This window comes from Equus quagga, chromosome 14, assembly GCF_021613505.1.
Source record: "Equus quagga isolate Etosha38 chromosome 14, UCLA_HA_Equagga_1.0, whole genome shotgun sequence".
Taxonomy (NCBI): Eukaryota; Metazoa; Chordata; class Mammalia; order Perissodactyla; family Equidae; genus Equus; species Equus quagga.
This window is the reverse complement of record NC_060280.1, coordinates 71,569,583-71,713,761: the sequence shown is the minus strand read 5'-3', so window position 1 is coordinate 71,713,761 and position 144,179 is coordinate 71,569,583. Positions and strand designations below refer to the sequence as shown.

At 37.0% G+C, this 144,179-nt stretch overlaps 4 protein-coding genes and 3 pseudogenes across 7 annotated transcripts in view; 1 reads left to right on the top strand and 6 right to left on the bottom strand.

Annotated features, from left to right (window-relative positions):
* Positions 1-6,349, bottom strand: part of LOC124225439 (putative olfactory receptor 10D3) — a gene marked incomplete at its 3' end in the record, with an annotated part of 9,770 nt that extends 3,421 nt beyond the window's left edge. Inside the window, exon 1 of the mRNA XM_046638108.1 lies at positions 5,437-6,349. Coding sequence (XP_046494064.1) covers positions 5,437-6,349 — 913 coding nt within the window. The remainder of the gene's footprint in view (positions 1-5,436) is intronic.
* Positions 6,350-15,883: 9,534 nt separating this feature from the next.
* Positions 15,884-16,826, bottom strand: LOC124225723 (olfactory receptor 958-like; annotated as a pseudogene).
* Positions 16,827-38,141: 21,315 nt separating this feature from the next.
* On the bottom strand, positions 38,142-42,703 carry LOC124252326 (olfactory receptor 149). The gene is made up of 2 exons (XM_046685661.1): positions 41,795-42,703; positions 38,142-39,089 (listed from the first exon to the last, which is right to left on the bottom strand). Exons 1-2 carry the CDS (start codon positions 42,668-42,670, stop codon positions 39,069-39,071), a joined length of 897 nt encoding a protein of 298 aa, XP_046541617.1. The 5' UTR covers positions 42,671-42,703; the 3' UTR covers positions 38,142-39,068.
* Positions 42,704-43,310: 607 nt separating this feature from the next.
* On the bottom strand, positions 43,311-82,302 carry VWA5A (von Willebrand factor A domain containing 5A). 4 transcript variants are annotated; one of them, XM_046685657.1, is made up of 18 exons: positions 82,223-82,302; positions 79,460-79,517; positions 79,138-79,340; positions 78,614-78,836; positions 78,317-78,492; positions 77,909-78,023; positions 73,815-73,984; positions 73,466-73,554; positions 73,124-73,268; positions 72,617-72,696; positions 67,584-67,698; positions 66,654-66,818; positions 66,274-66,374; positions 65,633-65,886; positions 62,253-62,375; positions 60,384-60,514; positions 57,318-57,444; positions 55,715-56,756 (listed from the first exon to the last, which is right to left on the bottom strand). In XM_046685657.1, the coding sequence occupies exons 2-18, from the start codon at positions 79,500-79,502 to the stop codon at positions 56,677-56,679; spliced, it is 2,340 nt and encodes a 779-aa protein (XP_046541613.1). In that variant the 5' UTR covers positions 79,503-79,517; positions 82,223-82,302; the 3' UTR covers positions 55,715-56,676. The 4 variants fall into 4 exon arrangements, with proteins under 4 accessions (XP_046541615.1, XP_046541613.1, XP_046541614.1 ...); XM_046685658.1 differs by lacking the exon at positions 82,223-82,302 and adding an exon at positions 80,561-80,650; XM_046685659.1 differs by lacking the exons at positions 55,715-56,756; positions 57,318-57,444; positions 82,223-82,302 and adding exons at positions 43,311-43,557; positions 80,561-80,638.
* Positions 82,303-94,239: 11,937 nt separating this feature from the next.
* LOC124225288 (putative olfactory receptor 10D4) lies at positions 94,240-106,166 on the top strand (annotated as a pseudogene).
* Positions 106,167-124,866: 18,700 nt separating this feature from the next.
* On the bottom strand, positions 124,867-125,811 carry LOC124225826 (olfactory receptor 10G9). The gene has a single exon (XM_046638523.1). It carries the CDS (start codon positions 125,791-125,793, stop codon positions 124,867-124,869), a length of 927 nt encoding a protein of 308 aa, XP_046494479.1. The 5' UTR covers positions 125,794-125,811.
* Positions 125,812-137,868: 12,057 nt separating this feature from the next.
* The window catches only part of LOC124225591 (olfactory receptor 10G9-like), a 7,044-nt pseudogene continuing 733 nt past the window's right edge, over positions 137,869-144,179 (bottom strand).

Genomic DNA, 144,179 nt, shown 5'->3' with positions numbered 1-144,179 from the left:
TGTCTGATTCTAACCTTCTAACCTCAAATGGTGGAATCCTTCAGGGCAGGGACTTTATTCATCTTTATAGACTTAGCATAGGAATAGTATATGCTGCAAAACAGACATTTAATGAATACTGACTGAATTACTTCTCCAGAGTGTCTTGTGACAAAAGAAATTTGAGGTCATCAGGATGACCATTAGCCAAATTGAAATCTAAAGAGAAATATATCTGTGTATCTTCTCATCTGCCTTTTTGCTTCTCCTTCTCTCAACCATAAGCAGAAAACACTCTTTCTCAGATAGACATCATCTCATTTCTGTTACTTGCAGGGGAATTTTCTTTTGAAAAGAGAATGTAGAAATTAGGAAGACATTGATTTTTTAATGACAGAATTTCAGACACAAAAAAGATATTTTGGAAAAAGTGCTTTGACCAGTATGATTGAGAGTAAAGTTTTATGGAAACTTGGAAGTTGGCTTGATGTTCACATTTTGTGTTCCCTTTCCTTGTTTTATTACAATAGTAATGATGAGGATTTTTAGGCTGCTTAATTTTAAAATGGCTTATGATGAGGATTTTTAGGCTGGTTAGTTTTAAAACTACAGATGAGATTCAGGCTCCAAGGAGTGGAATTTGTTTGCCCCTTTGTTGGGAAACATTTACATTTCTAAGGGAAACCTCTATCTGTGAAGATGCCTCCCTCTCTGTGCCAGGAAGAAAGGGGATGGTCTTATCTCTAGAAACTCTTAATCAATGCCAGAGGCAAGAACTTAAATTAGTTACTGTCTGGCAATCTCATGTAACTGACCACCCCCCCCCCCCAACAAATCCTCCTTTGTCTTTAGCTGAGGATAAAATTCAAGTGGTGACTTCTGCCATTTACTCAATCCGGTTTGATTCTTATCTAAAATTTGCGGGACCGCCAAATGGCCAGATCAAATGGCCCGGACCATACGGGCTCTGACATCATTTTCACTTTTTTACATATTCTTTGTCTTGTAAAGAGATAACTCACATACCTATGCCTTAAATTTAGCCTTGCTCTCCACCCAACTTTGCAGCAGAAGCAGCAGAAGCAGCAGCAGCAACATGCGGGCAGCAGCTCACCGACCCCACATCAAACTCACTAACATTCTTACTGATGCAGGGTCGGTGAGCCAAGGAGTCAAAAGAAAGATTTCTTAGACTCTTAAGATCTGGCAGTAGTGCTCTTTTATTTAGAGAATAGTGTGGAATAGCATGGGGACAGGACCCATGGGCAGTCACAGCTCCTGTGTGGGGACAGGGTCCACGGGCAGGAGGAGGTGCTGCTGCCGTGCTTCTGCTGCAAACATGGGTGGAGAGTAAGGCTAAATTTAAGGCATAGGTATGTACGTTATCTCTTTTCAAGACAAAAAAAGTTAAAATGGTACCAGTGCCGGTAGGGTCTGGCCATTGGGCCGTCCCACAACTTTTAGATAAGAATCAAACCGGATTGAGTAAATGGCAGAAGTCACCACTTAAATATTATCTTCAGCTAAAGACAAAGGAGGATATTGGGGTAGGAGGTCAGTTACATGAGGTTGCCAGACAGCAAACAACTTAAGTTCTTGCCTTCCCCATTAAGAGTTTCCAGAGATAAGGCCATCCCCCCCTTCCTCCTGGCACAGAGAGGGAGGCATGGAGATTTCCTTCACAAATGCAACTGCCTCTCATCAAAGGGCAAGCAAATTCCACTCCTAAGAGCCTGCTTCTCATCCGCAGTGTTAAAATTAACCAGCCTAAAATCCTCATCAAGTTCACCGGGTTTCTTTAAGAAACATTGGCGATACTTTCTTGCTCCCATCATAGACTGTCAGGCCTCAGAGCTCGCAGCATCTCCTAAGGAGAGGGAGTGCAGAGAAGAAATTCTTGAATAACCTTGCCTTGTAATGTTTTGTTTTGTTAACATGATTTAAATATTCCTGAAAAAGAAGTAATTTTACTTAAAAAAATTTCAGATTATTTGAGGATGGCTGGGGGGAGGGAATGGGAAAAATCTCTGAGAGTTGCTAGGCCTGGCTTTTGTTTACGAAACTAATTACTTCATTGTCTAAGGCAATTGAAAGGAGAGACAAAGTGGTGGTTGCCATAGAAAATTTTGTTTCTAATTAAAAAATAAAGACGGAGGAGGAGTTAAAGCATAGAGTGCCACTGCACAGTCTCTTTTCAGCAAGCTAAAACAACAAAGAAGATAAAGGAGCTTTTCTATTGTGATTGTGAATCATCTCAGACTTGTACAGGAAGCATAGATTTAGAGAATATTGCAGGAATTATGTAGAATAGATGTTTTAACCCTAGTAATGGCAAACTACTAATTAATGATTCACTAATAAGAAACCTTTAAAATCCCAAAAACTCCTACCTTTAAAAATCAGACCAAAATTAATTTATGCAAGCTGTGAGTAAAATCAGATTTAGTTAAAGTGGTAACAGAAACAAAGAAGATTTTGTGATAATGGATTGGCATTCCTTTAAAAAATGAATGTGGTACTTTGTCTTCAGTTTTTCATTTTTGTCTTAAATTGTTACGAAGAAATACATATCTCTCAAAGAAGAGAGAAACCTGCAGTTCTATTGTTATCATTCCTCTAGGGAGATGAGTAAAGTTTGAAACCACCATGGGTACCCTGGGATTTTTATGAGATGCTCCCTTGCCCAGTAACAGAGCCTTTGAGATGTTCCTGAGATTCCTCAGAAGACTTCACCAGGTTCAATGCAAATAATAGTGTGACTCAGAAAGAGGACTGCGAGCTGCTAGACCAAAGGCTATAGCTCAGATCAGGTGAGAAATTCACGCTAGAAAATAAGCGTCCATCTCTTTACATGGTCAAAGAAACTTCCTAACAACAGAGGTGACGATCACGGGTGATAGAAGGAGGGCTAAAGTGGATGTTTGATTGGGGACAGAGCTTTTACTCCAGTTCTTGCTACTTTGTTTATCCTCGGTCACCTGTCCTCTTCACAAGTTTCCCCAGAAGAGACAACTGAAGACTCCAGAGCCTTCATTTATAGCTCCTGCCCTCTTTTTATTCTAGAAAAGGACATAGAGAAAGATGTGGAACTTCTTATTTCTGTGTGGCCCTTTCTTCTTGCCTTTCTGTTGATGTGTCCTAGTTGGATGCTAATTGGTATGTCTTATCATATCTCACTATGGGGCCAGAGCCCTTGGTGCCTCTGCCACATATGTCCTGGGAGTTGAAAATACCACTGACTGCCTTGGTTACCATTTCCTTCTTAAGGGTGGAAAAAAGTCTCCTTATCTAGGATGTTTTATCTTCTTCAGTTGGCATAGATAAAGGCAGTGCTCCTGCTTAGTACCTTATCTCTCCTTAATTGGAAAGATTCCTAAACATTTGGGTAGCAGTTTCCTAACATCTAAGAACAAAAAGTCTCAGCTTCGTAACCAGGCCTTATCACATTCTAGCTGTATAGTCTTGAGTAAGAAACTTGGTTTTTTCCTCTAAGCATTAGAAATTCATCAATAAAATGAGGACAATACAAATATCACAAGATTGTTTTGAGGATTAAATGAGATTATTTTGTGTAGCATTTAGCATTATATCTGAAAAATAGTAAGGGCTCTATAAATAATAATCTTTATACTACTGAACCAAAGGCAGAAATTTGAGGCACAAATAGGTGAAGAGGTTATTTAAAACAATTACATATCTGATATTTCTAAGAATTCAAAAATTTCTGGAGGGAGACTTTGCTATTAGGAACCATGTCTAGGGAGTCTTAGGAGAGAACTGTGGAACTGAACTCGTGTTACACCACAATGAATCAGGAGATTTTCTAGCTAGAATCTGAATAGTACAGTGCTTAGTATTTTGGTCAGAGATGCAAAGGGTTGAGATAAAATTACATGTACTCTAGGCAGTTAATACCATGGATCCAGAGAAATCCTCTGCCTTCAATGGCATTTCAGATCTAATCAGTGCCTTCCACAGAGCTTCTGTGTAGCCATTTGTGAGCTAAAGTAGATGTCTTTGATGTATATCAAATAAGGAAGAGGTCACATGAGACCAAATAGTAATAAATATTTCCTTTATAGTTGTTTTTATTGGAACAGCAGAATTCTTTGACAGGTAATGGGTTGAACCTTGGAGCTTTAACAAGTGTAACAAACCCAAGTGAATGTTAAAGAGGTGAGGTTAAGAAACAGGTGCTGAAGAAAACACAGTGACACCTTTAAAGTTTTGGGTAGAAGAAAATAATATACATCATGTTTTTTAGTCCTGGAAGGTACCACGGAGATCACATACTCCAGAGAGCTTCAAACTTTTTTCAATAGAATCTTCCCAGAGATTTAGTATATGAAGAAGATAGAAGGGAAGTTCTCACTATACTTAACACGGAAGCCTTAGGATAATTTCATTGGAGACCTGAGGCTCCTTGAATCATGCTTGGAAAACAAATGGCTCAGTCTAATAATCTGACCTGATAAAATTACTGTTTTATCACATTAATAATAACATTATTAGCTAGTAGTGAAATGGAAACACCTAGTCTAGGATACTAGTCACAAAGCTTTTCACTTTCCTTATGCAGTTGGTGTCAATCTTATTTACCTAAGGACCTTCAGGCAGAGAAATCAGGCAGGATGACAAGCATGGGATGGAGAAGAGAACGTTTTGGCTGACAAATTTTAAATTATTCCCTTTTCATACAGTTGAAGAAGAAAAAGAAAACATTTCATTTTGTCTCTGACATTTAATCTGTTAATACTAAAAGAGAGAAGATTCTATCATCCTCTTAATCAGTTATTTAAAACCTCTTTCTCCTACTTACTGCCTTTCGTCATAGGCTTGGCCTCACACAAAGTTTCAAGGAAAGTAAACAAGGAAAGGTGGACAAAATGGTACAGTGGCAAAGACTATCTTCCTTCCTGTTAGTGGCAAGAGGTTCTCCACAGAAGAGAAGCAAAATAACAACCACCAAAACTACATTATTTTGAAGCTGGAGGGAGAGGACTTAGATAATACAAAAAAATAAAATAGACAAAAAGATGAAGTATTATGATACAGTGATCCACAACATTCAGCATGTGCTGAAAAGTCATGTGAGGATTCCAGAATGAAATTTAGTATGTTGCGACAGAAAGAATTCCATGTCATCAACCCATCCATCCATTCTTACTAACTCTCAGAAACATAGTTTGTCCTGTGCAATATTTTTTTTTTTTTTAAACCCAACTTTTTTTTTTTTTTTTAAAGATTTTATTTTTTCCTTTTTCTCCCCAAAGCCCCCCGGTACATAGTTGTGTATTCTTCGTTGTGGGTTCCTCTAGTTGTGGCATGTGGGACGCTGCCTCAGCGTGGTCTGACGAGCAGTGCCATGTCCGCGCCCAGGATTCGAACCGACGAAACACTGGGCCACCTGCAGCAGAGCGCGCGAACTTAACCACTCGGCCACGGGGCCAGCCCCTGTGTGCAATATTTTTTTCAGGGCTGTTTTTACTTCCTTATTCCTCAAGGTATAGATCAAAGGGTTCAGCATTGGTCCTACCAGATTCATCAGAATTTGAACCACAGTTTCCAGCATGGGGTTAGGTGTGGGCTGCAGGTAGACAGTGATGATGGGCCCATAGGCACACAGGATGGCAATGAGGTGGGCACTGCATGTGGAGAAGGCACGGTGATGGCCCTCAGTTGAACTAATACTCAAGATGGAGATAGTGATTCGAGTGTAGGATACAAGGATTAGGAGACAACAGATGAGAGACACTAGGCCAACATTGGTGAAGCTCACCTTCTGGGCTAAGGATGTATCAGCACACGCCAAGGGCAAGAGTGCTGGGATATCACAAAAAAAATGATCCACTTCATTGGGACCACAGTATGGCAAGATGAAGGTGAGCAAAGTCAAGATACTAGAATGAATACACCCTAACAGCCATGTGCCCACAGCCAGGGCCAAACAGATTCTAGGGTTCATGATAACTGTGTACCGCAGAGGATAGCAGATAGCAGTAAAACGGTCATAGGCCATGACAGTATATAAGAAGCATTCAATGCTGCCAAGGAAATGGAAGAAGAAGAGTTGGGAGACACAGGCCTTGTAGGAAATGATGGGACTCAATCCCATGAGGTAGAGCAGCATTTTAGGACAAGTCACAGAGGAGAAACTCATGTCAAACACAGACAAATTCCCCAGGAAAAAATACATGGGTGTGTGAAGGCAAGTGGAAGACAGAACAGCCACAAGGATAGACAAATTTCCCAGCAGGGTACAGGCATAAAAGGGCAAGAACAAGACAAAAAGTATAGTCTCCAGCCCCTCTGTGTGTGGTATTCCCAAAAGGATGAACTCAGTCACCAGTGAGTCGTTCTTCTTCTCCATGAGAGTCAGTCCTGGGGGAGGAAAAGGAAGCAGAGGACATGGAAAAATGCCCTGGTTTGATGTCAATGGAGTGCACATACTCAGGAAATAAGAAGTATAATTTAAATGATAGTGTTTTGGTTCAAAGTTTTGGAAAGACTGCTTATGATCCAAATTGCAAGACACTTTAACTGGAATATAGCTGCCATAGCAAACTTAATAGTTTCTTTACTAAATATTTTTATTGTATTGATTCCAAATGTAGATGTCCCTTATTAAAACAATACTTAACAAAACATGTTGGAGTAAGGATTTTCAAAGGGAAGCATAGGGCCCACACAAACATATATTCCTTCAGCATGGAGGGATATCAGAAACCTCAGAATCAGCCAGGGGCCCTTTCATTTCTCTAGAGATATGAACTGTGCCTTGAGAATCACTACATTTATGAACCACTACTACTGGCAATATTATGTTTTATTTCTTTGTTTTTTTAGTGAGCTTTAAGGGTTGAACAATCACGGCTTTACAGTTAGAAATGCTTACAGAACACAACCTCAGTTCATTTAATCCTCACAATAACACTTTGAGATAAATTTATAGAAAATAAAACATCTGAGCATTAGAAAGTCTAAGTAACTCTTCTAAATTGAAGTTGCTAAAAATGGCAGAACACAGGATCTAATTTCTTTTTCTGACATTAGTCTTTCCACTCTATGCATCTGTGATGGACTGTGGCATTATTGAACTTGTCAAATTTTGTGCCAGTATTATTCAAGTTTTCCCTTTTGATGTCACCAGACTCCAAAAATATCCCTGCCCCTCCTTAGTAAGTAGTAGAGAGCCAACCTTTCTCACCCTTGCACTACAACCAGCACTACACACACACAAAAGTATAAAGTCTAAGAGAGTAAATACTTTTTGATGTGTACTGCTATATCCTCAGTGCAGAAAACAGTGCCTGGCACAGACTAGGTTCTTAATAAATGTTTCATGAATGAAATAGCTAAATGACTCACTCAGTGATTGACAAGAATTGGATCTCATTCAGTTGTTTTGTCTTGTATAAGGACTTTTATGATGCTATCAGATATTAGTCTTTCTAAACAACCTTGTAAATAAACTTGATCATATACCTGTTGCTCTTTTATCCTATTCCTCTGAATATTTAGAATTTCTCTGATTACCTTCATGACACTTGTACCCAGGAAGAAGCTCTTCACTGTGCTCTGAAAGATGCCAAAACCCAAGATAAGAGCTACACACAATCTATACTGCCTCCCCAAAAGTCCTGGATGTTTTATCAAGAGGAGTCACACATTACAGAAAGAATTGGACTGAAATGTCCAGGTGTAGGCTCATTTAGGGTGGCCAAACTTTTAATCATTCTAAATCAAGTCCAGATCCATGGTTATAAAGGGCACTAATAAGAATGGAGTCTTTGAGTTGATGGGCCAAACCAAGCAAATGTTCTATTCTTGTGCCCAGTAGTCCCATGTTCCTCTTCATCCTGGACTCTGAAACCATTTGTAAACTAAGGACTCCAAATTCTCCTCTCCACTGGACACATGAAGAAGAAAAGAGGAGTGGAAAAAAAACAGATGAGGATGGCAATTATGTGACTTACAAGGACCATAAGCCAAGGTCAGGGATGTCCTCCCATGAGCTGGAAAGCTCTTTCTTTTTAGTGAAATAAACTCAGATTAAATAATGTAAAGCTGAATGCATCCCTGCTTCTGCAAAGATTTCTTCCAAGACACTGACAGCTACCTTTTTTTTCTCATATATGGAAATTTAAATGCCCTTGGAGCTCTTGGGATACCATCCCTGAGTGAATCCTGATTCAAGGGAGTTGTTGAGTAAAGGGAGTAATTAGAAGTGAGTGAGTAATCTAGTTGAAACAGAATGTTGTGATGTTCCTCCTTGTGGCATTACTGTGGTGTGAACAAGATAGAGCCATATCTATACACTGTATTTCTGTGATTGACTCAGGAAGGTGAGAGAAAAGCTCACTCTTAGAACATATGTAGAAATAATTTCCTCAGTTTCAGGGTATATTATCAGAGGGAGAAATAACAACCGTATATCTCAGACTTTTAAATATCCAATTTGAAATCTTGATCTCAATCTCTCCATAGCCTCTCTTCAACTTTTCAAACTACATTTTCTAATACTTTGATTAGGAAATATAATTTTGACTATCAGACTCTTTAAAAAGCAGTTTTGTCAATTGGCAGACTTTGCTTCCCTGAACCGGAAATTGTTCTCCAGATGACTTGTTTTTTCAAAATTGTATTAATCAACAAATATTTATTAAGAACTTATACAACTGTGCCCAAGACATGTTTTCTAAATCTGAAATTTCTCTTTTGCAAAGGAATTCAAGAACCTTGCCCCTTAAGACCAGATGTTTGAATTTTTCATTTTTCATGTAACAGATAGTCACAGGTTTCAAAGAACTAAAAAGATATAAAAGCATAAATTAATGCAATAGAGAAAACAAAAAGAGAAGGAATAGAAAATGTCAAAATTTGGGTCTCTGTAAAGACTAAGAAAATAGATACACTTTTGTAAAGATGATTACTGAAAAAAACAGAGAAGCCATATTAAGCAATATAAAGAAGGGAAAATAAGACAGAAGCATATGGACTAAGCAGATTATGAGATATTAAAATATTTTTCCAGGCTGGCCCAGTGGCACAGCGGTTAAGTGCACATGTTCCATATCAGCGGCCTGGGGTTCGCCGGGTTGGATCCTGGGTGTGGACATGGCACTGCTTGGCAAGCCATGCTGTGGTAGGCGTCCCACATATAAAGTAGAGGAAGATGGGCACGGATGTTAACTCAGGGCCAGTCTTCCTCAGCAAAAAGAGGAGGATTGGCAGCAATTAGCTCAGGGCTAATCTTCCTCAAAAAAAAATTTTTTTTCAATAAATTTGAAAACTTTGATAAACTGGGTAAAATCTTAGAAAGATGCACCTTATCAAAACAGACTAAAAAAATTTAAAAAATTGAATATTCATATGTACTAATTTCAATTGCGTCATAGCAAATTACTCCAAATGTTAGTGGCTTAATATAATTGACATTTGTTATCTCACAGTTTCTGCAGGTGAGGAATCCAGGCACAGCTTACCTGGGTGCCTTTGGCTCAGTGTCTAACGAGGTTACAGTCAAATTAGAGGCAAGTTCTACAGTCTCCTCAAAAGCTTCACTGGGGAAGAATTTACTTTCAATCTTGTTCATACGGCTGTTGGCAGTCCTGACACTTGTCCATCACACTGCCTTACAACATGGTAACTGGCTTCTATGAAGGTAATCAATCCAAGAGATAACGAGATAGAGCCAGTGCATCCAAGATTGAAGCCATAGTCTTTTACAAACTAATCTCAGAAGTGATATCCCATTACATCTGCCACATTCTATTCACTAAAACCAAGTCGCTAAATCTAGGGGAGATCACTAGACAAAAACCTGAATCCTAGAAAGTGGGGGTCATTGAAGGCCATATTAGAGGCATTGTAGGACAGTAGGGGAATGATGAACCGTTAAATAAATGGTACTGGGACAATTGGCTATTCGTATATATTTTTTGTAAGTAGAAAGGAATTGAATTCTCACCTTATCACAAACAAAAATCAATCCCAGGTAGATTATAGACTTAAAAGTGAAAATCAAAACTGTAAGAAAAATTACAGATATAAATTAAGGATAATATATGATTTCAGGACAAGACACAATAATGTCTGAAAGAGATTATAAAGGAAAGCTTTGATAAATCACTCACATTAAAATAAAAGCACTGATTTTATTGAAAAATGCCTTAAATCTAATGAAGAAAGGAGCCACAAGCTAGGAAAAGATATTTGCAGTGCATGTTATCAATATAATATTAGTATCTAGAATATAGAACTACTATGAGTGAATTTTACAAAAGTCAACATACTAAAAAGAAAACTGAGATTAAAAAATCACATAAATTTCCCAAAGGAGGAAACCCAAATTGTCATTAAACATGAAAAAATGCTTAACTTTATCAGTTATCAAGTATTACAATTTAAAAACACAATGAACAGAATTTCATACAATCAGACGAGCAAATATTAAGTATGTCAATATAAGTCTTGTCTTATTGGTGAGAATGAGATGTATTAGGAATTCTCATCCACTGAGGGTGTAGATATAATTGTTACAATCTCTTCAGAAAGCAGTTTGGCATTGCCTTGTAAATTTGCTATTTGTATACCCTCTGATTTAGCCATTCTGCTCCTGAATGTATCTCTAGAGAAACTCTTGAACTTGTGCCCTAGAGACATGCAGAAGAATGATTATAATAACAAATAAGTAGAAATCACCTACGTGTTTTACAACAATAGAATGAATAAAGAGATAATAAGATGTAAAACTACAGCCATATGCATCAAAATCGATGAATCTCAAAAGCAAGTTTGGAAGGAACAGAGGTAACCATGTACAAATCTATTTAATTGAACCCCAAAACCAGAAAAAAATAAATAATATATTGTTTAGGAATGCTTCCATGGTGGTAAATCCGTAAATAAAAAAAGGGTATTTCTTTAAGAAAAATTCAACTTGCTAATAACTTCTGGAAGAATGAGGAAGACAGAAATACACAAAAAGAATTTCCAGATTATATTATATATCCTGTACTGGCTGAAACGTACACATGCATTTATTAATGTTCTTTAAGTTTTATAAGATGTTGAAATATGCAAAAGATATTTTATAATAAAAATAACTTAAAATACTGCAATAAATGAAAAATACATCATTAATTTTATTTTAAATGTTATAATAATGTAAATACATATAAAACACATATATATTTATTTCCAATCAATAAAGAGTGCATCCTGTTTAATTTATCTTGAATTGATTATGGAAAACAACAAATAATTTATTGCCACTGTGGGGACCTGAGGTTGGCCACCCCAAGATATGTCTCTTTGGCATGAGGATTATTTGAGGCTGATTGCTTTTGATAAACTGGGACAGGGAAGGAGGCTCTGAGGAATGGAACTTGCCCTTCCTTAGGACACATTTACATTTGTAAGGTAAATCTCTATCTGTAAAAGCTGCCTCCCTCTCTGTACCAGGAAGAAGAAAGGAGATGACCTTCTCTCTAAAAACTCTTAATCAATACCAAAGGCACTGACTTAAAATCTGCATTTTATTGTGCTAGTCTGGTAACCTCCTGTAACTGACTTCCCTCCCCCTCCCAACGTTGGCATTTCTTAAGGATTAGGCATCTTTCCTTAGGCTAGGAACTGATTGCTGCGCTCACCTGTGACCGCCCAGCTCCAGACACTAGACTTGCCTCCTGCTACGCCCTCCGAGATAGCAGACCCACTACCTGCTGTGTCCATCAAGCGCTGTGCCGACAGGGCACTCTTGTGACTATTGTGGGAGGGACATTTCAATCATATGTGAAACACCCTGTTTGGGGGTATATAACCACTCTGTGTACCCCACTTCTTCGGTGCCCTTTCTTCCTTCGGGAAGAAAGGCCCCGGGCCATGGTTCCTCATAAAGCTTTGTTTAATTTTCTCTTGCTATTCTGTCTCATGTGAATTTAATTCGTTCTCCAGCCAGACGAACCCCCATTTGGGGAGAGGAAATGTCCTCCTCCCCTACACCACATAATTTTTGAAACGTTGTCTTATGTTATGTTTGGTTTGTTCACCAAATATATATTAAAATACCAATTAAAATTTCATTACACGTTAGGGCATACAAACGGACAAAAATAGTTTTCAAAACACATTGTTTTGTATTTTAACGCTTCATACTTTAATTTTTTTTAAATTAATGTTAAAAAGTGAAATATTTTAGGCATCTACTTCTAGGCATTGCTCTATTTTTTATAACTAGGCGCATGGTCTATGATGCAGGGTCAGTGAGCCGAGGAGTCGAAAGAAAGATTTCTTAGACTCTTAAGATCTGGCAGTAGTGCTCTTTTATTTAGAGAATAGTGTAGCATGGGGACAGGACCCACGGGCAGTCAGAGCTCCTGCTGCTGCCCTGAGTTGAGGGTTAGGGCTAAATTTAAGGCATAGGTATGTGAGTCATCTCTTTACGAAGACAAAGGAAAGAACATGAAAAAAAGTTAAAATGGTATCAGTGCAGGTGGGGTCTGGTCATTGGGTGATCCCATGACTTTTAGACAAGAATCAAATCAGATTAAGTAAAGGTTAGAAAGGTTAGACACCACCACCCTAAACCAGTTACATGAGATTGCCAGACAGCAACCAACTTAAGTTCTTGCCTTCCCCATTAAGAGTTTCTAGGGACAAGGTCATCTCTCCTCTTCTTCCTGGTACAGAGAGGGAGGCACGTTTTACAGGTAGAGATTTACCTTACAAATGTAAATGTGTCCCAACAAGCGAACCCCCTCCAGAGCCTCCTTCCCTGTCCCAGTTTATCAAAAGCAATCAGCCTCAAATAATCCTCATGCCAAAGAGACATATCTTGGGGTGGCCATTTCCAGGTCCCTACACTACCTTCTCTTTATCTAAACAGTCTAATTTCCAAAAACCATTCTTCATATATTATGCTTTTTTGGATGCCTGACTTTTCACCATTCTGGTTTGTCAGTGTCCCCTGTGAAGTGCAATCTTAGACATGAAGACAATATTTCAGGTGTATTGGCACCTAGATTGTGCCTGGGACATGGCAGTGCTCAATAAATGTCTACTGAAGGAATGAATGAGTTCTCCTTTCTTCCACCTTTTGTAACTTTGTGTTGGAGTCAATTTGCTCTTCATGTTTGGGAATTTCATTCCACCTACTTCATGCATACATTTTCTCCAGTTGAAAAGAAGAGTGACGGCACCTGTCTTAGTCCCAGTACCTCATTTCCTAGAAATTTATCTTTTCAGGCCAAGTCTCTTTGCTAGCACACCATTATATCTTACATCTCATTTTTCTTTCCCCAAGAGAAGCTGCTTTCATGGGGAAGGCAGTCACTGCTGAAGGAATGATGTCTGGCTTCACAAGCCAATCTGTTTTTATGTTTATATGGTCTCACTATTTATATCCCTTGTTTCCTTTGGTATCCATTTAATAACATCCTTTTAAATAAGAGAAAAAAGTATTTTGCACAAACCAGTTTCAGATTGTTAACTGATAGTAGCAATCTGTCTATGTGTGTGATGATGGAAGCATTAATCAAAATATGAGAGCTACAAGGAAAAAGCAAGATGTGTAGAGACAGATTTGAGACCATTTTGTAAAAGTACTGAAGATTTTCCTTCCTGTGATTAACCTTGGATGCTCTGAGTTTCATTATAATAAGACACATTGGTATCTTTCAGCCTCAGATTCTAGAACTTGTTGGATGACAGCCTTCACTCAATACTATGTACAGCATGTGTCCCAGAGGTAAACAGCATCACCTCCTGCTGGGAAGATGAGAACAAAAGATTGTTAATGAGAAAACATGCGACTGTACTAAGAAGGAATATTAGTACTTATATATAAAAGGTAAAACAATAGGATGGTATTAGGAAGAATCGAGAGATGTTTTTAAGATTTCTTCACTATTAAATTTATCCAAGAGAGCATGTTCTAGGAGAGATTTAAGGAAATGGTGGTCCCTCTGGAGATGAAGTAGCAGAGAAAAAAAACCTCTAGCAATAAAAAGCTTTGATGGGCTGGGGAGCAAATCAGGGGATAAAGCCTGAGAATTGCCAGTTGTCCTATATTACTCTCTGTACTGTTTTTCCACATCCAGACCATTTTTCCTGGGTCATTCTTTTGGTTCTTTTATTTCACTTCCCTAGAATTGACACTAAGATTCAGACATATAATCCTTTCCAAACCTCTATTGGATGACTACAAAAATAGAAAGCAAGGGATATGCAAATAAGTCAATAAAGAAAAATAATATTAATTTAAGGGTAACAGTTATACAAACTTCTACCCAAGCCCAAAAGAAGCTGTGATTACTGACAACCTTTCTTGAAAAGGTCAAAGTCAGTAGTCATTGTGATTATCCCAGAGTATTCCAAAATGCTTGGCTTCTGTCCTTTGGAATAAGTGTGTATTTTGCATTCTTTCAGAGTCTTAGGAATGGCAAAAGATGAGCTCCAGCGTAGTAAGCCCTTTGAAAGTTCTGGAAATCTAGCATCATGGGATTTTATTAGGTCTGTTTTTATGGGGAAATAGGAGAAAAGTTAGCCCAATATAGCTAAATAGAAGGCTATATATTTAGATATTATATCTACAGCTATACCTATATCTATCTATCTAGCTATCTATTTATCTATCTATCTAACTTGTGAGGTTAAGGCCAACTGTAGTTGCAAGCACTACCTTAAAGCCCAGTTAGCCCAATTAGTTAAATAAGGACTAGAGAGTTTCCCAGAATAGATAGAACATGACTAAAGCATGAAGGGTGCATGGTCCATAAGAGAAAACAATTACTGCCTGTTAGAGTTTGTTTCTCTGTGAAGATAAGGAGGGTAAAATACTCCCTGACTTCTAGCATTACTCTTTTGTCCTCTCAGTCCCCTCACAGGGCCTGGTCCCACCATTGAATTAGCCATAGTAACTCACACGCATACACACACCACACATTATGTCTGTTATCACTGAGCAGTCAAACTAATGGCAGCAGGAGATTCATTCTGTCTAGTACTCTGCTAAGCTGAGATAAAATAAACATCTGTGACAGAGCTTGGTAATCTTGTCATAAGAATATTCCAAGGTGCCTAACAAATCTTTTTGGTATTTTATGAATGGAATGCTAATGGAGTAATTGATACTGACAGAGGGAAGCTGAGCAACTTCTGAGGTGAACAGAGACTGTTTTATGAGAAGAGTAATGACTATTGACTTTTATGTCTAAGAAAATTGGCCCCAAAGCCATCTCAGGAACTATGACCAGAGGCATCAATGTGTTTCTAGGCATTAGCATGAATCATATCCAGATGGACCTGCTGCTACGAGCAGTTCTCACTAGGTGTACTTGAGGTCCTGCAGAGTTCTTTTTAGAGTGTGCTCCCTATGTTCCTTAACGACCATTTCTTCACTACCCATCCTTGATCAATAATTCATCTTGTGCCCTGGTGGGAACCAGGCCACATCAAAGTCCACTCTTAAACTATTATCAAATAGCCTTGAAAAAAGTGTTTTCAAATTCATCTAGCTTGCATGACAAACATCAGCAAACTATGGCCTTTGGGAATATCCTGCCTGTTGCCTATTTGTATAAACCAAGTTTTATTGGAACACATCTTGACCATTTGTGTACATATTTTCTTGGGCTGTTTTCATGCTAGCATAGCAAAGTATTTGTTACTGAAACCATATGGTCCTCAAAGCCTAAAATATTTACTATATGAACCTTTAGAGAAAATGTTTACTGATCTGGGTCTATGAGATGGGAAAGATGTCACAGGTTTGTATTAGTCAGATTTGCTTCCCAGCTATCTTTATGGGAGAAAGACCTTTACAACTGTCATGGATATATTTTTTAAAAAATAATTTAATACACAAATGGGGAGGAAAAAATCAGCTTTATCCATTAGTGGACTAGTGATCTCCTTTTGAAACAAACTGGCTCCCAGCCAGTTTCTTCAGGGCTCCCTTGACATCTTTGTTTCTCAGAGTGTAGATTGTGGGATTCAGCATGGGGGTGACTACACTGGCAAAGATTTGCACCGGGGTTACCAGCACCTCACTCAAAGATGGCTGAGTATAGACGAGGGCACAGGGCCCAAAGAACAGTGTGACTACTAAAAGGAGGGAAACACAGGTAGATGCCGCCTTGCGCCTCCCTTCAGCAGAGGGCATCTTTAGGATAGCAATGATAATGCGGATGTAAGAAGCAAGGATGAAGAGGAAACATATCATGGGCACAAGGCCAATGTTGGTGAAGCTCACTGTCTCAATGATGAGGGTGTTACCACAGGCCAATTTGACTACAGGGAAGATGTCACAAAAGAAGTAGTCCACCTCATTAGACCCACAGTATGGCAGTTGGAAGGTCAGTGTAGTAAGAATTGTGGCTTGAAAAGAACTAATAATCCAGGTGCCAGCAGCCAGCAGGGCACATACCCGGTGGTTCATGATGATAGTGTAATGCAATGGGTGGCAGATGGCAGCAAACCGGTCATATGCCATCACTGTGTAGAGCCAGCTCTCAGAGCAGCCTAAGAAGTGGTAAAAAAAAGACCTGGGATATGCAACCACCCAGGGAGATGACTTGCTTTCTTACAAGCAGGTTGGCCAACATCTTTGGGGTGCTCACAGAAGAGAAACCAATGTCCAGCACAGAGAGGTTACAAAGAAAGAAATACATAGGAGTGTGGAGGCAGGAATCAGACATCACAGTTAAAAGGATAAGCAAATTTCCTAGTAGAGTGAAGAGGTAGAAGATCAAGAACACAACAAATAGCACAGTTTCCTGCCCCTCTGTGTGTGGGATGCCCTACAGGATGAACTCTGTAACCAAAGTGTGATTCTTTACAGCCATGGAAGTTGAATTTTATCCTGGAAAGGAGGAAATATGACCATAAGTTAACAACCCAAGGCACTAAATACCACTGCTTGTTACCAGTAATTCACAAAGAGAAAGACAATCATAGACTCCATTAGTGAAAGGATCGTGTTTGTTGTGACTCAGACTGCAGGAGTAGCAAACACCTCAGAAAGAGATACATGCTCTGGGGTGAGGACGGTATGCAGGCCACTTGACCGATATATGGAAAGTTGTTATTTTACTATTATCAGATAGAGAAGAGCAAATAACAAGAGAGTAGAAGGATTGAGAATTGAGAAAGAAAGGGAAAGATAAAGAAAGGAAAAGAAAATAAAATAGAAGAAAAGATGAGAAAAAGGATGAGGCACAGTTACAGTTTACATAGAGTTTTCATAAGATTTTCTAGTTAAGCTTTCATAGAATCCTATAAGATAGGTATAATATTCCCATTTCATAAGTAATGAAGAAACAATGACTTAGGGGAGTTAAAAAAATCGTTCAAGTTCTGATACACAGTTCATGGTGGACTAAGGATTGGAACCCAAAGATTCTAAATCCATTATACCATAATTTTAGAAGAAGAAAGAACTGTGGAAATTAAGACAAGAGAAAAAGCAATATATTCTTTGAACTAAAAGGCCCTTGGAGAAAATTTAATTCCAACAATCATTTTTTAATTTGAATTTCTTGATAAACATCCTTGCCAAGGTGTCATGGAGTTCCCCTCTGATAATTTTTGTATTAACTCTATCCTTTTCATCTATTTTTGTTCAACACTTCAGACAGTTATACAATGAGGAATATTATCATCCCATTTCTTACTCTATTTCTATCAAAGCAGTCAAACATCTTATGAATCTTCAAAGAAATTTTGAGGACGCTGTGTTCTGAAAACTGTAAAACTATAAGGAGGCTGTCACACTTGTTTCTGCTTCTCAGTGCTGGGACCATTCTTTTTGGTTTGTTTTATTTTGTTTCTATAAAACCACAGGTCTTTACATATATATTTAGGTGTCCCTTTTCACCATTTTAGTATTTATGCATCAAGAAAACCTATCAAAGCATCTTTGTGGATTTTGTCTCTGTCATTCAGTATAAACTCTATTCTTTCCAGCATGACCTTCCTTTAATCATGAGGTCTACTACTGTCTACCTTTAAGCTCTTGCCCACATAGAAGTATCTATCTATCTATCTATCTATCTATTTTTATTTCAAAGAAATTGGTAAAAAATCTGGCTAAAATGGTAACAGATTTCCCTTTACTAAAAGAGTTGGAGATTTTGCACATCTTTTTCCTGATCTGAATAGGAAAGAGATCTAGATTATCTTTAATGATTCTTTCAATTTAACTAAATTTGGAGGGTCCAATTTAACATTGCACAAATGTATATACAAAAAACTTTTCAGCTACTGTGGATAAAGTATCATGGAAAAGACAGAATATTTCGTAAGATTCTGGAGAGGTTTTTTTTTATGCTCCCAAAAGGATTAAGAAACAACAAATTCCATTACTTACCTGGAACAGAATATTTTCTGCTCATGAATCTATCATGTGAACTTAACATCCTAAAAAGTATTTTTTTTTACATATAAAGAGAAAATAGCCATTGAGTACAAAATTAGGGTTAATATGTGTAATGAATGAGAAAAACAAATGATTAGGTTTGAGAAATCCACCATACCCACACCTTTGCGACTGTTGTCTCTTCATTCCATCAGGGAATAAGAAGATTCCAATATTTTTACAATAAAATAGATCATAAGAGATCATTTAGATGATGCCTTTTTGAATAATATATTTTGCTCTCTTTTTAATCAAAATTTGGGTAAGAAGAATACATTTTATTGATTCTATTGAGCCAAGAGAAAAAAGAGGGACGACTGTCAAATCAGAGTGGAGAAATTACGACTCACAATAAAATTAAGAAAAGTTTAGAAATTAATTGAAAAAACTCTCATTCCTACAATGTTAGATTATTCTCTTTATTCAACAAACATGGTGATCATATTCAATGGCGATAAACCATATGAGATACTGAAACACAAAATTAATCATGCCTGCGTCTGGTCCAGTGGTGTACTGGTTCAGGTAGCACACACTGCTTTGGTGTCCTGGGGCTTGAAGTTCCAAGACTTGGAAGCAACCTGGATGCCCATCAAGGGACGAATGGATGAAGAAGATATGGTGTACATATACAATGGAATACTACTGAGCCATAAGAAAAGGTGAAATCCGGCCATTTGTGACAACGTGGTTGGACCTTGAGGGTATTATGCTGAGTGAAATAAGTCAGAGGGAGAAAGTGATATACCGTATGATCTCACTCACAAGTAGAAGATGAAAACAACTACAAACAAACACATAGCAATGGAGATTGGATTGGTGGTTACCATAGGGTAAGTGGGGAGGGAAAAAGGGGTGATTAGGCTCATATGTGAGGTGATGGACTGTAATTAGTTTTTGGGTAGGGAACATTATGTAATCTACACAGAATTTGAAATATATGACGATGTACATCTGAAAGCTATATAGTGTTATAAACCAATGTTACTGCAATAAATAAATAAATAAGATCACAGAAAAAAAGATAAAAAAATAAAGAAAGCAATTAACAAAATGGCAGTAGTAAACTCTTTTTTATCAATAATTACGTTAAACATTAAGTGGATAAAACTCCCCAATCAAAAGATAAAGAGTGGTTGAATGATAAAAAGACATGACTCAACTATATGTATTTACAAGAAACTCACTTTAGATTTAAGGACATGCATAGAATGAAAGTGAAGGGATGTAAACAATTATTCTATGAAAATGGTAAACAAAAGAGAACAGAAGTAGCTATTCTTACATCAGAAGAATTAGACAGGTTCAAAAATGGTCACAAGAGACAGAAAAGACATTATATAATGATAAAAGTATCAATCCACTGGGAAAACATAATAGTTATCAATCTACAGCCACTTAATATCAGAGGCCCTAAATATATAAGTGAATATTGGCAGAACTGAAGGGAGAAATAGACAACGATACAATAATAGTAGAAGATTTCAATATCTCACTTTCAATAATGAGTAGAATATTAAGAGAAGATCAACACCAAAACAGATGACTTGAACAACACTATAGACCGAATGGATCTAACAGATACACACGTTCTTTCAAGCACATAAAGATCTTCCTCCAGGATTGATCATATATTGGATTACAAAACAAGTTTAAAAATATTAAGAAGATTGAAATCATAGCAAGTATCTTTTGTGACTACAATGGAATGAAACTAGAAATCAACAGCAGAAGGAAAACTGGAAAATTCACAAATATGTGGAAATTAAACAACAAACTCTTGAACAACTATTGGGTGAAAGAAGAAATCAATAAGGAAATTAGAAAATATCTTGAGACAAAAGAAAAGGAAAACACAAAATACAAAAATTTGTGAGATGTAGTAAAAGCAGTACTAGGAGGGAAATACTGTGATTATATAACTATTTAAAAAAGAAGAGATCTCAAATAAACAACTTAACTTTACACATCAAAGAACTAGAAAAAGAAGAACAAACAAGCCAAAAGTTAGCAGAAGGAAGGGAATTACAAAGATTAGAGATGAAATAGAGACTAGAAAAACAAAAGAAAAATAAACAAAACTAAGAGTTAGCTTTTGAGAGGATCAACATATTTGACAAATTTTTAACTGGAAAACTAAGAAAAAAAGAAAGATAACAAATAAAATCATAAATTAAAGAGGAGACATTACAATTGATGAGACAGAAGAAACAAAAGATCATATGAGACTACTATGAATAACTACACACTAACAAACTGGATAACCTGGCATAAATGGATAAATTCCTAGAAATGTACACTGCTAAGACTTAAGCATGAAGAAATAGAAAGCATGAATAGAACAATAACTAGTATGGAGATTGTATCAGTAATCAAAAATCTCCCTACAGCTCAATAGCAAAATAACAATAATAGTAATCTGTCTTAAAAAATGGTTAAAGGATCTGAATAGACATTTTCCCAAAGAAGACATACAAATAGCCACCAGGTACATGAAAAGGTGCTCAACATCACTAACGCATTACAGAAATGCAAATCAAAACCACAATGAGATATCACCTGAAACATGTTAGAATGTCTATGATGATCAAAAGACAAGAGATAACCAAAGCTCGCAAAGATACTGAGAAAAGAGAACCCCTGTGCACTGTTGATGGGAATGTAACTTTGTACAGCCACTATGGAAAACAGTATGGAGACTCCTCAAAAAGTTAAAAATAAAATTATCATATGATTTAGCAATTCTAATTCTGAGTATATTATATCTGAAAAAAATGAAATCATTATCTTGATGAGATATATACACCTCCATGTTTATTGTAGCATCATTGACAATAGCCAAGACAGAATAGAAACAACCTAAGTGCCCATCAATGGATGAATGGATAAAGAAAAATGTGATATATATATATATATATATATATATATATATATCTCACACATACACGTTGGAATATTATTCAGTCATGAAAGAGAAAGAAGGAAATTCTGATTTGTAACAAGAATGAAGCTTGAGAGCATTATGCTATGTAAAATAAGCCAGAAAGGGAAAGACAAATACTGTATGATCTCATTTATATGTGGAATCAAAAAGAGCCAACCTCATAGAAATAAAAAGTAGATTAGTAGTTGCCAGAGATTGGGGGTGGTGGAGGATGGGGAGATGTTGGTCAAGGGCAACTTCCAGTTATAAGATGAATAAGTTCTGGGGATCTAATATACAGTGTGGTGTTTATAGTTAACAATACTGTATCATAGACTTGAAAGTTGACAAAAGAGCATATCTTAAATTTTCTCACCATACACACAAAAATGCTGACTATATGAGGTGATAGATGTATTAACTAATCTTACTGTGGTAATCATTTTGCAATATAGACATATATCGAATTACCCTGTTGTATTCCTTTAACTTACACAACGTTATATATCTGTTATATCTCAATAAAGCTGGGTAAAAAAATCTGCCAACAAAGAACAGCCTAGGATCAGACAATGTCACAGCTGAATTCTGCCAACTATTTAAAGAAAAATGAATGCCTATTCTTCTCAAACACTTTCAAAAAATTGAAGAGGAGGGAACATTTCCAAACTCATTTATGAAGCCAACATTACCTCAATACTAGATCCAGACAAAGACATAAAAGACAACTACAGATCAATATCCTTAATGAATATAGATGCAAAAATCTTCAACAAAATATTAGCAAATCAAATCCACCAGTACCTTAAAAGGTTGTACAGCATGACTAAGTAGAATTTATCCCTGATATATAGGAATGTTACAACATATGAAAATCAATTAACATGATATGCCACATGAACAGAATAAAGGGCAAAAATTACATAATTATGTCAATCAATGTGGAAAATGTGTTTGACAAAATTGAACAAACTTTCATGATAACAACTCTCAACAAACTAAGAATACAAGAAAAATTACCTCAAAATAATAAAGCCTATATACGAAGAGCTCACAACTAACCTCATACTCAATTGTAAAAAACTGAAAGCTTTTCTTTAAGATCAGGAACAATGCAAGGATGTGCACTCTCATCACTTCTAGACAGAGTAATTAGGGAAAAAACAAAACAAAAACGAAACACACACACACAAAGAAAGGCATCCAAATTGGAAAAGAAAAAGTAAAATTGTCCTGCTTTTAGATGACGTGATCTTATATATAGAAAACCTTAACGACTCCACAAACACAAAAAAACCTATTAGAATAAATAAATTAATTCAGTAAAGTTGCAGCCCACAAAATCAATATGCAAAAATCAGTTGTGTTCTTACATACTAACAATGAACTATCTTAAAAGGAAATTAGGAAAACAATCTCATTTATAGCAGCACCAATAAAATATTTAGGAAAAAAATTAACTATGAAGGGGAGAGTCAGATAATGAAAACTACCAAATATTTATGAAATAAATTAAAGAAGACTCGAACACATGGAAAGGCATCCTATGTTCATGCATCGAAAGACTTAATATTGCTAAAATGTTCAAACACCTCAAAGATTCAATGCAACCTCTATCAAAATTCCAATGACATTAGAGAAGTAAAACAGCAATTTTAAAATTCATTTGACACCACAGAAGACTATGAATAGCCAAATAAAACTTGAGAAAGAAAAATAAGTGTAGAAGCATCATACTTACTGATTTCAAAATATAATGCAAAGCTACAGTAATCAAAACAGTATGATAACTGGCATAAAAATGACATATAGATTAGTGGAATAGAATAGAGAACCTAGAAATAAATTCATGCATACACGTTCAACTGATCTTTCACAAAGGTGCCAAGAATACACAATGGGGAAAAGATAATATCTTCAATATATGGTGCTGGAGAAAGTGGATATCCACTTGGAAAACATTGAAACTTGACCCTGTCTTGAACCATACACAAAAATCAACTCAAAATGGATTGAAGACTTAAATGTAAGACTTGAAACTGTAAAATTTATAGCAGAAAACATATGGGAAAACTTCATGACATTGATTTTGGCAAAGATATCATGGATTTGACACCAAAAGCATAGACAACAAAAGCAAAAACAGACAAATGGGACTACACCAAACTAGAAAGCTTCTGCACAGCAAAGGAAACTATTAACAGAATAAAAAGGGCAACCTACAGAATGGGAGAAAATATTTGCAAACAATATATGTGATAAGGGGTTGATCTCCAAAATATATAAGGAATTCCAACAATTCAATATAAAAAATACCCTAACAATCTGACTTAAAAATGAGATAAGGATTTGAATGGACATTTCTCCAATGAAGATATACAAATGGCCACCAGGTAGATGAAAAAATATTCAATGCCACTAATCTTCAGGGAAATGCAAACCAAAACCACAATGAGATATCACCTCATACCTGTCAAGATAGCTGTTATAAAAAATTAAATAAAAAGATGAGCATTGGCAAGGATGTGGAGAAATTAGAACCCTTGTATACTGTTGGTCGGAATGCAAAATGGTGTGCCTGCTATGGAAAACAGTATAAAGTTTCCTCAAAAGTTAAAAATAGAACTACAATATGATTCAACAATCTCACTTTTGGATATTTATCCAAAAATATCAGAATAAGGATTTTGAAAAGATACTTGCACTCCTATGTTCATTGCAGTGCTATTCACAATATCCAAGATAAATAACAATCCAAAGTCCATCAACAGATGAATGGATAATGAAAATTTGTATATAGGTACAATAGAATATTGTTCAGCCTTGAAAAACAAGGAAATTCTGCAATATGCAACAACACTGAGGAAACTTGAAAACATTGTGCTATGTGAAATAAGCCATTCACAGAAGGACAAATAGTACATGATTCCACTTAGAGAAAGTTTCTAAAATAGTCAAATTTATAGAATCAAAGAGTGGAATGGTGGTTGCCCAGGGCTGTGGCAAGAGGGAAGTAGGGAGTAGCTAATCAAGAAGCATAGAGTTTCATTTCAGCAAGAGGAATAAGTTCTAGGGATCTGCCCTAGAACTTTGTACCTAGAATCAACAATACTGTATTGTATGTTAAAAATCTGTTAAAGGGGTAGATCTCCTGATAAGTGTTATTACCACAATAAAATAAAATTTGGGAGAAACAGATATTCCTAAAAATGAAAAAAAAAAAAGGATCATGTAGACTAAAGGGAAATGAATAGAAATAATTAAACATGATACAGTGTAATAGTTATAGCATTAAAGGTATATGCATGATATAATTATGAAATGATTAACACTACCTGTTGGGGTTTTGAGGAAAGTTTTCACGAAGGAAAAAAGTATTCAGGGTCTGTACTATAAAAGGCACTATATGAAGGAATAAAATATTTGGATTTTAGCCAGTGTGGCAAAACTATAAGCTTTATATTTAAGATAAATTACTTTGGTAACAACATATAGGGTTTTACAGGGTGAATAGTTTAGAGTTAGAGAGAAAAGCCAAAAATCTAAAGCAATCATCCAGTCAAGGGAGGAACATATGATAAATCCACACACAGTTAGGAAGTAGAATTAATGTCTTAGCAAACAATAGAAAGACTGAGTGGTAGTGCTATTAAATGAGATATGGAACTAAGTAAGTTATAGAATGCAAATCTAGTTTTTTCAAGATAAATAATAGGGTTGCTTTTGTATCTGTCAAATTGGAGAAGCCTCCAGACCCACCAATTGTTGATGTCCAGAAGGCATTTGGATGCATGACTCTGAAACTAAAGAGAATTTCAGGGCCAGACATATAACTGGAAAAAAGGGAAGATTACTCCTTGAGTGTATGAAGAAGTAGAGAAGTACTCACAATAGAACATGAGAAAATTGCTGGGAGTCCTTGAGAAATCTGGGGAGTTCTGAATCTCTCCTTCCTCACCATTCCCCAGATGATTCTGTGGTTCAGACGCATGCTTAACACCAGAAATTTTAAATAAATAAATAAATAATAATTACTAATATTTATTTAGCACTCACTCTGAGCTAGAAAGATGCAGTTCTAAAGTTTTTGTATATATTAACGTATTTAATCTTCATAACATCTATCTATAGTGGTTACTATTGTTATTCCTAATTTACACAAGGGTAAATTGAATCATGGAAGATTAAACAATTTGCCAGATTGTTTAAAATTGCTAGACAGCAATTTCTGAAGCCAAACAAAAATAGAGATCTGGTGAAATCTTAGGCTAAACATGAGTTGCATGATTACAACCGGTTTTTTTTTTTTAAGATTTTATTTTTTTCCTTTTTCTCCTCAAAGACCGCCAGTACATAGCTGTATATTCTTCGTTGTGGGTCCTTCTAGTTGTGGCATGTGGGATGCTGCCTCAGCGTGGTTTGATGAGCAGTGCCGTGTCCGTGCCCAGTATTCGAACCAGTGAAACACTTGACCGCCTGCAGCGGAGCGCACGAACTTAACCACTCAGCCACGGGGCCAGCCCCACAACTCATCTTTTTTAGGATATGATTATTCCTGAGTTTTTTAGGCTCTCAGCCCACATTCCATGCTGGAGGAAAAAAAAAGCCTCATACAGTCATGTGGCTGAAGTTTCATTGAGTCAAACACTTAACTGGATGTAGAAAAGAATATCAGGATAAGCATTTACTTTATGTTTGATAGAATTAAAGTGAATACCAGAAAATAACACATTGGCATGTCAGTAAGTCTCCTGTGACAACACTGTAAGTGTATTAAGATGATGACTTTAAATTTCTTCTCTTCAGCAAATACCAAAATCGATGAGAGAAATCACGCCAGAGGACATTTAACAATCCAGAAGCCCAAGTCTTAAAGTTCTAATGGGCATCCATATGGCAATACTTGTTGACTATAGACAAGTCTTTATCATCATCACACAAAAATGGGCCATAGAACTGGCTTATATGTTGAACCCAATGCAGAATTAATCTTAGACGATTAAATCTGGAAGGAATCAAAAGGATGATTTCAATTTATGCCTCAAATATTATATGAAGAGATGAAGATTAAGAGAGAAAAAATTTGCCCAATGTCACAGATTCAGGATCAGAATTTAGGTCTGAGATGTGTTGTAGTGATTCTGAATCAATTTTACCCAATCCCTTGACATCATTTTCAACATTTTATGGAGAGGGAGATACACACACACACACACGCACACACACACATTTTTCTGGGGAAATGACCAATAGTATTCTTCTGTTCTTAAAAGGATTCACAACCATCAAAATGAAGAATCACTACTCAACAGACTCTACTAGAAAAATGATACATGACATCCATGATTAAGCAAGTTAACACTAAGGTAAAACAAATTTTTATTTTGCATAAAGAAATAGTGAAAAATTTGTAACTAGTCTACTTAGAGCAAAAGGTAAAAACAAAACAAAAAAAACCAGAGTAAAGAAGAGATGCAGTGGAAAGAGCAGAGAGGAGAGAGAGAGCAATGGGAATAAAATCAAGGGAGAGAGAGAGAAAGCAAAGTACGTAATAAAATTGTAGGCTTACACCTGTCATGTAAACAGTTCTGGTCCAAGTCAAACTCAGGCTTATTCTCTTCTGTTCTTCTGGTACCACTTATGGATGCTTTTCAGGGTAACCTAATTAAGAAAGGATTCTACAGACTGGCTTGGTCCTGGGGTCTTTCAATTTGTAGTGTTTCCATGCTTCTACACTTGAGCTAGTCAGGGTCTGTGCAAATAAACTCCGAAACCAGACCTCATTGATTTTCTGATCCTTTCTGTAGGCTCTAAAGCCTCCCCTAGAAGTGGGTATCAGAGGTTTAAACAGAGCTGGCATCACTAAGGGAGCGGATTCCCTGAAGTCTGTTTTGAGTCCCTATGGCTTAGAGATAACATCATTTTCTCATTAATTAGTTTGGAGAAACTATTTTTTTTATTTATTTATGTTTTCATTTCTTTTAGAATGGGACATAACCAATTGGTCCTTGTACACAAGATGTTGAAACTTTTGCCCAAGACTACTCTGGAAGAGCTACCAGATACCTTGGAGAACCTCCAACTCATTATCTCTGAAAAGCAAAGAGATAGTCCTACTTAGAAAGTTTTCATGACTAATACTTTTTTTTTTTTGGTGTAGAATATTTTCCTTGAGCTAACATCTGTTGCCAATCTCCCTCTTTGTTTGCTTGAGGAAGATTAGCCCTGAGCTAACATCCTTGCTGATATTCCTCTATCTTGTATGTGGGATACCTCTATAGCACGGCTGACGAGTAGGTCTGCGCCCAGGATCCGAACCTGCAAACCCAGGCCGGGGAAATGGAGTGCGTGGAACTTTAACCACTCAGCCACAGGGCTGACCCCTCATTCGTAACACTTTAACAAAACTCTCAACAGTGTATTTTCCCCCAAACCAATTACAGGGTTCATGATTGTTGCATGAGAGCCAGAACATAAGATTTTGAATCATTAGAACTGGTTTCGAATCCTGATCATCCTATTACTGATATATGAGAATGAACAAGTTATTAAATTGTCTGGCGGTCATCAAATTTCTTTATCTATAAAACTGAGGTGATAATACCTCTCACATTATATTCTTCTGAATTTCAGATGATATATTGTGTACAAAGCAGTTTTTGAAATGTAAATCTCTCTGTAAATATGGAGAATTAATGCTATTTTGATTATTTTTCATTTAATAAGTACTATTAAAAATGGCCGGTATAAGGTCTTGAAGAGACCTAGACTATTGGCATCTTTAATAGCAGGTTTATTGAGATATAGTTTACATACCATAAAATTCACCCTTTTAAAGCATACAATTCAATATTTTTTAGTAAATTTTCAGAGTTTTGCCACCAATCCACAATCCAATTTTAGAACATTTCCATCACTACAGAAGGACCTCTTATGCCCATTTGTAGTCACAGCTTGTGTCCACCCATAGCTCCAGGAATCCCATAATCTACTTTTCTATCTTTATGGATTTGTCTTTTCTGGACAGTTCATGTAAATAAAACTATATATCATGTAGTGTTTTTGTGTCTGGCTTCTTTGATTTAGTGTAATGTTTTTAAGATTCATTCACATCATAGCATCTATCAGTGCTTCATTCCCTTTTATGATCCAAGTCCACTTAGAGCTATCCCACTTTGTTTATCCATTCACTAGTTTATAGATATATGGGTTATTTCCACTTTTGAGTATTATTAATAATGCTGCTAAAAAATTATATACAAGTTTCTGTGTGAACATATGTTTTCACCTCTCTTGGGTATATAACCAGAGGTGAAATGTTGGATGCAGACTATTGATATTTCAACTTGAGTTATATACAAAAGAGAAAAAAATTCATGTTGACATAAATTTAAATTTTCTTATGTCTTATGCTATCTCAAATATAAAACTAGATATGAACTCTTTTTGTTTGTTTGGTTTTGGTGAGGAAGATTGGCCCTGAGCTAACATCCATGCCCATCTTCCTCTACTTTATATGTGGGACGCCTGCCGCAGCTGGGCTTGACAGGCAGTGCGTAGGTTTGCACCGGGATCCTGGCCGGCAAACCCCCAGCTGCCAAAGTGGAGCAAGTGAACTTAACTGCTGTGCCACAAGACCGGCCTCAAGTCCCAGAGTTTAGAATCAATTCTGGAAAACTGAAGGATGAGGGCAGAAAGTTCAAAATTAACTTGGTTTGTAACTTGAATGTAACAACTTTGTAACTTGAATATAGAAATGTAACTTGAATGTAACTAAAATATCTTTTCCTACCATTTGGCAGAAGTGGAGGTTCAAAATAAAAATAAGCCTAGTTATGGAAAAATGAAGGAAGTCATATTTTTCACATCTGAGTTTTATAGCATATGAACAATAGTTTACCCACTATATATCCTCTTAGTATGTTTGAAATCACCTTAAATTGTGGCTCCCCAAGAGATTTATAGTGACATCAGTTATATACATGTATCCAGATATGAGTCAAGGACCAGCAAATATGATGGCTGGGAATAGAATTGCGAGTGGAAGATAATAGGCATAATCACCTTTAACAGACTTTGAAAATTATTTGACTGGTGCGCTATTTTACTTGCAACGTTTTCACTGAACTCAAAACTTACACCTCATTTCATAGGGCTCAGCAAACCAGCTTTGGTCTTTTGCTGACCCATAGAGTTCTCTCTAGAAAGTCTCCATGGAAACCAAATGCAGAGAGAAAGGAGAGCACAGAAAGATAGCCTAAGAATTAGTTTTAAGCCTGCTGTTTCTTGTTCCTCAGGTCCTGGCAATAGAACCAATGCTTTTAGCATGGCTTATGCCAAGTGAATATAAATCTGTTGTATACTATGCTATAACCATTTTAAATACTGTGAAAACACTATACTAAATTAATAGTATAAAATAAAAATAATGTATAATATTATTATACATAGTATATATACATACACATATATGTATACATATATTGTATATACATGCAATATTATATATAACATATTCTTTCTTACTAAAATAAAATGTTATAAATATATAATATTAGATATTAGAAATTACTGAGATCTTTAGCTAAAGGAAAAGGAAGAAAAAAAACTGACGGCATTTTACAAATTTTCTTAACATTTCTGTGCATTAGGATCTCATAGATTTTCCTCTAATGGCCACCCACATTCCCAAATTTTCAAATCCTATCAGCCAATAAGACTCAATCCATGTGTCCTCTCCTCCTTTAGACTCACCCTGATATTCTCAGATCAAATTGACCTCTCTCATTTGAACCCACTTCGTATTTTAACTGTATTTTTCTTCATAGGGTAATATATAATTTGTCTCATAGTTAATCACATCAGACCTCTGTCTGATTTATTTTTTATTCTCCTTAGCAAGTGACTTACTAGATTCTCAATGAACGTTTGCTAAATGAATTCAACAGTTAACTAAAATAGGAAGAAACCTACTTAGGCCTCAGATCACTTGATGGAGAACAGAACTCCCAATTTAGTACACTCATTTCCATGAGCTCATTTAGCTACATAGGCGTCTTTCCTCATTTTTAGGAAAAATGTTTGCATAAGGGATCTCTAAGCTCCCTTCCAGCTCAAAGGTTCTAGTTAATAATCATTACATAAAAATAAGACATAACTAAGGTGTGTTTAGACCAGCTTTTCTTATGGGGCCTAGTCTAGATTTTCCCCTTTAGTTCTGCTCACCATTGGCTTCCAAGTGGATAGACTGAGCTCTGTAAATAATAAAATTGGCAGAAGACTGAGGGCAGGGCTACTTAAGGATATCATTTACAAGAGGATATCCAATTTGATAGTACAAATAGTGATAGGCATTCAACAACTCCCAGGCCCTGTGCTACACCACTGCAGATGGAACAAAGATGGAATTATTAGGAGAAGATACATGGGGCCTACTGTGTCTGTTCTCCGGGAATCTGCAATCTGTGAGGTGGGTAAGACAAGTACAAAGGTAAATACAAAAACTTATTCTAAAGCAGACAAGATCAGTAGAAGATTTACATCCTAAATTAGATACCAATCCATTCTTTTAAGTGAAGTAACATTGGATAGTAGAGTATCTCATCTTGTTCTCACTTGTTATGTGGGTTGTTTGGCCTCTCTGGGCCCTGTTGCTTCATCATATATAAAATGAGATAATCGCTCTATGTAATATTTAAACTCTCATCCAACTCTGTCCTTTTGTGTCTAAAAAGGTGTAGGAATTTATCTCTTTATTTTGATAGAGACTGTTTATTGGGGGCTCTCAAGGATTTTTATGATATTTAGTTGAAAGCAACAGATTTCATTTAATTGGTATATTATCAAAACTGTTATCATTCCCATTGATTATATTCTGTGTGTGTTTGTGTGTATTTAAGGTAATTAAATATTTCTTAGTGCCCTCAAAATAACTAAGAATGTAAATTTGGATTAAAAAATTTGGGGGGGAGGACATGAAATATGATAAATCTTCACAGTATGCACTGATAAAAAGGATCAGCAAGTGTCTTGTTAATTTAAGCCATGAGAATTGTCATGGTTGATAAATTGAGCCTTTTGCATTCTCTCTTGAAATTCACTCTGTCTCAAATTGCTTACCCTGGTCCTGCTGTTCAGTCTAACTGAGTTATTTTAATTCAGGTTTTTACCACTTACTGGACAAAACCAGCTCTGAGTACTGAAATATGATTGACACTTTCCACTCATGCTTCTTTGAGAGTGAGAAGATTCCACACTCAGAATTTGTAGCTATTTGAAGCCTTGATATTAAAAACTCCATGTTTTCACTGTTCTGTCAAGGCTATTTAATTGCATTGTAACTGGCTAGTGGGATTTTTATCACTAACTCTCACAAGAAAAGTGGTGTCACAGGATCTCTCTCTCTCCTTTTTTTTTTTTAATGCAGTGATTTAGGAAGAATCAGCCTCCTCTTGGAAATGCTGGAAAAATTGACGTGAATGAAATTGTGCATGAACATGAAAGTAGAAATGAGGCTGTATGTTAGTATATGTTTTTGTTATACTCAAACATAGTTTTTCCTTGGAATAACAATTACAGACAAAACCCAAGACCATAAACATTTTAACAAGCCTTCTTGCACTTCCTAAGCGAATTCTCAGTCTTACTAATTCCCTTTGCCCCATTATACAGCTCACAAGTGGGAACAAAAAATTAGCCAAAAAAGCCAAAGTCATAATGAGCATGAGAAGCATCTCATAGGGACAAGTACCTTTGAGATTAATTAATTAAAAAGTTTTCTTCTCAATGATTCCCTTAGAGAAATCTTACAGCTTGACATCAGTGGTAAGAAAAGTTTTGTAAATGTGTTTCTTATCTGAAGCTTTCCATTACCTACTCTGAGAAATAAGGACCATTTTCTGAGTTTCAAACAATGATGTTAACAGGAATGAACATAGAAAGTACATGCTGGAGCTGGTGGTATGGTCTAGTGGTTAAGTTCGCGGGCTGCACTTCGGCGGCCCAGGGTTCCTCCGGTTCAGATCCTGGGTGCAGACCTAGCACTGTTCATCAAGCCATGCTGAGGCAGCATCCCACATCCCACGTGCCACATGCAGAGGCAGAAGGACCTACAACTAGAATATACAACTATGTACTAGGGAGGCTTTGGGGAGAAGAAGAAAATAAAAAAGGAGATTGGCAACAGATGTTAGCTCAGGTGCCAATCTTTAAAAAAAAAAAGAAAGTACATGATATAATCAATAACACAAATCATACATTGTACATGAGAGGCATTAGAGCAGAGCTGGGCTTAGAAGTATATTAGTTTGCTAGGGCTATCATAACAAAATATCAAAAACTGGGTGGCTTAAACAACAGAAATTTATTATCTCAAAGTTCTGGAGACTAGAAGTCTAAGATCAAGGTGCAAGAATGGTTGGTTTTCACTGAGGGCCACAAGGGAAGGATTGCTCCAGCCTTTCTCCTTGGCTTGAACATGGCCACCCTCCTGCTGCCTCTTGACATGGTCATATCTCCTCATGTGCATCCCTGATGTCTCTTTGTGTCTCCGGATTTCCTTTTCTTATAAAGACACCAGTTGCATTGGATTAGAGTCCACCCTAACAGCTTCATTTTAACTTAAGCACATCTGTAAAGGTCCTATCTCCAAATGCAGTCACATTCTGAGCTACTAGGGTTTAAGGCTTCAACATCTGAATTTGGGGGGAACACAGGTCAGCCCATAACAGCGAGTAAGACAAACTAGGGGCTGAATGCTGGCTGGAGCACACACTACCTGTAGGATTTTGAAGAAGTTGCCCAAGCTCTCAATCTCATTTTTTTAAATTGTAAAATAGAGATAATAACAATAAGCACTTACCTCACAGGGTTACTATGAGAATGAAAAGAGGTGAGAATGCAAAGGACCTATCACAGTGCTTTTGTTGTTGTTAGTGAGGTCGAGTCTGCGTACAGCAGAGTGAAACCCTGTCGGTCTTCTTGCACCATCTTCTCACCTTCGGGCACTATATCAGACAATTCTCCACTGCTATTCATAGGATTTTCATGGCCAATTTTTTTGGAAGTGGGGGCCAGGTTTTTCTTCCCAGTCTGATTAGTCTGAAAGCTCCACTAAAACCTATCCACCATGGGTGACCTTGCTGGTACTTGAAATGTTGGTGACTTAGCTTTCAACATCACAGCAACACACAGCCACCACAGTATGACAACCAACAGAGGGGTGGTGTGGTTCCCTGACTGGAAACGAACCCAGGCCATCGTGGTGAGAGCACCAAATCTTTTTTTGGGGGGGGGGTGGGGGAGGGAAGATTATCCCTGAGCTAACTGCTGCCCATCCTCCTCTTTTTGCTGAGGAAGACTGGCCCTGAGCTAACATCCTTGCCCATCTTCCTCTACTTTATACATGGGACGCCTACCACAGCATGGCTTTTGCCAAGCAGTGCCATGTCTACACCCATGGTCTGACCCAGCAAACCCTGGGCCGCTGAGAAGCGGAACGTGCGAACTTAACTGCTGCCCCAGCAGGCCGGCCCCAAAAGCACCGAATCTTAACTACAGTATTTATCACATGATAAATGATCCATAAATCTCAATCACAACAAAAATTTACATTTTCTTGGTATCTCAATGGTAGCTTCAGTTATCTTTTCCATCTGCAGTTACAACTTAAAAGTCTATCAGCTTGCTTCTTTAAGTCCTATTCAATCTAATATAAACTTTAATCTTGTATTTTTGTTTCTTTTAAGTTTCTTCATCAAATCCTTAATTTCTGGTAGTAGTTACAAGCAGCAGTGGAAACAGCATTTCTGATATTTCCTGAGAATATCAGATCCTGTGTTTTGGGGCAAACTGGGAACAGGTTCTTTTTTTTTTTTCTTTCTAAGTCTTTTTTTATATCTGCCTATAATTTGTTAGCTATAGCTAAAGCCCAAATAGATGGTGGATTTAGATAAACCATATAATTCCAATATGCATCATTTTTGTGGGATCCTATATTCGAGCATTTAGCATTTCAAAGACTTCAAATGAAAGAAAAGTAATTGTGAGAACTATAACAGGAAACAGAGCTTCCTCCAATTTTGCCTTAATCTGTAAGTATAAATTAATGTATAGAATGAATATTTTATATTAAATTAAATTAAAATGGTTATTATACACCATGCTGGCTAGCATTTACCATATACTTATTCTATGTTGAGCCCTGCACTAAACTCTTTACATAGATAGTATCATTCAATCTTCATGAGGACCCAGTGAGTTTGGTGCTTGTATCCTTCTCTTAATAGATTTGAAGAGATTGTGCTCAGAGAGCTTGCCTAACACCATACAAATGACAAGTGGCCAAGAGGGAATTTAAACTCAGATCTCTCTGGCTACAAAGCCCAGCACACACTTAAACACTGTCCTTAAATACTGTTCTTTATCACTAATATTCTTGAACAATTGTTTCCAAAGAAAAATTTTGCAAGTTGAGAACTACTTTTTTATTGAATTTTTCTTTTTACTTAAAGAAAATATATTTCTTAGGAAACAGAAAAGTGGGGAAGGTAACATATTTATCAAATTCCTATTATGTTCAAGATACAGTGTTAGATGCTTTAAAGAACTTTCTAAGTCAACCTTTATAATTCAGTGAAGAAGGTTTAAATATCTCCATTTTGGTAATTTAAACATAACAATTTATGCTAGTTAAGTAACTTGTTAAAAGTTATAAAATGCATACATTTTAAGATGAAATTCAAACCATATCTGATCCTGTTACTTCTCTTAGCATAAACTATCACTATTCTTCTCAAAGTAAATCATGAGCCTGTTCCTAGCAGGTGCTTAATAACATTTAACAAATGTATAGACTGAGGTTCTTGTTATGAGCAAAATGTCGTCTAGAAGTCATACTTTCATTTATTCATTCAACAAATGAAGGGTTGGGCAACTCTAAACTATAAGTACCCATCTGTGACCTTTCTTCAGCTGCCTGCACTTAGTTAACTCTTACTCTTGAGAGTCATTTTGCCAATATTATTTTCACATGATGAGTTGATGCTTTGTGCTATGATATAAAATTGAAACACAAAGAAATAAGAAGTTAATTGTGTCTGAGATAGGGAAATTTCACAACAAAAATGGCTGTTCAGCTTGAATTTTGAAGGAAGAGTAGAAGTTTCTCCAGCAGAGGAAACCAGGAAGGGCATCCCAAGAAGGGAGAATAAAACTTATAAAGGCTCAAAATTGTGAATGAATCTATTTTAAACAATTCTTTTGAATCTCCTCCAATGTCCGTACAGGATTGCTCATTTATGCTTTCATTTTACTGGTCTATATTTTATATATTTCCATTAATACTTTTTATATTTTATTTCAATCATGTGTAAGCTCCATGCTTAGCTATGAGCTTCTGAAGAATAGGACTTGCAGAACTTTGTAACTCCAGTGCTTAGCATAGTAAGTGCTCACTAAATACATGTTTATTGAAAAAACAAGTCAATGAATAAATAAAAAATGCAAAGGGGTAACTTTAGGGAATGGCAAGGACTGTTTAGCTAAGAGTGGGTGTGAGAGAGATGTATGTGTTGCTGGGTGAACATATGACTTTGAGGGACTAAAAAGGTAGGTTGTGTCTGATTGTTAATTCCACAGATATTATACTGTTTTTCAGTTGTTTTATTTCATTTTTTGTTAGTCACTGTTTTTTTTTATTGAGGTATAACTGACATACAGTATTAGATTAGTTTCAGGTGTATCACAAAGTGAATAAAAGTGTATAAGTTGTGAAATGGTCACTACAATAAGTCTAGTTTCATCTCTCATCTTACAAAGTTAACACAATATTGTTGACTATATTCCCCATGCTGTACATTACATCTCCATGCCTTATTTATTTTATAACTGGAAGCTTTTACTGCTTAATCCTTTCACTCATTTCACCTCCCCCCTAACATCTTCCCCTCTGGCAACCACAAATCTGTTCTCTGTGTCTGGGTTTTGCTTTGTTTGTTTGGCTGTTTTGTATATTTGACTCCACATGTAAGTGAAATCATGTGATATTTGAAAAAGAACAAAGCTGGAGGTATCATGCTTCTTGATTTCAAACTATACTACAAAGCTATAGTAATCAATGGTATGGTTTGGTCATAAAAGCAGACAATAGATCAATGGAACAGAACTGAGATCCAAGAAATAAACCCATCCATATGTTGTCAATAAATTTACAAGAAAAAAGGTAAGAATATACAATGGGCAAAGAACAGTCTCTTCAATAAATGGTGTTGGGAAAATTGGAGACTCACATGCAAAAGAATGAAACTGGACCACTATCTTTCACCACATCAAAAGTTAACCCAAACAGATTAAAGATTTGAATGTAAGACCTAAAATCATAACACACCTAGAAGAAAACATAGGCAATAATTTCCTTGACATCAGTCTTAGTGATGTTTTTTGGACCTGACTCCAAAGGCAAGGGAAACAAAAGCAAAAATAAACAAATGGGACTACATCAAACTAGAAAGTTTCTGCACAGTGAAAGAAACCATCAACAAAATGAAGAGGCAACCTACTGAATGAGATAAAATATTTGTAAATCATGTATGTGATAAAGGGTCAACATCTGAAATATCTCAAGAACTCATGCCCACTTAATGGTAAAAAACCAGACAATTCAATTAAAAAATGGGCAGAGGACCTGAATAGACGTTTTTCTAAGGAAGACATACAGATGGCCAGCAGGAACAAGAGAAGATGCTCAACATCACTAGTCATCAGAGAAATGCAAATCAAAACCACAAGGACCTATCACCTTACACCTGTCGGAATGGTTATCAAAAAAATAAATAAATAACAACGGTTGGCAACAATGAGGGAACGCTCGTGCACTTTTTGTGGGAATGTAAATTGGTGCAGCCTCTATGGAGAAACAGTATGGAGGTTCCTCAAAAAATTAAAAACAGAGCTACCATATGATCCACCAATTTCACTATTGAGTATCTATCTGAGGAGAACATACACTAATTGAAAAAGATATATGAACCCCTGGGGCTGGCCCAGTAGTGTAGTGGTTAAGTTCACGTGCTATGCTTCAGCGCCCCTGGGTTTGCAGGTTTGGATCCAGGGCACAGACCTAGTACTGCTCATCAAGCGACACTGTGGTGGCATCTCACATAAAATAGAGGAAGATTGGCACAGATGTTAGCTCAGCAACAATCTTCCTCAAGTAAAAAGAGGAAGATTGGTAACAGATGTTAGCTCAGAGCCACCCTTCCTCACACAAAAATAAGATACATGCACCCCTATGTTCATTGCAGCATTATTTACAATAGACAAGATATGGAAGCAACCTAAGTGTCCACTGATAGATGAATGGATAAAGGAGTTGTGGTAGATATATATACATGTATATAAATACTACTCAGCCACAATAAAGAATGAAATCTTGCCATTTGTGACTTTGATGCACTTTGAGGGTAGTGACTGTCCTTTCTCTCAGTTTCCCACTTCCTTATCATGCTTCCTGGGATCATCTTCCAAATAAATTGCTTATACCCAAACCTTTGCCTCAGTGTCTGCTATTGGGCAAATCCAAATTAAATAAAATTTTGTATTTTCTTTTTTTCCTAGTAGAAGGAAATCTTAAGGGGAGGCTGGGGATGGTATCTTTGTGCCATATCTATACATATTGATAGGTATGAAGAACCCACCAAAATATTGCAGCTGTTTAAAACAAACAATTTCTTACATTCTGAAAATTCACATTTACTTGTGAATAAAAACAACAGAAGAAAATAAATGTTGACATACTCACACAATGGGATACTACATTTTGGCGATAATGAATTAATCTTGAACCTATGAAATAACATATGTCAAAAAATGTAAAATTTAAAGCAAATTTCAGCAGAATTAAATTAATATAAAGTTCAAAAACTTGCAACATGGTATTTAGGGACACAAATATAAGAAGTAAAACATAAAGGAAAACAAGGGAATAATAAGCACAAAATTCAGGAGAGTGATGACGTCTAGAGGGAGTGAAGGGTATGGAATCAGGCTGGGGTCCACTGGGAACACCCAAGCTGCCGACACGATTCTCTTCCTTAAACCAGGTAGTCGACACCAGTGTTCATGGTATCATAGTTCTTTATAGTTTACATATTTTGTATTAATATTATTTTTGAATTGTTTGCTATTAAATAAAAGCATTTTTTGTAAAAAGACTTCCAACAGGACAATGAAGGATGGTTTTTTGATGTCGCCATTGCAGAATATTATTGAAACAAGCATTTAAATATTTTTTAAACAAGGGATGTAAAATAAAGAGGATAATAAATAATAGATTAGATTATTTCTCACAAATTTAGGATTGCAATAACTACAGGCATTATTGCTCCTGTTACCCTAAGTGAACTAGCAAAACACAAATAACGTTACTTTTTAAAAAAATAATGTTATTCTTTTAGCTTGAATAATTGTTTCTGTAAAGATAAAGTCAGTATTCTTGACCAAAAAAAAGTTGCATATCAAGTGATGGAAACTTTAATTTCTGACTAGTTATTGATTCACTTCAATCAATACGATTTAGAAGAAATCAGCAGGATCCCAGGGAGAGCGAGAAACACACAGAACAGGCTTCTACTCCTGTGAACACTCCTCTGAAAGCCTCTTTCTACAATGCCCCCTATGCCATGTGAGTAGCCATCATCTCAGCTCCACTTTTGGCATCCGTGTGCTAGGTTTCCATTTCAGATGCCCACGTTACAGTTTCTCTCTCTGGAACTGTAGGTAAAATAAAATACATAGGTGAAATTCAGAACAGTCATTGGTCACGTAAAAAATTTAGAGAGGAGCAAAAAGGAACAGTGACTGGACACTACAATGGTATGCTGCATAAAATATTGGGATGAACAGAGAAACCTTTAAAGACATCAGAATCCACCTGGAGTCAGCTCTTGGAGGACACTCCTAGACAAAGCTTGAATCCAGTGTCTTAGGAAATGCTGCTACTATAGCCCACGTGGCTCAAAAATACTCTGAACCTCTGCTTCAATATTCTTATTCTTCTCTGGCCACCCTGGTCTTGGGCCTTGATTCTCTGTTTTTGCTCTGCCCCTGTGGATTAAATATTCTTTTACAAGGTCTACCTGGTTTGGGGTTCCTTCCATTGACATTTTTTTTCTCAAATTCATCTTAGATTGTCCCTTTAATTATAAAACACAGAAAAGTCTCATTCCACTATCAAACCCAACCTGGGCCTCCATACCCCAGGCTGGGACTGACATTCTGGGCTCCTGCTTAGGTTAAAAGAAAGCTCAGATACTACCTGGAGACATGAGAGCTGCCAGCATCTCTCATAAACTCTGGGACAAGCAGAGTGGTCAATTTGTTTAAGGAGATAAGGATAGAGTCATTTTGTGCAAGGTGTTCCTTCAATCCAGGAACAAAGAGCTGAGCTGGAGGGAAAACCTTGAAAAGAGGTCAAATGAATTTTATTTTTCCTGTAAGGGCATTCACTCATAGATGGCATATTATTAAGAGGAATTATCTCTCACATGCCTGCCCTCACCAAAAAAAAAATGGCTGACAAGTGTGTTGCTTCTCCCTGAAAAATATTTCTCAGCCACTCTTCATCTGAGTGAAAACAAAGCAAAAAGCCAAACCAAAACAAAACTCCAACATTCAACACCTTTTCTGTGAGGTCCCCTTCCAGTCCCAGAAACATGTACTCCACATTTTCTGCTTTATTTCATACCTTATGAAATTTAGTATTTCATGTATTTATTTATACATGAAAGTATATATCATGTATATATTTATCACAGTATTTATCATGAGATGTTCTAGCTAATTGTACATCTGTTTTTCTCCAGAAGACTTTGACTTCATTTTACTAGGATCATGTCTTCTTTATCTTTGCTTTCCTCATCCCTAGCACAGAGTTATTCATCAAATGACATCTGATTGAGCAAAAATAAAAATAAATTGGATCCCATCTTTTATTCTTATATATTGCTTTATTTTGATCATCTGAGCAACTACCACCAGGAAATTGAGGAATGGGAGGAGGTCTTCAAATGGACTCAGAGAGGCTTGAGAAAGGTTTAGAATACACTAAATTTGAAATAATTCGAGAGGTATTTCCACCTTCCCATTTAGGCTCTTGTTTACTGAGAAACAAGGGAGAAATAGGACTGAGAGGTTTTGAGGAGTTTAGGAGAAGTGACTAGGAAGGAGTTTGTCTTCACTCCAGGAGCAGGTGCTGGCTCCCCCAGTGGCTGGAGGCACGGACACAGTAGTGCTTGTTTGATCTGGCAGGTTCCTGAATTGCTCTCTGATTCTGAGAAGTACAGGCAGGAGAAAAAAAAAAGGTCTCTGCCTCTGCCCCCTTCTCTTCCATCATCCTCTTCCCAGTATTCTTTTCTCTCTGCACCACTGTTTAGAACAAAGTGTATGCAACTATATTCCCCAAGTGTGATAGGATTCTCAACGAATTCAGTCATGAAAACAACAGCTCACTCTATTCAAATAGCACATTTTTCATTCTTAGCATACTTCAGCCAAAAAATAAAGACATTTAGAAATGGGAACAAAGTTAAATCCTTTCAGTAAACAGAAAAGCCAAAGAAACAAAATAATGACAGCTTGGACCCAGCATCGCCCCTGGTCGTACTGAGCAATACAAAGCCTAGTCCAGGTTTTCTAACACAGAGTCACAGCGCAGTCACCCTCTGTAGAGTCCCTATCTGACTTTCCAGGTTCTCGTGCGTGTGCTGCAGTTCCACAGCCAGGACCTGCTTTCAGGCCCACGCCGAACAGATAGGGTTTGCAGGTAGTACATTACACCAGTACCTCTGTTTCACTCATAAGGGACCTGCCTCTGTTCCCAGCCAGAAATCTTTCTCTTTACATAATTTCTTTGTGTTTTTTAGGGTGCTTGAAGCCATGGGGATCTACCTCTCCCACTTTTTTCAACAACACCTAGACCAATAAAATGAGGGCTTATCCAATGCAGACATTTGAGGAGGCAATCACTGCAGCCAAGATGAGGAACTGCTAGGGTGAGGGGAAAAAGAAGAGGAGGAGGGGATGTAGGAGGATGAAGAAAATAAAGATTGAAGAGCAGAGGTCCTCATCATTCTGCCTACTGGGAAGAGCTCCCTCCTTCCCTCATCAGTAGTATATCCTCAAGACAGCTCAAGTCCCAGAGTCAGATGATCAGCCCTAGAGTCTTCATTCTCCTATTCATTCCCTATGTATCCTTCAACATGTCATTTTAACTCTTCAAATCTTAGTTCCCACATTGTAAAATGGAAATAATCATAAGAATACCTACAGTCTCAAATTAAAAAAATATTTGTGAAAACTACATAAAAATGTTTTATAACACAAGAAGTGTGGGTGATGTGTTAGTTACTGTTCTTTCTCTACAACTGGTCTGGAAGTAAGGCCAGTTGATGCAGAACCTTCCTCAGAGATGATTTTACCTCTTTATTCCTGAGGCTGTAGATCAAGGGGTTCAACATAGGGGTCACCAGGTTATTCAGGACTTGAACAGTTGCATCCAACCAGGGACTTGGAGTTGGCCTTAGGTAGATGAGGACCACTGGCATGTAGAAAAGCAGGATAGCAGTGAGGTGAGCACTGCAGGTAGAGAAGGCATGACGCCGGCCTTCTGCAGAGCGGATCTGCAGGATGGAGTAGACGATACGACTGTAGGAGGTGAGGATGAGAAGGAAGCAGCTGAGGGGCATGAGGCCCACACTAATGAACCCCACCATCTCCAGAGCTGAGGTATCTGCACAAGCCAGCTTCAGCATCACTGGGATATCACAGAAGTAATAGTCCACCTCATTAGGGCCACAGTAGGGCAATTGGAAGGTGAGAGTGGTTAGAAAGGTGGCCTGAATACAGCCAAACAAAGAGGTTCCCATGGCTAAGACTCCACACACTCTGTGACTCATGATTATGGTGTAGCGTAGAGGGTAACATATGGCAACAAAGCGGTCATAGGCCATCACTGTGTACAGGAAACACTCGGTACAGCCCAGGAAATGGTAGAAGAAGAGCTGGGACACGCAGCCTGCATAAGAGATGGCTCGGCTGCTTCCTGAGAGGTAGAAGAGCATCTTGGGGGAACTCACAGAAGGGAAAAATATGTCACACACAGACAGTTTACACAGGAAGAAGTACATGGGGGTGTGAAGCCGAGTGGAGGAGACAATTGCCAGTAGAATGAGCAGGTTCCCCATAAGAGTGAAGATGTAGAAGGACAAAAACAGGACAAAGAGCATGGCCTCCAGATCCTCTGTGTGTGGGATGCCCAACAGGATAAATTCTGTCACTACTGAGGCATTCCTCATAGCTGTGAGAAAGTCAGACCTCAAAAAGGGACCTAAGACACTAAAGTCTGAACACTAACATCAAATTATCAAGCTTTTTGTTAATGAGTGCTTTGGCTATGTTTTCAACAAGCAAGAACCATCCTTCTTATGAACAGCAAGATCTATACAAAAATATCAGGTGAGAAGAAATGGCTATTTCAGAGCCACAGTCTATCTAGTCCTGGAAGGAATGTTTTGCAGAGGCTGATGGTTCTCAATGTTCTCTATGACTAGGTCAGAAGTTTAGAGATATAATGAAAACACTTTCATGTTAAATTAGGAACTTTTTTACAGTTGTTTAATTCATGGATTTACGCTCTTTAGGCATTGTTATATTTTGAACACTCCCGATACCTTTGAGTAACAAACTCCCACTATTCATTACTCTGAGAAATATTCGGAAAAAACATTGTGTTAGAAATCAGAACACTTAATTCGATTCCTGGTTTTGTTAAAACAGCTTGTACAATATCTTACATAGACATAGTTTCATCATTTACAAAATGAAAATCATAATTATTATAACAAAAACAACACCAACAACAAAAAAACCCTGGTTTCATAGTAAAGTTTATGAAATGTCTGTGACAGTATCTGGCAAAAAACATAAATCCAAATGAAAAAAAGCTTCTTTTCTTTTATGTATCTTAAACTTCTTCTTTAAGTGCCTTCCTTTAATGTTGGCATTCTATAATTATTTGCAAATAAATATTTTATTAAGTAACATTATTGACAGACCTAGATCACACCCTCTTCAGACTGCATCCTTCCAGACTTGAGAGGTCTAATATCCCCAACTCTATCAGGAGATACTTCTCTGGTTCTTCTGATCCTTTTAGCCTTTTCTAAGTAGACTTAAGGCAACTCTGAAATATTAAGCAAAAGAAATAGTAACAGAAAGGGAAGCATCAAATTCATGTTACCATGATGAAGAAAGAAATATAGTGACCCACATAGGAGAAGGTCAAAAACAGCTCTAATGAGGAAGTTTAAACAAGTCAAGAGCAGAATATGGTACCTGGAAGATACAGGGACCTCTTCCTCTCATTACTCACATCATCATCATAATAATACATAGATACATGCATATATAGACATACCATTTAATGAATATTTACCGTGTTCCAAGGACTAGGCTCAACACTTTCAAAATCTGATTCATTTTTTAAATAAACCTAGAAGAAGAAACTATTATTACTACTCCAACCTAAAGATCAAGAAACTGAAGCTTAGAAAAATTAAGCAAGTTGCCCGAGGTTACAAAGCTAGTATGTGACAGAGCTAAGTCTCAGACTTGTTTCATTCCTTTGTCTGTGCCCTTATTCACTGGGAAAATTACCGCCTGCCTCTGCTTTTTAAGATAACATGTTCCACTGCTAGGCAACGACATCCTTCTAGATGGGTTCACATCATTATTTTATACTGGGAAATTCTTCTTGTCTTACTTCTTCCTGGTCATGTTCAGTCTTGACTTTAGAGTACACTTAGCTAGTATCTAATTCCTCAGAGATCAGACAACAGGCTTTTCCAATCTCTTTGACGCTAGACTTTGGTATCAACTCCAGTATAGGAGTTTTCGAGTTATAGAGCCACGTTCAACAAGGGGATTCTAATCACAGACTGTGGTAAATGCCACTGAAAAACATATCAAAAGAAAATGACCAAGCCAAAATGAGTGACTCATATACCACCCTAGGACTTGGCAAAATTGAAGATAGCAAAGAGCGAAACAGTGACATTCTGGGGGGAGAAAAGCTGCTGACAACTTGCTTCTTGTTACTAATTTTAGCCATACCTGAATAGTGTCTCTGAGCAATGCAAATTTCTGTGAGCTCTGGATCATCTTTCCTTGGTCAGCAAAGGCTCTCAGAGGTCTTGGGTCCTTGCCTATGATCAAACACTATGAAAATCTATGACTGTATAATCCTGCTTGATTGCTAAGTCTATGTCAGGAAAAAGAAGTCCCCAAGGACCAGGAAGGTCCCTAGCTGTGGACCTGTTAGTATGTGAGGGGCAGAGGCTAACAATGAGTCATGGGCAGCAGTTTGAACACTCACACAGTTCCTCTGAGAACAGAGTTAAGATTTCCAAAGTGTTATAACAAGACCTCACATTTACTGTTTCTGAGCAGAGCACAGAGTACTCCAGCCAAAGGAGTTTCAATTCTCCTACTTAAAAGGAATTGAATCTCATAGGGTTTGTAAAATCAAGAACTGTGCATACTCACTTTCCCTAGATTGCTTCCTTGGAAGATTTCTCAGATTCCCTAAGCCCTACTTTGGACTCAGTGATGGCTCTGAGGGAGCAGTTAGTCTGTCAACCTTATTCATCATCCAGCTATGACACAATAGTAATGAGATCATCACAAAGGGATGCTGTAAAGTGGGAAACATCTGGGTTCCTCTGAGATTGTTGGCATGGTAGAATGAGCTTCAATTCTAACCTTAGACCACTTGCAATGCTAGCCCTTTTTTTGGTTGCTCTTTACAACTTCAAGCCTTTGCTTTTGATATCATTTGTCTTAGTGCTTTGAAATTATCTATACATTCATATGATCATATGGTTATCTCTCATAAACATCAGTATTCAAGATAGAAACCCAAACTGTTAGTAACTATTTATTATGCATCAACCATCATTATGTATCCTTCAAGTCAACACCAAGGAGAAAAACAGTCATACACTGGACACATTCATAGGAGGGTGACCAATATAACTAAAGGGTCTGTAAACCAGTTCAAAAGAAAAATGATTGACTAAATAGATAATATTCAATTAACAATTCATTGTAAGCACTTATCATGTGCAAAGTGCTATGCTAAATTTTTAAATTGTTACATTTAATCTCCAAAAGAAACTTTATAAAGTAGGTGCTATTGTTTGACAAAAGGAAGTACAGATTAAATTACTTAAAGATTACTCATCTAGAAAGTGACTGAATTGACCCTTTAATTTCAAAGCCAATGCCTTTAAGCACTATCCTACGATGAATTCCAGAGATGTGGGCTTTGCACTCAAAGAGAAACAGAGACATAATGTGGTCTTCAAATGCTTGCAGGGCTGGTAGATAGACTTTCTATGTGGCTGTTCTATGTAATGACTCAGGGATCATTGGCAGATGTGGTAGAAAGATAGATTTATTTTCACTGTAGAAAGGAAGTATTTAATTATAAAAAAAAATGTACACCAATGAAATAAGCAACCTTGTGAAATGGTTAGCTTCTTGTCACTGGAAATATCCATGAACGTGTAAAGAGAATCATCTTTCAGATATGCCTTTAAGTATCTTCTCAGATGGAATGAAAAATTTGAGTTAAAATTCTTACTATTTCTAAAATTATTTGATCTTATTTATGCTGTAAAACTTTTCAATGATACTGACGTAACACAATAAAAGTGGAGTTTTAATATTTAATGATGGCAATTCGACTAACCCCTATGCCAAAGAAATTATGAACTATGAATATGACTATAGTGGTTACAAAAGTAACTATTCTAATGCCAAGACAGTTGTGAAAACATTTTTAAAAGAAGAGAAACACACGTCATAGAGGGAGTCCAGATGCTACTCAGTCAGGATTTCCAGATGAGAGTGGCCTATTAGGATTCTTAGCGAATAGAGCGTAGTTTTAATAATAGCTAACATTTGCTATACACTGGATCGTGCTCAGTGCTCCACATGTAGTAGCTCTTTCAATTCTCACTAGCAGTCTATTAGGCAGGTAGTATAATTTTCCCCATTTCTAATAGAAAATTTAGTCTCAAAGAGTTTAAGCAACTTAAGCAAGGTAATAGAGTTGGTTAATGGTAGAGATACATCTCATCCAACATGATATTACTGCTTCCTTAGAGTTATAAAGAAAAACAAGTTTACAACTAATTCTTATTTCAAATGCTCATTCATAACTAATATAACTTTAAATTTGTGGTTGCTTCAGTTTTCCAATGCACTTTTATGGTGTTTTAATTAATACTATTGAGAACCAGGTAAGGTGGCTCTTGTTAACCCCATTTTACAAATAAGGACATTGGAACTCAGAGAAATTGCAACTTTCCTAAAGTTATACAGTAGAAGAGCCCAGGCATTCCCAAGCTTAGCTTTCTTTCCACTACATCATCACAGCTTCCCAAAACGACTCCATATAGCAAGCAGCTGTCCCTGTATGAGAGGAGAATTATTAATAGATTCATTTAGAGATTTGGAGGACTCTCATGTATACTCTTACAGTCATTACTCTTTTTGTCTTGTATTCCCTGACAAGATTATGACAAACTATAAGGAGAGTGAGAGCAAGAGCAAGCTCACAAGAAAGAGCGTGCACCTGTGCAAGAGAAGCTTGTTCAGCTCATGCCCTGTTTCATAGAGAATTCATAGGGAATAAGTTCCAGAAAGTTCAGTAGATATTTCTCAAGAGAGCTGTCTTTCTACGTTGCTATAGTAGACTTGTAGGGAAATTTGCCTTATATTTGGATCATCCTTGTTTTAATCAGAGAAAACAGCTTGTCTTGTTGAACTTTTTTTTTCTGTACTCCAGGAACACAAGTCAGTCAGTGACATATTCCAGCAACAACTGGTTTCTTAACTAATCATTCAGAAAAATTTTCTGATTATAAATAGCAGAGCTAAGTCTAGGAATTCTTGGTCCAATAACAGGTGCTTTATTGTTTGTTGGCAGGCATGGGGTCTGAGGTCAATAGCCATGTGTGTTTCTTCCTTTATCTTCAAAGACTCTACGGGGAAGAATTGGATTGCGAGCCAAAAATAGAAGAGAGTAAATGATGTCTACTTAGTGGGTGACAAATTTCCTAAGCTGATATTTTCTTTCCTTTCTTTCTTTACTTTTTTTTTTTTTTTCCTCTTATGGGAAAGTGCTCAATTGCTTTGCCTGGCTTCCTGACAATTTAATGTTTTCTATGGAAGAAGTGTGACCCACCTAATGGAGGAGTTAAAGTAATAAATATAAGAATAAAACATATTTTCTTCATTTTTATTGGGGAGAGATTGGAATGACAGAAATATCAGGGACTTGAATCCCTGGAAACTCTCTTGAGTGACTTGGCATCCTCAATCATCACCAATTCCTAAGTGATTCCTCATGCTTCCATTTGGTCCCCATTCTCACTATCAAAGCCTGTAAACTGATGGGATATAGTTCAGATAACCACAGCAGGCTGGAATCTAGAACAGCCCCTGAATCAGATGGAGCAGACTAAGTACTAGGAGAGAGATCACTAATCTAGCAGAGTCTGAGATATAGCCCAGTTCATGAAGTAAGCTACAGTATCCAATTTCCATGGCACAGGCAGACAAGTAGGTCAAGGTCCAGGAAGAGTAAAACTTTCAGTAAGCAACAGATATACTAGAAGATGTAGTAGAACATCCCTACAAAGGGAAAAACATATTTATAGAGAGAGATATCTCTGTTATGTATATGCATATACCAAATATATCATATATCATTTGTCATATATATCATATAACATATATATACATATATATATATATATATATACATATAAATCATATAAGATATATTCATACATCCTTTGGACTTGGATCCAGGGACAGGTTGCAGGACTTCATGAAGGAGAATTGAAAAAAATAACCAGAACTCCAATGCAGAGAGACCAAGGTCATGACCAAGTGACCCAAATCAAGATATGAGCTCAGACAATAAGGGCAAGGTTTTATTATCAGAACTGAAGACACAAGAAGAGTGCAATATAACAGCAAGGAAAATGAAACTGAGGCCTAGAAAAAGCTGCTTTGAGGCCCAGGTGCTTAAAGCTTAAATGCTTCCTTCCAAAGTACAGTACTGGTCCTCAAAGCGGAAGCAGGGCTGTGTCTACAAAGACTGCTCCAAGAGACCCAGCAAGGAGAAGAGGGCAGTAGAGTTTGAGAATCTGCCAGAGTAAGTACCAAAAATATGATAGAACCCAAAGCAGAGTCTGTTCTGATCTATTTTACTCCACTGGACTGAGTAGCAAATTCAGCATTTAAAAAATTTACTTCTGGAAAGCTATATGATTAATAATCACTGTATTTATTATTATATCAATTATTTATTATTTATTAAATATACAACAATAAGATATAATATTATTATGCCAATATGAGATGTTACAAATAGGAGGTATAATAATATGCAATATCTACTTATTAATAATTATAATTATAATGAATCTATGAGTTTGAAAATGATTTCAAATTATTTTATGCAATAGCTAAAATTGGAAAGAGAATAGACAGAGAATTGTCCTTAAGTTTTCTGACCTCTTTTATCACTCAGCCATTTTACCATAAATTTGTGACATTTCAAACTCGTAGTTATTCCCAGAATTCTTCATGGTATCTCAAATCTTCATGTCATTGCTCATCTTTTCTCTTTTGCTTGGAATGCTTGCCTCCCATTTCTTTGCCAGGATAATTTAAGTCCTAATACATGTATTATTTTATCTTTGAAGCCTTTTCTTCCCAATTGGATTGGGTAGGCTAAATATCCTTTTTAGCATTATATTATCATCCTGTTCATAAATCCGGAAAATAATTTCCCTGAAATCTAGGATCACATCTTTCCTGTTAATCATTGTATTTTTAGGTCTTAGTACAATTTATTGTACATAAAAGTGTTCAAACAAAAGCCTTCTTTTGTTTTGTGAGAAAGATTCACCCTGAGCTAACATCCATTGCCAATCCTCTTTTTTTCACTTGAGGAAGATTAGCCCTGAGCTAACATCCGTACCAATCTTCCTCTACTTTGTATGTGAGATGCCTCCACAGCATGGCTGATGAGTGGAGTAGGTCCATACCCAGGATCCAAACCTGCAAACCCAAGGCTGCCAAGCAGAGCACATGGAACTTTACTCAGCCACAGGGCCAGCCCCCAACAAATCAGCTTTCTAATATCCTAAAGTAACACTTGTGTGTTTTCCTGAAGAGTCCAACAGCAAAATAGGTGTTGTTAGATATTAACGCTCTTCACCAATTTGTCTGATTCGCCTCTCCTTGTGAGCACAGGAGAGGACCATATTTCCCTGTCCCTTGAAATTAGATGTGGCCATGTTTTGGTCAATGATATAAGCAGAAATGAAATTCACTTCTAGGCAAGAACATTTAAGGACACTGTGAAATTCACCATATTTTCATTTCCTCTGCTTTGATCATCTTGATGCATGTGCTATTATGGAGATGTCATAAATTTGAAGCTTCTTACAATACTAAGCCACTATCGACAGTTACCTAGACATAAAGGAAACACTGTGTGAGTGAGAAATGATTTTTGGTATGTTAAACCATTGACTTTCTTCTCTCCTTCCTTTTTCCCTGTTTCATTCCCTCTGTTCCTCTCTCCTGCTCTCTCTCTCTCCCCCTTTTTCCCTTTCTCTCTTTCCTAACATATCACAACCCAGTTTATCCTGACTAATACACAATTCACAGAGTTAGAGGCTAAAGTTATTTGGGTCTACTCTCATACACAATAAAATAAGTTGGAAATATGGACTAGTTTATAGGAAACTAAAATTCAGTATGAAAAATTTTAAGTAAGAGGGCTATAAAGTTCAGGAAAGACTGCACAGGGTAAGTAAACTTTAAGCTGGAGACTGAAGGATATTAGCCAGAAGGAAATAAATCCAACCCTGGTTATATCAACTTTCCTCTTACTCTCCTCCTGCATTCAAGCAGCTGAACATAGCTGGAGAAAAACACGCAACTATGATCACTGGTTTTACTTGAAATTTGTAACCACTAACTCAAGCAAGTCCTTGGAGCTGCCTAAAAACACACTTTTCCTGGTATACTCACACATTCACTCTCCTCAACAACCATTTCACCCTTTCTGTCCAAAATATCAAATCTACATATATCAAATCATTATGTCGTACAAACTTATACAATGGTATTTCAGTTATATCTCAATAAAACTGGAAAAAAAACAACAACAAAGAAATGTCTTCCTCCTTCTTCATTGCCAGCTGACAACCTTTGCCTCTATTTTACTGGGAAAACAGAAGAAATCAGAGGAGAAATTGCATACATTCTTAACTACCACTTCTCCCAAAGTGCCCCTATCTGCACTCACCCATGGTAGTTTTCTTTGCTACTGGGACTGAATTCTGCTTTCATGTCTCCAAGGCCAACCTCTCCAACTTACCTACTGCTAAAGTTGATTTAAAGTTAATTTAAGTTGATTTAACCAGAGCTGGAATTATTTAGTCCTGTCTATTATTCTTTAGTTTCTGGCTTAAAGTTAAATTTTACATAAAGTTTACTCCACAAAGCCTTCTCTCAACATGTACTTCCCTTATCTTGAAACTTTCACGCTACATTGTAATTTCCTGACCATAGCTTTTTAAGGACATTAGTACAATTGTCCCTTCTCTTCTTTGCAATTCTATCTTTTTTCTTCTTTAATGGATCCTTCTTTTCACTTCTCAAATATCTCTCTCATTTATAGCAAGATTCCACAAAAGAAAAAAAAAGTTGTTCATATCAACTCTCTACATTTCTCCTCTCTGCTCATGTAAAGTCAAGAAGGATTGCAAGAGCTCCATGACAGACCACTTTTCCTCAGCCTCCATGGATAGCAGTACAGAGATAGCCCAGAAGCTCAGCAGTCTTTGGTAAGACCATCCCTTCTCTGGCTTCCTCATCACCATTGGTAAGAATGAAAAAGGGCCCTGGAATTCTTAGAGGTGTTCTTAGAAAAACCCTTCCTGTCCCTATATCTCAAATTCACAGCCAAAGTACTATGATCAGCTTGTATATGATTAATACTAAAAATGTTATGCTCCATAAACATTAGCCCTTGCTCAGTTTTAGAAAATCATTCTTCATCTTCTGACCTCTAATTGCTACAAGACTCTTTTGGTAGTGAGGCAACATCATTCTAGAATTTCTTACTCTACTTTCCTGTTTTTCATTTTTTTCTGAATCACATAATATCCTCTAATATACTGTATGTTTTACTTAGGCAACTGCTTGTCTTCCTCCACTAGGATGAAAATTCCTTGATGGTAAGAGTTTTATTTGTTTTGTTCACCACTGTATCTCCAACATCTAAAAGAGTGTCTGGAACACAGTAGGCACTCAATAAATATTGATTTAATATATTATTGAATTCTCTATTTAACCCACTCCAATCAGAATATCATTCTAACTTCACCAAAATAGCTCTCTCAGGCCACCAATTTTCATGTTGATCAAGCCAGGGGTCAATTCTAATTCATCATGTTTTTTGATATATCAGGACCATGTGTCACAGTAGTTCACGATGTTCTTCTTGAACTACTTATTATATTTGACTTCCAGATACATACTCTTTCTTAGCTCTATCTTTCTATCTTCTCATCTATCTTCATCACATTATTCTCACCTCCAAATGCTGGAGTGCCCAAGGGTTCAATTGCTAAGCCTTTTATCTTTATATTCACTCCATAGAATGCTTCCCCTCCCCACACCTTACCAACAAACCAACAGGGCTTCATTATAAGAGTATATTACATCTGAAATAGTCACAAGGCACAGATTCTCTCTGAGAAATACTTAAGGATGCCTAAAGTCAATAGAGGAGACAAAAATAAGGACACTAGTGGAATTTGAAGCCACTGGCAACTACAGCTAACGAAAACATTAAACACATCCAAATTCCTAGCCAGATTAACATAAAACCTCACAAATCAAGTCTCTTTAACTCAATTCTTTTACCCAATACATCATATCTGGCTTTCAGCAAAAAATTCCAAGGCATGCTAAAAGACAAGAGAAAACATAGTCTGAAAGCATCAGAACCAGACTTAGCTATCACTAAAATGTTGGATTTATCAGACAGGGAATTCAAAATAACTATGACTCATATGTTAATAGCTCTAATGGAAAAAGTACACCATGTACAAGAAAAGATGGATAAACAGAGAGATGGTAACTCTAAAAGGAATCAATATGAAATACTAGAAAATGAAAACACTGTAACAGAAATGAAGGATGCCTTTGATGGGCTCTCTGTTAGACTTTGCATGACTGAGTAAAACGTCTTTGAGCTGGAAGACAGTCCAATAGAAACTTCCAAACTGAAATGCAAAGAGAACAACAACAAAAACAGAGTAGAATATCCAAAAACTGGCCTCTGGGACAATTTCAAAAGGTATAACAGATGTGTATTTGGAATATAAGAAAGAGAAGAGAGAATGGAGCAGAGAAATATTTAAAGCAATAATGGCCAAAAATTTTCCATCAGTAATGACAAAGAAAACCACAGATCCAAGAAGCTCAGGTAACACCAAGCAGGATAAATATGAAAATATCTCCACTTACGTGTTTCATGTTCAAACTGCAGAAAACCAAAGACAAAGAGACAATTTTGGAAGAAGCCAGAGTGGGGGAAAGCACTTTACCCAGAAAGGAAAAGGAATAAGAATTACAGCAGATTCCTGCCGAAAACTATACAAGTGAGAAAAGAGTGGAGGGAAATATTTAAAGTGTTGAAATGTCTGAAGTGTAGGATATAAAGTTCTACAGAAAGTAAAATTATCCCTCAAAAGTGAAGGAGAAATAAAGACTTTTCCAAACAAAAACCAGAGAAATCCATTTCCAGCAGACCTGTTCTGCACAAGAAATGTTAAAAGGAATTCTTCAGGAAGAAGGAAAATGTTATAGGTCAGAAACTCAGATCTACATGAAGAAGAAAGAGTATTGGAGAAGAAATAAATAAAAGTGAAGTAAATTTCTAAATTGATTTAAAAGATAACCTTTTAAAGTAATAATAATAAAGCACTGGATAATTATAATATATGGATAAGAGAAATGAGCAACAACAATTCCCCAATGGATAGGAGGGAGGAATTAGGAAAATTATTATAAGGTACCTGCACTGCACATAAAGTGGTATAGTGTTATTTCAAGGTGGACTTAAGATTGTTTTCAATATAGATTGCAAATTCTAGGGCAATGACTAAAAAAAATACTAGAAATATATAATTGATATATTAATAATGGAGATAAAACGAAATCACACAAAATGCCTAATTAAAACTAGTGAAGAGGGAAAAATTTAAAAAAACAAATGGTGGATATTAATCTAATTATATTAATAATTACTTTAACTATGAATGATATAAACACACCAATTAAAAGAGAGATTGTCAGAGTAGATAAAAAAACAAGACCCAAGTATATGTTGTCTACAAGGCACCCACTTTTAAACATAAAGACTCAAAGAGGTTAAAAGTAAAACGATGGAGAAATATATACCATGCTAACAACTAATCAAAAGAAAGCTGAAGTGGCTATATTAATCTCAGACAAAGCAGATTCCAGAACAAGGAAAATCATCAGGGAAAAAAGTGAATATTACATAATGATAAAAGGGTCAATTCTCTAAGAATATATGATACTGCTAAATGTGTATGCACCTAACAAGAGGACCTTAAAATATGTGAGGCAAAAACTCATAGAACTGAAAGGCAAAACAATAAGTGGAGTTAGGTCACTGCTTGGGGTTTTTCCTTGCTTTTCTTCTGGTCAATCAGATTCTTCAAGCAGATGGACTGTATTTAAGGAAGCAATGGCTGGGAGTTGAGAGAGAAACAGCAAATGCTGTTGACTGGCTATGCTAAATGCTAAATGACTATGTTGGAATTGGGGAAAATAGGTAATGGGTTTCATTAATAAGTCTACATAGAACAGGGTGCCCTGCATGGGAGGCACTGGGCTCAGTTCGAGTGGGAGAATCTTGAGGCAATGCTATCTGTCATCTTTCTTGTGGCCAAGTCTGCAGCAGCCAGGAAACAACCGCAGGGTGAGAACAACCAAAGGGAGATGAGAGTAGCTTCTCTCCTGGGCTCCTTGCCCAGATTATCAGTTCCTGAAAGCACAGATGGTGCTTCATGTTTTCCTAAAACATGCTTTTAGGAAAACATGAAGCACGGGCCCTGAAAGTGGGCTACAATGAATGTGCCAAAACATCTTCGTTGATTATGAAAACTAATGCTTGTGATTTGAGGAATTTCCAGTTGGTACTACGTTTTATAGCATGAGAATTCAATGGACAAAGAAAACCATGCTGTTTTAAAACTGTAGTTGATTCTGCATTTCAAAGAAGACAAAACTAAGACTGTTTTTTGTCGTCGTCGTCGTTTCGTCCTTTGCTTTAAAAGTCCCAAAGCACTAGCTTAATTTGGAAGCTGAAGGGTGAGAAAAGGGAAGTGAACAATAAATATAACAAATGTTTTGCATAATAAATGCAAAGGGCCATCTTTTTGTGGGCAGAGTGTAGTTCTACAAGTTTCATGGTCTTGAGAAAGCTGTCTGTTCTATCATTAAATCGACAGGGCCTGTCTAAATGGCTGACTTGGATACAAGCCTATTTCACAAAATGTCTAAGCCCTCATTTCTAAAAGTTTAATGTGCATAGGAACTACCTGAGACTTGTTTAAAATGCAGACTTCGATACAGTAGTTCTTGAGGTTGCCTAAAACTCTGCATTTCTAACAAGCTTCTAAGTGATGCCACAGCCCTATTCCACAGGTCACATTCTGCCATAAGCAAACTTGGAAGAAAGTCCTGGGAGATCAATCTCCACTATGCAAGTAAGGCAAATATTCCTAATGCCAGTCAACTCAACAGGTTAACGGAACTCAGGTCCAGGCCACCAGCTACCTTACTGAACAGATATTGAGGTCCTGTTCAGAATTCTTGGGTATTCAAGATGAAAGTGATCATAGAGTTCTAGTTTAATCCCTTAGTTTTACAGATGGGGATACTTAGCTCCTGAGGGGTTATATCATTTGCCATCATTGCATAACTATTTAAGTGTATGATCAGGACTCTAATCGTAGTTTTCTGTTCAGTGCCCTTTACTTGCCTTATATACTACAGGAAATCAGCCTACAACAGAGGATATGGCGATAGGACACAGTGTGAACTGTACAGGCATCAGAAAAGCTGGGAGGAAAAACAAGAGAGAATAAAACCAAGACAGGTTCAATGACCTAAATCTATGAAAGATCAGACACAACAAAGTGCAGTGTAGAGACAGTCATTTTAATACTGATACAATAGTACTTTAGAGGACAACATATAGCATGGGGTCATTTCCATCAGGACAGAGTATGTGGGACATATGGGTCAGAAGCAATCGGGAGGAGTACCTTTCTTCTTTATGGGGTGAGTGATCTAGGTTGATGTCTCAGGTAAAACTGCCTTTACACTCACTATTTCCTTTTTTATACTACATCAGAGCCTGACTTAGAAGCCCCATGGGTTCAGGCTAGGACTAAAGATTCCATTATCACCTTCTCACTAAGACGTTTAATGATTAAGAAGAAACATCTGTCTCCAACAGGTACAACTCAACCCAAGTCCCTTAGGCAGTGGGAGGAAAGGTATGCAATATAGGATAGCAAAGCCTAAGCAGAATCCACCAAAAAAGTTGCCAACAGTGCCAACTCTCACAGCTGACCCCTTGAGTCTCTTTCTTTGTGATCTTGAGGCCATATTGACCCTGATGCTGGCTTTCAACCTCCCCTCCAGCTCTTCATCCTATCTAAGAATAGAAAATTGTATAGTTCACCAGTCTGGTCCTGATAAGTACATAAGATCAAAAGTGAATAGCCACATATTATGCAGATAATTGTCTAATTTGGGTATTCCCTGACATCAATGCTCCAATCTTCAGTCTGCAGTCTGTGTCACCTGTTTTATATGTTGTCACTCTGGAAAACCTGGGAGGAACGTTACTGCCTATGAATGCTTTGAACTCCTCCAAGAAAGGGCATAGGTTCTGGGACCACTGACACTTGGCTGAGGGTATATGTAGAGATAGAAAGCTCATGTCCAAAGGGAAACGGGAATGACAGGCAAGGTGGGGTGGGCACCCTTTATCTTTATGACAAGAAACTGACACAATAGGTGTAAAATACAAAAATACATCACAGCATAAGAGATGGTAAAGGAAAGGACAATAGCATAGGAGAGGCACTTGTTTTCCTCAGAAGGCAAACATGGTGGGATCCACGGATGATTTCAGGAAAGCAACAGCAGCTTTCACAAGCACATGCATGATGGAGCCTGTTATGAGGAGAAAACAAGGATTAGGGTGGAGAGACAGCCATGAGAGCAAATGCTCTTCTCCCAGTCTCCCCTAAGCTTCCTGATCATATCCCCTGAATCTTGCTTTTATCTTTCCTCAATGGCCCTGACTTTTCTCTTCCTTCTGTCCAGATTCTCTTTTAATCTTCTCTGGTCCCAGAAATATACAGCAGCACTGAGATTATAAACATCCAAGTCCAGTCTTACATACTCAGTACAGTACTGAAATAGTGAGTAAAATAAATGCCACTTTATGTATGTCCTTCTCACAATTTGCACTCCCCATCCACATCCCTTTGCCTCTTTACTCACTGCCCCCCATAGCCCCTAACCCCCTGCCCAATATAAGATTCCACCCTTATCCTGCCAAGGAAAGAACTATCTGAGAGACCCGAAAAGGTATGAACCAGGATGGTCAAGGGAGGAGACTATGGGGATTCTCTCTTGGTCCTCCTCTGTCAGGCCTGGAGGCTCAGTACCTGGGAAGATGGCTAGCTTCCTAAGGAGAGAAGGAAATAGGTCTTAGGATTATGCTCCTACCTGCATGGAAGCGAATCCAGGCCACAGCTTTCCTTTCCAGAAGCTCCCACTCATACTGCAAATCCTTATTATAGGTATGCAGCCAGAGCACTGCCAGGACTGTGGCCCAACTTGAGGAATCCACATTCTGTACAACAGATAGAGACTTCCCTGAAGCCTACAAGTTGGAGCAGGAAGCCCCTCAAGGGGATGCAAAAAGTTCTATTCCCCCCTCACTTACCATCCCCCAAATTGACACTAAATGGCATTATCTGATCTCTCTTTACCTCATCTATGATTTGCAAGGCATAATGCCAGGCTCTGAACCTCAGGACAACAATCCATTGAGTCTTACGGTAGAAAGGTCTTGAGTTTTAAACCCAGTGTAACCACCAGTACAGTGCTGGAAACTCCTAAAACACCCCCAACGAGGAATACCCAACTGTGATGAGAGAAGCATATGCATAGTTGCTTACAGATTTTATAAAGTACCTTCAAGTTCTTTTATTTGAATCCTCACCAAAACAAACAAACACAAAATGTGGGATCATAAATAATCACATTTTTAAGAGAGAAAACAGATTCACACAAAAGTGAAATGATTTGCCCAAAGTTAGCCTCTAGCAAATGACAGAGCGAGAACTAGAGGCCAAATATTCTGAGTGGAGTCATTTTGCTCAATAGAAAGTCTCAGCTAAAGAACAGAAAGTGTTCTTCCATGACTTCTCACCCACAGCTCCCAACTTTAGTTTCCTGAGTCAACAGATCAAGGGAAGTTCCTCTTTCGTATCATGACTTTTAAAATTTAGAAACAGCTATCATGTCCTCTCCGAGAAGTCTTGTTTCAGATCAAAATTCTAAGTTCTTTTAATTCTTTCTTAAGAGGAGTGCTTATGTCAAAGCAGGAAGACTCCCCATGTTGTTCTCCTAGTCTAGAAACAAACATGACAGTGATTTTTAAGATATATCTTCTTAAATGGTCACATCTGGAACTATAGGTACTTACAAAATGCTATGACCACAGCCCAAAAATACATAATACATGCAGCTTTTCTGATAATCCCGTTCCTTCCACTAATCATGTTTCAAATATGCTGATTCATATTGTTTATGGTCATCTAAAATTTCTGATTTTCATGGGCAACAGCTCTTAAATCATTTTGCTTCTGTTCTCTACTTTATAGTTGAGAATTTAGAATAAAAAACAGTATTTTTATTACTACTAAGTTGTGTTTTTTTTTCCCCATGGAAAATTGAAAGTCATTGTTCAAGGTCTTTTGGGATTCTGCTTTTCTTGTCTCATACTCTAACTTCCAGTTTTGCCACAGACAAATAGGAAAGCACTGGTCTACATCTTCATATAAATCTTCATTGAAAATATGCACCTCCAGAGAATTTGGAGCCTGGTGGGTCTAAAAAACTATTTCAGGTTTGAAAAAATTTATTATTCAGTGCTATGGGTTTTCAACTAGTTTGTACTCAGTTCATATACCCATAATTAAAAAAAAAACATTCAAGGGGTCCGCCCAGTGGCATAGTGAAGTTTGTGTGCTCCGCATCAGTGGCCCATGATTCATAGGTTCAGATCTGGGTGTGGACCTAGCACATCAAGCCACACTGTGGAGCTTGTCAAGCCACACTGGCAGCATCCCACATAAGTAGAGGAAGACTGGCACAGATGTTAGCTCAGTGACAACCTTCATCAAACAAAAAGAGGAAGGTTGGCAACAGATGTTAGCTCAGGGTCAATATTCCTCACACACACACACAAATTCAAATTCCTTACTGAAATTCAGATACACCAGGGCTCTTGATTCCCTTGATTTATTGGCAGAGTTTCCATGCCAAAGGAAATGTTAGTGTAACATGTCTTGTTCCCAATGAAATTAAGAAGTTCATGATCTTTACATTTTCTTCCAATTGTTTATGTTAGCCTTTTAATTATTTGTTCTACAACAGTATTTTTCAACAGAAGTATAAAGCTAGACACACATATAATTTTAAATGTCTTAGTAACCACACGTAAAAATGTAAAACTAAAGAGATACCATTATTTTACAAATATATTTCATTTAACCTAATATATTCAAAATATCATTTTAACATATAATCAATATAAAAATAATTGTAGATGAAATATTTTACCTTCTCTTTTCATATTGTCTTTGAAATCAGTACGTATATCACAATTATAGCACACCTCAATTCAATCAAAAGTTTAGTTCCTCATATGCATTAGCCACATTTCAAGAGCTCAATAACCACAAGTGCCTAGTGGATACTGTATTGTATGGTGCAGTTATAGGATATCTGAAGTTTATTTAATCACCTTCCATATTTTGAAAATTCAGAATGACACTTGTCCTTTAGGCTTTCAGCATTTGTCTGATATTTAACAATTTCTCAATTAGAAGATTTACTAAGTTACCTTGAAATTCTGGAACGTAATTTGTCCTCGTCAGCATACTTGAACACATTTGAAATAACTAGCTCATTCTTATGATTACTTCACCTATCCTTACTTAAATAAAATTTTGCTAATTTCTAGACTACTTCCTTTTATATGCAGAGGAGCAAAAATGTGGGTTCTGAAGACAGATAATCTAGAATTGATTCAGCTCACCACTGACTGGCTGGGTAAACTCAGACACATTATTACACTTCTCTGGGCTGCAGTTTCTTCATCTTTAAACAGTAACGTGAATAGGATTTACCTCAATTAATTGTTGCGATGAATAAATAAGATCCTGAATGTTAAGTGCTCAGCACAGTGCCTGGCACAGATTAATTTTTCAATAAACATTAGTTATTATAACTAAGATGATTGGCAGAGAGTGTAGTTAAAGTAGAAGAGGACTTTAGCTTTCATTTTGTCACCCATCCACTCTACCAGCATACCATTCGCTCCTTGTTCTTTCTGCTCTAACATATCCAGAAAAATCTTCAGCCTCTATTTATTAGAAATTAATTTAGGCTATGGTGTGCTGTATTCTCCTTCCTCGGGTGAGTCATAATTCACCTCAGTTCTCATTAATGACCCCAATCCTTCAAAAACATACATACTGCTTTTTTGTCTCTGAATCTCACCTTGAGAGGGAGTGCTGCCAGTACGTCTTCCAAACTCATACCGAGGACCACGGCCAGACCTTCATTCAGATCCCAGGAACCGTTTGCCTTTTGGAGGGAAATCAGCTGCACAAGGTGCTCATTTCCAAAGACTGGGGGAGAAACAGAGAGAGAGGATGAGGAGTTACGGAGTTATTGGCCCCTTAGCATATCTGAGAAAGACAGGTCTGAATTCACAGACAAGCTGTAGTGAGAGTGCAGAGCTAAGCAGATCCTACCAAGATCCCTATTTCAGTTCTTCACCTAGGAGATATGCATTTTCTCTGTGACAATGTCGGCCACCTCAGGGATGGACTGATTTAAGGGGAGCTTCATTTAAAACTTCAGCAATAAGGAAAAGATACAGGGTACTCAAGAACCCATAGGAAACTGCTGTATAAAATCTTATCCAGTCCTGTTCAAATGGTCCTTAAAACTTTAAGCATATTAAAAAATTCTAGACAAATATAGCTTGATTTTTAATTATCAAAACTTTCAAAGCAGTCAGCAGTCTACCTCAAGCAATAGTCTAGTGTCTAATCCCGGTGGTGCGAAAATTGGTTAAAGACCACACAATTTTCATAGAAACTATCTCACACTGGCTATCTATTATAGAAGACGACATACTTAGACCAATGTAGAAATTAGTAGGCAAGAAAAACTGTAACTAGAAAAACAGTTCTACTCCAATGGGGAAAAAAAAATCTAATGCTCTGAATTTCAACACCCTTAGTTTGAATCTCAGCTCTGGTAACACTCAAAATTTAATAATTACTTAACTAGTAGGAATCTCAGCCTTCTCTGAAAATTGGAGACAATAATGCCTAATTATTGTCATGGGAAAGAATGTGAAGTACCAAGAAGGCCTCTAATTAGCTCCCTAAAAATAGTAGTTAATTAATTCACAAAAATCAGCAGCATAACACTGCTGGGTAATTTTTCTTTCTACTTTGGTAAGAGGATTCATAAGAGAGAAATCTCAGAGTAGGGATATTCTAAGTTAATGGGATATTAGGTCAGCATAGAAAACCAACACAGACTGAGAACCTACTCTGTGGGTAACATTAAGGAGGTTCCCATGACAACTCTGTGAGGTGAGTAGTTGTGCAGCTGAGAGAATTAAGGTTCTAAGAAGAGAATTAATTTTCCTAAAATCCCACAGTAATTGAGAGTACACAGATCTGAATCCACCATAGATCTTGAAACACTCTTGCCTAGGGAGAATAAATAAGTAGAGAGAAAGTGGCAAAGAAGAAGTTTGAACAATTAAACAATTGTACACTAGAAACTCTTGCTACAAAAATTGGAGACTAGAAACAAATTTCTTTGAAGTCTGTTTTAGCAGAAACGGCACCCCTTAGTGATGAAGTGTACTTTGACTCAATCTGTCATGTACATGAGAAGCTCAGTTGCTTGGAACACAATGCAATGACCAAGGGAAATGCTTTGGTGACAGAGAGAAAGTCATCAGAGAGCATCAGGAATACCTATCTTGAAATCCAACTTGTAAAAAGATGATCAGTGCAGCAAGGCCCAGACAGGGTGGCAGCAGAGTTCTGCAGGAGGAGGGCTCCAGCCTGCAGGCAAGGTGTATGAGCTGAGATGGCAAAAGGAGTTTGTTTAACTAGGACTCAACCCAGACTCCCTTGGGGTAGTTTCAGGATCCTATATTGTACACTAATGAAGCTATGCTGGGTCTAGAAAATATAGGGAGTGGACAAATCTCACCCTCTGCTTGACGCTTTTCAAACAGACTATCTCTTAGGTAGTAAAAGCCACAAGATAGCAGAATGCTGAAGATTAATTCTTGAGTCCCCATAGATCAGAGAAGAGAACTAAGGCTTATCTCACCTGTATTGCGAGTTTCCAAGTTGGTCCTGTTGCTGGAAGAACGAGCCGTTTCCATCTCAGGAGAGATCTCTTCGGGAGGCCTGCATTTCTTCTTTAGTTTCTGACCAAGAGCTTGGGTTTTGCCTAGTCGTATATGGGTGACAGACAAACATTGGTGAGAAGAAGTCCCTGGAAAGATGCTTACCTAGAGAGTACAGGCCCTAGTTAATCATGGACTTCTAGGGATCATGATCATTCTGCTGGTATGACATCCTCAAGTAATAAGAAGTGCTCCCCATGGGGCCGGCCTGGTGGCATAGCGCTTAAGTGCACACATTCCACTTTGGTGGCCCGGGGTTCACCGGTTCGGATCTCAGGTGGGGACATGGCACCGCTTGGCAAGCCACACTGTGGTAGGTGTACCACATATAAAGTAGAGGAAGATGGGCACAGATGTTAGCTCAGGGCCAGTCTTCTTCAGCAAAAATAGGATTGGCGGCAGATGTTAGCTCAGGGCTAATCTCCCTCAAAAAAAAAGGAAGTGCTCCTTGTGGGCCGAGATGCAGGAGGATGGTAGGAGGACAAGGGCTTTGAATGAGCTGAAAAACACCATTACAGACATTGACACTGAGGCTCCCTCCGCTCTCTTTTGTAGGCAAAGGGCCTGATAATTTGAGATACATACCCTCCTAAACATGTCAGCCTCAGCCACCATCTTTATTGCGCATTTTTTCTTCACCTATGAGCCCACCTCCTGCACATACTCTCACCCTCTGAGGCCTTTCTACTGTGTCCTCTGTAACCCTTGATACATGCTAATGATCTTTCCTGCATCTTTAGTTTTATTACAAGAGGCTTCTTCCAACTATTTATCTTGACTTAAAACTAATTTTTCCTTCCAAAAAAAAACTGTTCTCCCTCTGTCCCCCTCAAATGGTGGTTGCTCAAGGTATCATATCCTAAGAATCCAGGTTTGGGAGGTAGGGTTGGCAACCTCTTCAGTTCCAATTGCCACATCAAGACCCTCCACCCTCACTGGATTACCTTCTTCATATCCTCACTTCTGTTAACCTCCAACCTCTTTGTCACATCCCATCGTTCATTGAAGCATCTGAAAGCTAGATTACAGATTTCTACTTCACTGCAAGGCTACCATCATCTTGAGAGATTTCACTACCCATGTACATAATCTATCCAACACCCTAATTCAAAGCTTCTTAACTTTCTCAAATCAAATGGCTTCAGCCTCCATCCTACTTCCGCCATTCCCTCCCAAGCCAGGACCTTGTTATCTAGTAGAACTGTTCTACCTGTAAAAAACACATTGAAAAACAAAATATTGCTTTTCAAATACAATATCCAATTTTTCCAGCTCTCTGACTCAGAGATTCCTATGTTACCTGGTCTTTGACCTCATCAGGGCTTCTAAGTCCTTGTTTCCTCTGCTTTTTTCCTATATGTCAATTTCTATCTTTACTCTCTTCTCTATTTAGCCTAAATCTCAGGTCCAACACTTCAGTACTCTCTTATCAATGTCTTCAATTCCATGTCCCTAATTTCCTTTTCATCACATCCATCTGGCAAAACCCCAACTTCCAAACAGAGCCAACACTCTACTCCATTCATGCTTATACCAAAGCTGCCGAGTACTGCTGAAATGAATCACATAAACCATGATTCCCTTTAGAAGTTTGGTGCCACTAAAAACATCAAGATATCACAACTAAACTGGACCCTCAAAACTCCTTGACAAATGCTGTTTCTCCCTGGGTATTTCACTCTCCAATTGTCCACAGTGGTTATTTCAAACCCTTTCCTCAAATTCTCTTCTCTACCACTTCTAGTCTCATACTCATTAGTTAAATTTACTGTCTCTTTCACTAAAAATATAGAAAAACTATCACACAGAAACTACAAATACTTGCCTCTCAGCCTATGAACTAAAATGTAATCCCTTTACGTGTCCTCCACTTCCTGGCAATAAGTGGGAGATTGTCCTAATACTTGTCCTATTAAAGGCTAATCCCTCCACTGCAGCCCTAGATCTCACCCTCTCTCACTTCCCCAAACACCCTTCTCAATCGGCTATCCTTTTTCCCAACGATATTTTCAACCTCTCTACTGGCACTTTCCTATTAGCATTACAACACCCTCAAATCTCTCCCATTCTGAAATTTTAAAGAGATATAATGCACAAAAACCCACCTCAACGCTACAATCTCTTCTATAGATATTCCTACTCCTTCCCCTTTTCAGCTTAATGTTTATAAAATCTATCTTTACAAGCTACCCCTCATTTTCTACCTCTCATTTGCTCTTTAACACTCTCTGATGGGAATTCTTTCCTGATCTCAGCCAATGAAACTGCTCTTGATCAGATTAGCAAGATTCTTTGATATTAACCCAACAGTCCTTTTTCAATTTTTACTTTGACTTCTCTGCAGTATCTGATTCTTTGATAACTTCATTTATCATAGTTTCTTTTTGTTTTGAATATGTACTCACTTCTTTTCTTCCTATTTCCTTCCTCTTTATTCTGGTTTGGGGAAATCCTCTGTTACCCATCCCTTAGATACTGGGTATTCTTTAGTGTTTCAATCTCATCCTCCTTTTCATCTCACTTATACCTGTCCTCTGAATAATCTCATCCATTCTCATGCCTTCAGTTATTACTGAGATGATAAGTATTGCCAAATGTCTATCTTCTGACCACCAAACCCATCTATTCACTTTCTACTGGACATCTTCCTGTGGATATTCCACAGGCATCTCAAGTTCAAGGTGCTCTAAAAATAATTAAACTATTTAACTCCCAAATTTGAGTTCTTTTGTTACTCATTTAAATAAATGGTATCCTCATCCACCCAGTTGCACAACTAGAAATCTGGGCTACCTTGAAACCTGCCTCTAGAACTAACATCATCCATTCCCCTCCAGCTGTGGAGTCCTGCCCAGCGAATTTCTCCACCTGATCCTAATCCTCAAGCCCCTAACATCTATAATCAAGCCTGCTTGTCTTATGCCTGAGACAATCCCAATAATCAGCACCCATTCCCTAACACTAGTAGCTTGTTCATCAGCCATATGTGTAATCATTAACCATCTAATTATCAATAGGATAAATCACCTTCAGATTCAGACAGTGGGACTACTCAATTGTGTGTTTTCTATGTTTTAATTTTCCTTGTTTGTTTTCCCTTGGATTATTTTAAATCTCCTTGCCAATGAGATATATTCTAGTTCCCTAAAACAGAAAAGTTTATCACCAGCCAGAAATCCTAGATGTGGAGAGACAGGAAAAAAATGCAACTTAAGGACATTTCACAAACTTTCCTTTAAATGATATGTTCAGATATCCAAGACTCCTTATTTTATGTGAGTTTTAATGGGGGAAAACTCACCACTTCGATTATATGATGACATCACAACAGGAGTACTCATTAGAATTGGCCTTGGAATGGCCCTACGAACCAGGGGCCTCTGCACAGGCTTGTTGAGATCCTTGTTGATGGCAATGAAAGCTGTGTGGGAGCTTATGACTCCACACTCAAGGCTGACTTTCAACACATCTTTTTTATCATTTGCTGGAGTCTCCCTGAAACCCATGTCCTTGGTCTGAAGAAAGGACTTGGCAGCGAGGCGGTGAATGGTGAGGCTAAAAGAAAAAAAACTATTGTGACTTAGGGAGAAGCATATATGTGCCAGTTACTAAGGGCCCTCAAAAGTTAGGGATGACAGAGGGAAGAAAAAGGCAGATAGGGGACAGATAAGACTTGAGTGGGTTATAAAGGAGAAGTGACTATAGGGAAATAATTAAGCTGAAAATTAAAAGAAGGAAACCAATCCCTAAGAATGGCAGAGACAGAAAGAGAAAGGAAAAAAGGAAGGAAGGGGGAGGGAGGAATGGAGGGAAGGAAAGAAAGAAAAGAAAGAAAGCAAAGACAAGACAGAAAGGAAAGTGACAAAGAAAGAAAGGAAAAGAAAGAAGCAAAGAGAAAGAAAGAAAGAAAGAGAAAATAGCAAAGGAAAAATGAATTCTCACTTGGCATCGAGCTTGGGTTGTAAAGAAAACGTCACCTTATTCTCAAAACTCTTGCCCTGGAGTGTGTACTTAAGGCAAACTTCTCCTGTGGCCTCTGCTGGCTACAAATGAGAGAAGAGTACAAATAACGGAAGGGAGAGTTCACCAAGAGAAAGGTCAGAACTGGGGCAGCTCCCCAACCTAACATGTTAACATTCCTGACTAGGAACCAGGTAGCTCAGGAAATCAGAGACCTGAAATGATGGAGAAGGGGGCAGGCTCACTGCACCTGGAAGTGTAATCCCTTGATGAGATCCCACCAGCTTTAATGACATTGTCCAGAGCAGAGTTCAGGGCAGTAGCTATTCTGACTAGAGGAATAAGCGAGAATGAGAACTCACCGGCATCATCCCAGTCAACTGGGCATAGACAATTAACCTCTGACCCCTAAAGATGACAGTCTGCTCTGGGGAAAGCATTTTAGCAGAAAGACCTTGAGGCAAATCCCAGCTCAGAGACACATCCTCTACCACAGGCTGTAGAGAACGTTTCAGGGCTCTAAGAACCTGGTAGAGGAAAGAAAAAATAAGCACAAAGAACAATAATGGCAACAATGACAACTACTAACTGAATATTTATCACACACTGGGTACTATGAGACATGATACATGCTATGTCTATTCCTTAACACTATACAAGGAGATGGGTATTATTATTCTTGCTTTACATGTGAGGAAGTTAAAGCTGAGAGTTTTAACATAAATGTGAATGAAGGAAATGTGTAGGAAAGGAGACGCTGGAGAAGTAGAGATAAGAGATGGCACCAACTGGGAAATAGGAACTTAGAAATATAACAAAATGTGGAAGACACCTTCCCTCATGCATACTAACCAAATGGAGTATCAGTTTACTGCTTCTTCCAATCTACCAGACATATTACAATTGTTCTTTCTCATTTCTCTTTGTATCATTTGCATGGAGGATAGGATATGGTATCTAAGGAGGTCCTAAAGCAGAAACCTACAATCTCAATCGTGACAGTCAAAATTAGTAGTTTCTCTGTTTCTGGCCTTAAATATAAAGCCCTACCTCTTCCAGCATCTTGTCCCTGGGCTTCCAACTACTAGGACCAGATGTCATTTCTCCAGAAACTACAGCAGGCCCCTTTTCCATAAGACCAAAAGTAGCCACATTAAGAATACAGCCCAAGGCCTTGGGGATATGAAAATGAATCCCGGAGGCAAGTTATTGCCTCTACTCTTGCAGCAATGCCCACCCTGTTCCACACTCGCTCTAGATCGCCACATCTGGATACAAGGCCTGCCCCTAACCTTGGACTGCATCCTTTCCTTGCCTGTGATAAATTCTGAAGTGCCCCCTGCCACCCGAGCAATGCCTTTTATTAGGCTGGTGGAGGCTCCTTCTCCAATACCAAATGAGAAACATCTGTAATTATAAAAAGACAAGAGATTAGAGAAAGGCACTAAAGAGTGAAATTACAAAATTAATACATAATGGTCAAAAAATACATAAAGAGATAGTCTATTTCCTTGGCCAAATGCGTAATAGCTACCATTTATTGAGCATATTCCATATTTCAGGAGGTCAAAAGCCTTAAATTAATATCGCAATTTAATCATCACAAGACTCCTAAGAGGCAGGCTTATGTTTCACTTTGCAGATAAAGAACCGAGGCCCAAAGAATTTAAGAAATTTGGCCAAGATGACACACCTACTAAATGGTAGAGATGGCATATGAGCACTGGTTGGTCTAAATACAAGATCCCTCTGGCAAACCATTATATATTATACTGATTCTAGAAGCAGAAAAAACAAAATAATAAGACCACATCTTCATCAATTGTTTTCAAATCAACCAAAGAATGGGTTAATCAGAAGGTAGGGGAGTTAGGAAAAAACTGACACTATCATCAGTGCTAGACTAATATTATACTGGAACCACATCTGCCCCAGCAAGGCCAGTCTCAGTGTGGGAAAGAGTGCCTCCTGCTCTTCTAACTGCTCTCTCCCTGCACTAGTCCCTGTGCATCAAATGGCTGATTAATCACAATATGACTTCCCAAATAAAACTGTCTATAAACAGAAAATGGATCGGTGATACAAATACAACCATTTTTAGAAAGTGTGACATGGATAGTTCTCATTGTAAATTAATACATTGGAATTTTGGCTTATGCATCAGTCTCTTTTGCGTTGGGTTAGTGTGAGTCATCATCTCCAAGTCTAGTGACACCAGCAGAAGGATTAATGTTATGAACTTGTAGTGCTAAGAAGAAGACTTCTAATTATGGTGACCTAACTGTGAAAATGCTCCCTAGAGACACAGCCTCCCAGCATCTTGACATTATCACCTTTAAATTTCCAACATGATGTGTGAACTGTGGCTTGTGTTCTTTATGGGTTACAAAGGGCTTTTATATATATGTTTAAGTGTTTCTATACATAAAACTAAAGCTAAACAACATATATTGATGGATAACTATATGCCTAGAACTTATTTAAGTGATTCATGTGGATGATAATTATAATAATGGCAAAAATTCATGTAGCATTTATTTTGTGTCAAGCATGGTTCCTAATGCTTCATTTAGTTATACTCTTTTAACCATCACAATAAACATATAAGGTAAGTACTATTATTATCTGCATTTTCAAGTGAGGAAACTGAGACTTAGAGAATTTACTTGATTTGTCCAAACAGCTGGCAAGCAAAAGAACTGGAAGTTAAATGTATGACTTCTGACTTAAAGTATAACATCCTAGGAGAGTTCTGCTCAGAGCAATGCCAAAAGAAACTGTTTTAAAGCCAGTAGAGAACTAGAAAATCTGCATACAATATCTTAAATCATCTCTTTGAAAACACCAAAAGGCTACTGGGGCAATAAGAATCTATGGCCTAGACTTGGGAGAGGAGGGAAGCGGAGAGAGATGAGCTTGGATCTGGTATCCCTCCACCCCTTGAAGCAAGTGTCAAGTACAAACGGATGGCTGAGGGGTTGAAAAGCTAAGCAGTTTCAGATATGGGCCTTCCAAAGACAAGATGTCCTGTAGACACCTCAGGTTTTCACACAACCCTGGAACCTACACGCTAGAGGTAGAGGCGAATAGAAGTAAACTAGCCATCAAATAACTGAAACTCATTAGACTCTAATCGGACTAATTATCTGCCTCTAGACTAGCAACCTGTCACAAGAAAAGAGGAGGTCTTCTAACAGGGAAGATAACGTCATCTAGAAGCTCAAAGATATTCCTACAATATTTCACATGAAATATCTGACAACTAACAAAGAAACAGAAAATCCCCAAATATTGGGGAATTATACCCTATACTTCTGAATAAGACAGGCTTTAGAAATAAACCATAATGATAATGAGAAAATATTCTCAAGTGGACGCCAGTGGAAAATGACATATCCAAATTCAGGGATTCAGCTACAGATAGGCTTAAATTTATAGTTCAAAATACATATATTAGAAAAGAGAAAGAAGTCTAAAAATCAACTACCTGGGCATCCATCTCCAGATGTTAGAAAAAGAATAGCCAATAAACCCAAAGAATTTTAAAGACAGAAATGAGACATGGAAGCAAACATTATTGATATAGAAAACAATCATGCAATAGAGAGGATCAACAAACCCAAAAATGCTGGTGTTTTGAAAAGATTATCAAAATTGACAAGCATTTAGGGCAAGGAACAGAGAAGGCACAAATGAGCAACACCCAGATTGAAAACGTCATACTACCACAGATTCTACAAAATTTAATAATATCACAAGACGATATCGGAGAGAACTTTATGCTAAAAAATTTGAAAATTTACATAAAACATAGAAACTCCCATAAAAAACCAAGGATATAAAAATACAAATAGTTCTATTTTAATTAAAGAGATTTAAAAACCTTCCCACAAAAAAGTCTCCTAGCAAATTCTAGTAAACATTTAAGAAAGAAAATATTTCAGGTAATAGAAAATCAGCAAATTCTCAGTTCATTTCTGATGCCAGCATAAGAGTGATATTAAAACTTGACAAGAATATTATGAGAAAATATATCTGAATATTTCTCATGGAAATAGATTCAAAAATCCTAAACAATTAAGAGCCAATTGAATCCAAAAATATATGAAAAAATATTAATAGGTCACAACTAATTTGGGTTTATTTCAGAAATGCAAGGTTGGTCTAACATTTAACGATAGTCATATAATTCACACATTAAAAGAATAAAGGATAAAATCATACATTCATGCCAAGAGATACATAAAATGCATTTGATGAAATTCAATAACCATTCATTATCTAAAAAAAGAAGAAAGGGAAAAGAACTCTCAAAACAGAAATGAAAGGACATTTCCTTAGTTGCAAAAAAAACATATAGAAAACAATCACACTTATTGATACAATGCTAAACATGTTCTCTGAAGTCCAAAATAAGATAAGGATGCCAGCTATGACCACTTCGACTCAGGTTTGTACTAGAGGTCCTTTTCAGGGCAGTACAGAAAGGAAGAAAAATGAAGACACAAGGATCAGAAAGGAAAAAAATAAAACTAACATTATTTTCAAACATGACTATCCATAGAACATCTAAAAGAACCTACAAATATACTACTAGAATTAATATCTAAATTTGGCATGGCCATTGAATACAAAGTCAATGTAAATTTAAAAGCTATTGTAAATTGTTATCAATTTATATTTAGAAATAAACATCCAGTAAATAAAATGTCTAAAAAATACTATTTAAAATAGCATCAAACACCTAGGAAAAAAATCTAATGAAAAATACATCAAGACCTCTACACAGAGCATTATAAAACATTATAGAAAGATATTGTGTGTATTGTAAGATTAAGAAAACGAGTAAGTTTACTCATTTTGTGGGACACCACGTTCCTCACCATGGAGGAAGAAGATACAAATATGCAATAGGAGAAAAATAGAAAAAATGTTATATTGTTACCTTGGAAGTAGGGGTTTCAGTAAAAATTTGTGTTTTTTAGACATATTTGTTAGTTCCGTCTGCTGAAAATGGCTAGACTCAATAACAGCCCGGTAGCAAACAGTTACACCTAACACTTAAATACTGACTTCTAAGCAATTTTTTCACTAAAAGGAACAAGGCACAGGGATGGGAAAGTACAGGTGAATCAGAAACATATTTTTCTAAGAAAGACAGGAAATATTCATAAACCAAAGAAACATGAAAAAGACATAGGAGCAAGTTAGAAGGGGCTCCCACTGGCCAAATCTGGAAATTTTGAGATTCTGAATAATAAGAATAACGTATCTTAAAAAAATTGAAAAATAATGAAAGAATCCAAAAGTACATATTTATACAGCAAAAGGAAGGAAGGGAGGGAGGATGCGAAGAAGGGAGAAAGGGAAAGCTCTTCTTTACAGTAAGATGTCAACTAATAAATATGTAAAAGCTGACAGGATTTTAAAATCACTATTTTATTTGGGCAATAAGCATAAGTGAATGCTAAAACTACTGAGTAAACATTTTCTGAGAACAAGATGTTTACAATATATCAAAGTTATCTTCAGATACAACCTTTAGCTAAGTGGTCAAACTCATCGCCAGGCCCAACATTACTTTTTAGATTATTTCTTTCAAAAATATTTAATATTAATGAATTTAAACAAACATAAATGGAGATTCTACAAAAATAATTAGCAAGTACTCTTTCAATGTCAGTGGCATGAATATTAACTATGACTCCATGCTATACAGGTATGAATCTCAACATACTGCTGAGGGAAAGAAGCAAGACAGACAGAAACAGAGTTACACTGTATCACTCATTTATTTTCATTCAAAAACAAGCGAAAATAATCCACGGTGTTATAAGTCAGGAAAGCTACTTCCTTCAGGGAGGAAAAAGTGGGTGGTGATTAGAAATGGGGTGTGACGGAAAAGGGTATAGATGGAGAGGTAATGGTAGCATTCTAGTCCTTGACCTAGGTGGTAATTACACATGTGTGCTCACTCTGATAATCAATCCTGCTGCATACTTATGATTTGTGTAGTTTTCTGTATGTTTTACTTTAATAAAAATGTTTATAGTAAAAAAAATGTCTTACTATTCAATTCCTGTTTTCACTATGATTTAGAGAGAATGAGACAATGATTTTGTTGTGTTGACGTTCTGTAGAAAATTACTTTTATCTTTTAGTAGAGATGTAAAAAATGATATAGAAAGAAAACTGTCAGCTGGTAAAAGTAAAATTCTTAAATCATTCTGTCCTCTAAAATGAATGTCAACACTAGTATCATGTGGCACTAGAATACACATGGCACTACTTGGTCTAGCACCCAGAAATGACATTCTCTTCATACCTGTGCCTCAGACTGTTGCTCCTAACTTCTTTAATTACACTAAATGAGTCAATAACTTCTCCATCTGTAAAGACAAAAAGCTGCAGAAAGAAAGAAGATATTCTTCAAGTCTCTGTGAAGTTCATTTTTAAGATGCCAGAATTTGCCCTTGAAAAACCCAACTATTTCTTTCCAGAGACACTGACGCCTCTTCAGACAGGTGGGAGATCCCTAACATTCTCACATGGTCTGTTCAGGACCCTCCGAATATTCAGCACCTCACACTACTAGCTTCATCTGAGGCTTTTGAAGCACTCTAGAAAAAGAACTTCCATTGTTTACAGCATGGATCTAAGGAAGAAGAATTCTATGAAAGGCCTCTTATCTTTTTATCTTTACTACATGTTAGAAGACCCTGAATTACATACCATATTTCAACAATCCTACAATGAAGCTCAGGGCTATGGATTCTTGAGTAGGGATTTCATTCTCTCACTCCCTTTCTATTAGCTCTGCTGCAATTCTTACCTGTAGAGGGTGGCCTGGGATGGAAGATGCCCCATAAATGGTCTTGAGTGGTCTCAAGATTTCTGTGCCCCCTAGGTCAGCCTGCATAAGGTTAACTCTCCTCAGTGCCTCCTCCATTGTATGCTGATTGTACTTCACACTGTTCCTGAGAAAAACAAACACACCCAGTGACATGAAAGCTACTGGACATTGGCCAGTATGGAGTCCCTGAATTGTGATACACTCATCGTAAACAACCTTATGTGAAACCTCCAATGCCAAAGTCAATTCCGCAGTAATTCCTTTAACAAGCTAGTCCTTTCTTTATCTTTTGGATTCTCTATGGCCTTTCTAGCAACTTACGGAAAGAATGCCTCATAGGAAGATCCAAATCCATAGATGTTGAAATAACAGCCTATCGGCAAACTCTTCAGCAATAAAATCAGTGTTTCCTGAAAGAAGAGAGTATGAGGAAAGAGAGTGAGAGAGGATCCTCTCAGACACAGACCCTGCCAATCTCATTCTTGAAGGTCTGGGCCTTCACCTCCTTCATGCCTACAGCCCTCATGGCCCAAGGCTAGCCTCAGGTGGACATGTTAGCTGTAGCTCAGGTGGGGAACAGACCTGCAGCTCCAGATGGACCCTAATTTAACCCCTGAGATTTATCCCCACCTGAGCATGTGACCAGAAAAAGAAAAAAAACTAGTCTTACCTTGGCTGCCTCTATGCGCAGCTGAGATTTATCCTGTTTACTCATGGGCCCCTGCATACTTCCTGAGCAGTCCATGAGGAAGACAAATTCTCCACAGGTGATTGGTGGCTGAGCTTCTGGGATATTTGGGTAAAAACTCACCATCGCCGATGGATCTCCCATCAAACAATCTACCCAGAAAGGATAAGGGCACCGTAAGACAAAAAGGAACTCGAGAATCCTAAAGACCCAAAGAATCAATTGCAGTGAGTTACATAGGGAGCTGAGAAAACCCAAATCTAAAACACTGTTTGATCTTTATACTCTATCTGCTGGCAAAGGGTTTGAGATGACTTATAAACATATAAAAGATATAGAAGAGGAACACACACAAAAGAAAGAGGGTAGAAGTTACCAGGTGCAACCAATAATTAAAATACCATAATTGAATGCTAGTTTCCTAGCTGCTAGGCAAATGAGAGAAATACATTAAGGCAAAATGTTCCAGCACTTGCCAGAAGAATCTAGCTATTTTATTTACATAGACACCTCTTCAAAACAAATCAATGGGGAATTTATCACACAGGTTCTTAAGTCTTTAATTACAGCTTTGAAAAAAATTATGCTGATGTGGACAAATCTTATGTTGACAACTTAAAAGAGCTGAGAGTGTAATAAGTGTCATACACCAAGGAAAGTCCATCTGCTTTGGGTATGAAGCGCTTACCGATACTCTCCAGAACAAAGAAAGAGATGCACTGGGACGTGTGTTGGACTCTAATAGCATCATCCAAATGCTGGTATAGAGCAGACCCACAGGATCCTGGCCCATGTCACCAAGTTGTCAAAGCCATAGCCATGATTTAATTTTGAGGAGTAAGTGAAAACTGATGCAGGAATTGAAATGTTAGTATTGAGATAGAGATGAAATGAGAATGCTTGGGTTATATCAACCCCGGTTTTACAATTCAGAGAATATAAGAGGACATAGAATTAAACTCCAATATCTAATTTTTATGAAGTGATTCCAGGATTATAGGTTTAAATTCTCAGTAGCCCTGGGATTCAGAATGATTCCAGGACCTGGTTCAGTTTAATCTTTTAGCCATGGGGTACCCCAATAACCAAACCGGCTTCCAAATAAAATGGGTGTGGCTCAGCAAATATTTGATAGAACATTGGTCCCAAAATAACTTTTACACAATCCAGATCTCTGGACATAAGGTGGAAGAAGTAACTTTTTTTTAATGGACAAGGTGGACTCCTTTCCATTCCGAGAGACAGCTGGTCATGGCGTGACTGGCGCTGTACTGAGAAGTCACAAAGGTTGCCATGAGAATGAAATGAAATGAGTTAATATATCTAAACTGTCTGGAAAAATGTCAGGTACATAGTAAGCACTATGTATCTATTATCTACATAATTCTTATGCCTTGGCTGAAATTATTTTCAGCTTCATGAGTCTCAGCTTCCTCATTTTTAAATGAAGCATTTGAAATCCTAGCAAGCTCTTCTGCTTGTCAGCCTCAGTTGCCTCAACTCAAGAATCAAAGTAGTAATACTTCAAGATTATTTTAAGGGTTAAGTGATATAATACACCTAAGGAACTCAGTCTAGGGCTCCACTCAGATTAGACTCTTAATTTTATAAAATTATCTATAAATTTTGTTTTTATGCAATTATTTTTATTAATTTATAAATGCGATTTTTAAAAACCATCATGTTCTTAATATGGTCAGTGCATTCTAAGTTTTTAAAAAACATATTTTGTATTTTCATCATGTAGTGGTATGCTTCATTTAGCAGAAATCCAAATGGTTTTAGTGAGCCAAGCTGCCTCTTGTCATTGGTTTCTTTGTATGGATGGGAATATCACATACAATCACATATGTCACATACGATCTAGGAAGCAAGATTTGAGCTGCCCTTCTGGAAGGAATTCACAAGATTCATAAATATTGCCCCTGATGTCCCCCTGTGGCCTGCAGAGCCGGTTACAAGGAACAGATGAGGAAATATGCATAGAGGCCAAGGAAACTTCTTGAAAGGAAAGGGAAAGAGATTTCAATCCTTACCCTTTAAGATTCAACATCATAGATCTTTCTCTGGTGGATTAAAATGATCCTGACTGAAGACCAGGTCACTGTTGTAGGACTATCTCATGGAGGAACTCACCAGAAGCAAAGGACAAAACCAGGTAACTAAGGTACAAAGACAAAGAATGGGGCTTCACGGAAGAGGTGCTGGAGCCAACCTGGTTGAGGACGGGAGCCTCTAATGCTCTATCAGGGACAGCTTGCCCTGAGGAAAAATGGTAGAACATGTGAGGGCAAACTAAGGAGTTCCAATTTGAGACCTCGAGTATGAAGCTATCTTGGCCAAGCATTAACAATGAGAGAGAAGGATGGCCTGTTGAAGACCAATACAGGGAACTGTCTTCACAGCGGCTGTCGTTATAGAAGAACCTAACCCAAGCCATAGTATTTTGACTATGACTGTCCTCAAGGATGCTTCCATCCCAATAATGTGGCAAATGCTTCAGAAGTGGTGGTATCTCTCCAGTTATACTTCATGGTCCCTGCAATCCAGGGGCATGGCAACCCAGTAAGGCCCCAAGACAGCAACGGAATGTCATGGGTTACACCAGTTACAATTACAAAGAAAAGTACAGATATATTAAGGAAAACTTAGAAAATGAGAGAAATTAAAGAAAAAAACTAAATTTATTAAGAAACTAAAATTAATCTTAGAAATTAAGAAACTAGGGCCAGATGGAAAAACTCTGGAGATGGATGGGGTGATGGTTAAACAACAAGGTGAATATGCTTAAGGCAACAGAATTGTACACTTGAAACAAGTTATTTACATTAGGTAAATTTTACCACGGTAAAAAAAAAAGACAAAAAAAGAACTCCAGATGAGATTACATGTAGGTGCCATGATCAAACGATAAAAGTTATTTATTAGATAAAAAAAAGTTATGAAAGTAAACTTAGTCTTAATCACAATTACTACTGGAATACTTCCTGTGATTTGACATGTTTTTCCCAGTGCATAGGTGTGGCAACCTACCTGTATAACTTACTTTACTTTTAACTTACTACTTAAGATTCTTTGGAAACCTTTTTTCCATATCATTTCAATCTGTCAATGTACATTATTTTAGCAGCTACATAATAACTCTTCAAGTATACCTAGCATAGGGAATTTACCTACTGTAAGAGATTTTATTTTTTACTAATCTTTGATATTATTAAAATGGCAGAGGACATTTTGGCGCATACCTTTTTTTTTTTTTAAAGATTGGCACCTGAGCTAACAACTGTTGCCAATCTTTTTTAATTTTTTTTTCTGCTTTTTCTCCCCAAATACCCCGAATATCTGGTTGTATATTTTAGTTGTGGGTCCTTCTAGTTGTGGTACATGTGGGACGCTGCCTCAATGTGGCCTGACAAGGAGTGCCATGTCCGCAGCCAGGATCCAAACCAGCAAAACCTTGGGCCGCTGAAGCGGAGCACGTGAACTTTACCACTCGGCCACGGGGTGGCCCCTCGGTGCACATTTTTTACTTATACTTAGATTTATTTCCTTAGATAAGATTCTCAAAACTGGAATTACCAAAATAAACATTTATTTTGACTGACATCTATGGCCAAATTTCTTCTCAAAAGTTTGATAAAAAGTTATTTTGCTTCAAGCAATCTATAAGAGCACCAGATTCACCACACCTTTTGAAACATGAGGCATTATCACACTTGAAAATCTCTGACAATTTGAAAAGTGAAAATGTCACCTCATTATTTTTATTTTATTTTACTTTGATTTGCACACGTAGAGACCGATCATTGTCACATTTGTTTGTAAACTAGCTGTGTTTCCTCTTAAGAATTATGTCTTCTTGCCCTATGTCAAATTAACTGATGCACTTAAGTTTGCCTACAAGACATATGCACACAATATTCTTTGAAAACAACTATTTTGCATGCCATAGTGTAAGCCATTTCAATGTTTTGCCCACTACTAGATAGAAGGAAAGAAAAGAGAGGGAATTTTCAGGGTAATTCCAAGACAGGAGTTACCCCTTAGGAGGTAACTAAAAGAGAGAAAGAAAATACCTGAATCTGTTTTGGGTTTCCCCATCTCCACAGCTACACTTGGGGTATGTAGCTCACTGTAGTAAACCAGGAGTTCCACATCTCGATCAAACTTGTGTCCATCAGCCAAGGAAACCTGAGCAGGGAACAGGCAAAGGAGCCATGTTAGAATTATCACTGCTTGCTGCCTGGGGCTGAGGTCAGAGCTGAGGGCTACAGGCTTCTTCCAGAAGTGAGCATGGTCAGGAGCAGGAGCAAGAATGGAGAGAAGGCACTGGAGATTAAACACGGATAAAGAAGGAGCACACTGTGATTCCCTCTGGGTTGATATGGAAAAGTATGGAATGTTTAGGAAAGACGGAGTGAGGAACAAGGTCAGGACCCAAAGAATAAGGGCACTGGCAACAACAGTGTTCTCTTATAAATTACCTGAGCAGAAGTCTTATCATCTCCATGGTACTCAATAGGACTCAAAGGGCAGTTGGATTGGATCCTCTCAATGCCATGCTGGGAACTGATGGTGGCAACCACACTGAGTGTGTAGGGCAGGTCTTCCAAAGGGACTACAGGAGTCTTCATATTAAGGCAACTGTCTTCAGACCATCCTACAAAAAGTTACCTTAGTTCTGTTTTCCCTTCCCACACTTTTTAGCACCCCTACAACCTTGAGGAGGTTTCCCCAATTATCTTACCAACCACTAGTATTCAAAGGGAGAGGATACTCACCAGAGAGACAGTATCGAGGATTCAGGATAGCTGGGAGCACGTAGCGCAGGGCTCCATCTGCTTCCAGGGGCAGCTCCTGTACATACTTCAGGGTGAGTGCCACCTTGGATCCAGGGTGGAGGTTCCCCACATTGCAACAGAAGACATCCCTGGAGCACCTGTCCTCCTCCAATAGGAAGGCTTGGTGGCCCTGGCTGATGGCATTCTCATAGTTGGTGTGGGCCTAAGGAGAACGGAAAGAAAGGTGGTCTCAAAGGTGACATGGCTGATGAAGAAACAAGTGGTACAGAAAACAATGATTGGGGGGGAGGGACTGTGATTGGTCTCACCAAATTCACAGCTATACTTTGAGCTTCTCTGATTGATTTTTCCCTCCAAATGATTTTAGGAAAATAGCGGTCATAGGGGAGTGGAGGAAGAGCATCCAACATCAGCAGTTTTGTGAAGCTGCATTTGCTAGAGGTCCTAAAGAGCATGCACTAAAGAAATAAGAAGGGAGAAGATAATGTACTCATTCCTATTACCTTCATCTTGTCCTGTAATTCTGCCATAATTTTCTTCCCATCCACCATGGCCTCGAAGCTGTAGACAGCTGAGTCTTCATCCATGGGGAAGACAAAGAAGGCCTCCAAAGGAACTTTCTCCTCATTCTCATAGTTTAAGGTAGCAGACACACCAGCCACAAACTCACAAATGGACAAGGTCACAGAGATGCTCTTGAGTGGCACTGGAAATAGACCAGAGTTCAAGAGTTCAACAAACATTAACAGAATGCCTCCTGCAGGCATGGCATTACATTAGGTGCCAAAGATTCGATGGCAAGTAACAGTCACCAATGAGGCTTACCTGGCTCTTCTCGCCGGGTTAGGAGGCCACAGGGGTGCACCATGGTGACACAGGGTTACTGTGGAAAAGACATGTCATGAACAGATGACATGTTAGGGATTATCTATTCAAATACTAATATCTTATGTACTTTTGTCTTGCATAAGAATATATCAGAGGGTTAACAATGGACATAGGAAGGAGGAAGAAGCTGAAAAGAAGGAGACAAAGATGCCAATGGTAAGATCACTTCCAAATGCCAGATCCAGGTGGGAAAGCTGTAAGATTCACTAAGTATCAAATAAACAGGAAATCTGTGACACCTCGTGAGATTGGTTCAAACACCAGTTCTTTTTCAAAAGTATATTTAATATACCGCTCTTTAGGTACATTGAATAAGTCTAATTAACTTAACACCTCTGAACCTCAATATTCTCTTTTTAAAATGAAAACCATAATACCTATATGTCGTATATGCACGTATGAATGAATATATGTAAAGTCTCTAGCAGAGAGCCTGCCTACAGGAAGCATTTAATCAATGATGATTGACATAAGTGTTGTTCCTGTTATTGCTGTTACTGTTGTTAAATAGAGCCTGACTGTTACTTTGGATCATGGTATTCAGAGACCTGCATGTAAGAAGCTGCCTGATCCAAAGGGGATCCCTGCAACTTAGATCACTTACCTTGTCACTTTTCATTTGAGGCGCATAATTGAAACCACTGTTTGTTGCTTCCATCCAAGATACTCTAATATAAGTACAAACACCATACATGCAACATGTCCTCTATTTTAAATCAGGTCATACTAAACATATCTTCCAAATTTTATTATAAACTTAGACAACCATTTCATGTGATATGGGAACAAAGAGACAAAATTATCTACCTAGATTATGATTTAAATTATGATTCTTTAATCCAGAGAATCAATAGATGGGTCTGGTCTTACTCATTGGCCTTACTACCACTAGAAGCTGCCCGCTGACCATTCTGAACTGAATCATTTGTGAGCTTGCCTCTCCCTGTTCTGTCAAAGGGTGACCTGAGCTGCAATCTACAGCATCAATGAAGGGGACTTTCACCCAAAATACAGCTTTACGAATTAAAATGGAATTACCTGGTGCACAGAGAATGCTGAAAAAAAGTGAAACTAATGTCCTTATCTAGAGTCTCCGGAGCAGATGAGTCACTGGGAACCACAACCTTCACTCAGGAACCTACAGGCCAGTAAAACATGTGGACTCTTGAGAAAGGCAAGCTTCTTTCCTAGAAGAACACTCCCCTCAAGGATACTGAAGCTTTTGGCAGGACTCTTTCTAGGCCCTCAATGCTCATCCCAATCACCATTTAAAACATCACACCCTACCCCAATCCAGAGCAATGTCTATGTTGCTCATCCATTTGATGGAAATAATGTTTCTTATACACCATGCCCTGTCCCCACAAATCAATGCCAACAAATCAGACTTTTTGTTCTGTGACTGTTTTTATTTTGAGGAATTGAATAAAAACTGAGAGTGGCAACATGGCTCACATTTGATAGAAACACTGAGGGCAGTAGTGGCTGTAGGCAGAGAAAAGGCTGCTCAGGAAAAGGGTTTCCATGAAGACAGTTGACTGGGGTAAGTTGTCTGGTAGAACAGGGGGAGTGGGGGAGGGAAGAATTTCTAATAACATCAGCAGGGAGCTTAACGTAGAAGGTCACAGGACACAGGGATACAACAGCTGAAGAAATTGTCTCAGGCTACCAAATGGTGCTCTGAGGCTCAGCAGGACTCACCAGGATGGCTTTCAGGTGAGCTGACAGAAGCAGAGGGGTGTCTCCTACAAAGAAACAGCCTTACTTCCTGATTCTAACCCCAGGACAAATCCCTCACTGAGGGAAATTTGCTGCTCTGCACCCTCTCCCTGACCCTTCCCAGTACAAACTAAGCTGGGTCAGAATTAGTTCTCTGTCCCTCAGGATGCATTTCGGAAATGCACCTAGCAACAAGTAGGCAAAGTTGGCCACAGCAGCTGAACAGGTCAAAGGCTTGAATCTGAGGCAGCTGGGAAAATAGAGGGCGACTCACTGAGCCAGAAGGGCTGGTGTTACGTGGACCCTCAGACATCCAGGAGTCCAGGCCCAGCACTGTTCAGCCACACCTGGGGGAGGAAGGGGCAGGGTGGCCCAGCGCACCACACCCCTGCAGCCTGTTGCAGGGGAGAAGTGGAGAACCTGGTGCCCAGCCAAGCAGGCGGTTTGTTTGTGGAATGGGGCTTGGATAGAAACCGAGAATGATTTAATCCCTACATTTTGAGTCCTAGATTTTCAGCGTCCAAGTGTTAACAGAAGGGATCAGAGTCGGTCCCTTAAATTTCCATATAGAAGAGCTGAGGGGGCTACAATAAGATCGAGGTTGGGGGAAGCGGAGTTTGAAGCTCCATTTCCACAACATAAAGTTACATAAAACTGAGAAAACATCAATTGTCCGTATGAAAGAAAGAAATGTTAAGTAAAAATAAAGGAAAGTAGGAAGAGGAACTTGGAGATTATTAGAAGATGGCTAAATCCCCCTTCCACCCCCACCTCCCCCCACAAAATTCCCTTAAACTGCCAAACTGCAGACACCCCCCCGGGGATTGCACCCCAGGACTAAATTCCCCGCCCCTTGGGCTTGCAGTTTAAACAAACCCCGAGAGATTTGGAGATGGAGAAAGCGAGTTAGAATGGGCGGGTCCAAGTCCTCAGAGGTCAGGGATGGGATCCAGCCCCAGCGCGGGCAGCCTGGTCACCTACCTTCCGCTGTAGGTCGGAGGCTCGGAGTCACAGCGAAGAGAAAACAGCTGCAGTCAAAATTTCCAGGAAGGCCCTCCCCCTTCTAGGGACCGTTTATAAAGTAGCGATTACAAGACTAAGGGATCGACGGGAAATTCTTAAACAATTAGTCTAACATTCGCTCTTCTCTGGATCAACGGAAAATTCTTCCACCCTGGAACTATTGCTTTTTCCTTTGCCTGTTCTAGGCTAGGGAGCAATCAGAGGATAGGCAAAGGGAAGGTATTTTTTTTCTTCAAGTGAAAATGCTGTAACAGTAACATCGACAATGACTTCAAAAACTATGCATTTCTTGGGTCTGCCTGGTTACATTTAGTGGTTACATTTGCAGGCTCAGCTTGGGGGACCTGGGTTTGCAGGCCTGGATGCCTGTCGGGGAGCTAGCACCAATCTTTAAGTCACGCTGTGGAGGCATTCCGTATGAAATAGAGAAAGATTATCACAGATGTTAGCTGAGGGACAATCTTCCTCAAGCAAAAGATGAAGATTGGCAAGGGATATTAGCTCGGGGCCAATATTCCTCACAAAACAAAAACAAAAACCCTTTCTGTAATAGACTAAATCACAAAGGGCTTAGTGTGTATTACCCACTGCTAATAATACTGCGTGGTAGGCCCTGAACTTTATGGGCATTATATTATTGAATCTTCATCTCTAATTTGAGTCATATGTCCCCTAGATTGTATCCTCCCTACAGCATAGGGTGAAGAGGAGGAGGATCCAGGGCAATACCCACAGGATCCAAGTCTTCCAGTCATGTGTCACTTATGGGTTTGCCATCAAGATTATAAAACCAAGTTTTGGAGGGTAACAATGTAAGTAATTGAGATCTGTGCTCATTTTTCTGGCTAAAGGACACTGGAAGTGATCAGGTTTCCTATGTTTTCTTTATTTTGTTTTCCTATTAAATCTCAGGCTTTAAAAAGATGTCAAATTGCTGCTGAGAATCTGTACAGGGTAAAGAAAATACGATATGTATAGAAGACACAGCTTGATTTTGGTCTCTGCGATGTATTCATTCTGCCACATTTACTCACTCTGAGTTTGTTCTCTTTTTTATGAAATGAGCTAATGCCATACCTACCTCCCTGGGTTGTATTTAAAAATCCAATGGGTCTTAATGGATGTGAAAGTAATGGATATGTCTACACACACACACACACGCATATATACCTATATAATAAAGCACAATATAAGCAGAAATTCTATTTTATCATTATTTGACCCTAGAATTATGTTCTTTACATATACCAAGCTTAATTATGAGAGGGAATGATCCTTTTCTCTTGGTAGAAATTATGTCTAGCATTGTCTCTCTCAGCTATAATGTTTTTCTCTTGGCTGAAGTATCTGGGCAACAAGAGTCAGAAGCTGGAAAAGTGGGCAGAGTTCGTCACCTGATCCAGCTGGACTAAAGAGATTAGAACTAGATGTCTGCCACAGACCAGACAAGGCAGTTTGGTTGGAAGGAACCGAATCAGGAAACATACATAATGTGCCGGTTAGTGGAAAGATAATTATATGAAAAGTCTCTGAACCTGGCACTATGAACACAATTAAACTGATCTTTATAGCTATTAAAATATGAATGCATTTTATTTATCTGTTTATTCATATTTTGTTTAAAAACAATAAGTAATTTCATCTTTTCATATAAACTATTTAATAAACCCAATGATCAAACTTTTGAAAGAGAAACATATAATGCATTCTTTTAATCAACGTATGTTTATTGGGCTTCTACTATATGTAAGGCATTGTTCTAGACATTGACATTATGGCAATAGCAAGACACAAAAATCTTTACCAACCTGGAGCTTACATTGCAAGGAAAAGAAATATTAAAAAAAAAAAAAAACAAGAAAATAAGCAAAAGCAAAATCTGGTAGTGAAAGTGCTTAAAGAAAACAGGATAAGTAGTGTAACAGAGAATGAAGAGACTACTTTAGATTAGGAGTCTCCGTTCAAACATCTGTCCTTGTGCCTTAATGTTGCTTGCTAAGTATTCTCCAATATTCCTTCTCAAGTTTAGTCCAAGTTTAGTCAAGTCTGTGGTCATTCAGAATAAAAACATTTCCCAGCCTCCTTTAATTTAGATGTGACCTCATGACTAAGTTCTGGCCCATGGGATGCAAGGAATGTGTGCAACACAATATTGTACCCTTTCAAGGAGAAGAGAATGGTCTCCCCTACTCACTTTCCCCTCTTCCTACCTACTGGTGAGAATGCAGATATATTCTGAGCCATGTTGGACCATGAGGACTAGGGCAATAAGTGAAAGAATAGAGAAGCAACAAGCTAGAAGGATCCTAAATCCCTGAGTCTTTCATGAAGTAGAAATGCTATATTAGCACAGATTTTTACATGAGAAAGTAATGAATTTCTCTATGATTTGTAACAGCTATTTGGGCTTTGTGCCACACAAATTTTATCCTACCTAATATACCTGATTATGATCAATAAAAACAGTAAAGTTTTATCCCTGAGCTAAGATTTATGCCAATCTTCCTCTATTTGGAAGATTGTAGCCACCACGGCACGATTTGACGAGCAGTATGTGAGTCTGTGCCAGAGATCTGAACCCAGGAACCCTGGGCCACTGAAGCAGAGTGTGTGAACTTAATCACTACACCACTGGGCCAGCCGCCAAAAGAGTAAACTTTTAAGAAAATTATCTTCTTCTGAATATGAAAAGCATATTTGCATAAAAGAGAGAGATCTGTGCATTATTAGAACAGTATCCAATTCACTTCAGCACCCATCAATGTAACACATATGCCCTCATTTATGCCAGTGTATGTTGGTCGTAGAATGCTGCTTATTTTCATCCAGTTCTGGGAGTCATTTCCTTTTCTGAAAAACAGTTATTTGTGTTATCACGTAGAATACTCAGCACTGGTTCAGAACAGGCTGTCAATAAGTTGTTTTGCTCATCCTCTCATTTCCTGCTGTTCTCTCTCTACATTTGTTCTCATGGAATTTTATCAAAGTCTCCTATTTGGTTTGTTCTCTCTCCTCTGATGTTTCCATAGCAATTCCTCTAAGACTTCCTACTGTTCTCATATTTCAGCCCTTTATGTGTTCCTAAAACTTACAAACCTTCAAGTAAATAAATGCCCCTAATGTATAAAATTGTTTGATTAATGAATAAATACGTATAAATACTCATGTTTATTTATACTGTTAAGCCTTGTGATTGCTATCCACTAAAGATATTGTAAGATAGATTTCAAAAAGATCAAATAAACGAATGCCCAGAAGAATACACCAGTCTTATAAGCTTTTATTACCAGACCTATTCATGGTAACAATTATAATTAATAGATATTTTGAAAATTATTTTATTGAGGTCATATTGGCTTATAACACTTTGTAAGTTTCAGGTGTACATTATTATATATCAGTTTCTGTATAGACTGCATCGAGTTCACCCCCAATAGTCTAGTTTTTATCCATCACCATACATATGTGCCCCTTTACGACTTTCACACCCCGCCCACCCCGTCCCCCTCTGGTAACCACTAATTTGTCCTCCTTATCCATGTTTGTTTATCTTCTAAATATGAGTGAAATCTTATGGTGTTTGTCTTTCTCTGTGTGGCTTATTTCGCTTAGAATAATTCCTTCAAGGTCCATCCATATCGTTGCAAATGGCACAATTTTGTCTTTTTTATGGCTGAGTAGTATTCCACAGTAAAAAAAATAGGCATCATGTTTATATGATCACCAGTAGCATGCACACTTTATGTTTGGAGAGAGAACATGAAAACCAGATTCAACAGAAACTTATCTTAGATGGATGGATACTAGATAGGATGGAGTAAAAAAAACATATCTAGCTAATATGTACTGAGTTCTTAGAAACCAGTGCTAAGTATTTTACATGTTAAGACAAACAGCTTTAATTTCAGACAGTAATAATGGCTGTCATCACAAAGCCACTTAGCTGTTTGTCAGAAATTCCTTAGAAGACGCTGATCATTGCTTAAAATTAACAGTTGTCATCAACTATAAGCAAATATACTTTGGGCAAACTAGAAGCATAAATAAGTGCAAAAGGAGATAGGCAAGGTGAAGCTCAGAGGTTTAAATCTCTGAGAACTAGTAAACAGCATACTTTGCTCATCCAGAGGGTCAAAAATTGTAGAGAAAACTAGGAATCAGGTTCTGATTTATTAGGATCAACTTGATTCTGCCATAGAATCAAGTCTGTGAGCTTTAGGTTCAAAGAACTAGGGCTCAATTCCTATCTCTACTACTTAGTTGTATAATATTGGGATTACACAAAACAACTTCTCTGATGTTCTCATCATTTGTAAAAAGGACTAATAATACCTACCTTAAATGCGTATTGTAAGAATTACCTAAAATAAGATTTTTTAAAGTCATCGCTCAGAAGTCTTTAAATGTTAGGTCCACTTTCCTTTTCTTGCATTGGCCTGGTTGAATCCAGAGATTCTGGAAAATTTTACTTTCATTCCATAGAGAACAGGCTATTATTATGAAAAGGACTCTGAGATTTCTTATATTTTTTTCTGACTCTATGAATATTAATTGTTTTGTTTCATTTTGGTTTGGTTTGTCACTGTAATTACTACTAGTTAAAACAAAACAAAGCCAACCAAATAGAAAAAAACAAAACAGAACAAAACAATCATCTTAAAATTAGGAAGGGAAGAGAAAAGAAAAGAAAGAAAGATTCTAACAATGAAGAGAAATCTATGTATCATCCGATTTCAATAAAAATCATAGGGGTAAGTAGCATGTTTCAGTAAGTTTATAAAGCATAATTTCATTTAATCCTTGAAATCTTCCTAAGGAATATTATTATAACTACATTTTACAAATGGCAATATTAAGGTTCAGAGAGGACCATTGACCTGCACAAGGACATACAGCTAATGAGAAAAAGACTTGTTTTTCACTCCCAGAATCTTCTGGCTCCAAAATGGTACTCTTTTCATTATGTTCTAATTTCTTCTACAATGGTAAAAGGGAAGGGAATAGGTTGAAACAGGAAAAATGACAGATAATTAGGCCAAATCTCTGAGATCTATAGAGAATGAAAGGGGTCCATCAAATGTCTATCAAGAATAGAATAATAGGGTGGCCAGGGGGAATCCACAAGCTCTTTGATTACCAATTCTTTTAAAGATTATCTTGATTATTGTGTACTATTTTCTTACTCATAAACTCTCTCAACATCCAGCATTTAATTGCTCCCTATACTTAGAGGGCTCCTGCTCCTTGAGTCTTGGGATATATTATGGATCGGGCTCCCAAAGCACTAGAGATAATTTAAATTCCTACAAAGGTAGGACATATTTTTACCTATGTTAACTCTGAGAAAATCACCATAAGTGATAAGGTAGCCATCATATATACAGCATCCTCTCTGGTAATTCTGAATGAAAATGACCATTTGGGGTCTGCAGTTAGAGAAACCAAGTCGATTTCCATGGTACCTAGGAAAGAGAGAGTTTTGGCATGGAGACCCTAAGAACTCTATAGAAGAAACTGAAAAGTAGGGGAAAAAACATTTGTTTTCCATAATTGAGCCATAACTGAGTCAGTCATGACTCTTGACAGTGCTCAGAGCACTCTGGAGTCTGGGTATCGAGGATTGTTGTAAGAAGTCACAACTAAGGGCTTCTTTCTCATTTTATGTAATGACTAGAGTCATTGCCTCCATTCACTCTATCAAACAGCATAAGGGAATGCATTTATTTATTCTTTTTTGGTTTATTAAACATTAATTCAGCATCTGTCATGTTCCAGGCACCACACTTAAGTTGCTTAGGATTAAAAATATTAGAAACATTTTCATTTATCTTTCCTTCCCAAGTTCTCTAGCCCTCCCCTTACCCAATAGACTGATTCTATAAAATAAAGACCCAGAGAATATGGCAAAGACAGAAATCTCATAGCAGGTAGAAGCAGTAAAAAGATTGTAAATACTTATACCATATTTTTTTATTTCCATATAAATGTATCTGTGTATAAATGGATGATTGAAACAGTGTTCCCTCAAATGTTAAAAATGGGTAATCTAATTTTGAGCGATTTTTCCTTTCTTCATTATATTTTTTCTGTGTCTCTTTCACGATTTTACAAAGAGATTGTAACACTTACTTTTTTAAAAAAGCTATTTTCAAGAGAATAAAAAGGACATATAAGAATGGGATCAAGTGAGGCTAATTATCTGAACTACAGAGTTTTAAGGAAAAAAAATCCAGAGCAATTATTTAGGAGAAAGAACTGAGTGGTCATTTCTAAAGCTAATGCTATTATATTATTTATAAATTACCCCTAAACTAATTTCTAATAAAATGTTCTTTTCCCATAGATTGAGGTTCTATCATTCCCATCCTCATTTTGGCGCTATCATTTGTCAGTTCTACTCTTCTAGGTGTTTGCAGAAGATATCTGTGTAGGGGCCTTACCTGATCATTAGAACTGAAATCTGAGTCTCATTGTATGTTCAGGTATAGAAACTTAAAAAGCAAAAATAAAATTCTGTTCTTATGTCATCAGATTAGGCTAAAGTAGGGCATTGAATATATACATTGATAGCAGTGTTTCTCTGAGCTAGTGATTATCCTTTCTTCTTTTTTTTTTCACCAAACATCTAAAAATTCTGTAGCCCATCGATCTTTCCTTATTTGTCCCCCCAAATGTTTTCTAACTCCCTCCAACCACTCTCCCCACTGTAGCTAGATTTGTTTCTTCATACCCCTCTCTTCCACAATACATTCAAAGGCAATGCTGCTAAAACACTCTTAGTTTTTTAAAGCTCCTAATATAGAGAACATATCCTTGAAAATGACCAACCAGACCCTGAGTAATCATTTTCTTTTCAGCCTCTCAAGCTTTATCTCACAACTCTTTTCCTCTGTTTCCTCAAGTTTATCAAATGTGCTGTGCTCTTTTGCAAAGCCTTTGCACATGCTATTGCCCCTGCCTAGAATGTTTTCTGTTCCCCTCCCTGTACTCTTACTCACTCTTCACATTTCAGCTGGGATAACATTTTCTCAGGGAAGTCCTCCCAGACCATCCAGGAAGACTACCTAGCCACACAAATTGTGATGTGAGTACATATTTACTGACATGAAAGAGGAACATGAGTGAACTAATTAGGGTACAAATACGATATCATTATAATTTTTAATCTGTTGAACTTTTCTTCTCAGCATCTACCACATTAAATAATTATATATATATATATATATATATATATATGATTATTTGATTAATGCCTTTCTTCTGCTAGACTGTAAATTCCTTGAGGGCAGAGCTATGGTCTAGTTTCTCTTCACCAGAACATAGCAATTTGGGCACATCACAGTAGCTGCTAATAAATTTTTGAGGAAGGAATGGATGAACTCATTGAAGCTTCTAATTCATTCACGTCACTTTCTCTCCTCTTTTCAGCCTTTTCTTGTTTTACTTAGATTCTTATCTAGCTTAGATGTTTTGACCATTACTGTAAGTAGTTCCAAATTACTCAAATCCTTTCCTCCATTCTGTCTCCCTGCCCAGTCTTCAGGGAACCCATCTGCCTACTGCCTGCACCCATACTGCTAGGCTTTCTTAGAGAAAAATCACAAGCCAGGCAGTTTAGCAACACCGTAAATTCATTATCACTACCTTAAGTGTTTACTAGCTATCCTGTTACTCTTCTTTATTGGAATTCCATTCATGCCCTATTGGAATGACTGTCGATATGGGGTTGGTGCCTAAGAATTTTAGTCTAGTCTTGAGTTCTGCCTAATGAAGAATCAAAATGGGATTCACTAGCAAAGCAAGGACTAAAAGATCAGCAATATTTTAATATCTCCCATCATGAAATTCTCTGCTAAACTTAGTGGAAAACGTGGCTTAAATTGAGTCCAGGGGGAGACTCTTCCTCTTTCCTGGCTAAAGTGGAGACAGCCAGACCTGTAGAACAGGAGCCACCTGATTTATCTGCCCAGTCACAGCAGGGAAAGCTGAAACCAGGAGAGAAGGAGAATGGCTTTCTTCTCCGACTAGTGAGCCTTATTCCTCACTCTCTCTCTGTCTCATACCGAGAACCTAGACCAAGTACATCATTCTATCATTTAGTTTTCTATATGAACTTTCTATCAAGCATGGTGCTTATGCATTTCAAACCTTTTTGAATAAATATTAGTCTTTAATAAATTAAATTTCCTAAAGGGTGAAATGCTTTGTTGTATGATCACTTCTTTAATGTGCCCTTCATCTGTTGAAGAAAATAAAAATCCTGAATACATGGTTTGCTGAGTAAAATGTAAATTAAACACTAACTTAAAAAATTATATTTTATTAATTATAAATATTTTCTATATTCAAGACAGATCTAGAATCTACATTTAACCCAACTTGGGTACAAAGGTTTAGTTATGCAAGGTGAAGAAGTTCTAGAAATCTAACGTATAGCATGTTAGCTACAGTTAACAATACGATACTGTATTGAATATTTGAAATTTGCTGAGAGGGTGGGCTTTAAGTGTTTTACCACAACAACCAAAAAAGATTACTGTGAGATGATGGATATGTTAACCAGCCTGATTGTGGCGATCTTTCCAACATGTATACACATATCAAAACATCAAGTTATACACATTAAACATATACAATTTTTATTTGTCAATTATACCTCAGTAAAGCTGTTGAAAACAGACGATGGGGGCTGGCTTCACGGCCAAGTGGCTAAAGTTCTGTGTGCTCCGCTTTGGTGGCTGGGTTTGCAGACAGGTTTGTGGATCTACTCAACTCATCAACCGTGCTGTGAAGGCATCCCACATACAAAGCAGAGGCAGACCAGCACAGATGTTAGCTCAGGGCTAATTTTCCTCAAGCGAAAAAAATAGAGGAGGATTGGCAATGGATTTTAGCTCAGGGTGAATCTTCCCCACAAATAAATAAATAAGTAACAGAGGGATGGATGAAAGCTGCCTTTACGGGTTCAGCTTCAAGGTCAAGAATTAACGGTTCAGTTGTCTGTTGCTATATAAAATGCAATCATAAAACTTAGTGGCTTAAAATAACAATTTATTTTTATAAAAAACAAATTGAAGCTTTGCCTAAAAAATACAGATAAAATACAATTTACCATTATGCTTTTCTTGTGTGTGATAAGTCTGGAACATCTTTACACTTTCTGGAGGAAATTAAACACGAAAATAAGAAAACTTTCTGAGTTATTTTGTTAGTCTGTCCTATTGTGGTCTGATCACTCTTTGTTCTGTAAGAAGTATCATCACTGGAAACATCTGACCTTTTGAGAATGTAGATTTGTGTTTACACTGTGACCATGATATTAGTTTTGCACATGCCACCTGATTCTAAAATGTCCGGTTGGACATCTAAAAGAATCCATGTCATTTTCACCTGAATAAATTTTTACCAGACCAAGGTAAATTTAATAGTATTTTATTTCCTTGTGAGAAGTGTATTTATCATCTTATTTGGCTGTACAAACTATTTTTCAAGTCAGTCGTCATGCTTAAAAACATTAAAAGTAATCAGGGATGACTAGGATGGTAGAATCAATAACTTTTATAATCTTTTATCATTAGTTAATGGTGCAACAGAAACATTACTTCTAATTTTTAAGTCATAATTCCAGATATATTTGGAATAGTATAACTCCTTAGATACTGAAACTTGATGATCAGAAACTTTATGTCCAAAAGTCCTAAAGAAGAGGCCAAATCCCATTTCCTTTCAGAGTAGCTTCATAATTTGGGGCTAGTTATTTAAATTCTTTGATCCTAATTTTCCTCATCTGTGAAAGACTTCATCAGTGTTCTTTGAGGTTTAAATAAGACTGTAACACCCTCTTTTCCTCTCAGATAGAGTCTAAGTTTTTTGAGCAGAGGGACTCTCTCGAACTTTCTGGCTCTCCTGGCAAATAATTAATGTCCTGTCTGACATAATTGGTACTCAGTATTAGCTGGAATAAATGAATCTATGTATGCATAAATAAGCAAATGAATGAATGTATTCAATAAGGAATTTGGTAATCCACTTTCCTCAAATACTTATTGAGTATGCAAGGCATTTAACTCAGAAGCTTGAACAGATACCAAGTAGTCTAGGACAGATACTTCAAGTGATAGCTTAAAATTCCTTTTGACCTCTCTGCATATTTCTTCCCCCATTCTCCTGGCAATGGGCCTTTCCCCTTTGAAGAATTGCCCATCTCCATTCAACTGTCCCCGAACCCTGGCCACAGAGGTAAACATGTGACCCAGTCAAGGAAACCAGATTTGGATCTTGATCTGGGGTACACAGAAGCCATAGGCAGCTGAGGCTGAATCATGTGATGGCAGCGCCCTGAGGCTGCTCCATACGTTCTTACTGCTGAGACACCTGGACCTGCCCTAGTTCCCACTCTTCAATGAGCCTAGATTTTCATACATTTATTTAATTCTCTCAACTACCCCAGTTACTGTCCCTTGCAATAAGTCAATCACATTGGTACAATGTGGTAAAATAACATAATTTATTCATAAAACAACACATAAATATGAAAAAGCATTAAATATGAAACTATACATATAAACACATATGATAAGTGTGCCAAAGCAATTATTATACCACTGAAGTATATTTTATAAAGGAAATCACAAAAGTTTTAATCTTTAATCAGTTTCCTTCTCCCTCTCATTTCTAAGGTGTAATTATACCCAGTAGTTAATCACTCCCTGGCTCAGTAAGAGCCCTGACTTAGGGGATTAATACCCAAAGGGAAACCAAGGTTATTTAAAATCTCCTGTGTTTGGAAATTATTGCACTTCTTGGAGTTGGAAAGGAAATTACTGTAAGGGAGCTTAAGCACATTTAGATTTGTGACACTCTATTTGAAAGTGACTGAAAAAGAGAAGAATTCAAGATATTTCCCTGCAGAGTTCAGGCTGGTAATGATTTAGGCAGGGGAGGACTCCTTCCTTCTGCTGGATTAGGAAAGGAAAACAACATTCAAAGCACCAGCAAGTGATGTTCCCTTTTTGCCATGTAAGCACCCAAATTTTGTCTTTCACTTTTATTTTATTTTGGCTCTCATTCCATCCTCTCACAATTAAAAAAATAAAAAGAGATAGATAGGGTTTTAGGCAATAGAACTGATAGATTGATCTATAATTTACAGATCTGACTGTGTTGGAAAATTTTTAAAAAGTAGAAAAAGAAATCAAAATTTTTCAAAATATGGAAATTAGAAATGAGTCTCTACGACTCCTACCCATGTGAATTTATAATAAAATTGGGCAATTGCTTAAGTTGGATCTGCTTAAACTATTACAGATTTTGGAGTCAGAAAGGGGACTATCAGTTACTCATTGTACAAATTCAGGAAAATGGAGACTACCTGTTAGTCACATGTAGTAAAATCCAGAGCTTATGGGACCTGTTAATGTAACTTTTTGTTCATTAAAAGCTATCGAAGACCCTTCTTTTGGCTACTTTGTCAATGCTGACCAGCATACCAAGGAAGGCGAAGTGGAAAAGGTTCTGTATCTTTTCTAAGCATGGCTTCTATGATCCTAAATGATTTTTGGAGAGTTACTTTAACCAAATTGTCTTAGATGAATATAAGAAACTTGGATGGAAACTTATTTGTTATAAAAACATTGAGTCTTTATATTTATCCATTTAGAATCACAAAGTATATTAAGAATTAATGCGATTTAGTAATGTATATGATGAATGGAAGCTAGGAGGTTGGTCATGTAAGGCCTCTTAGTGATATTGTAAAAAGGATCATTTGTAAATAGAAACTGCACTGCAGAGAGACATCCAGTATGGAGAGAAGCAGGCAAATCAAGACAATTCTAACAGGAAGCACCACTCTCTAAAAATCTAGATCATTTCATCCTTTTCCATTTCACCAGTTCAAACACATGTAATTTGCATACTAAATTTAACCACAAATTTCTTTTCACAGACACACACGAGTTGATTCTTCCATAAAAATGAGAAATCACACAATGGTGACTGAATTCATCCTGCTGGGAATCCCTGAGACAGAGGGCCTAGAGACGGTGCTTTTTCTCCTGTTTTTATCATTATATTTATGTACTCTCTTGGGAAATGTGCTCATCCTTACAGCTATCATCTCGTCCTCTCGGCTTCACACTCCCATGTATTTTTTCTTGGGAAATCTCTCCGCGTTTGACCTGGGTTTCTCTTCAACAACTGTTCCCAAGATGCTGTTATACCTTTCAGGGCAGAGTCAAGGTATCTCTTTACAGGGCTGTGTGTCCCAGCTCTTCTTCTACCATTTCCTGGGCTGTACTGAGGGTTTTCTGTACACAGTCATGGCTTATGACCGCTTTGTTGCCATATGCTACCCTTTGAGATACATGGTCATAATGAACCACAAGGTCTGCTTCATCTTGGCCACAGGGACCTGGATAGGTGGCTGCGTCCATGCCATTACCCTAACCTCCCTCACCTTCCAATTGTCCTACTGTGGCTCTAATGAGGTGGGCTATTACTTCTGTGACATACCTGCAATCTTACCTCTAGCCTGTGGTGATACATCTCTAGCTCAGAGGGTGGGTTTTACAAATGTTGGTCTTTTGTCTCTCATTTGCTTTTTTCTCATCCTTGTTTCTTATGCTAGAATTGGGATCTCCATATCAAAAATTCGCTCAGCAGAGGGCAGGCAACGAGCATTCTCCACCTGCAGTGCACACATCACTGCAATTCTTTGTGCTTATGGGCCAGTGATCATCATCTATCTACAGCCCAATCCGAGTGCCTTGCTTGGTGCTACAGTTCAGGTATTCAATAATCTTGTAACCCCCATGTTGAACCCACTGATCTATAGCCTGAGGAACAAGGATGTAAAATCAGCCCTGAGGAATGTATTTCCTAAAAGAGGTTTGGCTCTGAAAAATAAGTGAGAAACTCTAAAACTTTGCTGGACAAAGTTTGTTTCTCCATTTCTTAGGACAAATTCTCATCTGCAGCTTCCACGACATGTTGAAATTAAATGTACTCTGAATAAATATACCACTTAAACTTGCTAACTTTTAAAATATATGTCTGTTTTCATATTTCCCTGTTTCATAATAAAATCTAATTAATGGAGTCATTTAGCAGATATTGAACTGATTCTTACACTGCATGGATGCTCTCCCAGCAGCATCATTCTCCACAAAGCATTTCTTAGTTCTTTAAATCTTCCAAAGAGTTAAGAGAACTTATTTTCTTTCTCATAATCTCAGTTAAAAGTGCATTCATGTGCCAGCCCTGGTGGCACAGCAGTTACCTTCACGCACCCTACTTCGATGGCCCCTGATTCACTGGTTTGGATTCTGGGCACAGACCTAGCACCATTTATCAAGCCATGCTGTGGCAGGTGTCCCACATATAAAATAGTGGAAGATGGGCACAGATGTTAGCTCAGGGCTAATCTTCCTTGAACAAAAAACAAACAAACAAGAAAATTCATTCATATGTGTCTAGAGTGAAGAGAGAATGGAAAAAAATTTCGAGAGAGCCTAGCTTAGTACAGAATAGAATAACTCAATATCCTTTTTTCTCGTAGAGTATAATCTCCAATTTTCTGCCAATAAGCACCAAAACTCAAATTCATTCAAGTAATATTTAAAGTAAGATCTTTTTAGTGAAGTCTAATGGGATTTAAAGATTTTTCTAGTGTGCACATTCCTTTGGTATCTGGATATTCTTTCTGTATGATTAGAGTCCTGGAAGGCTACGAACTTGAATCATTTCCCATTATCCCCTAAAAGAATCAGCATTAGTTTTGTAAAATATAGTAAAAAACAGACAAACCAAAAAAGCCCAATCTAGTTTAAATATGCTACTACATGTTTTTCCCAAACAAGGAATATTAGTTTATCCCTATGTGTTACAGAAAACCCAAGTTAGAATTTTCATTTAAATTCATGTAGCGATAAACTTGCTTCTCCATTGAAAAGAATATGTTTCTTTTTTTCTCATAGTAAGATTTATAAAATTTGTTTTGACTTCTCTAATCTCTGTGATCCGTAATGCTAAGGAAAACAAATAGGTACATTTTATTTATAGATACTATGTGAACTTAATATATTCTCGTTCTTGTTTTCCTAAGTTTGTTTTCTCTTTTTATATTTTACCTACCAGTTCTTTATGGCTTTTCTTGTAGCCCACATTAAGTCATTTTTGGAAATAACCAGAGAATTAATAATACACTAAACAAAAAACCCCCCAAAATAATAATAAATATCTACTTTAGAAGTGAAACAGTATTTTTCATAATAGAATTATTATTTTCTTGCTTCTCTTCCCTTCAGTTCCTGCCTAACATCTCAGAGGATTAAAAATAAGTTTCCTAGGTAGAAACTATAACCATCACACTGAGTGTGGAGTGAGCCATTAGGAAATATTAAATGAGCTCCAGTGACAGGAAATGTCAATCACCAGTGCTTTGTGATTTGCTGTATAAGAATCTGTAATGTGAGACCCTGTAATTGTACCTTACAAGTAATTAGGTAGTCACTGTGGCTAGAAATCAAAAGGACACTAATCCGATTTCAGGTAACTGTAACTGTGGGCCCTCCAGTGCCAGTTCAACTGATCTCAGCTCTTATCAACAGAGGGATTAAGACTTGTCTTTCAGAAAATCTGCAAAGTCATGTAGCCAGGGCATGCACAGAAGAAATCCTGACCTGAAATTACCACAGAACCAAAGATCTTCATAACTAAAGGACATATCCCCACATAACCAAAGGACCAGGACATGACCGGAACTTAAAAGTCAGACTCTTATCAAAAAGAGAGGGGTCTCTCATTCAGGAAAATCCAGGGTTAAAATTCCTTCCATACCTCATCACAAATGTTTAGCACCCTCTCATAAAAGTTTAAAATCTCATCATAAATGTTTAGAGCCCTGTCATAAATGTTTAAAACCTTGCCATAAATGCTCGAAGTCCACCAATCAAAACCTGTACCACTAGCATTTCCGTGTTTGCCAGCCTGTTCTCCCTAACTTCTTAAATTTTGCCCCAAATCCTGAATCAGGGAGGCAGATCTGAGGGCACACGCCACCTGTCACCCTGCAGATCGATCTAGCTGATTAAAATAGAATAAAGCCGATTTCTCCCCCAAAAGCTGATGTTGTAATTAGTTAGGTGTTCGTATGCACTGGGCAGGAGAACCACAACCTTGTGAGGTAACACAACGTTAGTTACGCTGAAGTTACAGCCTTCAGATAGGCAACAATTGAACTGAAATATTAAACATCAAATGTTAAAAGATAAAATGTAATAGCTCAATTTTCTGTATCGCTTTACTATAAACATCAAAAAAATAGCTTCCATTATAGCAATGTTTTTATCATTTTAAACGTTCTGTTACCCAAAAAACACAATAGTCATTGTTATTCTTTAAGCCCTATCATGATGTCGTCAGCTGCATTCATACACATTAACCTCTTTCTTCCTCTAAACTCCAAGGATTCATATTAATTGCTTTCCATCTTCCTAAATGTAAACACTCATTTTTTTTCTTCCTTAAACTCCCCGTTTGGCATGCGAATGTTGAAATAGGCATATGCTTTACAACTCCCACTCTTCTGTTCTTTAAACACACTCAGACACACACACACTTTTTGTTTTCCGCGTTTTATCACGTCACTACAAAGAAACAAGTGGCAATACTAAAAAAATAATATGCACTTGTAAAAGTAAAATGATTTAGAAAGTCTCTTTGAATTTTACCCTAACAATTTTCCTCTAATGTGTTTTATTTTTTTTATTTTTTTTATTTTTTTTTTAAGATTTTATTTTTTCCTTTTTCTCCCCAAAGCCCCCCGGTACATAGTTGTATATTCTTTGTTGTGGGTTCCTCTAGTTGTGGCATGTGGGACGCTGCCTCAGCGTGGTCTGACGAGCAGTGCCATGTCCGTGCCCAGGATTCGAACCAACGAAACACTGGGCCGCCTGCAGCGGAGCGCGCGAACTTAACCACTCGGCCACGGGGCCAGCCCCCCTCTAATGTGTTTTAAAATGTAATTCCAACTAGTCCTGTCCTCCTTCTGTTCTCCAATTTCTTCACTTTCCACAGAAGCGAAGAGTTTATAGGCTAAGAGCCTGGATTGAGAAATGTGTTTAGTCAATGGCAGAATCAAAAGTAGAAACCAGAGCTTCTGATTTGCAGATCACTTCTTTTTCTGCTTCACAAACTTATAAACGCAACTGAGAAATTTACAGATGATCTTGATGCTACATAACTTTGCTTAATTTCCAGACAAGTCATCATAACCATAAAAATACTAAATAAACAAGAATTAATCATTTTGTTGTAAGAGGGCATTTTTATTGAATCTGAACTTTCATTTCTCCTAACATAAAACATATAACAGCTTTTAAACATAAAAAATCTAATACAAAATAAATAATTTTTAACCTTTATGTTCTCATGAAGCACCCCTATAAACTTCATCAAATTACTTTTTAAATTTAGACACAATTTCAGACTTACAGAAAAGTTGGAAAAGTAGTACAAAGAATCCATGTATACCCTTTACTCAGATTCCAAAAATGTTATTATATTTGCTTTATTCCCTCTTATATATATATATACACATACAAACACACTCACTTTTTTTTCTAAACCACAATAAATTGTAGATGTGATAAGTTGCAGACATAATGTCCTCTTTCCCCTCACACCTTACTTGGAGTGTGTTTTCTTAAAACAAGAATACCTCCTTATACAACTATAATATAGTTATCAAAACCAGGAAATTAACATTGATACACCTCTTTATGTAATCTACAGACATTCTTTATATTTTACCAACTATTCCAATAATATCCTTTATAGCAAAAAGAAAAAAGAAAAAAGAAAATTTCCAGAGTCATGGATTGCATAAAGTTATTTCTCTTTGGTTTCCTTTCATCTAAAATATTTCTTCAGTCATGTATTCCATTGTATTCCAGGACATTAATGTTATCAAAGATTTTAAGCTTGATATTTTGTAGGACATCCATCAATTTTAGTTTGTCTGATGTTTCCTTCCTATTAGATTCAGATTATGCATTTTGGGCAGGACTGACTCAGAAATGATGTTGTGTTCTTTCCAATACATCGTATCAGGAGGCAAGTGTTGTGCTTTTGTCCCATTACTAGTGAGGTTAATGCTGATCATTCTTTTAAGGTGGTAGCTGCCAGATTAATCAAGTGCTAATTATTACTTCAATTTCCTCATAAATAGTGATCTTTTTTAGAGAGAGAAGTACTTTGAAATTATATAAATATCCTGTTACTCCTCAAATTTTTACCTGTTAGTTTTAGCATACATGGATGATTCTTGCCTGAATCAATTATTGTATGATATTTGCCAAATAATGATTTTCCAATTTATCATTCCTACTATATTTATTAATTAGCTTTCTACTGTAAGGAAGAGTTTTCCCTTTTGCCCTATTTATTTATATCAAAATGACATTCTAAGAGTGGGTTAAGCATATGATACCTATCTTCTTGAGAATATGATAAAGGCTGTCAGCTGCAATCATGGGATGAGATGATCATATTAAGACTTTATCTCCTTGGGGAGGAGATGTGAAAGATATCAAAACAAGATTTTTCCACCTGACTAGATGCCTTCTAAGTTCCCTTCCAACTCTGACATACTAATTCTGTCATTCTGTATTACTGTGGATCATTTTATCTGGTTGGGGAAATGGGATTATGGATAGAGGGAAGAATAATGGGACTGAAAATAATAATAATAATGGGACTGAAAAACATGTTTTCTTGGAATGAAATCCTTGCTAAATTATCCAACAAATGAAAACAATTTTTCTTTCACTTTCTTAGTGCCTGCTAGTTGCAAATATAGATATGAAACACTAGGCAATGACATCAGTCAACCAAAAAACAGAATTTATTATTCTGAAGATATAGAAGACAAGTGGCACAATCATGATATATTACAGAGACACCAGCAACATTTCTCAAGACAGAAGATACAATATTCTTGGACTTAAATTTTACCATTGAACCCAGGGCTGTTAATGATAATATAGGAATGAGTGAGTTTACCTCTAGAAACATCATTGAGTCCCTTCAGACTCAGACTAATGGACATTAGAACATAAGATTAGACTATCCCTGTGTATATATATGCTGCCAACTGCCTCAACCTGGGACAGAAATACCTCATAATTCTCAGTATTACAGGAATACACAACAGAATTATAGGGCGGAGGACACAGTAAATTCAGTCCATCACAAAATCCTCAACCATTGCTCTGAGATGCTGCAGTCCATGGACTCTCCTGTGAATACATTCCTGAACTAGGTGCTGCAGAATTAGGAAAGGAAACCATTTCCCAGAATTCTTAGGGGATCAAATTAAGAATTCCATCGTCCATTTCACTCAACACTTAGTCTCACATTACACTCTTCCACCACCTGGTACTGTTTTGGAATTTCACATTTTCTACAACACAAAATTGTCCTCTCCTCTACTAGCCAGAAACCCTGAAGCCAAATCACCTAGGCCCAGAAGACTTCTTTGTCCATTAACATATCAATATGAAATCTTCATAGTTTTCCTTAAACTATCACCTGTGAGCACATGATTTGAAATAACTTTGCCTAAAACTCATTTAAGTGGGCAAGAAACAGTGAAATGGCAAACTCCTAACAGTTTTGGAACATATGTAGGAGATGAGCACTGAGTAGTGTGGGATCCAGTGTTGTGCAATCAAACATAGAGCAAATCACCTTTGTAGAGTGAGGGAAAGTTTGGCTGAGGAGAATGCAAGGCCATAAACATTGCTTACAGAGTTATGAATGTGGAGTACCTTGATTGTAAAATGAGTTAGAATGACTACACAGTCATGCAAAGCATAGCGATGTTTCAGTCAATGAAGTACTGGATATACAATGGTGGTCCCATAAGATTCGTAGCACATAGCCTAGGTATGCAGTAGGCTATACCATCTAGGTTTGTGTAAATACACTCTGTGATGTTCACACAATGACAAAATTGCCTGACGACACATTTCTCAGCACATATCCCCATAGTTAAGTGATGCATGACTGTACTGCATTCATAATTGCTGTGACAGAAAGCAAGGCTCAAATGAAATGGAAATTAATGTTAAGCATGTATTGGATTATGTATTATTAGTCAACACATATTTCTTGATCACATATTATGTACAATAGTTAGGATCAGTAAAATAGTTAGGAAGTGAATAAAATGAACATGGACACTAAATTTAAGAAACTTACATCAATTGAAGGACATCTTAAGTAAAACCAGAAGACTATGTTGTCACCAGTGTAAATTTCTGAATATTGCTAAAACCAAGAATATCTCAAATTCCTCCACCAAGGAGAACTATTTATATGTGAATCCTTTCCCTAATGGAAGCCTAATGCCATAATAAACCTCTCAAAAGAATATTTCTCACGATTTAATTTTAAATCCAAATTCAGAGTTTATGGGCTCCAAGCAACCTGCACAGACCGACTGGCATCCCGATAGGGGTGACATCAAGATTTTCTCCTTTCTCTCACATTTCTCTGTCTATGCTCCTACCCTCCAGAACCACTAGGTCTCTCACATAGTTTTTGGTTGTAATAGCAATTGGGTTGAAATTAAATCATGTACTGTGTCCTGAAAATATTCTTTTGCTTGGGATATTGGTATATGGCTGGGCTTTGTTTTAGTTTTTAATATTTTAGGCATTGGGCTGATTTTGTGAAAATGATCTATTACCACTTGAGAAAGTGGACACTAATTAAGAGCTTTTGTGTTGGAGCAATTCAAACTGGAAGTACTGCAGGAGCCTCATCCCATTGCAAGGAGAGAGACCAGAAATGAGCCACGGCAGAAGGAACCATGACCCCAAATAAGGCGCCTCAGTCTTAGAACAAGAAGGATATGAAATTGTGGAAGGAAGAAGTGTGGAATCTTAATTCTTTGGACTTTAACGTTCAACAAAAGGGTATTTCATATTTATATTTTAATTTCTTTCTGAAATTCAGATTTCAGAAGATTCATATTCAGAATTGATATTCATATGCAGTTTAATTTTGTTGGCATTATATTATTTGGCATATTTTAACACTGTTCATGTTCATTTTGCGGGTTCTTCTGTTGAATTATATTGAAAAACATGTCTTGACATAATTCATGATGAGAAATAGATTAGAGAATGCATTTTTGGCTGAGAGTACCGTGTATCCTTGATATTAAATCAATTTATGTTCTGTTCTGAAGAGAGAGCAGCAGGATAGTTTGTTGGATGATCCAGGCAGCTCTCCCTGGGTTGCTTGGCAACCAGTTGGCTGAAGTCAGGGTCCTGCTTCCCCAGAGCAGAAGGGGGAGGGCAGATCAAGATGCTGCTGGTTCCAAGGTTTTAGAAGGAGAAAGAAAGGGCATTCTCTTTCATTCTTAATCCAGCTTTATTAGTAAAAGAACTGACATTTTATTTTGACCCTTGATTGAATCCTTATGTTACTCATCAGTTTTTAGTACTCATAGATGAGGAAATTGGCAGAAAGATGATTGATTAGGATCCTTCAATATACGTTGTTACGTTATTCTATCCTCTGTTATGATACTTCACACAACCCAACCTGCTTGTAGATGAATGGATGTACTTATGAAATATAGTTAAATAACGTAGTTTAAAGTTTTTCCTAACCTCAGCCTAATATGTATCAAGAAGCACCATAAATACTCTCCAACTGAATGGCAAGCTAAGCTTTATACTGAACACACAACAAAGAGAGTAATTCTCTATCGATCATCAGAGCCTTTTTACATAATTAAGATACTACACAAGAGAAATTATTATCTCCCTTCATCCCTTCAGTATTTTGAGCAATGACATTGCAACGTATTCAAATGCCCAAGTCAGAAACAAAGAGCAGACTATTACATTTTCACTCTCTCACTCTACAGATTGCCCATTAAGTCCTACTACTCTATTTGTTAATTATTTTTCCTTTATTTATCATCCACTCTCCTTCCTAATTGTCACCACCTCTTTTCACACCCTGATCTCACCCAGTTGGCCTCCTAAAGAGAATCCCAGCCACTACTCCAGTCTCAGTCCAGCCTCCTGTCCACACTGATTTATGTTACCCTTTAGAACACCATCTGATCTCCACAGTCTGTGGTATGAAGTAGAAACTTTATAGCATATCACACAAGGCCCTTCACAGGCTGACTCCTGCAGGCATTTCTAGTCACATGCCCATGTTTGAAGCTGAGCTCTGGTTTTCTCAAACACGCTGTGCTGTGAGTCTAGGAATGTTTGATAAACCACTACTAAATTCTTCAGTCTAGACTCCTCTCAAATAGTGTCTCTTCCACGACAGTGACTTGGAGAAGCTTTTCTCCTCTGTGTTTCTCTAGTTGTATGCACTTTTACTGATGGACTTCCTTCAGTGGAACACTTTAGAGACAGTAAGAAATACAGACTTCAGTTGATTTTCCAGAAACACTACTTACTTGCTGTGTGACATTGAGCCTCTTAAACTTCCTGGGCATTAGTTTCTTCCACTTCAGTCCTAAATAATAACACTTCCTTCATGTAGATTTTGGCAGGATTAGATAATATTCATTAAGCACCCATGATAATCCTTGTGCATAAAGATAAAACAGTAATTTGTAATCATTTTTTCCCCTTCCCTGTCATTCCCATCTAGGTTGTAAAGGTTCTTTGATGGAATTGTAAATCTTAAACACTTAGAACAATGCCTTCAAATAAGGGATAGTCAATAAGAGTTCAGTGAGCAATGAAATGTGTCATTAATAAATACATATGTACAGTGTCAATTAACATTATTAACTATCATGTTCAAAGAATTAATTTCTGTACATTCAGAAATACAAAGTAACTTAAAATTAGCCTCAGAGAAACAAGAAAGAATCATGTAAAATAATCATAAATATCATATTATGACACACACCAAGTAAATTGTTCTGATCAGAACAGTCATGGTCTCCAATTAAAACTGATTTTACAAGGAAATCATTATTAGTTTTCATCCCAGAACTAAGAATTCTACTGTTACAAAAGCCTACATTAAGAACTACTTATCAAGTCTTTCCATAATACGAATTATGACTGTAGAGAAAAAAAATTTTAAAGGAAGATTAAGACCAAGTTTATTTACATTCTCATGCACTTCGAGAGATATGTTTCTGTCTAAGCAAAAGTAAGTAGAAACTGGGATGTCTATCAAAATCTGAATGAGATGTTTTGTGAGAGGCTTTTCTGTTTTGCGGATTCTAATAACGTCACTTTCTCACCATCACATTTTATTTGAGATAGTGTTCTTGTCTCCTCCATCATCTTTGATGCTCCCATGTAATGATGAATCTAGTGGCAGGATATGATGAGTGTCTTGTCCTTAGGCGAGTATTTCTTTTACTACTCTCAGAGAAAGGTCTACGGCTTTAATGAAATCAGATAAGCACAGAGATTAGATGCCTAGTGTGGAGGCAGAAGCTAACGGGCAGGGACTGTGCTAGTCCAGGATGGTGAAGGGAGGGAAAACTGTGAAGAATGCTTTTCATTGGTTTTATGAAGAGTTATAAGATGAAACATGTGGAAAAAAATGAATGTAAGACTCTATTCAAAGAGTTTCCTTGGGGAAAGTACTAATGAGGATTACCTGAAACTAGAAACTTCAATTTAGAGATAGATACTGTAAAGAACAGCCTGCCAATCCAAAATGTAATTTAACAACACTCTGAACAGCCTTTCTACCTCTTCTATCTAAAAGTTGTTTATTTAGAAGGATCTTTATATTAAGAAAAACTTTTCTTTCATTGATATCTTTCTGTTGACTCTTCTCTAAACTGCAAAGCCACACATCGATGTCTGAGCTTATCCTACCGAGAATTGCTAAGGGCTGGCAACTGTATTTTATTATCCTAGTCTTATCTTTAATTATGTATTAGTTATTTTATTATCCTGCTCTTATCTATTAATTATGTATCCTCTTGGGGAATGTTGTATTTGAAGTTATTGCTTGTTTCTTTGGAACTTCAAACACCATGTACTTTTTTTTTTTTTGGCTTGAAAAAGTCTCTATGTTTGACATGAGTTTGTCTTCAAAGATTGCTTTACCTTTCAAACAAAGACAGGTCATTTATTATGAGGGTTCTGCTGCCCACATTATTCTCATATACTGAGATTTTCCTGTACACAGTGATTCAGTGCCACCAGTTTGCTGCCATTGCTTTTCTATCACAATGTATGATCACCATGAAGCACGCGTTGTAAATACTGCTTGTCAGAAGGATCTGGGCAGAAGGCAGGTTACGTGTCAATCTCCTGACTCTTCACCTACAGTTACCATAATCCAGTGCCAAAGAAGTGGGCTATCATTGCTGGAACATTCCTGACTTTAACCTGTGCCCTAAGCAAACACATACCAAGCCCAAAGGGTAGGTTTTCCTAATGTTGGCCTTTTTTTCTCTCTTCTTTTTCCATAATTCTTATATTTGCAATGGAATTGCCATACCAAAAGTTCTCCCAGTAGAGGGCATTCGTGGACATCCTGGTCTTTGTCAACATTGGAGTTCAGGCCTCAGGCTACTTTGTCCTGATAGTGCTGTCCTCCGTGTCCATTGTCTGTTCCATCCTGTAGACCCACACCTCAGAGGGGACACAAAGCCTTTCAGACCCATGCCTCCCATTGCATTGAAGTCCTTTGTTTCTTTGGCCATGGTATTTTCATTTACTTGAGGCCAGGCTCCAAAGATGCAGTGGATGGAGTTGTGGAAGTTTTCTACACTGTGCTGACACCCCTTATAAACTCTGTGGTATACACCCTGAGGAACAAGGAAGTGAAGAAAGCTCTGCTCAAGCTGAAAAGTGAGTCAGTGTTCACTCAGAGTAAATAACCAAGAAAGGCCAGATATGACTAGCTCCTCTTTTTATTTATAATTAAATTAAACCACCAACATGAATATTATAGTTTTAAAGAACATTTCAATTACACAATCTTAACTTTTTAATGAAAATTTAATGAACTTTTCATATTTTTCCTGTGTGATACTTGTCAGATCCCAGTTTAAGTAACCATTTAGTGGTGATAAGCAAAGAGGAATGATAATGGCCTATTCCTATTTTTTATGATCTCTCAAGTAAATCATCAGAGAAGTGGTTTACTTCAATCCTCTAAACAAATATTTTCCAGAATTGCAATCCAGTATAATACTCTTATATTTTATTCTGTGAAATTTAAATCAAAGCTTTATAAAAAGCTTCTTGTTCTCTTTGTAAACCTTCAAAAGTGTGTTGAAAAAATCACTTATAATATTCACAATCCATTAGATAATATAGTATCCATATGATGAAATTTTTACATTAGAAAATATCAGACCAAAAATGCTTGATTATCAAGAAGAAAGGCTTTATCCACATTAATGAGCTAATGAAAACTGTATAGCTAATTTTTTTTAACTTTAAGCTTCAAGATTTTTGGAAGTAAACATCTGTCTACTTATGTGCTATATGCACTGTTAGTATACTGTATTTTGGCTGCTAATACAACTATCTAGATTTTCCTTCTGTGTTTACAGGACTCTCGGTGTTGTAAACGACCTACATGCAAAGCTTCTATTTTTTGGCAATTTTCAAATTATTTTTGTAAGTAAATAGGGGAAAAATATTAAATACATGAAAAATAAACAAATAACTTTAGAGACAAAAATATACCACCACAAAATATTGAAATCATCTCTCAATTTTAAAACTATGCCCTAAGAAGTACTTCTTGTGTAATTATAAGCTTTCTGTAATTCACATTTGTGTAACTTAAAGTATAAAACAGATATGGATACCTTCTGAGGTGGTAAGCTTTGGAACATGAACCTCACAAGCAGTCATCCAAATATATACCTATATTGAAAGTATAAATTATTTTTTCTCAAAATAAATGTTTAATTTAGATGCCTCATGAATCATGTTAGTGCAATAAATGTCAACACAGCCTAGCATAACAAGAAGAGCAAAAAGAAAACTGGTAGGCAACCTCTAGAACCTGAGAGCACTTCTCACAATACTGGTTGACACAAGGTTGACATAAGGGAAGCTATATTGTAAGAAAAAAACCATATTATAACTTTGAATGACCTCTGATTAACTAACCCAGACATGCTCTGTAGATGTTATGGCCACTCTCAGCTGCTATAAGTTGATAACTTTGCTCTTATGAGTTCCTTAGGAATGTGATGATCCCCAGGCAGAGAGTCTATGCTGATGGCCATCATCAATGACAACTGAAAGATCAGGATACAGAGCATTGTTCTGGTCTCTACATATACAGTAAAACAAAAGACTGTAGGAACTGAGACTAGATGTCTGAGCCCACCTGGAGATCAGATGGAGGCCCCACTAGGATTTAGTCTATTTTTCAGGAGCTGTTAAAATTTGGGTTATCTATACTTCTTATCCTTCTAGTTGGACACTTGATTATAAAATGTGCTTTTAGATGTTCCAAAACTATTGAGCAAGATACAAAATTCTAGTAATACCAAAGTGTCAACCTGAAGCCAGGAACAAGGGAATATTTCCAAATGAGTGCTAAATAGTTTCATTCCTCTAACAGAGATCTATGCCCCGATTCAGCAGGAAGTAGCTAGATTGGTCATCACCCCAAATCCCTCAAGAATGAGAAATGACCAAAGAGTAGGGAGGATTGAAACTGACAAACAGCCATTGATGATTAAGTAGCTAGGAACCAATTTTTTTTCCCTTTTGCAATTACTGATTATAGCTTTTAGCTATTTAACCCACCCATTGCTAACTGTGCTAGTTGGGCAATATGCTTTCTGACTCCCACTAGGCTCCTATAGATTACATCTTCCTGTAGCCTGGGTCACCATGGTAATGGATGTGTGAGCTGTTTTTCAGGAATTAGAACTCTTTGTCCACTTCAGGCCAATTGAGACCACCAACTCATCAACTAGACCCACACAGATGTCCAGTAGTTTACCTTTTGATGTCGAGAGGCTAGAAACTCCATCCTCAGATCATACTAACACTGCCATTTTGTGAACATGAGTCCTATGAAGAGGCATGAAGTCTGACTATGCTTGTGTAGATCATCAATTACCTCACCTCTCCTCACCTCCCATCACCTTGCACCTCTATCCCATAAATATCCCTAAGTCCTTATTTTTGGGGAAGTGAATTTGAGGCTTCCTCATGTGGCTGCCTTGTGATTAAACTCTGTCTCAGCTGCAATCTCGTTGTCTCAGTGTTTGGCTTTCTGGGTAACGGGCAAAAGTGAACCTGGTTCAGTAACACTCAGACTCCTCAGACTTGTAGCAGCTGCCTTCCAGTGATGCTTTAGCAAGACATCCCTGTGTGCTAGCTTGGCATATCTTGCTCTATATAAGGTATGAAGTTACTCTTAGAAGAAAATCATACTAACTGTGAAAGCATGGCCTATATAAACCATGAAACAGTGAGCTACGTAAGAGGTTGATTATTAGTATTCACTCCAATAAACAAGACTGATATGACATATTATATAACCTTACTCATTTGGCAAAGAAAAAACGAGGACAAGTTAGATAAAAATTACTTAGCCATTGAATTCACTTGGATTCTTTTCAGTTCCTTGTAACATCACACTATTTTATTTAACTCACAACAACACAAAGTGTTATGGGAAATTTACAGAGATTTAAAATATATAATAAACAATAGAACAGACAAGGTCTCTGCCTTCATGAAAGTCATCATTCTGGTGAGGAAAAAAAACGAGTGCAGATCATCCAGGATAGGTTGTGATAAGTGTAATGGTGCCCAAGGACAGACCTTTTATTAAATTTAACTTTGAATCATGCTGGAAGGTTCAAAATAGTGTAATAATATGTATTAAACAAAACCATGTTGAAAGTAATTTAGATTTTTAATGATGATCTATAAGGCTAATATCAGTGTCTTTTTTTAATTGAGAGTTTTATGGAAATAATTGTAGAATAACATAAAGTTGTAAGACGTAACACAGAGAGATCCCTGTATACCTTTGCCCAGGTTCCCCCAGTGGTAACAATTTGCAAAACTATAACAAAATATCACAACCAGGATGTTGACATTGATATAATCCATAGTTCATATTCAGATTTCCCCAGTTTTATTTGTACGTGTATATGTGTGTATGTGTGAAGTAGTACACAATTTTAAGACCTGTCTAGGCTTGTGTATCCACCACATCCGTCAAGATATTGAACAGTTCTAAGACTTTAAGAATCTCATATGTGATGATTTTTTAGCTAATATGAAGACTGACCACTGAATAAAGCTATCAAATAGTATTTTAATTGTTAGAGGGTTAGATAAAACAACTTTGAGTTATATTTGATTTTTTTGCTTACATTTTTATATTCTCTTTTTTCTCTTTCCTGCATATATCCACCTATTTATTCATTTAAAATGTAATATGTAATAAGTGGCTATTGTGAGCTATGTAACATGAGTACAAATATTGAACAGACATAGACCTCCTTTTTAAGGAGTTTATAGTCCCAATATAAAAGAAGCATGGGATGTATAGGAAGAGGAGTCAAAAAACTTAGAGGAATAATGAAGGAAACTTGTATACAACACTAGGAAGAAGGATTTTTATCTTGCACATTTCAGAGAGTTATTGAAATACAGGTGATATAACAGTAATATGATAGCATTTATATTTAGAGATGTAAATAGTAGCAGTGTGGAAGACAGATGGGAGGAAGGTAAGCTTTAGGGCAGAAAGATCAACTACAGAGCTTCTTCAAATGCATATCACAAAAAGACACACATGAAAGTCAGAGTTCAGGTAGTAGCAGTGGGAATTGGGAGTGGTGCAATGGATGGCAAATAATAGCCAATTGTGTGAGGACGTAAAGTTGACGGAGAAGTTTAGTATTCTTCGGCAGTTGTGATACAACTCAACAAAATAGAGAAAATTATAAGGGTAAGTTCTTAAGGTAGAACAAAGAATCTAACTAAGAAATGTTTGTGTTAAGTACCTGTGAACATTTCAGGTAAAAATTATGTGGTTGACAGTATAGCTTAGAAGACAAACCAGGAAAGCTTACAAAGTTAAGTAAGGAAGAGAACTGGTCATTAAATTCTTTGGTTTATCTGGCTGTTAAACATCCATTTCCTGAACATGGAGAAGGAAACTTCTCCTAATGAGTAGTATAAAACGGAACCAGATCAGTAGTGTAACAACCACCCTTCCTACATTCCCAAAATAAGCCCAAGAAAGATAGTCTTTGGGGGATATATACAAACCTGTTGTAGAATCTTAAAGAATTATTTCTCACAATATCACCCAAAGACATTTGCTGAGATTGTAAATTTAAAGAGGCCCAGAGATAGAACTTATAAAAGCAGCTACTTCTTTATGGAATGGTCCTGGGAGATACCAAGGGATGAAAGTGCCAAAACTGTTGCTCCTCCAGTTCCCTAATGCTATTGAACTATTCCCTACAGAGATCACATATAAATAGGATCAAGAGTGCATTTGAAGATTAGAAGGAAATGACGTGTCAAAAGCACTAATTTGTAATAAAGAAGGGGCAGCCGGAGGGTTTAGGGGATGAAGGTAGACGTAGTAGGCACATTGTGTGCATTCTAGCCACAGAAATATACAACTTGTGTTGTCTAAATATAGTGATAAGTATTGTATTCATAGCAATTAGAGTGTGCACAATTGGCATAAGTTTTGAGATATAGGTCAATGGAGAAGAATATAGAGTCCAGACCAACACATATCACTCAGGTGATTTTTAATCAAAATGACAATGCATTTAAAAGGGGCAGTTTAGTGCTTTCAACAAATGATGCTGAAAATGCTGGCTATCCATCAGTAATTTGACTATTACCTCAATCTACACACAGAAATTATCTTAAATTACATTATTATCCTAAATGCAAAAGCTAAAACCACTAAGTTTCTAGGGGAAAAGTGGGAGAAAAACCTTCATAAACATGGAATAGCTATAGATTTCTTAGAAAAGACAGAAAAGCATGAGCTATAAAAACAAATTAAAAATTAGATTTTACCAAAATCAAAAACTGTGTTCTTCAAATGATATTAATAAGGACAAGAGTAGGAAAGATACACACTGGATGCAAATATTTGTAATGCACATATCCAATAAAAATAGGAATCTAAAAAGTGTAAAGATATCCCACAAGTCAATATGCAAAAACAAACCACCCAAGGAGAAATGGGCAAAAGATTTGGCCACATACTTCACAAAGGAAATATGTGATTGGTCAATGAGAAGATGAAAAAGTATTTAACATTATTATTCATCAGTGAAGTGTAAATTAAACCGTGATAAGATACAACCACATGTAATCAAATGGCAAAAATTTAGAAAACTGACAAAATCAAATATTAGTGACAAAATCAAATGCAGTGCAATTGGAATTCATATGTTCCTCCTGGATATATAAAATGTTATAATCAGTTTGCAGAACAATCAGTTTCTTAAAATATTAAACATGCTCTTCTAATCTGACTTACTATTTGACTTAGCAACTCTACTTTTTGATGTTTATCCAAGGGAATTGAAAACATATGTCCACACAAATATTTGCAAATGAATCTACATAGCATCCTTATTAATAATATATCAAAACTGGAAACAAGACAAATGTTAAGCAATAGGTGATAAATTGTTACATATTTATAGAATAGACTACTTTTAAGTAAGAAATGAATTATTGATATGCACCAATACATAGATGAGTGAGAAAAAGAAGGGTGAGCAAAAGAATCAGACACAAAAGAAGTCAGACACCACCCTGGGTCTCAGGGTGGTGAGGGAATGACTGAGAAGAAACACAAGGGACTCTATAGTGGTGATGTAAAGGTTCTTTTGTCTTGATTGTGGTGGTAGACAAAATTTGTCAAAACACATCCAACTGTGCACCTAAAATGGACGCATTTTAGTATAAGCAAATTATACCTCTATAAAGTTGATTTTTAAAAGGAGGCAGAGAAAAGTCAAATTATAAGTTTTAAAAAAAGGAAAATTGTTATTTCTACACAGACATGATAAAGTAGCTTGTATCAGACTCAACCTCCCTCTGTAAACAAGTATAAACTGCATAAAATGTAAACTCATACTATAAAAATTAGTAATGGAAATTCCAAAATTGAATAAAATGATCCCATATGGAAATACAAGAAGAAATAAACAGTACTGGAAAGGGTAAATATATAAGTAAGTATAAAAGACTCTTGACTATTTAAAGCCTTAATAACAAAATCTGTGAGGTTTATAACATATTTAGAAATAAAATTTGAAAATATAGGAAGCTGTTATATGAAGTTAAATGATTGTAAGTGTCTTGGATTATTTAGGATATGGCAAAAGTACTAATTAAGTTATAATATTAAAAATGATATTGAATGTCATAAAAATATAGAATAATGAAAAAAGTTAAAATAATGTACAAAGTAAATAAAATAATGAAAAAAGGATTAATACATTAAATACTTTGAATAATGCAAAAGAAGACAGAAAATGTACAGGAACAAAGAAAAAAATTTAAAGTATGAATTGAAAACAAAAGGCAAAATGTTAGATTTAAATCTAACTGTACCAGTAATTACAAGTACAGTAGAAACTCTACAAATAAAAATATCATCAGTCTAAAAACCATTTAACTATATCTAGTTTATAAGAAACTACATTAAACACAAAGACACACAGACAAAGAATGTAAAGTAAAAGAATAGAAATTGATGCAAAAAAAAAAATCAGAAAAAATACCCTGGTGTGTCTATATTACTATCAGATCAAGTAGACATTATAGTAGTAAATAAGAGATATAAAGGGCATTTTATAAAGATAAAGGAGCAAATTTAACAGAAAGATATTAAAATTCCAAATCTGTATAAACTTAGAAAAATAGCTTCAAAATATATGACTTCTGAAAATTGCTATTAATGACATTCTTCAATGAAATAATATTTAACAGCAGATTCCTCCTTAATGATGATTCAAATAAACAAAAGTTACAATACAGTGTAAAGAGTGTGAGGAAATAACTGTCAATAAAGAACTGTATGCTAAGCAACTGTCAAGAATGGGTGTGAATTAATGATATTTGGAGACATTAAAGAACTGGAAGTATTTACCACTAAATGATCCTTATTAAAGAACTTAAAGAAAATAATGCAATAATAAGATTTATCCTGAGAGGAATATTTGAGATGAGAAGGAATAGAAAGTTAAAAAAATCAAACACATAAGTAAATCTGAATAAATATTGTATCATTAAAAATAATGTATCAATATGGAGAGTGACATCAGCAACAGGGAGGAGTGAGTTCTTCCCTTTGTCTTTCCCCTCTAAGTTACAACCAAAGGGACACCCATTGACCAACAGAGGATTCCCTGCACAGCAAAACAGGATGCCTAAGAGATCTATTCATTTATACATCTGAAGGTGGGTGGACTGGATCCCTGGGAAGCAGTGGAAATAGGGGATCAGCCTCATTCCTCAATCCTAGCAGCAGTAATATAGGGCACAGATTCTCACCCAGCAGCCCATACAACTATGAATGGAGGCAAGGGTGACCCGACCCAGGTGTGACTGCCCAGGGAATGGCTATGTTAGTGGAGGCCCATGGGGCTATGAACAGAAGCAAGGGATGCCTGACCCACATGTGATCACTCATAGAATGGCTGTGGTGGTGGACACATGAATGCCTGCAGAGCAGCAGGCCTACCCACACAAACACCAGTGGAGGGGTGGCAGTAGCCCACCCCATGGGATAGCCTGTGGAGATGTTGCACTAGTGGCAGCCTGACCTGCACAACTTCAAGCAGAGAGGTGGGAACAGAAAAGTAGGCCCCTGTTCCCCACACGGGGTACAGGTAGAATCTGTGACCAAAGGCATCAGGCACCACAGCAGAACTGGTGACCCAGCCCACAGTGACAGCACATGTGACACAAGTTCCACCAGTGTGGGGACTGCATATAAGTCTCTGGGTCCCTGGGTCCCCATCAGTGACCAACACCTGTGACCCCAGCATCCCTGGCAATGGTGCAACAAGCACTCCCAGAGAACCAGGGAACAGCCATGCAGGTGGTACGTGGGATGGCAGCATCCAAGCCCACAAGAGGGCCAGTGAAGGTACACGAGATGCAGGCAACCCCAGAAGAAGCAGAAGTGCTCGGAGCCTGGTGACCTCAGTGGCATCACCCAAGACTGTAGCAACATCATAAGAAGCAAGGAACCAGTAAAACCAGAGGCACAAGCAGCACAAGGAGGGCACTGACAATGCTTTGGCCAGAGATAGTAGCGAGTGGAAAGTTATGATTCTCTAATACAAGCAGAAGCAGCTCAGAATCGAAGTAACCAAAGCTGCACTCACTCGAATAAGAAAAAGTGATCAGCACCAAAAATGTGCTGAGAGGATCAATTCATCAAACACCATGAAAAACTACAGTAACATGACAGAATAGAAGGAAAATGACAACTCTCCAGAAATCAAACCTGAAGTCAGGGAAGATTACAATTTAACTGACAGAGAATTCAAAATAACTATCATAAAGAAACTTAACAAGTTACAAGAAAACTGAGAAAGACAGTTCAATGATTAGTTCAGGAATAACAGTTTGATGACAGTTCAGGAAAAAAAATAAATAAAGGAGGAATACTTCACCTAAGAGATTAACACTAAAAAAAAAAAAAAAAGAAATTCTGGACATGAAGAACACAATTAATGAGATAAAAAAAAATAATGTAGAGAGCATTAAAAGTAGAGCAGACTTTATAGAGGAGAGAATTAGTGAACTCCAAGATAGAAACCTAGAAATGATTCAGGTGGAGGAGGAGAGAGAACTAAGATTTTTTTATAATTAAGAAGTTCTTGAGAAATATCTGACTCAGTTAGGAAAATTACCATGAGGATTATAAATATCCCAGGTGAGAAGAGAGGGAGAAAGGAGCACAGAGCTAATTCAAATAAATAATAGCTGAGAAATTTCCTAAACCTGAGGAAGGTACAGAATATAAAATACATGAAGCTAATAGAACTTCTAATTATCTCAACACGAAAAGACCTTCTCAAAAGTACATTATATGAAAAATGTCAAAAGTCAATGACAAAGAATATTAAGGGAGGCCGAGAAAAGAAAATAACCTACAAAGGAACTCATATCAGGGTTTCAGTGAGTTTCTCAGCAGAAACCTTGTAGGCTAGGAGATAGTGGAATGATATATTCAAATTGCTGAAATACAAACCTGTTGGCCAAGAATACTCTATCCAGGAAAATCATCCTCCAGATATGACAGAGAAATAGAGCTTTCCCAGGCAAACAAAAGCTGAGGGAGTTCATTGCCACTAGACCTGCCTTACAAGTAATGTTGAAGGGAGCCCTTCTACCTGAAATAAAAAAGCAAAGGTTTACAAAGCTTTGTGCAAGGAGATAAATGGACAGACAAAATAAGAAGATTGCAGCTCTATAACAGAATAGGTTAGTAAACACTCAATTATAACATAAGGGATAAAGGGAAAGAAAACATCAAAACTATAAACACTTCAATTTGGTCACAAATTCACAATATAAAAAAGAACAATCTGTGACAACAAAAACATAGACGGGGAAGAGGAAAGGGATGGAAGCTGTGTAGGCTAATAGACATAGGTGGCTATGAGAAAAAGGACTGTCTCATCTGTGAGATCTTTTACACAACCCTAATGATAACAACAGAATGAAAAATCAGAGCAGAGTCACAAATCAAAAATATAGAGAAATTGAGAAGACTATCACAGAAAACCACCAAATGGAAATGGTAGACAGAAATACAAGGAAAAAGAAACAATGGAAATATAAAACAACCAGAAAACCAAGAGATAAAATGGCAGTACTATGTCTCCTTATATCAATAATCACTCTAAATGTAAATGGATTGAATTCACCAGTCAAAAGAAACAAACTGACTGGATGGATTAAAAAACAAGAACCAAAAATATGCTGCCTCATATCTCAGCACTAAAGACAAACATAGGCTCAGAGTGAAAGTATGGAAGATGGTATGCCAAGCAAATGGCATGCAAAGAAAGCAGGTATTGTCATACTTATGTAAGACAAAGCAGACTTTAAGATAAATAGATGAGAGGCAAAAAGTGGTAGTATAGAATGATAAGAGGAACATTCCACCAAGAGGACATAACACCTATTGACATATATACACCTAACACAGGAGCACCAAAATATATAAAGCAATTGTTAACAGACCTAATGGGAAAATTGATAGTAACACAAAATAGTAGGGGACCTCAACACCCCACTTACATCAATAGATAGATCATTCAGACACAAAGTCAATAGGGAAAGAGTGGACTTCAATGAAACATTAAAACAGATGGAATTAATAGACATATACAGAGTATTCCATGCAAAAGAATGAACATTCTTCTCAAGCGTACATGAAACATTCTCAAAGACAGACCATATGTTGGAAAACAAAGCAAGCCTAAATAAATTTAAGAAGATTGAAATCACATCAAAACTATTTTCCAACTACAATGCTATGAAACTAGAAATAAACCTCAAAAAAACCTTGGAAATTCAGAAATATGTGGAGACTGAACACCATGCTACCAAATAACCATTGGATAAATGGAGAAATAAGAAATACCTGGAGACAATGAAAATGAAAACACAGCATACCAAAACCTATGGGATGTAACAGAGCATTACTAAGAGGGAAATTTATAGCAATACAGGCCCACCTCAAAAATAGGAAAAATATCAAATAAACAATCTAACAGTACACCTAAAAGATATAGAAAAACAGGAACAAGCAAAGCTCAAGGTCAGTAGAAAGAAGGAAATAATAAAAATCAGAACAGAAATTAAATGAAAAAAGACACTACAAAAAACCGGAGAAAAGATCAATGAAACTAAGAGCTAGTTCTTTAAGAAGATAAACAAAATTGACAAACCCTTAGCCAGACTCAAAGAGAGAGGGAAAAAAGAGAGGAGACTCAAATATGTAAAAGCAGAAATGAAAGAGGAGATATTCAAACAGACACCACAGAAATACAAAGGATTATAAGATAACACTACGAAAAAATATATACCAAAAAAACTTGATAACCTAGAAGAACTTGATGAATTCTTAGACTCATACAACTTCCCAAAACTGAATCAAGAAGAAATAGAGAAACTGAATAGACAAATTACAAGTAAAGAGATTGAAACAATAATTAAAATCCTCCCCCCAAAAAAGTCCAGGACCAGATAGCTTCTCTGGTGAATTCTACCAAAGATTCAAAGAAGATTTAATGCCTATCCTTCTCAAAATCTTCCAAAAAATTAATGAGGACAGTATACTTCCTAATTCATTTTATGAGGCCAACATTGCACTGATGCCAAAATCAGACAAGGACCACACAAAAAAAGGAAAATTGCAGGCCAATATCACAGATGAACATAGATGTGAAAATCCTCAACAAAAATATTAGCAAATTTGCTACAATAATACATTAAAAAGATCATACACCATGATCAAGTGGGATTTATTCCAAGGATATATTGATGGTTCAACAACTGCAAATAATCAATGTGATACACCACATTAACAAAATGAGGAATAAAAATTGCTTGATCATCTCATAGATGTAGAGAAAGCATTTGACAAGATCCAACATCCATTTATGATAAAAACTTTCAATAAAATGGGTAGAAAGGAAAGCACCTAAACATAAGAAAGACCATATATGACAAACCCACCATCATTATACTCAATGGTGAAAAACTGAAAGCAATTCCTCTAAGAACAGGAACAAGGCAAAGATGCCCACTCTTACCACTCTTATTCAACATAGCACTGGAAGATTTAGCCAGAGCAATCAGGCAAGTAAAAGAAACAAAAGTTATCCAAATTGGAAAGGAAGAAGAAAAGCTGTCAGTATTTGTGGATGGCATAATTTTGATATGTAGAAAACCCTAAAGAATCCACCAAAAATACTATTAAAATAGTTAACAAATATAGTAAAGTTGCAGGGTTTGAAATCAACATACAAAAATCAGTTTCGTTTCATTACTAAAAATGAATGAACAGAAAGAAAAATCAAGAATACATACCTATTTACAATTGCAACAAAATGATAAAATACCTAAGTGTAAATTAACCAAGGAAGTAAAAGTCCTAGAGACGGAAATCTATAAGACATTGTTGAAAGTAATTGACTAAGACATAGAGAAATGGAAAAATATTTCATGCTCATGGATTGGAAGAATAAACATTGTTAAAATATCCATGTTATCTGAAGCAATCTACTGATTCAACGCAATTCAGTCGGAATCCCAATGACATTCTTCATGGAAATGGAACAAAGAATCCTAACATTTAAATGAAACAACAAAAGAACCTGAATAGCAAAAGCAATCATGAGAAAAAAGAAAGTTGGAAGAATCACACTCCCTGAATTCAAAGTATACTACAAAGCCAAAGTATTTCAGACAGCATGGTACTGGCAGAAAAACAGACACACAGATCAATGGAAAAGAATTGAGAGCTCAAAAATAATCACACATCTACGGATAGCTAATCTTTGGCAAAGGAGCCAAGAACATACAATGGGGAAAGAAAGGTCTCTTCAATAAGTGGTGCTGGGAAAACTGGATAGCCACATGTAAAACAATGTAAGTAGATCATGATCTTAAACCATACACAAAAATTAACTTAAAATGGATTAAAGATTTTAATGTAAGACCTGAAACCGTAAAACTCTTAGGAAAAAAAGGGCAGTACACTCTTTGACATCACTCTTACCAGTATCTTTTTGAATATCATTTCTTCTCAGGCAAGAGAAACAAAAGAAAAAATAAACACATGGGACTACATCAGACTAAAAATATTCCACATAAAGAAAACCATCAAAAAAAGAAAAGACAATCTACCCACAGGGAGAAAATATTTGCAAATTATATATCTGATAAGGGGTTAATTTCCAAAATATATAAATAACTCATACAACTCAACAACAAAAACATAAACTACTTGATCAAAAAATGGGTAGCGACTATGAGCAGACATTTTTTTGAAAGATATACAGATGGCCAACAGGCACATGAAAAGATGTTCAACATTACTAATTATTAGGGAAATGAAAATCAAAACTACAGTGAAATATCACCTCACACCCATCAAAGTGGCTATAATCAACATGACAAGAAATAAATTTTGGAGAAAATGTAGAGAAAAGGGAACCTTCATGCATTAGTGGTGAGAATGCAAACTGGTGAAGCCACTATGGAGAACAGTATGGAGATTTCTCAAAAAATTAGAAATAGAAATACCATATGACCCAGCTATTCCACGTCTGGGTATTTATCCAAAGAACATGAAATCAACAATTCAAAGAGAATTATGCATCCCTATTATCATCACAGCATTATGCACAATAAGACGTGGAAGCAACCCAAGTGCCTATCAACAGATGAACAGATAAAGAAGAGGTGGTATACATATACAATAGAATACTACTCAGTCATAAAAAAGACAAAATTGTGCCATTGTGACAACATGGATGGACCTTGAGGGTATTATGTTAAGCGAAACAATGACAGAGAAAGATGAAATACCATAAATTTCACTCATATGTGTAAGACAACGAAAGACATAGATAAGGAGGACAGATTAGTGGTTACCAGAGGAGAATGGTTTGGGGGGGAGGGCGAAAGGGATAAAGGGGCACATATGTATGGTGATGGATATAAACTAGACTACTGGTGATGAACATATACACTACCATACAGAAACTGAAATAAAATAATGTACATCTGAAATTTGCACAGTTATAAGCCAATATGACCTCAATAAAATCATAATAAAAAATTTGTTTTTACATACCTTACAGTATTTCTTATTTGCAATATCTCATTTTTAACTATATTTTAATTTTTTGTTTCATGTGGAGAAAAATACTACTCAATTTTTGTATATTGCTGTTTTATCTAACCTTTTTAAATTTTCCTGTTAGTTCTAATGATTTGTCTATAGTTTCTCGATTTTTTAATGTAGAGCAATTATATTATGAAAAATATAAAAAAATTAAATAAATAAATCTCTTAAACATAAGTCATGAAAAAAAGTAAATCATGTATCATTAAAAATAATTTTTGAGGTTTCAAAGTCATTATTTGTGACTCCTGGTTCTAGTTCCAACATGTGAAGTGCTTGGAAGTTGTCACTTACAGTCTTACAACAAGAAAAATCTGGACAAATTGGAAATCAAATCTTTTCCTGAACCCATAAGAGAACTGAAGTCATAGGGCAAACTGCCACTCCAAAATCTGAAGAGAAAGCATCAACCAGAGCTATAGCTAAGATCTTCTTACCTAGAGCAGAAGCCATTGGAGCCATAAATAGGAACAGTATGATGTTAGTGGAGGCTGAGTGTGGACTAACATTACAGTGAGAAATTGCTGACAGCTGCAGTCTTTAGGGGAGCCCCTAAACTTTCATGAACTTTACCTCCAAGAACCCCACCAGTTTTTCATGGTAAAGAGCCAAGAAAATTCTCCTCTTGGCTCTGATAGGGTTAGGGGAAAAGTAACAATTGTAAAATATACCCAGAGTCTTCTCCATTACAAAGGCCCGCTTTCTCTAGGAGAAAAAACTTTGCCAGAGTCTTATCCCAACTGGAAAAAGGGCACTTCTCCCACTCCAGAGAAATTTAAAATCATATTTTCAAAATTGTATTATGGCTTTCTACTACCCATACTGACTGTGGGTGAATTAGATGGATGGAATGGTACTGAGTCTTTGGGGTTTAATAAATTCCCTTTTGATTTAATATGCATCCCCCTTAGGCACTTTTGACAGTATAGTTACCACACTATCAGTGTGCGCAAAATGACATTTCAGTCAACAATGGACTGCACAACCATGGTGGTCCCATAAGATTAATACCATATAGCCTTGGTGTGCAGTAGGTAATCCCATCTAGGTTTGTCTAAGTACACTCCATGATGATTACACAACAATGAAATCTCCTGATGATGCATTTTTCAGAATTTATCTTGCCATTAAGCAACATGTGACTGTATGAGACTAAAGTCCCTTGAAAACATTTTGCTGATGATAATTTTGAATAAGAATATGATAATATCCATTTTGAAAATACCCTCCCATTCTACCAAGGAGGAGGAGATATGCTTTGTCTTAATTTTGCCCACAGTGAGGAATCTAAGTCACACTGTAAACATTTGAGTTAACACTTGGTGTAATCCAACTAATACTTCCTCATCTCCACCACAGGGACATGGTAGCATTGCACTATCTGGCCATCTTGAGGTTGGGGAGGGGCAAGTCCTGGATGATATGTATGCATGGTGTGGACATTGAGATTATCAGAAAATGAAAATAAATATGAAATGTTTTGGATTTAGTCTCTTCTGTCCAAACTTTCCTCTCATTAGAACTAAAAGATTCAAAATGCACTATGATCTGGCCTGGAAAACAAAAGCTCTGTGAATTTGGTGCAGAGTCCAAAACACATAAACAGGAATAATCTTTATTTTATTCATAATCTACATGTTAATTATGAATTCTGCAGTTGGAGCAAGCCTTTGTTACCTGTATATCTGATTTTATTTATTTTCAGATGGTGATTCACTGAACAACCTAATCTGAGTTAGATGTCATGTGGTTTACCATGGCACCTCAGAGAAACTTTGTGACCTAAAATTCATTTGTTTTCTTATGTGTTTCCCATTGGACTCAAGTTCTGGAACACAAATATTGCCTTGATGTTCTGTATCTCCTGTGCTTCAAATATAGTCACTTAACTAAAATTGCTGAAGGAATTTATTGCATTGACTAATTAATTAAAGGAAAAGTGCTGAAATGATGAACAAATATCAGCATTGGGATCATGATAAAAGCTACCCTATTTTTTCTAGATTTGAGTCAAATTCTTTCCATGTTAGTTATTTACTTCTTATAATTTAGCTGTTTACTTCCACAATTTAAGACGCTTTTCAATACTAGTTAATTTAGAAAATATAGCTTCAAGGAATCAATCAGACACCTCATGCCTTTACCAAACAATATTTTAAAGATTCACATCAACAGGGGAGTGACAGCACTAATAATGATCCTCAGTGGACAAGTTCAGTATTCCAGAGCCACTATTTCGAGGAGAAACCCAATAGAATACTTGAAAATGCGGCACAATGTGATGAAAGATTTGCTCAGATGTCATAGTTCCCTATGAGGAATGCAAACATCAATGCTGAATCCTTTTATTCTTTTTTATTTTCCCCTTTTCAAAATAGTACTGACAATTCTTGGAGCTTAATAATGGCACAATGAAGTGTTTACAAAATAAAGTTGTCCTAATTATTATTTGATAATGCAAAAGATTCATTATTGAAGTTTTAAAAATTATCCATTGTTTTTCTTTATTTTCCAGAGCTTTTTCATGCCATCCTACCTCCCTCTTCTTTCTCTATTTATCTCTTCTCTTACTCCTTTTCCAATTGCTTGAAGAGGAATGTATGAGGAAAGATTATGGGCATACTTTCTGAGCTTTGGGGTGCTCTGTATTGGGCCAATCATAGCACATAAAAGACAAATGTTGAAGAAGAGGGGAAAAAAAGATTAGTTTTAGAAATGAAAATTATAATGTAATAGCTTTATTTCTGATGGAAATATCTAAAAACCAAAGTTATTAGGAACCTGAATAAAGTAGGAAATGCATGGATAGGAAGAGATGGCATCTGTTTAGGAAAGAAATTTAATGTGAGTGTGGATCAGAAATTAGGTCTCTCAAAAAGTAAGTAAACATATTTGGAAATGAAAAAGGTCTGTAGCAGGGAGAACATTCTAGATAAATCAGAATAAGATTTATTTAGGTGTATTACTACAGGGCTAACACAGCCCTGTCTTGAGGAATCCATAGCTTAATGAGCTTTAATTTTTATAAAACTCCTACATTTGAGATATAAAATACACATAATTATACAAAAACTTGTGCTTTCTTATTTCAATGATTATTGATGTTCATTGATACTGTCCTGATCCCCCAAAACACAGAGAGTTCCTGAAATTCAGTGATAGCAATGTAGGGTAGAATTTAACACCTTCACTTTGATGCCGGATGGTCTGGGATTAAACCTTGACCATATTCCTCACTGTCTGTGCGAATTTAAGTAAGTAGCCTAATCTTCCTCAGTTTTATCTTATATGATAACATTAACTATGTCACAGTGTTCTTATAATGATTAGCTTATAAAGTGTTTAGCATATAACAAACTCAATAATGTTTACTGTTTCTGTCTCTGAATTTATTCTGGCATAAGTTAATTTGCATAATTTTAATGTTTTTATGTATTTAATTATAGTAAAATTCTTTGAAAACTAGTAAATATGAGAATACTAAATTTATCAAAATATTTAATCAGAATGATTACATTGTCAATAATGCTGTTGATCACATCAGTAAATTATGATCAGTAATTTAAAGAAATCTACATTATGCATCTTCAAAAACTATGTTAGTGGCTAGGTAGTCATTGAAATAATTTGTAAAGAGAGTGATTCAGAGAATCAGACTATCTGGCTGGTGGCTACAGATATGTATTTTATTTTTTTATTTTTTATTTTTTTTAAAGATTTTATTTTTTCCTTTTTCTCCCCAAAGCCCCCCGGTACATAGTTGTGTATTCTTCGTTGTGGGTTCTTCTAGTTGTGGCATGTGGGACGCTGCCTCAGCGTGGTCTGATGAGCAGTGCCATGTCCGCACCCAGGATTCGAACTGACGAAACACTGGGCCGCCTGCAGCGGAGCGCGCGAACTCAACCACTCGGCCACGGGGCCAGCCCCTACAGATATGTATTTTAAAACTTTAATTAAGAATTTCTTATAAATCAGTATCACTCAAAGCACTTGTCCTGTTATTAACTCATTTAATCCTCATAATAGTATTTTGAAAATAGGTCTTTTACAGAAAGGAAAGTGAGGTACAGGGAGTAAAATTATTTCTAAACTTATTTGAGCCAATATTTGTCTTTGTTTGTGTGCAATTATAGCATTTCACCCATTACATGTAGATGGCCACAAGTGTGGGCTATGCACAGCTGCAACCACGAGTAAATGACCTCTGATATTTGTTGCTGTCTTTGAACATTTTCATGATCATAAATTCCCAAATTTGTGTGCATAAGACACAAATAAAAAAAGGCATATTATCAAGTTAGGTATATGAATAATTCAATTCTCTATATCTGAGATCCAATCAGAATATTTTTCTTAAAAGATAAAAACAATGTTATACATCAATTATATATAAATAAAACTGAAAAAAGTAAAATAAACCTGTTATAGAGAAATGAGTCAATCAAAATTTAAGCATATTCATACAAATAAAAAATTTAATTGTGAATGTTTTTCATTCCTTAGAAAAATCTGTGAAAAAGATATTCCTGAGTGTGTGGTTTTGTATAACATTTAACAATAGGAATATATATACATGCAATGTATCACACATTGATGACTAATTTATATCACTATTTTTTTTTAAATGAGTGCATGCACATTGCAGCATTTTTTCTCTAAGAATATGCTACTTTGTGCTTAAGATTCAACAGAGCTTTCTTTACTTCCTTGTTCCTCAGAGTGTACACCACAGGGTTTAGAAGGGGTGTCAGCACAGTGTAGAAAACTGCCACAACCCCATCCACAGCATCCTTGGATCCTGGCCTCAGGTAAATGAAAACACAGGGAAGGAAGAAACAAAGAACCACAATGCAATGGGAGGCGCAGGTCTGAAAGGCTCTGTGTCTCCCCTCTGAGGTGCGGATCTTCAGGATGGAACAGACTATGGACACATAGGACAGCACTATCAGGAGAAAGCAGGCTGAGGCCACTACCCCGATGTTGACAAAGATTACCATTTCGATGGCAGAGGTGTCTGCACAGGCCAGTTTGAGGATGGGCGGTGCATCACAAAGGTAATGCTGGATTTGGTTGGGCCCACAGTAGGGCAAATGGAACGTCAGCATGGTCTGGACAGCAGAGTGCAGAGAGCCACTGAGCCATGTGCTTGCAGCCAGGAGAGCACATGTTCTCCTACTCATCATGCTGCTGTACCTGAGTGGGTAACCGATGGCCAGGTAGCGGTCATAAGACATGACCGTGTAGAGGAAACACTCGGTGCTCCCCAGGAAGTGGAAGGAGTAGAGCTGGGCCACACAGCTGTGGAAGGAGATAGCCTTGCCTCCTGGGGAGACCAAAGTCATCAGCATTTTGGGCACAGTGACTGTGGAGAACCACATGTCAATGAAGGACAGGTTGGTTAGAAAGTAGTACATGGGGGTGTGGAGGTGGGAATCCACTGTGATCACCAGCAGAATGAGGAAGTTCCCCACCACAGTGAGTACATAAATCACCAAGAAAATTCCAAAGAGGGGGGAGTCCAGTAGTGGTGCATGCGGAAGCCCCATGAGGATGAATGTTGTCACGAGGCTCACGTTTCTCATTTCTCCACACCTTTGGTCCCTCTCCCTGTGGGAATATGAAGAATACCCAGCATTTTATTAAGAACTGAGAACTCTTTCTCTATGTAACAAATGCATCATCTATGGTAGATAATTCTCTAATTATACTCATCTTTACTTATCACAAAGCTTCTTTGGTAAAGGTGATGCAATGATTTCTTCATCTCTCTGACTCGCTCTTTCTCACATACACACACACAAATAGAGGCACATGTAGATAAATGCAAAAGGAAGAAAGAGAAATTCATTGCATTCATTTCTATTGGTGTATCATAAACTACTACTAATTCACCAGCATGAAACAATTCAAATTTACTATCTCACAGTTTTTTGAGTCAGATCAGGTTGATCCTCTGCTCACACTCTCACCAAGCTGAAATCAAGGTGTCACTGGTCTGTAACATCATCTGAAACTATCACCTCATCTGAAGCTTGGGATCCTCTTTCAAGCTTATTGAGGCTGTTGGCAAAATTAATTTCCTTGCAGCTTTAGGACTGACGTCCCTGTTTTCTTGCTAGCTGTTGGCAGGGAGTGTCACTTTCCCCTTCTAGAAGCCACCCTTAAGTTCTAACCACCTGACCATCTGATAACATGGCAGGGTCCTTTCTCAAAGCCAGTGGAAATATCTCTCTCCAGTTTGCTATGACAACATGTAATGCAACATAATGTAATGAAGAGAGTGGTATCCTACCATATTCACAGGTCCCATCCACACACAAGGGGAGGCTATTTAATAAATAATGTAGACCTGAGGCAAGAATCTTGGGAGCTATTCAGAATTCTTATTTTCTCTCCAAAGATCATTGGGAAACTTAAAGAACCAATAATTTAATTTTTGAGCACAGTGAGCATTTCAAAACTCTACAGTACACCTAAACAATTCTCTGATATCCTCATATATAACTTGGCAGTAATAATATTACCTACCTCACTAAGAATTTATAAGTATTAAGAAAGATTGACTACATATAAAGTACTTAGAGCAGTGCCTGGCACCTAATAACTGCTCCATAAATGATAGTGAATCATACAACACTGTGCCTTGTATTATAGAATTGACTTTTATATATATAATATGTTAAATTATATATTATACATTACATATATGTGCATTACATATATAATATGCTACATATATGTAATATAATATATACATGTGTATATATTACTTATACACACAATGTATAATATATACATACATATATATAATATGTATATATATATGTACACATATACATAATAAATAATATCTCTTTGTGCTATAGAGACTTCTCAGTTTCAAAGCTAGATCTTTGAGGAAGATTTCTCCTCTGGGACTGGTAGTAATGTCCCACTACCACTACCACCTGCTTATAAAGGGACTTCTCTCACTTGCTTCAGAAACAGGTTAAGAATCTCAGCTCCATAACAGGATCCCTGCAATCTCTTATATGATCCAGACAATACCAAGCCTCATACACTGTTGGCTTCACAGTTCTCTTACACTGGACTATCATTTATGAGGCTCTAAGAACATAAAGTCCATATGTGTTCTCCCTACCACAATCCATGGGGTAGCGGTCAGTTTTCTAAAATACATCCTTCTATCCTAGATATTTAGATATCCTAGATATCTAAATATTTTCTAACATTTGCTTTGTTAGAAATATCTCTACCCCATCTTCTTCTCCTCATACTCATAAATCCAGGCAACGCCCTCATTAGAGAAGACAATTACATCAAGTGTATAGTTCTTATTTAACACCTACTATCTGAGACAGGAAAAATGGGACCAGTGCAAGAGGAAAGGACCCATGTCAGCTTGATGTCAAGAAAAGTTGGCATTCTGCACAATGAAAAGTGAGGCATAAATGATGTTATGGATTTAACCTAAAATACTGTTGATTTTGGGATTGTTCTTGATTGTTCTATGAGAGAAGACTATGAAACTGGCTCACCAATATGAGGGAAATGAGGAGATCTCCTCTTAGCAAAGCCCAAACAAAATTTATCCTATCTCCAGGCAATGTGGCTTAAGCTATATTAAAGCTATATTTTTCAAATATGAGAATAAATACCAAAGACAGGATTATCTTAATTACCTACACAGATATCAAAACTCAGAAAACTGGAACAAATATATCCCTGAAATTTCTGTTGTACCAGAGGGACCCCATCACCAGAATAACCTCGCATTCAGATTAGGTAAAATATGAAAATTTTCATCAGGTGAGTTACAAGGTAGCCTGAGACTTAAGGCAGTAGTATAATCTCAGAGGAGTCGATGTTTGACTTGTTTGCTCATGCTGTAGCAACTTAGTCCCTATTTCTAGGCCCTCATTTACTAACTATACGTATATAGGGAAGGAGAGAGAGACTAGATAACCAAATTTAGAAGGAAGTCTAACAATCACTAAATATCTTAGCTCTGAATGGAAGGTTCAGAAGGAAAGCAGAGGGAAATAAGAGAAATCTACCTTTCTGAGAACTCACCTTACAGTATGTGACTCATTTCAGTATAAAACTCATCTGTGGTGTTTTTCTTTCCCTCTCTATATACTATAATGAGGCACTAGTTTGCAAATTATTACTCAAGGAACTGATACACCTGCAATTTCTTGGTGAGAAAGATGGTTCATGTCTCCTCAAGTACCCAACTAGTTGAAGTACAGGGAATGGAAACTAACATGGCAGGATGGGTAGCAGCCTGACTTGATTTAGTGTCTCAGGGGAGAGGATTACTCTTGGGTCTTCAGGTCCTTGATGAGGAGAAAAACAACAGGAAAGGCTAATGAAAGGTTTTTAATAATCATGCTTGTATTTCCCTATGCGTTTGTTATTTGAACCATCCAAAGAAGAATTCATGTCTTTCTGGAATTAATATTTATACCTAAGAGGAAAGGAGGAGTCAATTACCCTCTCCCTCTCCAGGGATGCAGATAGATTCACAACTGCTTATTCTCAACTTAAAATTGTCCAGAATCCATAAATGGTCATCACCTGTTTGCAGTCTCCACCTCAATAACATTCTCTTTTTCACCATCTTTTTAAGGTGGTCTAAAACATCTAAATTTCCAATTTTTTTTTACAACTGAATTGTAGATGTAATTTTATTGGTCTTTACATCATGGGTTTAGGTAAATATATTTTAGAGAAAAAAGTAAGCAAAAAGGGCTAACCATAACAAATGATACATTGAACTAAATTTATTGCATTTTAAAATATAAATTTTGCAGCTAATTTTCTTTGTTAATATGTAATAAAGCTAGAGTTTAATAATCAGATTATAAGTAAAGAAAACAAAACAGTTGGGAACTGAAACCAATTTCCTAAACACCACTTCAGTTAGTGAAGTAATTACAACTATAATCTCCAATTATGTAGAATATAACAACATCTTTACATCATACATAAAGTCAAATTAATTTCAGATGAACTAAAGATTAAATAAAGAGGTAAAAACTCAAAGCACTAAAACATTATATAAGTAAACCTGATTACCTTACGTATACGGAAAACATTTATAACGAGTTTTTTTTTTTTTTTAAAGATTTTATTTTTTCCTTTTTCTCCCCAAAGCCCCCCAGTACATAGTTGTGTATTCTTCGTTGTGGGTTCTTCTAGTTGTGGCATGTGGGACGCTGCCTGAGCGTGGTCTGATGAGCAGTGCCATGTCCGCGCCCAGGATTCGAACCAACGAAACACTGGGCCGCCTGCAGCGGAGCGCGCGAACTTAACCACTCGGCCACGGGGCCAGCCCCTAAAGTTAAAGCCTTTTTTTTTTTTTTTTTTTTGAGGAAGATTAGCCCTGAACTAACATCTGCCACCAATCCTCCTCTTTTTTTGCTGAGGAAGACCGGCCCTGAGCTAATGTCCATGCCCATATAACGAGTTTTGATATCTAGTATTGTGAATCTTCTAGTTTTTATTTCTTCAAGATTATCTTAGCCATTTGGGGGGCCAATTCCATTTCAACATTCACTTTAGGGTCCACATGTCCACATCTACAGAAAGAACACTGGCATTTTATTTAGAATTGCATTGAATCTATAAACAACTTGAGGAGGATTAGAATCTTTAAAATATCGTCATTCAACCCACGAGCACATTATAACCTTCTATTTCTTCAGCAACTTTTATATATCTCTCAAAAATGCTTTGTAATTCCTTCTGTTGTGGTCTTACACATCTTTAGTTACATTTATATCCAGATCAGGGTTTCTCTACCTCAGTGCTACTGACATTCTGGGCAAGCCAGTCTTGCAGGGACTTCCTGGGCTTTGTGAGATCTTTAGCAGCGTCCCTGAACTCTGGCCACTAGATGCCAGTACCTATGACCACCAACAATTTCTCCAGACCTGGCCAAATGACAGTTGAGAGACACTGATCTAGATATTTAATAGATATTTGATTTTTTTAACCTAAACATACATAAGCAAACGGGCACAAATTATACGTGCATAAGCCGTTTTTACATGTAGTTGTAGATCATACATTCTCATTGCTGAATAGCAATTCACTTTGTGAATATACTACAATTTATTTTTCATTCAACTTTTGAAAGACTTTTGAATAATTTCCAAATTAGCCTGTTAAAAATAGTGCTGCAGAGCCACGCCTGATGGTCTAGTGGTTAAAGTTCGGCACTCTCACAGCTTTGGCGGCTCGAGTTCAGTTCCCAGTCATGGAACTACACCAACAGTCAGTCAGTTGCCATGCTGTAGTGGCAGCTCACATAGAAGAAGTGGAAGTACTACAATTAGAATATACAACTATGTACTGGGGCTTTGGGGAGAAAAAAAAATAGTGCTGCAATAAACTAGAATACACATTTTGTGCGTGTGTATATATATACGTGTGTAAATTTTCTTTGGAAAATCTATATATCATATATTATATGCCTTTCTTTTGGATATACATTAGCCTTTGCATATACACACACATACAGTTTTATCAGATACATGCTCAGTAGTGAAATTGCTACATCATAGGGAATGCATATGATCAGTTTGAGTAGATGCTGCTGCACAGTTTTACAGTACCAATTTATCCTCTCAGTAGTAGTGCTTGAAATTTCCAGTTGTTCCACATATGATCATCATTTGGCATCATCTATCTCCTTTACTTTGGCCCTTTTAATAGAGGTAAAGTGGTATCTTATTGTGGTGTAGTTTGTATTTTCCCAATGAAAAATGAAGTTGACCATCTTTTAATTATTTTGCTTTTAGGGTGCTATTGTGAGCTCCTTTTAAAAAATTTCATTCCTATTTTTCTATCTTAAATTCATCATTTTTGTTATTATAAAGCAATACTAAGAAGTAAAAGGCAAGCAGCAGAGTGGGAGATAATATTTGCAGTACATAAATTTGACAAAAAACTTAGATCCAAAGTAAATTATGCCTACAAATCCTTAAAAAATAGGGAACCCCTCTCAAATCGAAAAATTGGACATAGAAAATGGATCAGCAATACACAGCAGAATAAATTAAAATGGTCTTGAAAAGATGCTTTAACTCATTATTAGTCAGTCAAGTGCAAAATAATATACCAAGTTACTAATTCATACTCACCAAATAGACAAATAGTGAAAGGATCTATCACTGTTTTGGATGAAGGGAAAAGCTTCATCTCACATATTGTTGGGAAAAATGTGCATAGTCACAGTGTCTTCTTTGGGAAAGCAATTCGACAACAGTTATTGAATTTAAATTCATATATACTTAGAATTCAATAATTCCACCCCAGAACTTTCGCTCACAAAAATAAAATCACCACCAGATAAGTATTTATTCAAACACGTGTTTTGATACATAATTTATAGTTGCAAGTGAATATTCATAAAGAGGAAAGATTGAATAAATCATGGTACTGTTGCATCATGAAATATTAAGCAACTATTAAAGGATTGAATTATAAACACACCAGTTAACTCTGACGGGTTTTCATGAGATATTTTCAACTTGGGGAGTGGAAATATGATTCACAGAAGTGTGCTTAGCATTGTGCCATTTCTGTAAAGCAAACAAAGAAAATTTGTATATTATAGGAGCATAGAGAAAAGAGTGGAATGGAAGAAAGTCAGGTTATTAATCTGAGGTTGCAGAAACAGACAAAAAATTTTAAAAAGACTAACATAATAATATGGCATATACGATATAATCTAATTACTTTATAATTATATGCATTATTGTATGCATAAAGAAACCAGATAATAAATAATTGAATATGGATATACTGACATGCAAGGAGGTCCATAATATATATTTTAAGTTGAAAAAGAAAGCTAAACAAAAATGTATGATTCAGTTAAAACATACCGTGGCCCCACACACATCACCACACCGCATAGCAAGCAACTCAGAAATCCAAAGAACCAAACTTGTAAAAGGAACAGGAAACATGAAGACCAGGCAGACTTACTGCAAAATCATGCCTAATAAATATCTGGTGAGGGTCCCACTGTTGTTTCCACGCACTGCCCAGCTCCTCAGAGAACCCATGATTACCACAGGCATAAATTCCTAAAAGCACTGCTGGCATGCTGTCATCCCTGGCTGTCAAAACTCTGTATTGGTAATGTGGTCATTGTCATCACCTCAATTAATTCTCTCCTGTATGTGCCTTTTACCACTGTTTGCTTCTGATCTAATGTCCAGGTTGATATATCTTATTGGCCAAGTTGAGGTCCCATGCCTGTGTAACATAGTTGCTAAAGTAAATGGAAAATCATCTGGTATTTCTATAGCAGGAGGGAGTCCCACACACAGGAAGACAGTTTAAAAGATACACAGCCAAAATATATGAGTAAATAAGTACACTAATAAAGACTCATGACAGTCCACCACACTGACTGCACATCATTTGTATAAATCTTTCCTCTCATATTTACACACACAGTGTCAGCACCTAACACAATGCAACTTTATTCCTCATGTCACTCCCTTCACAGAGGGAGCCATTCCAACATATCACCATTCATTTCATCCAGATCCAAATCTGGAATCTCTGAGTGATGTCAATTCCATCTCTGGTTCTGAGGTAATTTTAACTTAACGTTGTATGACCTAAGGACAAAATAATAAAGTTACCATGAACATATCTTATATATAATAATAAAGTGAGTGGAGGGGAGAAAACTAAAACATGTGGATACATGCATGTCAAAGAAATGCAGAAAACACATGTAGGAGGTACAAAACTTATTTTGCAAATGGTTATGAGGTAATAAATCATATTAATAACTTCTGCCCTTTTCAACACTTTTTCTTATCAGGAAACTCAGCGTGTTGATGTTGCCAAATAGGGTGAATCAAACCATTATTTCTTTAAGACAGAATCACATTTTGATATTGCCAATTTAGGTGGCAGTCATTTACTATTACTTTTTACCTCTGGATATTGTAATATGCAGAGGCATCCCATGGAATTACCTAGATTCACTGTCTGGATAACTCACCCCAAGGCAACTAGATTAGAAGAAATGTCACTGAGGTCACAGTTTATTTGTTTTCATAGGTTTTTCTCCCATGGTATGGAAACATGAATTTGCAAGGCATTTGGGATATCTTCTATTTCCCACTCACCAGGTCCTATCAGCATGATGTTACCAGTATGGTAAACCAACATAATATCCTGTGAGCTCGTGAGTGTACAATCACTAGACTAAATTTTTACACAAAAAGCATAAGGGCAAAAAATACCCTAAAATAGTAGCTGGCACATAGGTGATAAAAAGTTAATTTTGAGTGTGAATGTAAGAGATAGAAAAGGATTTTTCCTTAAAAGACAGAGAAAACAGTAAATAGAAATTCTTAATTCTAATATGGTTAAATTATCAAAAGACATTACAAAGACAGAGAAAAGTTATACACTGAGAGAAGAATTTATCAAACATTACCTAAAGAGAAAATAAAAATATTAGTATTTGTAATGTAGACAAAACTATATACATCAAGAAGTAAAATAAAAACAAAAAATAATAGGCAAAAGTTACATATAGACTTTTCAGAAAAAAGAAATCAAGAAATGTTGAAAATGGAAGAAAGCAAACTCAACTTCATAAGCAGTCATGGAAATTCATATTAAAACTACAAAAAGATATACTTTCATACTTTTAAGAAAAAAACTCCATAAAATCTAAATGTACTAAGTACCAGCAAAGATGTGGACCAAGGCACTCTCTTTGCTCTTAGTTATTGTGAAAATAGGTACAAACACTAGATAATCAATATAATTACAGATATGTGTATTTTGTGGTCCAGCAGTTCTTTTCCAGGAAACTACATAAATTTTACATATACATGGTTGGCACCATGTATAATAAATATGCTTAGCAGCTCTGCTTAAACATAGCAAAATACTGTTAATAACTCAAACGTTGTTTGGAAAGTGTTGTTTGCTGTTTCCACATTGCTGTTCAATGTGAAAGAAGTGAGAGAAAAGAGAGAAAAAGGGAAGGGAGCAAAAAATGTGTTCTATTCATAAAATAGATTCTAAGGAAGTAAAAAAAAGAAAGTGAGTAAACGATAGTCATCAAAATCAATGTTTCGAAAGTAATTTTTAGGTAAGAATATTACTGCATGATTCCATTTACATTAATTAGTTCAAAATAGGAATGAAGACTTAGTTGCTAAACTTATAAAGACAATCAAGGGAAGGCTTAACAGAAATTGCAGGATACTTATCTCTCATAGGGAGAGAAGATGGTGTCAAGGGAGAAAAGCACAGAGGACGCTGCAGTGGTTCTTGTAACATTTTACTCTCAAATTAGATTGTGGTTACACACAGTTTGTTTCATTATTATTATTATATATGTGTATATATATACGTGTGTATGCCTGTGTATGTACATATGTGTATATATGTATGTATTTTTATGTAGAAGTTTTTTTTATGCATGAAAGTTTGTATTTGAAAACCTTTACAAATTAAAAGCATTTATCAGTTGGGGATCACTGTGTTAATGGTTCTACTGATATATTTTAATAAGACCACATCTAGATCAGGAGCTAGGATATTAGTCACTACTGCATTAAACATACAATTCCCTGTCACTCTGCACCTGTTATACTGCAGAGTTAAGCGGGTGTGTGATAGAAATTTCCATCCTGAATCTTTCAAATCTTTGAATGTGGTATTAATCTCCATGAGTGTCCCAAAGTTTTTATGACTCTTTTATTGAAACTGAGGGGACTTGGGGCTTCCACATGGCCCTCTCTATCAAAATAGTTCCTAGCTCATTAGGGTCAGAAGGTCAATGGGGAGATTCCCACACTTGCTGAGAACATAAATCCAACTCCACACTCATGAACTAAGAAATAATTTTAGGGTAATGTAACATTATACTAAGGTGGGCTTGTTCAGGACTCCATTTTTCACTAAAAACAGCCAGAGTTCAATATAAGTGGCCTGGATATTTTCCTTTACTAGCTACACTACAGAAGGAACATAGGCCCATGTGGGGAAAATTAGGAAGAATATACACAGTACATGCTTATGTCATTACTGTAGGGAATATCTGGCCCTTCCTTTTTGAAAATGGCATTGAATCAGTGAACTGACTCAATGAGGGAAGTAAGGGCAATGACACTCATGGTGGCTCAATTTTGGCCTCTATTTATGAGATCTGGTAGGATTTTGTTACATTAATCAAGAAGGAAGGACTTTCTGGCTTGGCAAAATTCTTTGCTGGTTGCTTTATTTACTACCACATTGCTCTTACTACCAACTCTTATAACATTCCCCACCTCTTGTCTGATAGCTAAAGCTCACTACTTATAATCCTTAAAATGTTGTAAAAATTAAAATCTCATTTCAATTGCATCAATCCCAACCAATATCCTTGGATCCTGATGTTTCCCTTCTTGAGTGTAATTCTTAGAGTTTTGATAAAAAGACTAAATTCTTGGTCCTTTCAGGCCACAGGGTTTGTGCATGAGTGGGTAGGTTGCACATGGTAACTCTACTTCCACATTCTGATTTCTCAAGTCATTAGATTCTTTATCTAATGATATCTTTATTTAAAGATATCTTTATCTATATATCTTTATTTAGCATAAGCCACTGCTAAGTCCAAGCATCAGTTAACAAATCAGTAAGTAAACTGTGTAAGACTTATATTATCTGAACAAGTTAGCACAATGAGGGCAGAAGTTGTGGAAAGTATGTTCATATTGCTGATTTATCCAATATTTTCTGCTTGGTCAATCTTTCAGAAATTATGTTCATCTGACCAAAGCTAATGTGGGGAGCAGGTGAACTGAAGAAGGAGAGAGGACAGTTGGGGTGTGTGACTGAGGCAAATGATTTTCTTGTTTGAAGGAGAGCCCCTTTTGAATCTGCAAGCAAGGCAAGCAGAGCCTCATCAGACAGGGCAGGAGGGGCTGATTTTTCTGGGCAAGGAGTTTCAGTGTGTGGTTGGGGATTCAGGCACCACATTATCCAAATCCTGCCACGAGTCCCCATTCCATGTCTTAGAACCCTATTCTTTTCTATTCATTCCCTAATTTTACATGAGAATGCTGGAAAAATAAGAAGTTCACCTGATATTGTAATTAATAATCCATATTCAAAATACACATATTTTAGATTTGACACCAAAAGCAAAAATAAACAAGTGAGACTGCATCAAATGAAAAAGCTTCTGCACAGCATTGGAACAACATCAACAAAATGAAAAGACTACCTACAAAATGGGAGAAAACATTTGCAAATCATAGGCTTAATATACAAAATATATAAAGAAGTTATACAACTCAAAAGCAAAAAAGAAAGAAAAAATCCAACTAAAAAATGGGCAAAGGATGTGAATAGACATTTTGCTAAAGAACACATACAAATGGCCAACAGGTACGTGAAAAGGTGCTCAACATCACTAATCATCAGGGAAATGCAAGTCAAAACCAGAATGAGATATCACCTCACACCTGTTGGATTATTATCAAAAAGACAAGAAATAACAAATGTTAGGGAGGATGTGGAGAAAAGGGAACCCTTGTGCACCGTTAATGGGAGTGTAAATTGGTACAGCCACTATGGAAAACAGTATGGAGTTTCCTCAAAAAATTAAAAATAGAAATACTACACGATCCAGCAATTCCACTTCTGTGTATTTATCTGAAGAAAACAACTCGAAAAGATATTTGCACCTGAAGCATTATTTAAAATAGCTAAGATATGGAAACAACCTAAGTGTCTATCAATGGAAGAATGGATTAAGAAAATGTGATAAAGAATGGATCAAGAAAATTACACACACATACACAATAGAACATTATTCAGCTGTGAAAAATAAGAAAATCTTGCCATTTGCAATAACATGGATGGACCCAGAAGGCATTATGCTAAGTAAAATAAGTTAGACTGAGAAAGACAAATACCTTATGATCTCACTTACATGTGAAATCTAAAACAACAACAACTCCAAAAACAAAAACTAAGCTCATAGATACAGAGAACATATTGGTAGTTGCTAGTGGCAGGGGGTGGAGAGTGGGCAAAATGTGTGAAGGAGTTCAAAAGGTACAGACTTACAGTAATAAAAGAAATAAGGCACAAGGAGGTAATGTACAGCGTGATGACTATAGTTAATAATACTTTATTTTATTTTTTAAATTATTTATTTATTTATTTTTAATTTTTATTTTTATATAATACTTTATTAAATATTTCAAAGTTGCTAAAGAATAGATCTTAAAAGTTTTCATCACAAGAAAAGAAAAATTTTTGTAACTATGCATGGAGATGGATGTTAACTAGACAATGTGGTGATAATTTAACAATATATACAAATATTGATCATTATGTCATATAGCTAATATAATATTTTATGCCAATTATACATCAATAAAAAAACAAACAAAATTATATTGCCAAGAAGTTCACCAATATAAGATATTATGACATCTAATTTTTGATCTTGTTAAATTAATAAAGTGGAAACTTATGTTAAAAAAACTAATGTGATTTTTAAAATTACTCAGAAAAATTAGTGAAACAAATAGTCCTGAGTAAGTGGTTTTGGACAGCATTTAATACTAAGAACTGTACATGGAATAAATCATGTGTTGATGGCTAAATTATATTACTAATTTTTTAAAAAATGAACATATCTCCATCAAGCATTTATTTGCTGTGAAACATGCTATCTTGTCTTTAAGTTTCAACAGAGCTTTCATCATGTCCTTGTTTCTCAGGGAGTACACCACAGGGTTTAGAAGGGGTGTCAGCACAGTAGAGAAAACTGCCACAACTCCATCCACAGCATCCTTGGAGCCTGGCCTCAGGTAAATGAAAAACACCTGGGCCAAAGAAACAAAGGACCACAATGCAGTGGGAGGCACAGGTCTGAAAGGCTCTGCATCTCCCCTTTGAGGAGGATGGAACAGACAATGGACACAGTGCAGCATTATCAGGAGAAAGCATCCTGAGGCCACTGCTCCGATGTGGACAAAGATCGCCATCTCTCTCGATGGCAGAGGTGTCTGCACAGGACAGTTTAAGGATGGGTAGAGCATCACAGAAATAATGCTGGATCTGGTAGGGACCACAGTAGGGCAAATGGAACATCATTATGGTCTAGACAGCAGAGTGCAGAGAGCTTCCGAGCCATGTACTTGTGCCCAAGAGGGTACACATTCTCCCACTCATCGTGCTGCTGTACCTGAGTGGGTAACTGATGGCTAGGTAGTGGTCATAGGACGTGAACACATAGAGGAAACACTCGGTGCTCCCCAGGAAGTGGAAGGAGTAGAGCTGGGCCACACGGCTGTTAAAGGAGATAGCCCTGCCTCCTGGGAAGACCAAGGTCATCAGCATTTTGGGCACAGCGATCGTGCAGAAACACACATCAACGAAGGACAGTTTGGTTAGGAAGTAGTACATGGCAGTGTGGAGGTGGGAATCCACTGTAATCACCAGCAGGATGAGGAAGTTCCCCACCACAGTGAGTACATACATCACCAAAAAGAACCCAAAGAGGTGGATACGTTGTCACGAGGCTCACATTTGTCATTTCTCCACAGCTTTGGTCCCTCTCCCTGTGGGAATATAGAACACCCAGCATTAAGTGGGAACTGAGAACCCATTCTCTATGTAGCAACAGCATCATGCATGGTAGATAATTCCAGAGTCATATTCAAATTTTCCTATTACAAAGCTTGTTTGGCAAATGTGATGGAATGATTTCATCATCATATCTCTCACACACATACACACACAAATAGAGGCACACACAGATATATGCAAAAGAAATTAGGAGAAACACATTGTATTAATTTTACTGATGTCTCTTAAATTACCACAAACTTAGCAGCATAAAACAATTCAAATTTCTACCTTACTGTTGTTCAAGTTGAAATCAAGGTGTCACCTGGGTCTGTAATCTCATCTGAGACTATAAATCCATTTGAGGCTCAGGATTCTCTTCCAAGCTTATGGAGCTTGCTGGCTGGCAAAGTTTATTTTCTTGTAGCTTTAGGACTGATGTCTCTGTTTTCTTGCTGGCTGTTAGCAGAGAGCTTTGCTCTCAGCTTTAGAGGGCACCTTCCACTCCTAGTCACCTGGCCATCTGATATATATATATCTATCATTCTATCAACTGATCTATCAATAGATATGTTATCAAAAAAGGCAATTGTGTAACAAATTCTGTAATACAAGAAAGCAATTTTGTAATACATATCATACATATATATATATATATATATATATATATATATATATGAGAGAGAGAAGGGAAGTGGGGAAAGGAAGAAGGGAGGAAGAATAAATAAATTCTCTTTGTGCTGTAGAGACTTCTCAATTTCAAAGCTAGATGTTTGAGGATAATTTCATCCCTGGTACTGGTACTCCTGTCTTACTGACGCCACCACCTGTTTATAAAGGGACTTCTCTCAGAGGAGGTTAAGAATCTCAACTCTGTAACAGGATCCCTGCAATCTACCATGTTATCCAGAAAATACCAAGCCTCATACACTGCTAGCCTCATGTTTCTCTTGCACTAGACCATCCTTATGAGGCTCTAAAGACATAAAGTCCATATGTGTTCTCTCAACCACAATCCACTGAATAGGGGCTGATTTTCTAACAGACATCCTTCTATCCTAGATATCTAAATATTTTTAAATATTGGTTTTGTTAGAGATATCTCTCTCCCTATTTTCTACTTGTCACGCTCATAAATCCAGGCAATGCCCTCATTAGGGAGGACAATTCCATCAAGTATATGGTTCCTATTTAAAAGCTACTAACTGAGACAGGAAAAATGGAACTAATGCAAGAGGAAAGGACATATGTTTGGTTGACGTCAAGAAAAACTGGGATTCTGCACAGTGAAAAGTGAGGCAGAAATGATTTTCTTGATTTAATCCAAAATACTGTTGAGTTCAGGAGTGTTATTAATTGTTCAATGAAAGAAGACTATGAAACTGGCCCATTGATGTGAAACAAGGATCTCTGCTCTTAGCAAAGCCCAGACAAAATACATCCCATCTCCAGCCAGTATGGCTTAAGCTGTATTGATGCTATATTTTTCAAACAAAAGAATAAATAGCAGAGAGAGAATTATCATAATTACCTAAGTGGACACCAGAACTCAAACAGTGAAACAAATATATCTCTAAAATTTCTCTTGTACAAGGGGGATCCAATCACCAGGATAATTTCACATTCGGATTAGATGAAATATGAAAATTTTCATCAGGTGAATTACAAGGTAGCCCGAGACTTCAGGCAGAAGTATTAATCAGGTTTTGCCCTTGAAAAATCAAACCATTTCTTTCCAGAGACACTGATATCTCTTCAGACAGGTGAGAGATTTCTAACATTCCTACATGGTCTGTTCAGAACCCTCAGAATTTTCAGCACTTCCCCCTACTAGCTTCATCTAAGGCTTTCATAGCACTCCAGAAAAAGAACTTCCATCATTTACAGCATGGAGCTAAGGAAAAAGAATTCTTTGAAATGCTTATCTTTTTATCTCTCCTACATGATAAAAGACTCTGAATTACACACCATATTTCAACAATCCTGCCATTAATCTCAGGGCTGTGGATTCTTAAACAGATTTCGTTGTCTCTGTCTCTTTGCATTAGCTCTGTTGCTTCTCTTACTTGTAGGGGGTGCCCTGTGTCCCTGTAAATTGTCTGGAATGGTGTTAAGTTTTCTGTGCCCCCTAGGTCTGTCCGCATATGCTTAACTCTCTTCAGTGCTTACTCCATTGCATGCTGACTGTACTTCACACTATTCCTGAGAAAAACAAACACAGCCAGCGACATGATAGCTACTCAACATTGCCCAATATTGAATCCCTGAATTGTGATACACTCATCATAAACAATCTTACCTGAAACCTCCAATGCCAAAGTCAATTCTGCAGTAACCCCTTTAACAAGCTAGTCCTTTCTTTAAAGTATCTTTCTGGATTCTCTATGGCCTTTCTAGCAACTTACAGAAAGAAAGCCTCATAGGAAGATCAGAGTCCGTAGACGTTGAAATAATAACTTATACACAAACTCTTCAGCAGTAAAATCAGTGTTTCCTCAAGGAAGAAAGTATGAGGAAACAGAGTGAGAGAGGATCCTCTCAGACACACAGACCCTACCAATCTCAGTCTTGAACATATGGGTCATCGTCTCCTTTGTGCCTCCAGGCCCTAATGTTCCAAGGCTAACCTCAGGTGATCATGTTAGCTGTAGCGCAGGTGGGAAACAGACCTGTAGCTCCAGATGGACCCTAATTTAACCCCTGAGAGTCATCCCCACTTGAGCATCTGACCAGAAAAAGAAAAAAAAAAACTAGTCTTACCTTGGTCGCCTCTATGCGCAGCTGAGATTCATCCTGTTTACTCATGGGGCCCTGCATACTTCCTGAGCAGTCCACGAGGAAGACAAATTCTCCACAGGTAATTGGTGGCTGAGATTCTGGGATATTTGGGTAGAAACTCACCACTGCAGATGGATGTCCCATCAAACAGTCAACCCAGAAAGGACAAGAGCACCGTAAGACAAAAAGGAACTCGAGAATCCTAAAGACATAAAGATCAATTGCAGTGAGTTACATTGGGAGCTGAGAAAACTCAAATCTAAAACACAGTTTGATCTTTACACTCTACCTGCTTGCAAAGGGTTTGAGTTAGTTATAAACATATAAAAAATACAGAAGAGGAACACATATAAAAGAGAAGACAGAGGGTAGAAGTTACCAAGTGCAACCAACCATTAAAATACCACAATTGAATGCTAGTTTCTATCAGATAGGCAAATAAGTGAAATACATTAAGCTAAAATGTTCCAAGACTTGCCAAAAGATTCAAGCTATTTTATTGTCAGAGACAGTTTCTCTTCAAAACAAATCAATGGGGAATTTATCACATGGGCCCCTGTTTAAGTCTTTAATTACAGTTTGAAAAAATGATGCTTATGTGGACAATTCTTATGTTGACAATTTACAAGAGGTGAGAGTGTAATAGGTGTCATACACAACAAGTAAAGTCTATCTGGTTGGGTATGAAGCACTTACCAGTACTTTCCAGAACAAAGAAAGAGATGCACTGGGATGTACGTTGGACTCTAATAGCATCATCCAAACAATAGTATAGAGGAGACCACAGGAGCCTGGCCCATGTCACCAAGCGGTCAAAGCCATAGCTGTGATTTTATTTTAAGGAACAAGTGAAATCTGATGCAGGAGTTGAAATGTTAGTATTGAGATAGAGATAAAATCAGAATGGCTGGGTTATATGAACACTGGATTTGTAATTCAGAGAATATAAGAGGACATAGAATTAAATTCCAATATCCTATTTTTATAAAACCAGGATTATAGGTTTAAATTCTCAGTAGCCCTGGGATTCAGAATAATTATAGGAACTGGCTCAGTTTAATCTTTTACCCATGGGATACCCCAATAATCAAACTGGCTTCCAAATAAAGTGAGTGTGGCTCAGCAAATATTTGATAGAACATTCATTCCAAAATAACTTTTACAATATCCAGGTCCCTGGATATACTGGAGAAGAAGATGAGCTTTTTTAATGGACAATGTGCACTCCTTTCCATTCCAAGAGACAGCTGGTCATGGTGTGACTGGCGTTGTTCTGAAAAGTCACAAAGCTTGCCATGAGAATGAAATGAGTTAATATATCTAAACTGTTTGGAACAACGTCAGATACATAGTAAGCACTATGTATGTATTATCTACTATAACTCTTATGCCTTGGCTCAAATTATTTTCACCTCTATGAGTCTCAGCTTACTCATTTTTAAATGAGGCATTTCACACCCTAGCCAGCTCTTCTACTTGCCAGCCTCAGCTTCCTCATCTGAAGAATCAAATTAGTAATACTTATCTCAAGATTATTTTAAGGGTTAAGTGATATAATACACTTAAGGAACTCAGTCTAGGGCTCAACTCAGATTAAGCTCTCAATACTAATTTTATAAAATTATTTATACCTTTTGTTTTTATGCAATTATTTTTATTAAATTATAACTGAAATTTTTGAAAATCATATTCTTAGTGTGATCAGTACATTGAACTTTTTAAAAAACATATTTTTGTATTTTCATTGTGTAGTGGTATACTTCATTTTGCAGAAATCTAAATGGTTTTAGTGAGCCAAGCTGCCATTTGTCATTGGTTTCTTTGTACGGATGAGAATAGCAAGTCATCTTGACCAAACATATGATCTGGAAAGCAAGATTTGAGTTGCCCTCCTGGAAGGAATTCACAAGATTCATAAAGACTACCCCTAATGTCCACCTATGGCCTGCAGAGCTGGTCACAGGAAACAGATGAGGAAATATGCATAAGGGCCAATGAAACTTCTTGGAAGGAAAGGGGCTGAGATCTCAGTACTTACACTTTGAGACCCAACATCATAATTCTTTCTCTGGTGGATTAAAATGATCCTGACTGAAGACCAGGTCACTGTTGTGGGAGCATCTCATGGAGGAACTCACCAGAAGGAATGGAGAGAAATAGTCAACTGATGTACAAAGACAGAGTATGCAGCTTCATGGCAGAGGAACTGGAGCAAACTTGATAGAGGCTGGGAGCCCCTCTAACAGCTTTAGCATGGAAAGCTTGCCCTGAGGGAAAATGGTTGAACATGTGAGGGCAAACTAAGGAGTTCCAATTTGGGAGCTTGAGTATGAACTCTGTTGACCAAACATTAATAATAGAGAGAAGGAGTGGGATACCTCCAGCTTTGTTCTTTTTCCTCAAGATTCTTTTGGCAATTCAGGGTCTTTTGTTGTTTCATACAAATTTTAGGATTCTTTGTTCTATTTCTGTGAAAAATGTTGTTAGAACTTTGATAGGGATTGCATTGAGTCTATAGATTGCTTTAGGAAGTATGGACACTTTAACAATGTTAATTTTTCCAATC

Excerpts from the sequence above, each read along its gene's own strand:
- LOC124252326 (XM_046685661.1), bottom strand. The coding sequence starts at position 42,670 with ATGAGGAATGCCTCAGTAGTGACAGAATTTATCCTGTTGGGCATCCCA. Across the intron at positions 39,090-41,794 it reads ACAGCCTCAGGAATAAAGAG|TTCCAGAGAGAGAAACTGTA; the intron begins GTAAAATCATCT and ends TTTTACCTACAG.
- VWA5A (XM_046685657.1), bottom strand. The coding sequence starts at position 79,502 with ATGGTGCACCCCTGTGGCCTCCTAACCCGGCGAGAAGAGCCAG. Across the intron at positions 62,376-65,632 it reads GTCATCATATAATCGAAGTG|GCAAAACCCAAGCTCTTGGT; the intron begins GTGAGTTTTCCC and ends ATATACGACTAG. Across the intron at positions 57,445-60,383 it reads TGGCAGCACTCCCTCTCAAG|AATGTGGATTCCTCAAGTTG; the intron begins GTGAGATTCAGA and ends TCTGTTGTACAG.
- LOC124225826 (XM_046638523.1), bottom strand. The coding sequence starts at position 125,793 with ATGAGAAACGTGAGCCTCGTGACAACATTCATCCTCATGGGGCTTCCG.